Source organism: Harpia harpyja, chromosome W (genome assembly GCF_026419915.1).
Source record: "Harpia harpyja isolate bHarHar1 chromosome W, bHarHar1 primary haplotype, whole genome shotgun sequence".
Classification (NCBI taxonomy): Eukaryota; Metazoa; Chordata; class Aves; order Accipitriformes; family Accipitridae; genus Harpia; species Harpia harpyja.
Genome location: NC_068968.1, coordinates 8,399,018 through 8,543,196, shown reverse-complemented (window position 1 = coordinate 8,543,196; position 144,179 = coordinate 8,399,018). Strand labels below are relative to the sequence as shown.

Sequence of the window (144,179 nt, the reverse complement as noted above, 5' to 3'; positions counted from 1 at the left end):
AGCTGGCATTGGCTCTGTCAGGGAAGCTTCTAGCAGCTTCTCACAGAAGCCACCCCTGTAACCCCCCTGCTACCAAAATCTTGCCACGCAAACCCAATACACTCCCCATTAGGCTTTCACAGTGGCCATTTGGGACTGTTAAAGGGTGAATGCGTCTTGCTGATCACTCCTTGGCTCTCCAGTCGACGAATCAGCTTATGGATGGGATCAGGGAGTCTTGGCTAGTGCGATATTGCTGCCGGTACACCACTGTGGTAGCAATTGGCACTTGTTGTTCTTTGACCCTCAGGAACCCAACGGAAGGGTCCTCTGAGAGACCGGGCAAGGTAGACATCTGTTTCATTTCCTCCATCTCCAAGGCAGCTATACCAAAAGCCCACCAGTACCCTTTTGGGCCCTTGAAATACCCTCTCCTGAGATAGTCTATGCCAAGGATGCATGGAGCCTCTGGACCAGACACAGTGGGGTGCTTTTGCCACTCATTCCCAGTCAGGCTTACTTCAGCCTGCAATACAGTTAACTGTTGGGATCCCCCTGTCACACCAGAAATACAGATGGGTTCTGCCCCTTTATAACTTGATGGCATTAGGGTACATTGTGTACCAGCGTCCACCAAAGCCTTATATTCCTGTGGGTCTAACGTGCCAGGCCATCGAATCCACACAGTCCAATAGACCCGGTTATCCCTTTCCTCCACCTGGCTGGAGGCAGGGCCCCTCTAGTCCCGGTCATAGTATTTGCTACTCACTTCTTGTAAATACAAATCAGAAGTCCCTTCATCAAAATCAGGAGTACGATCTGCCCTTCTACTCTGTCTGGGGAACTGCCCACTGGAGACTGGAGTGTTGCGTTAAAGGGTAAAGAAGTTTGGCAGAAAATAAACCCCCTTGCATTCCAGCTTGTCCTCAGATATCAGAGGAGCTGGGGGCGGCTAGGCTTAGATTCTGACTGATGCCCAATTCAACACTATGAGTCCAGTCACGTTCAATATATATTGAACTACCACGATTACGGATGCACAAATATCGCAATGTACTTTCAATTTAGTCGCATTCAATGAACTATCACGGCCAGAGTTAAGGAGTTTGGTCACGTTCAATGAACTGTCATGGCTAGATTAATGAACAATACAGTTTATTAAAGCAATAGGAGTACAGGTTCTTTTGGATTGCCGGTGATAAATACACTGTCTGCAAAGCACGTGCAAGTACCAAGAATATGAATAATAGAGTCAACTACAAACGCGTTAAATTATGGAAAAACTCTAGAGATTTCTAAGTTTCCCAGGGAAGCACTCGGTATAACCGAGGGTTTGAATCTTACCCAATAGGCATCCCTATGGGGGGGGAAGAGAGGTTCAGCCCGTTGACTAATCCCAGAAGTCAGTGAGGTCCTCCCGACTTGTCTATGATGGTCTCTTCCCTAGCATTCCTCCTCTCTTAAGCCCTTTTATACTAGTTTCTTATTTTTAGGCGGAGCTTGAGTGACTCTAGTCATACATACCTTTATTATGATTGGTGTAAAATCTCCTCGCTTTACTTTTAAAGGTATATGCTAGAGAAAATTCAGAGCGCATGCTCAGTGAGGGGTGGTCACACCTTGAAGGCGGATAGCTTTTGGTATGGAGGTGTGTTTTGGTATTATAATGAGATTATAATGAGCAAAGTTCACCCAGAGAACATGATTTTGCGTGTCACTACTCCAGAACTGGGCACTTATGATATAAATCAGAAGTAAGACAATAGCATTGACAGAACCCCATTGTTTCACCTCCTTGCTTCAGTGGATTCAATGCAGGGACCTTCCATTCTTGTTCCTATGGTTCCAGTTCCCTGTCCCTGCGGTGATATCACAGAGCCTGCCTGCGGTGTCTCCACTCCACTCCACCCTCCATGTTGTTTCTCTTAGCCTCAGCATACCAAGCTGCCCTGGTGTTGCTAACCTCTAAGGTTGCAGGTTATGTTGCTTATGGAACAGACTTCTGGCATATCCACCGCATTCCACCCTGGAGATTTACCTTCCCTTAAGAGGGGGACATATCAATAAGTCACCTTCAGCAATTATTCCACATGGAGCAGCAATTTTCCTGGATGAACTCCCATTTGTGATTGTTTTTCCTTGCAACTCACGTACCTGTGCATCTAGGACCAAGGTAGGTTTTCCATCCCACTTCCTCATGTCCTCTCTGTGGTCACACAGGTAAAACCACAGGTTAGCCCATCGTGTGTACCTTCTACCTCCTCTCTCTTGAGCAGAGGAACACTTAATCCTAATAGATGAGACATTGGTCCGTACAGGTGGGGAGTAGGATCTATCCTCTTTGAATTGCTGGACCAGTTTCTCCACAGCCAAGACAAGGGAGGAAGAGACATTTTCTTCATATTGCTGGAGTTGGCCAGCCAATTCATCCACAGTTTGTCCCTCTCCATCTTTCCAGGTCATTACTGCCAATGACTTGGCATACGACGATGGTACACTCTATACAAACTTCCGCCACATGGGTCACGTGCACCTGACTTCATGTGGATCTTTGGATAACTGCTTGTTGTCCAGGTCATCATAAATCACCTCCAGCACGGCTAATGCCCTCAGGACTGGATACCTCTCTCCATGGTGGTCCACTTGCCTGGGTGACATATAACATCATCCTTGAAGGGGTACCTTTCCTTCACACCTGACAGGAGTCGCCTCCAGAGGCTGAGGACTTGTGCCCCTTTTCAAATCGCTTTGTCAATGCCCCCTTACCTAGACAGGGATCCCAGCTGTTTGGCTTCCTTACCCTCTAATTCCAGGCTACTGTCCCCATTACCCCAGCATCGGAGCAGCTAGGTGATAATGTGCTTGCCTGGACGATGGCTGAAATCTTTTTGCATATCCCGCAGCTCACTTGGGGATAGGGATCAAGTGGTTACTGCCTCGTTTATGAGTTCTTCCTCTTCCTCCTCTCTGATCAGCAGCCGCCTCTCTTCCTCCTCCTGTACTAGTGATGGCCCTGCTTCAGAGTAGTCTGCCTTGTCCACTTCCTCCTGCTCCCTCTTAGAAGAAGCTTCTTCATCCCTTACTAAACGAGCTGACATCCACTTCAAATATTTCTTCTTGTGTATGGGGGCAACTGATACCACCACGGGCTGGTTCTCTGGTACAGCCGCAGTGCCTGTCGCCGGGGCTGGAGTGGCCGCAGTGCCTGCCATTTTGTTGTCAGATCCAGAGACCTTCTCTTCCCCTTGAGGGTACTGAATAGTGTTAAACAGGGCTCAGTAGGCATGGGCCAGGCCCCAGCACATTGCAGTGATTTTTCTTGCTGGAATTGCCAGGGTGACAGCATCCTTTTTCCAAATATTTTACTAGTTCTTCAGGATTCTGCACTTGTTCGGGGTGAAATTCCAAAACACTGGAGGTGACCACTGTCCTATGCACTTGTCCATACTATCCCACACACCCTGCCACTCATAACTATCCAGCCTCGGGGCAGATCTCTTGGCGGTATTCTTAAATATTTGTTTAACCCTAAACAAGACCTGAAACACATTCAGGAGACATAGCAATAAGAACATGCAGGTTTGAACATCCCAAGGATATTCAAAATTCTCAAGAGCTATTATAATTTGCCTGGAGGAGAAGAGGAAGGTGAAGAAATGTGTCTCCCCCATGGATTGGCTCTCCAATGAGAAAAGGTAAAAGGTGTAATTATTAATAGTTTCCGATAGATGGTTCCCGAAGTACGGAGATGACGGCAATGCTGAGTACAAATACCAAATTAGTCTCATGACTAGTAATTTTATCATACCATAAGCCAGTGTTACACAGTACAGCAAAATGATAACCTTAATCTAGCTCCCAGAGATGATAAACAGCACAACAGGGAACATATATAGCAAGTAAGGTGTTACATAATGCAACTGTGAGAACAAGTACAACAACTCTGAAAGCCAGTAAATCAACATTGTGACCAGCAACTATTAAACCAATATAATGAATGCTTATAACAAATTTGTTTTAACATGCTCTGGTCAGATCTGTCATTATCACAATCCTTTGTGCCCCATGTTGGGTGCCAAAAAGGACTGTTGTGGTTTAACCCCAGCCAGCAACTAAGCACCACGCAGCCACTTGCTCACTTCCCCCCCACCCAGTGGGATGGGGGACAGAATTAGGAAAAAAAAAGTAAAGTTCATGGGTTGAGATAGACAGTTCAATAGGACAGAAAATGAAGGGAAAATAATAATAATAATGATAAAAGAATTAGAATATACAAAACAAGTGATGCACAATGCAATTGCTCACCACTTGCCAACCAATGCCCAGTTAGTCCCCGAGCAGTGATCCGCCCCCTCCGGCCAACTCCCCCCAGTTTATATACTAAGCATGCTGTCATATGTTATGGAATATCCCTTTGGCCAGTTGGGGGTCAGCTGTCCTGGCTGTGTCTCCTCCCAGCTTCTTGTACCCCTCAGCCTACTTGCTGGTGGTGTGGTGTGAGAAGCTGAAAATTCCTTGACTTAGTGTAAATGCTGCTTAGTAACAACTAAAACATCAGTGTGTTATCAACATTATTCTCATCCTGAATCCAAAACACAGCACTATACCAGCTACTAGGAAGAAAATTAACTCTATCCCAGCTGAAACCAGGACACCTTGGTGTCTGCATAGTTGTTTCTCTCACATTTTTCTCAGTCCTCCCTCTCACCAGCATTTTTTATCCTTTATTAAATATGTTTTGACAGAGGTGCCACTAGCGTCACTGATTGGCTCAGCTTTGGCCTGTGGTGGGTCCATTTTAGAGCCAGCTGGAACTGGCTCTGTCCTACACGGGGGCAGCTCCTGGTGTCTTCTCACAGAAGCCACTCCTGCACCTCCTCCTGCTACCAAATGCTTGACATGTAAACCCAATACAAGTATCCACATTAACCACCAGAGATCCTGAAGAGCAGAAGTCTTTAATACACACACATATGTACAGAGATAAAAACATTTTAGAAACCATTTGTTTCTAAACACCTTTGAATTACCTGGAGTGAAAGAAAAACTATTTATTTAGTTAATTAGTTTTTCTGTTTCCTTAAGACAGTGAATTTAAGCTGCTCAATTTCACTTTTGTTTCTACTCAGTTTTACTTTTGAAACCTTATACAAAGTTATAGCAAATTGTGTTTGGGTTCACAGAGTTTAACTTTTAAACATATTTCAATTTGGAACACCATTATAAAAATATGTATTGGTCTGATTTTTCACAAATGCTTAGTGCTGACTGCTCCAACTAGCATCACTGGGAGATGCTTTGGTTTATCAGCATTTGTGAAAAATGTAGTTACTTCAGGACACATCTAAATATCAGTGTAAGTACCAAATGTATACTTTGGAAAAACTGTAATGTCAATTTATTTTTAACCTAAAATGCTTACATGTAATCTAAAAGTTTACAACTAAAATTACAATTTAATCTGAAATGTTTCTATATTTGCAACGTAACTTTTGCTTTTGAAGCTTTTGGACATTTTCATTCAAATCTGGCAGAAGTATAGAGGTTTCTCACAAAAATAAATTTCTACAAGTTTTGTGAAAGCAAAAGGGGAAAAGAGAAAATTGATGTAAAAAATGCTATAATGTGATCCCACCTATTATTGGACACCAGAGAATCTATATGAGAAAGGCTGGAAGAGAAAGCAGAGAACAAACGGGAAGACAAATGCCTTATAAACATCCTAGCTACATGAAATGTTTCAGTTAGATTTGAGAGAGATATGTCCATAGGTCTTTATTAGATCTGATGTGTTGTCCTGGGTTCAGCTGGGATACAGTTAATTTTCACAGGAAGCTGGGAGGGGGCACAGCCGGGGCAGCTGACCTGAACTAGCCAAGGAGCTATTCCAACCATGTGACATCATGCTCAGTATATAAATGGAGAGCAGGCTAGGGGGCGGGCTTGGCTTTCGGTGGGGGAAGTGGCGGAGCGTCGGGTTCCGGGTGGTGAGCAGTTGCACTGTGCATCACTCGTTTTGTATATTCTTTTATCAGTACCGTTGTTGTTGTTGTAACTTCTGTTTTTGTGTTGTCCCAGTAAACTGTCCTTATCTCAGCCCATGAGATTCCGTTTTTTTTTCTTTTCTCCTTTCTGATTCTCCTCCCCATGCCACCGGAGGGGGGCGGCGGGGAGTGAGCGAGCAGCTGCGTGGTCCTTTGTTACCGGCTGGGCTGAAACCTCGACAGTCCTTTTTGGCGCCCAACGTGGGGCAGGAAGGGTTGAGATAACGACAGATCTGGCCAGAGCGTGTTAAAAAAAAATATTTGTTATATGCATTTCTTATATTAGTTAAATAGTCGCTAGTCACAGTGTTGGTTCATTTGTTCACATGGTGGCGCTGTGTAAGTTCTTATATGCTCTATGTATTCCCTGCGGTTACGTTTATCAACTCTGGGAGAGTGATCGGGATTATCACTTTGCTATACTGGGCAATGTCGACTTGTGAAATGATTACATCACTGGTCATGAGGTTAAGCTGGTATCTGTATGCGGTAGTGATATCATTTCCATGCTTTGGGTGCCTTCTATCGGAATTTATTGGTAATCGCACCTAATCCATGGGGAAGTCAGGGGGGATACTTTCCCCCATTCGTTCACCTCCCTTCTCTCCTTCTGACTAACTACAACAGCTTTTGAGAATTTTGAATATCCTTGGGATGCGCAAGCCAGTGTGCTGTTAGTGCTATGCCTCCTGAATATGTTTCAGGTCTTGTTTAGGGCTACAAAAAGGTTCTTTAAGAGTACCACCCAGAGATCTGCCCCAAGGCTGGATATTCATGGGTGGCACGGCATGTGGGAGGATATGGGCAGGTATCTAGAGAACTTCTCACCTCCAGTGGCTTGGAAGTTCACTCCCGAACAACTACAGAACCCTTGTGAAGTGGTAGAATATTTGAAAGGAAAATGCAGTGGCTATTCCAAAGATGCACAACTTACTGCACTGTGCTGGGCCCTGGCCAGTATCTACCAAACACTGCTTGATATTAGGCAGCACCCTCAGGGGGAAGAGAGGGAAAACAGAGCAACAGGCACCGTGGCTACCCCAATCCCAGCAACAGGCAGTGTGGCTACCCCAACCCCGGTGACAGATACTGCAGCTAAACCAGAGAACCAACCTGTGCCAGTATCAGTCGCCCCTATACAGAAGAAGAAACACACAAAGAAATCAGTTTGCTTAGTGAGGGATGAAAGTGAACCAGGGTCATCGCGAGAACAGGAGGAAGAGGCAGAACCTGAAATAATCACCCGATCTCTATCCCTGAGTTGCGTGACATGTGAAAAGATTTTAGCCGCCACCCAGGTGAGCACATTGTTACCTGGCTGCTCCGATGCTGGGATAATGGGGCCAGTAGTTTGGAGTTAGAGGGTAGGGAAGCCAAGCAGCTGGGATCCCTGTCTAGGGAAGGGGGCATCAACAAGGCGATTGGGAGAAAAACACAAGTCCTCAGCCTCTGGAGGCAACTTCTGTTAGGTGTAAAGGAAAGATACCCCTTCAAGGATGAAGTTACATGTCACCAAGGCAAGTGGACCACCATGGAGAGAGGTATCCAGTACCTGAGGGAATTAGCCGTGCTGGAGGTGATTTATAATGATCCAGAAAATGTGCAGTCACCCACAGATCCAGATGAAGTCCAATGCACACAACCCATGTGGCAGAAGTTTCTACGAAGCGCACCACCAACCTATGCCAACTCATTGGCAGTAATGTCCTGGAAAGAAGGCGAGGGGCAAACGGTGGACGAACTGGCTGTCCAGCTCCGGCAATACGAAGGAAGTCTCTCTTCCTCCCTACGGGCCTGTGTCTCGGCTGTAGAGGAATTGTCCTGGGAATTCCAGCAATTCAAAGTGGATATGTCTGCCTCCCCACCTGTACAGGCCCGCATCGCAGCTTTTAGGAGTAAGCATTCCTCTGCCCAAGAGAGAGGAGAGAGAAAGTACACACGACGGGCTAACCTGTGGTTTTACCTGCGTGACCATGGAGAGGACATGAGGAAGTGGGATGGAGAACCTACCTCAGTCCTAAATGCACGGGTATGTGAGTTGCAAGAAAAAGCAACCAGAAAAGAGGATTCTTCTTGGAAAACTGCTGCTCCAGTTTCCCGCAAGCAGTGCCCCAGACAGAGTAGAAGTGCTGATCTCATTTCTGATCCTCTTGAAGGGACTTCTGATTCATGTTCGCGAAAAGTGAGTAACGGATATTCTAACCAGGATTAGAGGGGCCCTGTCTCCACCCAGGTGGAGGGAAGGGACAACCGCGTCTACTGGACAGTGTGGATTCGATGGCCTGGCACATTAGACCCACAGGAATATAAGGCTCTAGTAGACACTGGTGCACAATGCACCCTAATGCCATCAAGTTATAAAGGGGCAGAACCCATTTGTATTTCTGGTGTGACAGGGGGATCCCAAGAGCTAACTGTATTGGAAGCTGAAGTGAGTCTAACTGGGAATGAGGGGCATAAACACCCCATTGTGACTGGCCCAGAGGCCCCGTGCATCCTTGGCATAGACTATCTCAGGAGGGGGTATTTCAAAGACACAAAGGGGTACCGTTGGGCCTTTGGTATAGCTGCATTGGAGATGGAGGAAATTGAACAGCTGTCCACCTTGCCCGGCCTCTCTGAAGACCCTTCAGTTGTGGGGTTGCTGAGGGTTGAAGAACAACAAGTGCCAATTGCTACCACGACGGTGCACCGGCGCCAATATCGCACCAACTGAGACTCCCTGATTCCCATCCACAAGTTGTTTTGCCAACTGGAGATCCAAGGAGTGATCAGCAAGACTCACTCACCCTTTAATAGTCCCATATGGCCTGTGGAGAAATCCAATGGGGAGTGGAGACTAACAGTAGATTATCGTAGGCAGAATGAAGTCACGCCACCACTGAGTGCTGCTGTGCCAGATATGTTAGAACTTCAATACGAACTGGAATCAAAGGCAGCCAAGTGGTATGCCACAATTGACATTGCTAATGCGTTTTTCTCAATCCCTCTGGCAGCGGAGTGCAGGCTACAGTTTGCTTTAACTTAGAGGGGCGTCCAGTACACTTGGAATCAATTGCCCCAGGGGTGGAAACACAGCCCCACCATTTGCCATGGACTGATCCAGGCTGCACTGGAACAGGGTGAAGCTCCAGAACACCTGCAATACGTTGATGACATCATTGTATGGGGCAACACAGCAGCAGAAGTTTTTGAGAAGGGGAAGAAAATAATCCAAATCCTTCTGAAAGCCGGTTTTGCCATAAAAGAAAGTAAGGTCAAGGGACCTGCACAGGAGATCCAGTTTTTAGGAGTAAAATGGCAAGACGGGCGTCGTCAGATCCCAATGGATGTGATCAACAAAATAGCAGCTATGTCCCCACTGAGTAATAAAAAGGAAACACAGGGTTTCTTCGGTGTTCTGGGCTTTTGGAGAATGCATATTCCAAATTACAGTCTGATTGTAAGCCCTCTCTATCAAGTGACCCGGAAGAAGAATGATTTTAAATGGGGCCCTGAGCAACAACAAGCCTTTGAACAAATTAAGCGGGAGATTGTTCATGCAGTAGCCCTTGGACCAGTCCGGGCAGGACAAGATGTTAAAAATGTGCTTTCTACCACAGCCGGAGAGAATGGCCCTACCTGGAACCTCTGGCAGAAAGCACCTGGGGAGACCCGAGGCCGACCCCTGGGGTTTTGGAGTTGGGGATACAGAGGATCCGAGGCTCGCTATACTCCAACTGAAAAAGAGATATTGGCAGCATATGAAGGAGTTCGAGCTGCCTCAGAAGTGGTTGGTACTGAAACACAGCTCCTCTTGGCACCCTGACTGCCAGTGCTGGGCTGGATGTTCAAAGGGAGGGTCTCCTCTACACATCATGCAACTGATGCCATGTGGAGTAAGTGGGTTGCACTGATCACACAATGGGCTAGCATAGGAAACCCTGATCGCCCAGGAATTTTGAAAGTGATCAAGGACTGGCCAGAAGGCAAAGATTTTGGAATGTCGCCAGAGGAGCAGGTGACACGTGCTGAAGAGGCCCCACTGTATAATAAACTGCCAGAAAATGAGAGGCAGTATGCCCTGTTCACTGATGGGTCCTGTCGCATTGTGGGAAAACATCAGAGGTGGAAGGCTGCTGTATGGAGTCCTATACGACAAGACGCAGAAACTGCTGAAGGAGAAGGTGAATCGAGTCAATTTGCAGAGGTGAAAGCCATCCAGCTAGCATTAGACATTGCTGAAAGAGAGAAGTGGCCAGTGCTCTATCTCTATACTGACTCATGGATGGTGGCAAATGCCCTGTGGGGGTGATTACAGCAATGGAAGCAGAGCAACTGGCGGCGCAGAGTAAACCCATCTGGGCTGCTGCACTGTGGCAAGATATTGCTGTTCGGCTAGAGAAGCTAGTGGTAAAAGTACGTCACGTAGATGCTGACATACCCAAGACTCAGGCCACTGAAGAACATCAAAACAACCAGCAGGTGGATCAGGCTGCCAAGACTGAAGTGTCTCAGGTGGACCTGGACTGGCAACATAAGGGTGAGCTATTTATGGCTCAGTGGGCCCATGATGCTTCAGGCCATCAGGGAAGAGATGCAACATATAGATGGGCTCGCGATCGAGGGGTGGACTTGACCATGGACACTATTGCACAGGTTATCCATGAATGTGAAACATGTGCTGCAATTAAGCAAGCCAAGCGGCTAAAACCCCTGTGGTATGGAGGGCGATGGATGAAATATAAATATGGGGACACCTGGCAGATTGACTATATCACAATCCCACAAACCCGCCAAGGCAAGTGCCATGTGCTTACAATGGTGGAAACTACCACTGGATGGCTGGAAACATATCCTGTGCCCCATGCCACTGCCCAGAACACTATCCTGGGCCTTGAAGAGCAAGTTTTATGGCGACATGGCACCCCAGAAAGAATCGAGTCGGACAACGGGACTCACTTCCTAAACAACCTCATAGACACCTGGGCCAAAGAGCATGGCATTGAGTGGGTATATCACATCCACTATCACACACCAGCCTCCGGAAAAATCGAACGATACAATGGACTGCTGAAAACTACATTGAGAGCAATGGGGGGGTGGGACTTTCAAACATTGGGATACACATTTAGCAAAAGCCACCTGGTTAGTCAACACCAGAGGATCTGCCAGTCGGGGTGGCCCTGCCCAGTCAGAACTTTTACATACTGTAGAAGGGGATAAAGTCCCTGTAGTGCACATAAAAAATATGTTAGGGAAGACAGTCTGGGTTACTCCTGCCTCAGGCAAAGGTAAACCCATTCGTGGGATTGCTTTTGCTCAAGGACGTGGGTGCACTTGGTGGGTGATGCAGAAGAATGGGGAAGTTCGAGGTGTACCTCAAGGAGATTTGATTTTGGGAGAGAATAGCCAGTGAATTGGGCTGTATGATGTTAACTGCTAAATAACCTGCCCATGTATGTCATTGTATCTATAGTGGCTATATGCCATATCAAGGGTATTACGGTAAGAATTACCCAAATGACTGAAGGATGGACTTTGAAACCGAGCCAAGAGCAACAGTGATGGAACTTGAACTGGTGCCCAGCAATTTCCTCAAGATCAACATCTTTGACCTGCAGACCAAGGGCGTGGGTTGCACCAAATGTACCAGCCGCAAGCTCCAGAGGCAACATGCAACAATCCAACACCTCACACCATCTCTCCTATCCTGAAGGACTGTTACAACAGATGGAGCCCCATAGTCATGGACTAAATAAAATTGATGGACACATTAAAGGGATGGCCCATAGACTAAGGGAATGCTCTTTGTGTCGGGGGGTGTCCATATACATATATATATATATATAAAAAAAACCAACCAAACAAGGAAAGTGGTGGTGATTAATTGGAAAATGTAGGATCTGGGCATGATGTAGATGGTATAGAATAAGGGGTGGATAATGTCCTGGGTTCAGCTGGGATAGAATTAATTTTCACAGGAACCTGGGAGGGGGCACAGCCGGGGCAGCTGACCTGAACTAGCCAAGGAGCTATTCCATACCATGTGACATCATGCTCAGTATATAAATGGGGAGCGGGCTGGGGAGGTCTCTCGGCTTTCGGTGGGGGAAGTGGCGGAGCGTCGGGTTCCGGGTGGTGAGCAGTTGCACTGTGCATCACTCGTTTTGTATATTCTTTTATCAGTACCGTTGTTGTTGCTGTAACTTCTGTTTTTGTGTTGTCCCAGTAAATTGTCCTTATCTCAGTCCTCGAGGTTCCGTTTTTTTTTTCTTTTCTCCTTTCTGATTCTCCTCCCCATGCCACCGGAGGGGGGCGCGGGGAGGAGTGAGCGAGCGGCTGCGTGGTCCTTTGTTACCGGCTGGGCTGAAACCACGACAGGGTGTTACGTGCCCATGGTGCAATTTGGAAAGAACGAGGACTGCTTACAGCACAAGGAAGCCGTAAAATTTCCAGAAAAAGTGGCTGTAATGCATTGCAGAGGACAGCAAAAAGGTAACACTGAACTGGAAATTGGAAATAAATTGGCAGACTGTGAAGCCAAACAGGCTGCAGAACGAGCTGAAGCTAGGACACTGACTTTGATTCCAGACGGTGAACTCCAAACTCTAAATTTAGAATCAGAATCTGTGAACTATTCTAAAGAAGATAGGGATTTGATTAACAGTTTAGGAGGAAAAGAACAGACAGATGGGTGGGTATATACGCCTGATGGACGTATTGTAATACCCTTTAGTATTTTATGGAAACTAATTATGGAGGAACGTAATAAAACTCATTGGGGAGCTGATGCTCTATATAAATATTTGAATGAAAGGTTGATAGGTCGTAACCTATACACGACAGTTAAACAAGTCACCCAGCAATGTGAAATTTGCTTAAGGAATAATCCTAACACAACAAATAGAACAAGAATTGGGACAATTGGAAAAGGTAGCATCCCAGGACAACAATGGCAAGTGGATTTTTCTGAACTCCCAAGAAAAGGGGGGTATCGGTATTTGTTGGTACTAACAGATACTTTTTCAGGTTGGCCAGAAGCTTTCCCCTGCAGAACAAACAAAGCAAGAGAAGTCACACGAGTGTTGTTAAACGACATAATACCTCGATTTGGAATACCGGCGGTAATATCGTCGGATAGAGGTACTCATTTTTGTGCACAAGTAGTGCAACAGGTCAGTAAAATACTAAAAATTAATTGGCAATTACACACTCCTCATCGACCACAGGCAAGTGGACAAGTTGAAAAGATGAATCACCTGATAAAACAACAATTGGCTAAAATTTGTCAGGAGGTCAACATATATTGGTACCAAGCACTTCCTCATGCTTTGCTTAGAATAAGAGTTAAACCCAGATCTAAGGAAAATTTAAGTCCGTTTGAGATTTTGTATGGTAGACCTTATCAGTCCCAATACCAAGGGGAAGATTTGAACCAATTGGGCGAAGGATATTTACAGAAATACATGATAGCATTAGGAAATCAATTAAGTGAAATTAACAAAATAGTTTTGGGAACTAGGGTTAAGGGCTTAGATCAGCCAATTCACCCTTTTAAACCAGGAGATTGGGTATATATTAAAGCTTTTTCAGGTCAACCGCTGGAGGAGAAGTGGCATGGACCATACCAGGTGTTACTGACGACCTTCACTGCAATCAAAATCGGAGAACAACCTGCCTGGATCCATTACTCCCGAGTGAAGAAGTCGCCAGAAAAGCAATGGATGTCGGAACCCATGGGACCGACAAAGCTAAAACTTCTTCGACGTTAATCGTTGTGACCTTGATAAGTATAATAATGCTTGTAAATGCTTTCACTCCTAGTTGACCAATCAAAAACCAAGGGCAGAGATCTGCTAATATTTGGGGGTGGAAAAATGACACTCGTCCTCGACAGCAAGATAATTTCAGCTGTCCACCTAACCAACCTTGTAAAATTGTAAGATTGAAATTTGGGATTAACTGTACTATGTATTCTCCCATCGGAACTAATAATCAAACGGGATTTCAAGGTCGGGTTATGGTACTATGTGCACAATGGACTAATTTGACGATTGAAACTAATGTTAGTGTAAAATGTTGCTTAAATTTGGGAATAGGAACCTTACAACAAATATGGAATTGCCCTAAGGGAAATGATTCCTTCCAAATTAAGGGAAACAGTACTCTTCAACTAAGCTATAATGCTACCTGGGATTCGATAGTGTGTGGAAATGCATCGGAAATTAAAAATTCCAGTGCCTGGGGAGACATGGTGACTATGTTAAATCCCAAACCTATTGGCAGGACAGAACAAATTCAAAGATTGCCTTCAACTTGTATCAATGTGGCACAACAATGACAGAAACATATTTTACAATTTAATATCACATTCCCTAAAACACCATCCTGTAGAGTTAAAAGGGCATAGTATGATACTCTTCTGGGAGGTGTTGGAACGGGTGTTGGATTGTTGAATTCGGTAGATTCAGAGACGATTAGAAATAAAATTAGTCGAACTGGACGTGATGTAGGACAATCCATCCGAATACAGGCCAATTGGATGCCTACAACTTTAATCCCACAATTCTTGACCCTAAATTATGATGACAGGTTTTTGCAATTGTTTAACCGGACTGTAATTACCTCTACGCAAATTGACAAAAATATTTCTAGTCTGTTTAATTGGACAGTCTGTACTATGCAGACCATATACCAAATTCAACAGAAAGATAGGGTACAATCGTATCTGATGAGCAACAATGAGTGGATGTGGAGGCAATTATTTGGAAAATGGATTAATCAGGACCATTGGCTCAAACCCTACCCACAATATGTAAAATGCGTAGATGATTGGTGCATAGGAAAAGTCATTTATTACAATGATGTGACCAAACCTGAAATAATGTGTAGATTTATAAACCTGCCCTCACTGTTCTTGCATGAATATTGGATTCCCCAATTTCAAGGAAATTTTATAGACACGCAAAATAAGACACACGACTTAACTCTGTGTGAGTCTACCATAGATGGAATGGTTTGTAGTCAACAGTCTACACAACGGGAACCTTGCTTTTTGGAACAAACAATTAATGCATGCAAATGGACAATCTTGCCAATCACGGAATTGGAAATGTTTATTGAGGTTAATGCCAGGCATGTGTGCCTTGTAACAAATGATAAAAGAAGTGTAAAGGAATTTGGACTGCAAACACTGTTTGTAGGATGTCTAAGAAAACTGACCCATCTGTTTTGGAAAAACGCTACTTATACTTTCTTTGCTACGACAGAAGAACAACTAGCTTTATTTTGGCATTATGAATCCCTGAATGTAAGTACAGTCGGGATCTCATTCGAAAAGCTAAACCAAATTTTGAATCAAACAAACCAGTTTAAAGATTATGTACAAAAACAAAATAAGACTTTACATGAATCCTTAGTGAAAACTATCATAACGCAAAATGAATTAAAAGAAATTTCTGGGCAAATTGAATCAGAAACAGCTCATCATTGGTGGGATATTTTTGTAGGTTACTCACTCTCCATCAGCCACAAAGGTACTAGATGTATTGATCCATCCTTTACTTGTGTTATTAATAATTATTATAGTCCTGACAATAGTGAATTTTATCTTCTGGTACAAATTAAGAACCTTGACTAAAAGGATTTGGGCATTACCCGCAATAGTCAAACATGAACAATATGAACTTTTGCGAAAGAATTCGCAAGCATATTGAAAAGGGGGGGAAATTGAAAGCAAGCTGCTGAATCTTGTATAATGTAATTAAGTTTCTCTTGAAGTTTACTTTGAAAAATCACTCCCAAGACCCTTTGACCTATGTACTAATACTAATCAATAATCTATTGTTTAAAAGTAGAATGTTTAGATTATACTATAACGAAAAACTAATTAGGTTTTGTAATTGATCAAACTGTGTAGAAGGTATACAATGAGTAATTACAAACAGGATGTTCTCATGATATGGGGAACCAAAACCCACAGATGTGCAAACAGATAAGTCAACCATAAAAAGAACAAAGAGAAGTAAAACCTTGATGTAAGCAGTAATGAACAACGCATGCGTCAAGAGCTGCCAACAAGAAAAGTTCAACTAAAGGACAAGCGCTGAAGATGATACGACCACCAGATGAAGTAAACGACCACCGGAGAGGCTGTGATTTTTCGAAGAGGACACTAGATGGCAGCAAAGACCATGAAATAAAAGACTGTGACATGACATCATTTCTTGGAATAGGCGGGTTTATGTAAAATATTTCCAGGAAAATAACATGAATATGTAACAACTTTGTAAATATAACTTGTTTGAAATCATCGTTTCGTTGGAGCACTTGTGGTGGACCAATCCCCAGTGCTGCCCAGCGCTGCTAATAAAGAATACCTGCTTAACAGTATCATCAAAGTGCTGTTGAGTCACGTTTCTTCGTCTCAGGGACATAGCCAGGACAGCTGACCCCAACTGACCGAAGAGATATTCCATACCATATGACGTCATGCTCAGCAATAAAAGCTAAGAGAAAGGAGGAGGGGAGGGGACATTCGTTATTTAAGGCGTTTGTCTTCCAGAGCAACCACTACGTGTACTGAGGCCCTACTTCCCAGGAAGTGGCTGGACATCGCCTGCTGATGGGAAGCTGAGAATAAATCTTTTTGTTTTCATTTGCTTCCACATGCGGCCTTTGCTTTTTCTTCATTAAACTGCCTTTATCTCGATCCACGAGTTTTTTTCATCTTATTTTCTCCCCCTCTGTCCTGATGAGGAGGGGGAGAGACAGAGTAACTTGGTGGGCACCTGGCAGCCAGCCAAGGTCAACCCACCACACTACCTGTGGGAAAATAACGGAAGATTGGCGAGGAGGATTGTAAACACGCTCAAGTGACTTGCAGCTGGGGTGTAGAGAAACACATATATCATACTAATCGTTGTTTAGTCTCGTGTGCTTGACAAGTAGAACATCTGTGTTTAGATAACACAGGCCTGTCATAGACTCAGAGGCACCCTGTCAAACATGCTTGAGATTCCTGCCCTGCTGTGGGAAAGATCAAAGCGCTGTGGGAAAGATCAAAGCACAGTGGTAAAATACACCTGCACAAATCCTTGAAAAGCAGGTGAAAACAGCAGGTTCGGAGATCCTCAAGCAAGGACCAAGCTCTGTGGTGGCTGTGTTCGCGCTCGTGTGCCTCCGCCCAGGTGCTGCTTTGGGGATCCCCTGGTTGGTGAGGTAACGAAAATAAATTTACTCTTTGCATTTCATCTGTGGTCTTGTGGTTGTTCCTGCGTCCTGCCTGTGTCGGCTCACACACTACCATTGTGAAATTGTTCTTTAAACACACGATGCTTAAATTTCTGGGTACCCTAAAGAAACATATGAGTGAGAAGGATGTATTTATACACTCACTGACTTTTCAGAACAGAAAGGCACAGGCTCTCTCTTGATTGAATGGCTTTATTGCCATTTCCCAATATGCTTATTAGATTATGACTATTTTCCCTATGGCACAGAGCAGAACAGATGAAGTATGAAAAAGTGATGTAACTTCATACTAAGAAAGGGATTCATCCACCCTGCCCTTAAAGTAACAGAACTATGTCTATTCACTTGAATGGACTTTGGATGAGGACCTTTTAAAAAAAGAATTCTTGACTGAAATAATAAGTAATTTTAAAACCAAAAAGACATTTGTCTGTGAAGAACAAAGCAAGCAAGAAACCCTTTTCTTCAAAGGAGTATTCTACTCAAGGGAGTAAATCACTCACTGTTAATTCTACATATGTGATCATGTACTGGCTCCCTTTTCCAGACACTGCCACTTCTTCATTCTGAATAGTGCTTTCTTGTGTGAACAGTCCTTCTGTATTGGAAATAGCAGTATCTGACACATATTTTGTAAGAAGATTTCTTTGAGATAAATGGTGATATCAGTTGTGGTATTAGCACCATTCTATTACTAGTAAATTATAAGTATCTTGTTTCACATGAAATTTAAGAGAATATCTTGCTGATCTCACATTTTTCTTCATGTTTGTGGTAGGTTGATCATGGCTGGCTGCCAGACCCCCACCCAGCCGCTCTTTCATGCCCCCTCCTCAGCAGGACAGGGGGAGAAAATAAAATGGAAAAGCTCATGGGTTGAGATAAAGACAGGGAGATCACTCACAATTTACTGTCATGGGCAAAAACAGACTTGACTTGGGGAAGATTAATTTAATTTATTGCCAATTAAAATAGGGATGGATGGGGAGAAAGACAAAAACTAAATACACCTTCCCCCCCCCACCTGAACCCCTTCTTCCCAGGCTCAACTTCAACTCCTTCATTCCTGACTCCTCTACCTCCTCCTCCCCCACCCACCCCAAGCAGTGCAAGGGGGATTAGGGAGTGGAGGGTTGCGGTTAGTTCGTAACAGTTCGTCTCTGCTGCTCCTTCCTCCTCACGCTTTTCCCCTGGGTCCTGTGCCCAGGGTTCAGTCCTTCAGAATAAACCTGCTCCAGCGTGGGTCCTCCACTGGCCGCAGTTCCTGTCAGGAAATATCCACATACTCTGGCATGGGGTTCTCCACTGGCTGCAGTGTGGATATCTGCTCCAGTGTGGTCCGCTCCACAGGCTGCAGGGGCAATACCTGTTCCACTGTGGTCTCTTCCACAGGCTGCAGGAGAATCTCTTGGCAAGGGCAATGTGCTCATGAAGCTCAGGGAAGAATGTAGGGAGTGACTGACCACAGTTGTTGCAAAGGAAGCTGAACTTATCTCAACACAAAGTGGCCTTTGTTCTAGATGAACAACTACATCAGCTGAGTGAATCAACTGGCTGTGTAACTGTCCCCAAGTTAATCAGAAGAATGGAAATATATGTCTTCCCTGAGTTAGCAAGACCAGCGGGGGGGGGGGGGGGGGGGGAGATATACATGGTTCAACCCAACATAGAGTATAAAAAATGAACAACAAACAAAAATAACTTTGAAGGAAACAGGCTTGAGCTGGTTTCAACCCACATATATCTTCCCAGCAATTGGGGATGCCCGGCATTGTGACGGTGAGCATATTATAGAGACAAGTCCCAAACTAGAATCGATGGGGGAAAGGGACACCAACAGGATTGCAGTAGGTAAGCCAAGGGTTGGCATGGCATCAGCCTGAAGAAGAGAAGGCTTTGGGGGGGACCTAACAGTAGTCTTCCAGTACCTACAAGGAGGCTATCAAGAAGGCGGAGCCAGGCTCTTCACAGTGATGCATGGTGGGAGGACAGGAGACAAAGCGCATAAGTGGAAACAAGAGAGGCTCTGACTGGATAGAAGGAGAAACTTTTTCACTATGAGGATGGGCAAGCATGGGATCAAGGTGCCCAGAGAGGTTGTACAGTCCCCATCCTTGGAGGTTTTCAAGAACGGACTGGATAAAGTCCTGAGCAACCTGGTCTAACCTCATAGCTGACCCTGCTTTGAGCAGGAGATTGGACTAGAGACCTCCTGAGGTTTCTTCCAACTGCAATTTTTACTATGATCCTACATTAAGGAAAATTAAGTTCTGTTGTGTTCTCTTCCTCTCCAGAATGCCTGTGAAATACTTAACTAGGTTCAGTAGTAGAGAAATATATTTTGTTATCTGCAGTTTGCAGCTGACACAGCTGCTGCCTTTGCAGATGTAGGGAAAACACGTAAGATCTTTGTTATCACAAGGAGCTAGTGGCCTTGGACAAAGGTCCGGCAACATGTTTAGTGCTAGTTTGCTCTAAGGAAGGGACATAAAAACAGCACATGATGGAATAAAAGTGGGGAAGCCCCTGTCAGCTTGAGCCTCGATACAGACAGGACTATGCAGCACACTGTACACCAGAAGAGAGATCCATCTGATGCCATCACCTTGGGGCTCCTGGTATCAGAAGGGATGTTAAGACACCATCTAATTCAATTACTATCATCAGTTCCATATAGCTTCTGGTTCTGTGTCAATAAACAACCTCTTTTGCTCACATCCTGAATGTGGTGTGTAGTTTCCTTGAATCCTCCCTGTCTGCCCAATAGCTAGACAAAACAGTAGATAACCTGAGGATAAAACACAAGTGTTCCAGACAGTAGTACTAGGGCCAAGAAAGGAGCTTCCATGAGCTGATCTATTGCTCATTTTTTTACTAATAATACTTATCCCACTGTATACTACAACAGACTTAGACTTCACTATTTCATAATTAGAGCCTACAAGAAAAAATAGCTAGTGTTGCATAACAGCTAGTTTGCCTGTGTCAGCAACTGCAGGTAGGCTCTATGAGAACTAGTTATACCAACTCATTTACTTGGGTTAGTCAAACTATTATTCTAAAATGCATTCCAAACTCTGTGTGCAATCAGCATAATGCAGCAGAGGACCAAGCAAACAATAGAAGATTGGGCTCAAGGAGCATACAAATAATAGACCCCTGTAAAAACATGTGAAACAAATATTTATACTGATATTTGAGGTACAGGCTCTCCCTTGAAATGGCTCAGCTGCAGAGTACATGTTTATGGACAGAGCTGCTATAGAAGCAGCAAGTTTGAAAAGTTTGGTAGAAATTTTGGATTGCAGAGGCTCTGACACCAGGCTTGTTCTGGGAATAGCATTTGGACCTAAGATTCTAAAACAGAAGGCTTTTAAAAATCTTCCTATTTCTCAGTACTTAAGTTGATAATTTCAGAAATCATTCACTTCATAAAAAGAGTTTTAGTTTAGCAGTGTATGAAATACCGGCCAAAACATGACTGACTTACAAGTGCTTGGCTCTTGACTGTGATCAAGCTTTTTGTTGAAAGCAGAGTCTCATCCCACCCACTATACCTGAAGGTCCCCTTTTGTTCTCTTCATCTAATACTTTTCACTCCATTACAGAGCTAGCTTTAAAAAAAGTAGTTTTAAAAAATTAGCTAATTTAAACTAAAGAAGTCTTTAAAATGAAAAAAGTTTCTCAGTGACCATAAAACCCAAAGATCATATGTAAGCAATTGTTAGTTATATGGGGTGAGGTGGGTTAACCCTGGCTGGATGCCAGGTGCCCACCAAAGCCACTCTATCACTCCCCCCTCCTCAGCTGGACAGGGGAGAGAAAATATAACAAAGGGCTCGTGGGTCGAGATAAGGACAGGGAGAGATCACTCAACCAATTACCGTCACGGGCAAAACAGACTCAACTTGGGGAAAATTAACTTAATTTATTGCCAATCAACCAGAGTAGGGTAATGAGAAATAAAACCAAATCTCAGAACACCTTCCCTCCACCCCTCCCTTCTTCCCAGGCACAGCTTCACTCCCGGATTCTCTACCTACCCCACCCCAGCGGCGCAGGGGGACGGGGAATGGGGGTTACGGTCAGATCATCACACGTTGTCTCTGCCGCTTCGTCCTCTTCAGGGGCAGGACTCATCACACTCTTCCCCTGCTCCAGCGTGGGATCCCTCCCACAGGAGACAGTCCTCCACGAACTTCTCCAACGTGGGTCTTTCCCACAGGCTGCAGTTCTTCACGAACTGCTCCAGCGTGGGTTCCTTCCATGGCGTGCAGTCCTTCAGGAGCACACCGCTCCAGCGTGGGTCCCCCACGGGGTCACAAGTCCTGCCAGAAAACCTGCTCCATGGGCTCCTCTCTCCACAGATCCGCAGGTCCTGCCAGGAGCCTGCTCCAGCGTGGGCTTCCCACGGGGTCACAGCCTCCTTCGGGCACCCACCTGCTCCGGCGTGGGGTCCTCCACGGGCTGCAGGTGGATATCTGCTCCACCGTGGACCTCCATGGGCTGCAGGGGGACAGCCTGCCTCACCATGGTCTTCACCACGGGCTGCAGGGGAATCTCTGCTCCGGCGCCTGGAGCACCTCCTCCCCCTCCTTCTTCACTGACCTTGGTGTCTGCAGGGTTGTTTCTCTTACATGTTCTCACTCCTCTCTCCGGCTGCCGTTTCTGTGCCCGTCGCAACTTTTTTCTCTTCTTAAATATGTTATCACAGAGGCGCTACCACTATCACTGATTGGCTCGGCCTTGGCCGACGGCGGGTCCGTCTTAGAGCCGGCTGGTATTGGCTCTGTCAGACATAGGGGAAGCTTCTAGCAGCTTCTCACAGAAGCCACCCCTGTAACCCCCCTGCTACCAAAACCTTGCCACAAAAACCCAATACAGGGGAGGAGGGGAACAACACACAAGATTTTTTTTATGAAAGCAAAATGTGACATTTAAATCCTCTTAGAAGAGGTAGAGAGCCAGTGTTTTAATTGACGCCATCCAGATCTGCAGTACTGATGTCATACCAATTTATTGCTATTAATGATAAAACCAGATTTAAGAGCATAAGAGATTCCACCAGAAATCTAGCACTTATTGTAAACATTGTATTTATGTAATTTCTTTTTCATACTTTAATTCCCAAATTCATGAAAGGCAAATTTAGTAGCATAAAACACATCCAGTTTCACATTTGGCAATGAGAACCCCATTCTTCATAGACAACCAAAAACCTAGCAGCACATTTTCAAACATTATTACAAGTATTTCCGGATTACCCTCCCTCCAAATCCCCCCTCACTCAAAGCACCAAAAATAAAGTGCAATACCCATAAAAATGTGTCAAGAAAATAGCCACATTCTTTTCTTTGTAATAAAAAAAGAGTACTTTGCCTCAGTCTTAACAGTGCTATACTGTGTCCATCATTTTGGGTTCTTCATCTTTTTGTAGCATTGAGTTTAAGTCGCAGACACTTCTGTTTATGCAACCTTGTAGATCATTTGCATCCTGCAACAAATGAAGAATTGAAAGCTTAATCTCAATACATACATACACTTACAGAGAACTAAGTCAAGCTCTTTATTTTGTCTGTCTTGAGATAAGTTTGTAATAAAATATAGTTTCTTAAAAAAAAAACAACCCAGACAGTATTGTCATAATGTGAATGTCAAGAAGCTTCTTTAAATTTAGCTAGTGTACTATCACCTTATCGTGCATTTACTTAGGGTTCAGTTACCAGATCTTACCAAACAGGTACCTTGACCAAATTTATTTCCAAGTACATTAAATTGTGTCTCTTTCCCCAACATCCAGCTTTTAAAAGCCTTTAAAATTTTCTCTTCAGCCCAAGATGTGATCATCACTAACACTGAAACCAAAGACCCCAGTGTTCCAAGATAAAGATAAAAACAAGGGCAGACTATCATAACACAGTGTAAATTTTCCTTAGACTTGACTACCTGTAGGTTTCCATTAATGGGATCAGTAATTTTCAGTTGAAAGCTCATTTCACCTCCTGTGATACAAAATATATTTAATTCTAGTACCTGAACAGGTTAATGATGCAGTTTTCCATTTAGCACAATTATTCAAGGGCACTGAACTAACATATGCCTTTTGATACTATAAATTGTGAGAGCTTTGAGAAACAATCTTGCGTATTGATAATAGTACACGTTAGAACTGACAGTGCTCTAAGTATAGAGAGGCCTATTCCTAGATCTCAAAAAGTACATCTTCTCAAGAGTGTAGCAAAAATCTATTCCTAATAGAGTTGTTATATGCATTTCTGGAAATAAAAAGCCTACCTGTGACAAAGACTCCAGTCCTTCTACAATACCAGTATAGACACTAGGATTCTGTACTGACATAGCTTGAAACCCTTGAGACTGTGAACAGATTCTCACTCTTGATTTGAATGCTTCAAGCTCAGTTTTAAAAGCTTCCAAATAGCCTTCTTCTCCTGCCTGTAAAAAGAAGAGTGAAATATTTTTCATCTCAGCCAGATTTACTTCTAGTTGTAAGCATACATACTGCTGAGGGAAAATAACGGAAGATTGGCGAGGAGGATTGTAAACACGCTCAAGTGACTTGCAGCTGGGGTGTAGAGAAACACATATATCATACTAATCGTTGTTTAGTCTCGTGTGCTTGACAAGTAGAACATCTGTGTTTAGATAACACAGGCCTGTCATAGACTCAGAGGCACCCTGTCAAACATGCTTGAGATTCCTGCCCTGCTGTGGGAAAGATCAAAGCGCTGTGGGAAAGATCAAAGCACAGTGGTAAAATACACCTGCACAAATCCTTGAAAAGCAGGTGAAAACAGCAGGTTCGGAGATCCTCAAGCAAGGACCAAGCTCTGTGGTGGCTGTGTTCGCGCTCGTGTGCCTCCGCCCAGGTGCTGCTTTGGGGATCCCCTGGTTGGTGAGGTAACGAAAATAAATTTACTCTTTGCATTTCATCTGTGGTCTTGTGGTTGTTCCTGTGCCCTGTCTGTGCTGACTCACACAACTGCTAAAAAGAAATTCTGCAGTAATGCATATTATACTCATTGAAGGATAATGGTTTGGACAAGTCAATAACAATATTAGCACCAGTCAGCTTAAAAAGAAGATTCAGGTATGCTGTTTTTTGTTGGTTTGTTTTGTTTTAAAGAGAGACTTTAACATTTGATGAGTATAGGAACTGAGTTATTCATTCATCTGAGAACATGTAAGAACAAAACAAATATAATTTTAACCCTTCCTTTATTCCATCTCAGAAGCCAATACCCTTAAGAGAAAAGGTACTCATGGCAGCACTCAATTCAAAAGCAAAGCATGAATCAAAGTGGGTGTCAACTTAAGTCCTTATGGCAGCATTAAGATCAGCATGACTTGATTCTTCAGTGTTGTATAACTTAATATAGATCCTGCATCAAACCGCAGCTTCAGTCTTCTCACATCTCTCTCTCCCTCTCCCTCTCAGCGTTCCAGAGCTAACTATGACTGACTAAAGAGAAACAGACTCCAAATTGGGCCCTGCCATGAACTGCATAGAGAGGCATTATGATAAGTGAAACAGGACACTCAGTCCTTAGACACATTCATGTTTGCTGCTGTAATTTAGGTGGCACTTCACTATTCCACACTCCTGTAGTTCCCATGCTATGTTCTGCTTTCCCTCTGGCCTAACAAGAATCCATGGAACTTCCATTCTCAAGATCAGAATTACACAAAACATTCATCCTAGAATGAACTGCCAACAAAACAACACTTCCCCATAAGCTTGATTCAGTCAGTAACATTTTTAACCTCCAACTGTCAGGAAGAAAGCTCCTTCAGAACACTGCTCCCTTGCAAGGGTATCAAGAGTTTCTCTCAGTGTTATACAAGTTCTGACTTACTTTGGCTTTTTGGAAAAATAGACGAAAACAGCCTCTTGGATCCACATTACAACTTCTGGCTATTTCTATAATAAACTGCATCACAACTGCTTGGTGTGCTATTTGTTCCATCAGAGCTCTTTTCTGAAAAGAGAAATTATATAATTACAGAAAATATCTTTAAAAGTATAACTCCATCTAAAATTCAGCAACATCTTTGCATTTGATTCCTAAAGAGAAAAGAACTGATGCTGACAGAAGCAAAGGGACTGTTAATTAGCTGAGACTAGATCTAATGTAGTAATGTGTTTTGGAGGCTTCCTTCAATAAGATAACATGGACATGCGAAGACGGGGAGAAGAGTAATTAAATGGCTCATCAATTTGGACAGCTTTTCTGTAGTGTAACTGGGAAACTGCATACTTTTAAGCAGTTTAAAGGTCTTGCTAGTACCTGTTCAGCTTCTAGATGAAAACACCATAAGATGAGATATTTAGCTGTTTCTTCACATACAAGATACGGGTGGTCAGACAAAAATCTTTGACTGTCATCCCATCTGCCCAGCATACCTGATTAAAAAAAACCCAACAGCATGAATTAACACATTCAATATGGAGAAGTGATTTAATGCAGTGAAGACGTTATTCAAATTTACATACTACTACAATCACCTTCACACTTCATTGTTACCTCAGAAGAACAGCATGCAAATAAAACTGAACTCAATTTTTTTGTTGTTTTTAAAACACCTCCCAATGCTGAAAGAGCATTACCAATAAGGTATGCTCAGACTGTAAAGATACTGAAATATAGTTAGCTGCTACTGTTAAGATCTTATTTTTATTGTATCTCTGGCAGTGTTAAAAACAGATTAACTGTAAATGGTTTTCACATACTGTAACAAAGTAGTATCTATACCTATTTGTTAAGAATTTGATAGTATAACTGAGTTGATGGATGGAGATTTACAATCAGTGATTTTTGACAGAAAAGTTCTTTAAGTGCTTGCAAGTAAGACAAATAGAAATGAAAGCATAATCATATTCTAAAATGAATATGCTTCTGACATGGTTTGCTAGGTTTTAGGAAATACAAAGCTATTTTTATAATCAAGTTCAAGCATTAAGGTCAAAACAGGAGAGCCAACTCAGTGGTTGAAAGTTAACTAGAAGACTGAATTGTAGTAAGTAGCATGAAACTACCTTCATGGAAAAAGCTGGAAGTTGAAAGTTAGAACTCAAAATTCAAGAAGTGAAATCACCCCCCCCCCATTGTCCTTCATATGAGTTAATTGCCCTAATATACATATTAGTGATATTTTACTGCTTGCCAGTACTAGATACAAAGTTTTACCCTTCTATCACTCATATAAATATATCTTTAAAAATAAAAGATTGGTTCCATCTCTACATAGTCTTAACAGCTGTTTTGCAGATATTTACCTTTTATCATTCATCCCCCTCATGGATTAACAGACAGCAAAACCCCAGCTATTTATAGGAGGCAGGTACAGACAGTCCCAGGCACTTTTACATGCAGGAATTGCATCTCCATTAATGCTCCTATCATTTCCCATGGAACAGCAGAAAAAGTTGCTAGAATTTTAATTTTCATGACTTGAAAAACTTTTTCAGTTCTGTGTTGACTCAAGTTCTCACTGATCATAGGAACCAACAGGCTTCTGCGATTTACAGTTTCCTTTACTTTGAAATGGTTATTTGTTACAATGTGTCCTGGTTTCAGCTGGGATAGAGTTAACTGTCTTCCTAGTAGCTGGTACAGTGCTATGTTTTGAGTTCAGAGCGAAGAATGTTGATAACACTGATGTTTTCAGTTGTTGCTCAGTAGTGTTTAGACTAATGTCAAGGATTTTTCAGCTTCTCATGCCCAGCCAGTGAGAAAGCTGGAGGGGCACAAGAAGTTGGCACAGGACACAGCCAGGGCACCTGACCCAAACTGGCCAACGGTGTATTCCATACCATGTGACGTCCCATCCAGTACAGAAACGGGGAAGTGGGGGGCAGGGATTCGCCGCTCGGGGGACTGGCTGGGTGTCGGTCGGCGGGTGGTGAGCAATTGCACTGCGTATCATTTGTACATTCCAATCCTTTCATTATTGCTGTTGTCATTTTATTAGTGTTATCATTATCATTATTAGTTTCTTCTTTTCTGTTCTATTAAACCGTTCTTATCTCAACCCACGGGTTTTGCTTCTTTTCCCGATTTTCTCCCCCATCCCACTGGGTGGGGGGGAGTGAGTGAGCGGCTGCGTGGTGTTTAGTTGCTGGCTGGGGTTAAACCACGACAAATGCCACATCTCCTGTCCTGAGAAACAAGAATCTAGATGCTCTCCTTGCCAGCTGTTTCATTTGTTAGCATCCACTTTGCATAATAATAATAATAATAATAATGAAAAAAATAAATAGACCTACACAAATTCTACAGGAGGTTAAACTGCAAAATGTTGGAAGCAACATACTTACCAAAGTATCTAATCTTTTGTTCATGCTTCTGTATAAGTGATTTGGATATATCTTCATCATCTACTTCTTTTCTTTTATATTGACTAATAAAACTCTAAAGATGAGAAAAAACTATCATAGAATCTCCACATATACCTTTTTTGAACTATAGGATTATTTTAATTTATTACTATTTAAAGGGCAATGTTCTAGTTTTAAGCATAGCCCAGCAAACACATATGTACCCAACACTTAATGTACCCAAGAAGGTTATTTACCAAAACACAGCTCGTCTAATTAATAATAGGGTGAAAAATGCCTTAGCATATTCTTCTTCTGAGCAATAATCTACCTCAAAGTTCTACACACTAGTAGGAACTTACTGATCTATAAACAATGAGAAACATCTACACCATCTAGCCCTAATGAAGCTAACTCAGCGGAATTATGAAAAACGATGCATTAACAGTTCATATTCAAGTTAAGTGCTGAAAACAAAACTGGCATTTACTATGAAGACAGTCTGTGCTAAAATAATCTGTATTAAGAAATTCACATTAGAGGCAAATTGCGCATGTTCAAATGTGAGAATTTGGCATAACAAAGAAGCAAACTTCATGTGAAGAACTATTGCTCATCCTTGTTTTTGGCAACAGTTGCTATAAGGGACAAATATAAGTTCTGATTCCCAATTAAAGGAGAAGTGTCATACACATTTGTGATATCAATGCAACATGTCCCCTTTAATAGGGCAAAATAAGAAAGAAAAACATTCAACACATTAAAATAAGCACTATACTAGATATAGAAAACACTCAATATGAGAAATAAATTGAATAAAAAAAGGCTTATAATTGTTTTCATATGCATTTATACATGTCATACCTTATTAAATACCTCCTTACTAAAAGAATCTGTATTCCATAGATTCTGTCTTTCCCTCTGTATTAGCACTTCTTCTTTTCTTCTCCACTCTTCCTCTCTATGTCTCAGTTCTGAAGCTTCAGTCTGTGCTTTAGCATATTCCTGATCCATGGATTCTGAATTATGCAGTGCTAAACTACCAAGTTTCTGCTGGGCTTCTGCTAGATTCCATTTGGATTCTACAGAGCTCTTCACAAACTCTTTTTGGTTTTGACAGATTAATTCAATCCCTTGACCATAGGTCTGTGTGGAAAACAAAACATGCTGTTTATGGAAGGAAAACTGATAGAATTTATGAAGCATATAGAAACAGAACGCTTTGACTCCCAAATAGAACAATGAGATGGAAGGCATCTTAAAAGCAATATTATTCACAACAGTGACTAAACATGATACTGTGCAGCTAGATGACTTTTAAAGGAAACTTCTACTTCAAGCTTTCTAAACTTAATTGAAAGATATTTACAGAATCACGGATCAAGTATTGTCACCAGTAATACAATCTCCAGACTGCATATCATAAAATTCTTTCGTAGATGAAAGGATTTTCCTCATTCCCCTCTGGCTATCTTTATTCTGCAAAATTAACAATAGCCAAAATAGCAGAATACTTGTAAGACATACTTCTGAGAAGAAAGCATCTGCTTTATGATGTCAAATCATAACAATAGAGTAACTATTACTACCTACCGTCCAGCATGGATTAATATTACTGTGGTGGATTGACCTTGGCTGGCTGCCAGGTGCCCACCAAGCCACTCACTCATTCCCCCTCCTCAGCAGGACAAGGGAAGAAAATAAGATGAAAAAAAGCTTGTGGGTCGAGATAAAGACAGGAAGATTGCTCACCAATTACCATCATGGGCAAAACAGACTCAACTTGGAGGAGATTAATTTAATTTATTGCCAATTAAAAATAGAGTAAGATGGTGAGAAACAAAGACAAAACTGAAGACACATTCCCCTCCCCCTTCCCAAGCTCAACTTCACTCTATTGTTCCTGACTCTTCTGTCTCCTCCTCCCTGTCCTGAGTGGCGATGGGGCAATGGGGAATGGGGGTTGCAGTCAGTTTGTAACAGTTCCTCTCTGGCGCTCCTTCCTCCTCATGCTTTTCCCCTGCTCCAGCGTGGGGTCCTTCCCACGGGCTGCATTTCTTCAAGAACTGCTCCAGTATGGTTCTGTTCCATGGGGTACAGTCCTTCAGGAAAAGACTGCTCAAACATGGGTCCCCCATGAGCTGCAGCTCCTGCCAGGACCCTGCTCCAACATGGGCTCTCCACCGGCTGCAACTTCCTTCAGAGCACATCCACCTGCTCCAGTACGGTGTCCTCCATGTGCTGCATCCAGCATGGTCCTCTCCATGAGCTGCAGGGAATACCTGCTCTGGCATGTGGTCCTCTCCATGGGTTGCTGGGGGACAACCTGCATCATGGTCTTCTCCACGGGCTGCAGGGGAATCTCTGCTCTGGTGCCTGGAGCACCTCCTCCTCCTCTTTCTTCTCTGACCTTGATGTCTTCAAGGTTGTTTCTCTCACATTTTTTCCTCGCTCCTCTCTCTCACAACTGCTACACAGTAATTTTTTGCCCTTTCTTAAATATGTTATCACAGAGGTGCCACCAGCTTCGCTGATTGGCTCAGCTTTGGCCTGCAGTGGGTCCATTTTGGAGCTGGCTGGAACTGGCTCTGTCTGACATGAGGGCAGCCCCTGGTTTCTTCTCACAGAGGCCACTCCTGCAGCCCCCCTGCTACCAAAATCTTGCCACATTCACGTGCGGAAAACAGACTCCACAATCAGTGAGACTGTAAAGTAGGTATGTTCATTCAGCGCTGGGCCGCACGGGGGGTAGTCCCACCAAAGTCGTGCACACCCGACTCGGCAGTTTGTCTCAAGTTTATACAGTCAAGTGTTACATATTCACAATACGCCTATACATATGCATGACCTATCCCCGCTTCATATTAAAATTAGCTCCGAGAGGTCATTTCCATAGTCTCCTCTCAACTGCGCTTGCGCAGTGCCTCTTTATGGTGGTCGTCTGGTGGTCGCAGAGATGAAGATAGATGACTCCTCTTCGTCACCGCTAGTAACCTTTTTTCTTGCGCAGGCTCAGTGATTTCTTGGTATTCACCCAAGCCGCAAGACCAGTCTTAGCTGGCTCTTGGGGCCTGCTCCTGCTTCTTATCAGGAGCTGTCTTTACCTCATTGGCTGGCCCTTGGGACTAGCTCTTCTTATCAAAGACTGTCTTTGCCTCAGCTAATTATTTCAACAATGTAAGCGCTAAACATCATCCTTCATCCCCCCTTATGTCTACTGAGATTCTTTTGACTCCCCTTGTCTCAGTCCCCCCTTTTCTAGAAAATAGTAAATTCTTTTACTATATCTAATCCTAGTACTTCTAATACATTGTTTCCCTATCTAGCATCCTCTCAAAGTATTTGTTGGTCTCGAGTTTTCGTCGTAACTGATTCTTTTTCCATTCACTGTAAGAGTCTCCTGTACTCTTACAGCACAAGAAGCCACACCGAACCATTATGCAAAGGACCACAGACAAGAGAATAATGATTATTATAGTGACAAACAATTGCTTCAACCATGCCAAATTTGGCAACCAGGAGGTTAATTTTTCCCATATCTCAGTGAATTCCCATGAAGTGTCATCTTGTGACATTAAATGTAAAAGCTGGGTTTGTTTCCAAATTTGAGAGAGATCTGTTTCTATTCGTCTTTTTTGGTTAACGTAGGTGCAGCAGCGTTCATTAATTACAGTACACAGGCCCCCTTGTTGAGCGAAGAGCATATCTAGACCTAGTCGATTCTGGAGCACCATTTTTCCTAGGGAAGTGGTTTCTTCCTGGAGGGTCTTTATAGCATCGATTGTGGCATTATTAATAATTTCCATAGTGGCAGAAAGATTTAGCAGAGCTTTCTCTAACTCACTAACTCCCAATGATGGAATGAGCCATCGTACAAAACTATGAAATCTAGTTGGTCTTTCCACTAGGGGATTGCTGGTGCGTTTTTGCCTTATTACTGGTTTCATATAAGTCCGTAAAAATTTTTTTGAATCATTGTCAGTCAAATTTTTAACCACAATGGTATTAGGGACTATGGTTCCTACGGCACATTGGCCAGTCCAGCCTAGAGGCAGCACTTTATATCCTGTCTGTCCACAAATCCAATACCATCCTAGTCCTACTGGAGTGGGCCATCCCCTGGGTCTAGTAGAATTATGCCCCCGGGTTCTTGCAATCCGGGTTTGATTGAAGTTCCACATGTTTGCGCTACCATATTTAATATATTCAGTACAATTGGGGTAACTCCCAACAAACACCTTGACTGATCCACATCTAGGGTCCATGCTATTACCTCCAGAATTCTTAGTTGTATTTTTCAGATGGCATCTTTGAACACACGGAACCCTTTGGGTTTCATTCCACAGTTCGCTCAGATCTGTTTGCCATTGAAGGTTCTCAGAGGGTATTTCAGTGTACATTGTGAGGGACATGTTACTAAAAGCTGCTGCTATCACCGAGGTGTTAGAAAAAACTGTAGCAATTACGGGGTAGCCCTGTCCGAGACCCTTAGGAAAACGTGAACATATCCAGCAATCAGTTTGATTCACTATTTTTGCGATACTCTCGTGGAGTTGAACAAACACGTTCCCATCCCATGCTACACTCCTTGTCCCCATAGTTGCCCATATTTGCTGTTTGATTAAGTGGTTCATTTTTTCTACTTGACCACTCGACTGGGGGTGATATGGAGTATGAAGCTGCCAATCTATACCCAAATGGCGGCTAATTTGTTGTACTATTTTTGAGACAAAATGTGGTCCTCTGTCAGAGGATATGGTTGCTGGAACCCCAAACCGTGGTATTATCTCTTGCACCAATATTTTAGTTACCTCCCGAGCTTTAGCCGTTCTTGTTGGGAATGCTTCTGGCCAACCTGAAAAGGTATCAGTTAATACCAATAAATATCGATACCCCCCTTTTCTTGGAAGTTCTGTAAAATCAATTTGCCATTGTTGTCCAGGCCCGTTCCCTTTTCCAATCTGGCCCATTTCCGGCTTGGGGGTATTCTTAGGATTAGTCTGGAGGCAAAGATCACACTGTTGAGTCACCTGTCTCACCGTGGTGTATAAATTTCTAGCCACAATTTCTCTTATCAAATGATTATACAGAGCTTCTGTTCCCCAATGTCTTTTCCTATGTTCCTCCCGTATCAAATGCCATAATAAGCAAGAGGGAACGATTAGCTTTCCTTGTGGGGTATGAGCCCACCCCTCTTCATTATATGACCCTTCTAAATCTGTAATGAGCTTCTGATCTTCCTTGGTGTATTCTGGCTTACCTTCTAGGGAAATCTGCCTATCAGGTATTAAGGCCCCTTCTGTTTTTACCTTTGTTTTGGCCACTTGTTTTGCCTCTCTGTCCGCCAGCTCATTCCCTCTTTCCAAATCTGAGCTCACTTTCTGGTGTGCCTTAATATGCATAATTGCTACTTTCTTAGGGAGCTGGACAGCTTCCAGTAACTTCAGAATTTCTTCTGCGTGTTTGATATTTTTCCCTTGAGAACTCAATAGTCCTCTCTCCTTCCAAATTGCTCCATGTGCGTGTACAACTCCAAAGGCATATTTTGAGTCTGTATAAATGTTCACAACTTTGCCCTGGGCCAATTCCAGGGCGCGGGTTAGAGCAATTATTTCTGCCTTCTGTGCGGAGGTGTTCATGGGCAAAGCCCCTGATTCTATTACCTCTTGGCTGGTGGTGACGGCGTATCCCACATGTCGATTACCATTTAGGACATAACTGCTTCCGTCTGTGAACCAAGTTTCCCCGTTTTCCATGGGGCTGTCTTTCAGGTCTGGGCGACTGGCGTATGTTGCTTCGATGGTTTCCAAACAGTCATGATGTACCGGTTCTCCTGTGTTCCCGCTGAGAAAAGAAGCTGGGTTGACAATGTTAGTGACTACAATCTCCACATCATCCTGCTCTACCAATATAGCTTGATATCTCAGGAATCTTTGCGGAGAGAGCCAATGTCCACCTTTCGCTTCCAGTACTGCTGATACTGTGTGAGACACCAAAACAGCCATTTTCTGGCCCAGAGTAAACTTTCGGGCTTCCTGTATGTTCAATATCACAGCCGCAACCGCCCGCAGGCATCCAGGCCAACCTTTTGCAGTTGTGTCTAACTGCTTAGAAAGGTAGGCAACTACCCGTCGATATGGACCCAGGTTTTGTGCTAATATTCCCAGGGCAATGCCCTGCTTCTCGTGGGAGTAAAGAAGAAACGGCTTACTCACATCTGGGAGTCCTAAGGCCGGGGCCAACATCAAAGCCTTTTTCAGTAGCTCAAAGGCTCGTTCGGTCTCCTTGTCCCACTCAAGGTGTTTCTGCTCAGTGGCTGTCAACGCATACAGTGGTTTAACAAGCAATCCATAATTATAGATCCACAATCGGCACCACCCCGTCATTCCAAGAAAAGTCCGTAACTCTTTTACTGTCTGAGGTCTCCGAGTTTGGCATATTGCCTCTTTACGGGCCTGTCCCAAAGTTCTTTGTCCCGCACTAATTTCATAGCCCAAATAATTCACTTTGCGTTGCATTACCTGTGCCTTCTTCTTGGATACCCGGTACCCCTGGAGTCCCAGGAAATTCAACAGGCTCACTGTCCACGTCATACAATCTTTCTCTGTTTTGGTGGCGATCAGGATATCATCCACATACTGCAACAGCTTCCCCTCCTCAGACGGGGCTTCCCAGGATTCTAAGTCTTTCACAAGCTGATTGCCAAAAATGGTAGGACTATTCTTAAATCCTTGTGGCAACACCGTCCAAGTGAGCTGGGTCTTTCGACCACTCTTGGGGTTTTCCCATTCAAATGCAAATAATTTTTGGCTGGCTTCACGGAGAGGGAGGCAAAAGAAAGCATCCTTCAAATCTAAAACAGTAAACCAAGTCAATTCAGGTGTTAATACGGTCAACAGGGTATATGGGCTCGCCACTACCGGGTAAAGATCTTCAGTTATCTTATTCACCGCCCGTAAGTCTTGGACCACCCGATATGACCCATCGGGCTTCTGAACCGGTAGTATAGGGGTATTGAATTCAGACTCACACTCTTTTAATAATCCCAACTGCAAAAATTTTTCTATCACCGGCCGGATTCCTTCTCTATCTTCCTTCTTTAGGGGATATTGTTTAATTCTTACCGGCTTTTGGCCTTCCTTGATCCTAACTTCAACAGGTGGAGCACTTTTCGCTCTTCCAGGTGCATCGGTAGCCCATACCCCTGGGTACACTTGGTTTAAGATGTCCTCGTTAATGCTTCCTTCTAGGGGGAGACTGGTTAAGGTTAGGCTCAATATTTGAATATATTGCTGATCTTTTACCTCCAGAGTAATTTCTCCCTTTTCGAATACAATTTTTGCTCCCAATTGTTCCAACAAGTCCTTTCCCAAAAGTGCCTTTGGGGAGTTGGGCATATATAAAAATTTATGAATGCCCCACTGTTTTCCTAATTTATATTCTAAAGGTTTACAAAAATATGCCTTTTCACTTTGGCCAGTCGCTCCTTTCACCATGACATAATCATCTCCCAGGGGCATCAAAGCTTGGTTCAGAACCGAGTATGTTGCTCCTGTATCTACCAAAAATTCTACCTCTTGTTGTGTTTTCCCTAGCTTAATTATAACCAGTGGATCCGCTAGGGTAGATTCCCCAGGTTCCCGTCAATCTCCCTTCACATGGGCTACCGTTCCTCCTGTTTGAGCCCTCTGATCCTCCTTGTTCCTTGGGCATTCCTTTTTCCAATGACCGAATTTCTTACACAAAGCGCATTGATCCTTGCCCAGTCGGGGCAAGTCTCGTCTAGGCCCTCTTCCTCTTTCTTCCTGGATAACAGCCATTAATTTCCTTTGCCCCTGCCTATATCCTTCCTCTCTGTTACTAAATACTCTCCATGCTTCATCCAACAATATTTCTAAATTCCTACTCTCTGTAGGCCGTAATTTCTGAAGTTTGCGCCTTATATCCCCTGTAGATTGACCCAAAAACAGGGTTGTTGTATTCCTACCTCTGACCCAGGATCCAGCGGTGTGCTGCGGCGCATTACATCCCTCAATCGATCCAGGAATTCAGATGGAGACTCGGAAGGACTCTGTTTAACTGCATATAAAGCTGACCAATTTATAGTTTTGGGGATTGCCCTCTCCATTCCTTTTGTAATCCACTCCTGATACCCCTGCAATCTTTCCATATGTGCAGATATATTAACATCCCACTTTGGGTCTTGGAGAGGGAAATATTCCTTAATGTCCCCTCCTGTAATCTTATAATGATCTTCAGCAAGGTTCCCTGCTGTTTTTAAAATCAGCTGTTTCTCTGTCTCAGTCATATATTCCAATAATAGCTGTATATCCTTCCAATCAGGGTTATGCTGTTTTACAATAAATTGGAAATGCTTAGTTACACCTATCGGATCTCTCCTATAATCTTTGGCAACCTTTTTCCATTCCCCTAGGTCAGCAGTAGAAAAGGGTACTTTGATTAACATCGTCCCACCATCCGGCCCCACCGCCTCTCGGAGAGGTGCTTGTAAAGCTGTTGAGGTAGTTTTCTTCCTAGTACGGGAAGATACAGGGCTGTCCGGGGGGGTCGGAGTTCTATCCAAGTCTGCATCCTGTTCCTGTGGTCGAGGGGGAGGCTTAAACAAGTCAGTCAGATCTTGTTCTGGTACCTGATGGATTTTATTTGTCTTTGTACATCTTTGTCCAATACTACATGCCGAACAACACCGCCTCAGTTTACCTCTAAGCTCCTTGTTGTTCTCTCGCTCAAGTGCAAGCACCATAGGGTCCTGTGGGGGTACCATTCCACAGTCCCTTTGCCACTCCGGATGATTTCGGAGGGTGAAAAACATGTCTGCATATGAAACCTCATCCCATTTTCCTTCTCTCCTTAAAAACAGCATTAGTTGTAATAAAGTATTATAATCTATTGACCCATTAAGTGGCCACTTAGCATCACCTTCTAACTTATACAACGGCCACCACTGATTGCAATATTTAATAAGGTTCTTTTTACTTTCCGTACCTCCGGTCCCAACAATATCTTTCCAGTGGGCAATTACACAACCCAGAGGACTCTTCCTCAATATTCCTCCTTGATTGTTTCCCATTTTAATACTCTTCCTAATAATTCTTAAGTTTGATTTTGGCTTCTCCTTTTAATAAGCTTCCATGCAAATCGTTCCTTACACTTCTCTATAGTCTTCCCCCAGCAACCAAGCGCAATTGCGAGGGGGTCCTCTTACCCCATAAACCAAGCGCAACTGCGAGGGGGTGCGCCTACCCTTCTCCTGCCTCTTATATACCAGTCATCGACAGGTCCGTCCTGGCTCCCGATACCGGGATACAGCAGTCACCCCGGATTTGCTCGATCTACCCCCAAGATCGCTAGCGGCCGCTCTATCGGTCAGCAAATCCCCCCTTGTTACCATACAGGGTACCCTCCTCCCATACGGGGACTACGCTGCACGCCAGACGTCTCTGCGCGATTTACCAGCTGCCCCGGCCTGTACTTTTACAGGCTACCTTTGTAAACATACCGTTTGGTCCGCGGCTTCAGGAGGTTGTTGTCTGCTCCCGCGGTGAGCGGCTGGCAGCGGAGGCTCCTCCGAGGAAAGTGCTCGGGGCGCGCCGAGGGGCGTCCGCTCCGCAGTCAGTCCCGCAGCCGAGCAGAGAGCCTCCTGGCTGGCTCGCCAAACTGATGTGCAGAAAACAGACTCCACAATCAGTGAGACTGTAAAGTAGGTATGTTCATTCAGCGCTGGGCCGCACGGGGGGTAGTCCCACCAAAGTCGTGCGCACCCGACTCGGCAGTTTGTCTCAAGTTTATACAGTCAAGTGTTACATATTCACAATACGCCTATACATATGCATGACCTATCCCTGCTTCATATTAAAATTAGCTCCGAGAGGTCATTTCCATAGTCTCCTCTCAACTGCGCTTGCGCAGTGCCTCTTTATGGTGGTCGTCTGGTGGTCGCAGAGATGAAGATAGATGACTCCTCTTCGTCACCGCTAGTAACCTTTTTTCTTGCGCAGGCTCAGTGATTTCTTGGTATTCACCCAAGCCGCAAGACCAGTCTTAGCTGGCTCTTGGGGCCTGCTCCTGCTTCTTATCAGGAGCTGTCTTTACCTCATTGGCTGGCCCTTGGGACTAGCTCTTCTTATCAAAGACTGTCTTTGCCTCAGCTAATTTCAACAATGTAAGCGCTAAACATCATCCTTCATCCCCCCTTATGTCTACTGAGATTCTTTTGACTCCCCTTGTCTCAACATAAACCCAATACAATTACTCAATGCATGCCCTAGCATCTTAGCCTGGACTATCAGTGAAAGTGGAATTTACGCTATGAATTAGTTGAGGCACAACATAAGCATCTCTTTCCTTCTACCAAATATATTGAGAGGGTCACTAACAGCTAGGAGATAGAAGTGATTTCTTAAACCACAGAATTTATATTGCTTACAGATGTAGACTATAAAATCAGCAATTTAAGAATTTTTTCTCTCTCTAAACCATCTACAAGCTACAAAGGGGATGCAGGCTCTCTCTTCACAAAGAGCCACATGGACAAGACAAGGGGCAATGGGTACAAGTTACACTGGGAGAGATTTCATCTCGATACAAGAAAGAAATTTTTTACAGTGAGAAAAATCAACCACTGGTACAACCTCCCCAGGGATGCGTTAGAGTCCCCATCACTGGAAGTTTTCAAGATGCGATGGACAGGGTGCTAGATAATCTCATCTAGGCTCCCTTTCCCATGATAGGTTGGACCACATGATCTTTTGAGGTTCCTTCCAACCCGGGCTGTTCTATAATTCTACGATCTGTTCTGCCCTCCCACCAGAAGTGAGAAATAAAATGTGTGTATTAGCTTCTCAGCCTTCCAGTGCAATATTCTGAAGTTAGTGATGGTGACCATCTTCAGCAGAGGGATAGGAAGGACACTAAGTTGTGAGAGCTTATCTGGAGGAAACTTAGAATCATAGAATCGTTTAGGTTGGAAAAGACCTTTAAGATCATCGAGTCCAACCGTCAGCCTAACACCACCATGCCCACTAAACCATGTCCTGAAGTGCCACATCTATGCGTTTTTTGAACACCTCCAGGGATGGTGACTCAACCACTTCCCTAGGCAGCCTGTTCCAATGCCTGACAACCCTTTCGGTGAAGAAATTTTTCCTAATATCCAATCTAAACCTCCCCTGCCGCAACTTGAGGCCATTTCCTCTCGTCCTATCTCCAGCCACCTGACAGAAGAGACCAGCACCCACCTCACTACAACCTCCTTTCAGGTAGTTGTAGACAGCGATAAGGTCTCCCCTCAGCCTCCTTTTCGCCAGACTAAACAACCCCAGTTCCCTCAGCCGCTCCTCATAAGACTTGTGCTCCAGGCCCCTCACCAGCTTCGTTGCCCTTCTCTGGACACGCTCCAGCACCTCAATGTCTTTCCTGTAGTGAGGGGCCCAAAACTGAACACAGTACTCGAGGTGCGGCCTCACCAGTGCCGAATACAGGGGAACAATCACTTCCCTGCTCCTGCTGGCCACACTATTTCTGATACAGGCCAGGATGCCGTTGGCCGCCTTGGCCACCTGGGCACACTGCCGGCTCATATTCAGCCGGCTGTCAACCAGCACCCCCAGGTCTTTCTCTGCCGGGCAGCTTTCCAGCCACTCTTCCCCAAGCCTGTAGCGTTGCATGGGGTTGTTGTGACCCAAGTGCGGGACCCAGCACTTGGCCTTGTTGAACCTCATACAATTGGCCTCGGCCCATCGATGCAGCCTGTCCAGATCCCTCTATAGAGCCTTCCTACCCTCGAGCAGATCAACCCTCCCTCCCAACTTGGTGTCATCTGCAAACTGACTGAGGGTGCACTCAATCCCCTCGTCCAGATCATTGATAAAGATATTAAAGAGAACTTGCCCCAAAACTGAGCCCTGGGGAACACCACTCGTGACCCGCCGCCAACTGGATTTGACTCCATTCACCACAACCCTCTGGGCTCGTCCATCCAGCCAGTTTTTTTACCCAGTGAAGAGTACACTTGTCTAAGCCATGGGCCGCCAGCTTCTCAAGGAGTATGCCATGAGAGACAGTGTCAAAGGCCTTACTGAAGTCCAGGTAAACAACATCCACAGCCTTTCCCTCATCCACTAGGCGGGTCACCTGGTCATAGAAGGAGATCAGGTTGGTCAAGCAGGGCCTGCCTTTCACGAACCCATGCTGGCTGGGCCTGATCCCCTGGTTGTCCTGCACATGCCGTGTGAGCGCACTCAAGATGAACCGCTCCATAATCTTCCCCAGTACCGAGGTCAGGCTGACAGGCCTGTAGTTCCCCGGGTCCTCCCTCCGACCCTTCTTGTAAATGGGAGTCACATCGGCAAGCCTCCAGTCTTCTGGGACCTCCCCTGTTGACCAGGACTGCTGATAAATGATGGAGAGTGGCTTGGCAAGCTCCTCCGCCAGCTCCCTCAGTACTCTCAGATGGATCCCATCTGGTCCCATAGATATGTGAGTGTCCAGGCGGCGTAGTAGGTCACTAACTATTTCCTCCTGGATTATGGGGGGGTATATTCTGCTCTCCGTCCTTGCCTTCCAGCTCAGGGGGCAGAGTACCCTGAGGATAACTGGTCTCGCTATTAAAGACTGAGGCAAAGAAGGCATTAAGTATCTCAGCCTTTTCCTCATCTCTGGTGGCAATGTTCCCCTCTGTATCCAATAAAGGATAGATATTCTCTCCTTGGCTCTCTTTTTATTGTTAACATATTTGTAAAAACATTTTTTGTTGTCTCTTACGACAGTGGCCAGATTGAGTTCTAGCTGAGCTTTTGCCTTTCTAATTTCCTCTCTGCGTGGCCTAACAAGATCCCTGTACTCCTCCCGGGTTGCCTGCCCTTTCTTCCAGAGATGATAATCTCTCCTTTTTTTCTTGAGCCCTAGCAAAAGATCCCTGTTCAGCCAGGCCGGTCATCTTCCCCGACAGTTCGTCTTGCGGCGCATGGGAATAGCCTGGTCCTGAGCCATTAAGATTTCCTTCTTGAAGAATGTCCAGCCTTCCTGGACCCCTTTGCCCTTCAGGACTGTCTCCCAAGGGACTCTCTCAACCAATGTCCTGAAAAGGCCAAAGTTTGCCCTCCGGAAGTCCATAGTGGTGGTTTTACTGGCCACCTTCCTTGCCTCAACAAAAATTGAGAATTCTATCATTTCATGGTCGCTAAGCCCGAGACGGCCTCTGACCATCACACCTCCCACCAGTCCTTCCCTGTTTGTAAACAGTAGGTCTAGCGAGGCTCCTCCCCTGGTAGGCTCACCTACCAGCTGTGTCAGGAAGTTATCTTCCACACACCCCAGGAACCTCCTAGACTGCTTACTCTCTGCCGTGTTGTATTTCCAGCAGATGTCAGGAAAGTTGAAGTCCCCCATGAGAACAAGGGCACACAATTCTGAGACTACTGCCAGCCGCTTGTAGAATGATTCATCTGTCTCCTCAACCTGATTGGGTGGTCTATAACAGACTCCCAGCACAATATCTGCCTTGTTGGCCTTCCCTCTCATCCTTACCCACAAGCACTCAACCTTGTCATCACAATCGTGTAGCTCTGTACAATCAAAACACTCCCTAACATAGAGAGCCACCCCACCACCTCTCCTTCCTTGCCTATCCCTTCGGAAGAGCTTATAGCCATCCATTGCAGCACTCCAGTCATGGGAGTCATCCCACCATGTTTCTGTGGTGGCGACTAAGTCATAGCTATCCTGCTGCACAATGGCTTCCAGCTCCTCCTGTTTATTGCCCATGCTGTGTGCATTGGCATAGATGCACTTGAGCTGGGCTATCGATTCCACCCCCAGCATTGGCATGCTGCCCCCAGGCTCATCTCTGGTGAGCCTAGGTTTATCCCTTACCCCCTTCAAACCTAGTTTAAAGCCCTCTCTATGAGCCCTGCCATCTCATGAGTGAGAATCCTTTTCCCCCTTTGAGATAGCTGGACTCCATCTGTCGCCAGCAGGCCTGGTGCCGTGTAAACCTCCCCATGATCAAAAAACCCCAAATTCCACCGATGGCACCAGCCTCTGAGCCATGTATTAATCAGGTGTGTTTTCCTGTTCCTTTCAGTATATTTCCCTGCCACTGAAGGGACTGAGGAAAACACTACCTGTGCTCCCGATCCTTCCACTAATCGCCCCAGTGCCCTGAAGTCCCTTTTGATTGCCTTTGGATTTCTCCCTGCAATCTCATCACTGCCAACCTGCACAACTAATAGCGGGTAATAATCAGAGGGCCAAACCAGACCAGGGAGTTTCCTAGTAATGTCTTTTACCCAGGCCCCAGGGAGGCAGCAGACTTCCCTGTGGGATGGGTCAGGTCTGCATATTGGGCCCTCCGTCCCTCTCAGAAGGGAATCGCCTACGACAATTACCCTCCTTTTTCTTTTTTCAGAGGCTGTCAGAATGCATGGGACTGACTGACTCAGCCTAGGCACCCCCCTGGATAGGCCTTCATCTACACCCTGATTTTCATTGGCCTGGTCCTCAAGTTCCAGAGCCCCATACCTGTTGTGTAGGGGCAACTGGGAAGGTGAGGGAGACCGGGAGGGGATTCGCCTGCCTCCCTGAGCAGGGACCTGTATCCATTCCCCTCCATCTCTTAGGTCCCCTCCTGCCAGGTAAACATAGGTACCAGCTGGAGATGCACTCTTGAAAGGAATTACTCCACACCAGAGCAGCTACACCCCCATACCGAAGCAGGCATGCTCTCAAATGGCCTGCAACCCATGGAGGAACCCATGCTAGAACAGAGGAAAATGAGTAAGTAGCAAGGAGCTGCAGAAAGAAACCATTATGCAGATGACCCCAACCTCCCTTGTGCCACCTGTCACCAGGTCATAACCCAGCAAAAACAAGGCAAGTTGAGACTAGGAAGCAGGGAGGTGTTTGATTGAAGTTGAACCTGGGGAAGGTGGAAGAAAAGGTGTTTCCCTGTTTGTTTAATTGTGGGATTTTTTTTTTTTTCCCCTCAATACCTGAATCAGTAATTGAGTTTGTATCAGTTGGCAATAAATTAAATGAAATAAAATTCCCTGAGTCGAGACTGTTTTGCCTGTGACAGTGGGCTGGTGACAAATTCCAATAATACCTATAGCATTACTACACAAGTCCTTTCTGACACATCCAAGGACAGCTAAACAGATCCAGGATAAGCATGCACTTATGCATGCCTGTTTACACCCCCACCCCAATGCACCAGACTCAGTGATTATTTAAGAGAAAAAAAAAAGTTTAATCATTTTTTCAGACTCACATCTTTGCACCTCTTCAGTGGTTTTGATGTCAGATACAGAAAACCCTGTGGTAGATTAGAAAGTCCTGTTTTAAATTAAGTTAGTTAGCCAAGCTCATTCTGAGCTTTTCTATTCTTCCCATTTAATGGTGCCTCACCTGGAGCACCAGTTCTGATCCTTTCTATTCTTCCTGATTGATGGTGCAACCCTCTTGGCAGGAAAATGAACCACTGACCCAATACAGAGCGACTTAGCGGTCAAAGCGAGGAGGGGATACCTCCTCAAACGACCACCGAAGACCACCCGACACACCCGCGCATGCGGAGAAGGCATCTGATGTGTCATGGTTATGTAATCCTATGCATATGCATTAGATAGTTTGAATACGTATTAGGTAGGAGTAGTTTAATAAATTAGATGCAATTGTTACTGTATAAAAGGGACACACCTGATGAATCTGGTGTGCTTGATTTGGGGAAAGTCCACCAAGCACCCTGCGCAGAATAAAGCAATATCTCTCCTGAGTGTGTGAGATTGGTCTATTGCACACCAGGTAACGAATCCGCTTTTAGGACAACACTCTGATTAATGTAATAAAGTGTATGTGAACTAGGTCTTGATAGCAAAAGTGAACAGCAGAAAAGGTTTTTCATTAGAATTACCCCCATATTCCTGAAACACATTGAAAAAAATTGAGCTTAAATTTCAGTGATGTAGCAGGTTATACCCAAACTGGTTCTGATTTCTCTTATTGGAGAGATTTTCTTTGTGAGATAGTTTTAAAACAGGAAGTTTTATTTCTAAGTGTGCAGAGAAAAATAACAGGTTTCTTCTACCTTGGTTTCATTAATCCTAGTAAAGCATCAGTCATGAAGATGAAAAAATGATTTTACAGCTTAGAAAACTTTAAGCTTGCTTTATAGTAGTAGGATAAACTATTAAGAAATGCCCGTTTGAGTTAGGACCCAATTTTCAGGGGTGTCGTGGTTTCAGCCCAGCCGGTAACAAAGGACCACGCAGCCGCTCGCTCACTCCTCCCGCCCCCCTCCGGTGGGATAGGGAGGAGACGGAGAGAAAAGAAAAAAAAACCTGGAACCTCGAGGGTTGAGACAAGGGCAGTTTACTGGGACAACACAAAAAAAAGGTTACAACAACAACAACGGTACTAATGAAAGAATATACAAAAAGAGTGATGCACAGTGCAACTGCTCACCACCCGGAACCCGACGCTCCGCCACCGAAAGTCGAGAGACCTTCCCCCCGGCCTGCTCCCCATTTACATACTGAGCATGATGTCACATGGTATGGAATAGCTCCTTGGCTAGTTCAGGTCGGCTGCCGCGGCTATGCCCCCCCCACCTCCCAGGTTCCTGTAAAAATTAACTCTATCCCAGCTGAACCCAGGACATTATCCACCCCTTATTCTATACCATCTACATCATGCCCAGATCTTACATTTTCCAGTCAACCACTACCACTTTCCTTGTCTTCTATATATATATGTATATGGACACCCCCCCCCAAATAGTATTCCCTTAGTCGATGGGCTATCCCTCCAATGTGTCCATCAATTTTATTTAGTCCATGATTTTGGGGCTCTATCTGTTGTAACAGTTCTTCAGGATAAGAGAGATGGTGTGAGGTGTTAGGTTGTTGTATGCTGCCTCTGGAACTTGTGGCTGGTACATTTCGTGCAACCCACACCCTTGGCCTGCAGGTCGAAGAGGTTGATCTTGAGGAAATTGCTGGGCACCAGTTCAAGTTCTATCACTGTTGTACTTGGCTCGGTTTCAAAGTCCATCCTTCAGTCATTTGGGTAATTCTTACAGTAATACCCTTGATATGGCATATAGATACAATGACATACATGGGCAGGTTATTTAGCAGTTAAATATCATACAGCCTAATTCACTGGCTATTCTCTCCCAAAATCAAATCTCCTTGAGGTACACATCGAACTTCCCCATTCTTCTGCATCACCCACCAGGTGTACCCAGGTCCCTGAGCAAAAACAACCCCTTGGATGGGTTTGTGTCTGCTTGAGGGGGGACTAACCCAGACTGTCTTTCCTAACATACTCCTCATGCGCACTACAGGGACTTTATCCCTTTCTACAGTATGAGGAAGTCTTGGTTGGGCAGGGCCAGCCCGATTGGCGGATCCTCTAGTATTAACTAACCAGGTAGCTTTTGTTAAATGTGTATCCCAATGTTTGAAAGTCCCACCCCCCATTGCTCTCAATGTATTTTTCAGCAGTCCATTGTATCATTCGATTTTTCCGGAGGCTGGTGCGTGATAAGGGATGTGATATACCCACTCAATGCCATGTTATTTGGCCCAGGTGTCTATGAGGTTGTTTAGGAAGTGAGTCCCGTTGTCCGACTCGATTCTTTCTGGGGTGCCATGTCGCCATAAAACTTTCTCTTCAAGGCCCAGGATAGTGTTCTGGGCAGTGGCGTGGGGCACAGGATATGTTTCCAGCCATCCAGTGGTTGCTTCCACCATTGTAAGCACATGGCACTTGCCTTGGCGGGTTTGTGGGATTGTGATATAGTCAATCTGCCAGGCTTCTCCATATTTATATTTCATCCATCGCCCTCCATACCACAGGGGTTTTAGCCGCTTGGCTTGCTTAATTGCAGCACGTTTCACATTCATGGATAACCTGTGCGATAGTATCCATGGTCAAGTCCACCCCTCGATCGCGAGCCCATCTATATGTTGCATCTCTTCCCTGATGGCCTGAGGTATCATGGGCCCACTGAGCCATAAATAGCTCACCCCTATGTTGCCAGTCCAGGTCCACCTGAGACACTTCAATCTTGGTGGCCTGATCCACCTGTTGGTTGTTTTGATGTTCTTCAGTGGCCTGACTCTTGGGTACATGAGCATCTACGTGACGTACTTTTACCACTAGCTTCTCTATCCGAACAGCGATATCTTGCCACAGTGCGGCCACCCAGATGGGTTTACCTCTGCGCTGCCAGTTGCTCTGCTTCCATTGCTGTAGCCACCCCCACAGGGCATTTGCCACCATCCATGAGTCAGTATAGAGATAGAGCACTGGCCACTTCTCTCTTTCAGCAATGTCTAACGCTAGCTGGATGGCTTTCACCTCTGCAAACTGACTCGATTCACCTTCTCCTTCAGCAGTTTCTGCAACTTGTCGTGTAGGACTCCATACAGCAGCCTTCCACCTCCGATGTTTTCCCACAATGCGACAGGACCCATCAGTGAACAGGGCATATTGCCTCTCATTTTCTGGCAGTTTATTATACAGTGGGGCCTCTTCAGCCCGTGTCACCTCCTCCTCTGGCGACATTCCAAAATCTTTGCCTTCTGGCCAGTCCGTGATCACTTCTAAAAATCCTGGGTGACTGGGGTTTCCTATGCGAGCTCGTTGTGTGATCAGTGCGGCCCACTTACTCCATGTGGCATCAGTTGCATGATGTGTAGAGGAGACTTTCCCTTTGAACATCCAGCCCAGCACTGGCAGTCGGGGTGCTAAGAGGAGCTGTGCTTCAGTACCAACCACTTCTGAGGCAGCTCAAACTCCTTCATATGCTGCCAATATCTCTTTTTCATTTGGAGCATAGCGAGCCTTGGATCCTCTGTATCCCCAACTCCAAAACCCCAGGGGTCGGCCTCGGGTCTCCCCTGGTGCTTTCTGCCAGAGGTTCCAGGTAGGGCCATTCTCCCCAGCTGCAGTATAGAGCACGTTTTTAACATCTTGTCCTGCCCGGACTGGTCCAAGGGCTACTGTGTGAACAATCTCCCACTTAATTTGTTCAAAGGCTTGTTGTTGCTCAGGGCCCCATTTAAAATCATTCCTCTTCCGGGTAACTTGGTAGAGAGGACTTACAATTTGACTGTAATTTGGAATATGCATTCTCCAAAAGCCCACAACACCTAAGAAAGCCTGTGTTTCCTTTTTATTAGTCGGTGGGGACATAGCTGCTATTTTGTTGATCACATCCATAGGGATCTGACGATGCCCGTCTTGCCATTTTATTCCTAAGAACTGGATCTCCTGTGCAGGTCCCTTGACCTTACTTTCTTTTATGGTAAACCCAGCCTTCAAAAGGATTTGGATTATTTTCTTCCCTTTCTCAAAAACTTCTTCTGCCATGTTGCCCCATACAATGATGTCATCAATGTATTGCAGGTGTTCTGGAGCTTCACCTTTTTCCAGTGCAGCCTGGATCAGTCCATGGCAAATAGTGGGGCTGTGTTTCCACCCCTGGGGCAGTCGATTCCAAGTGTACTGGACGCCTCTCCAAGTGAAAGCAAACTGTGGCCTGCACTCCGCTGCCAAAGGAATGGAGAAAAATGCATTAGCAATGATGTCAATTGTGGCATACCACTTGGCTGCCTTTGATTCCAGTTCATATTGAAGCTCTAACATATCTGGCACAGCAGCGCTCAGCGGTGGCGTGACTTCATTCAGCCCACGATAATCTACTGTTAGTCTCCATTCCCCATTAGATTTCCGCACGGGCCATATGGGACTATTAAAGGGTGAGTGAGTCTTGCTGATCACTCCTTGGCTCTCCAATTGGCAAATCAGCTTATGGATGGGGATCAGGGAGTCTCGGTTGGTGCGATATTGCCGCCGGTGCACCGTCGTGGTAGCAATTGGCACCTGTCGTTCTTCAACCTTCAGCAACCCCACAACCGAAGGGTCTTGAGAGAGACCAGGCAGGGTAGGCAGCTGTTCAATCTCCTCCGTCTCCAATGCAGCTATACCAAAGGCCCAACGGTACCCTTTTGGGTCCTTGAAATACCCCCTCCTGAGATAATCCATACCAAGGATGCACGGGGCCTCTGGGCCAGTTGCAATGGGGTGTTTATGCCACTCATTCCCGGTTAGACTCATTTCAGCTTCCAATACGGTTAGCTCTTGGGATCCCCCTGTCACACCAGAGATAGAGATGGGTTCTGCCCCTTTATAACTTGATGGCATTAGGGTGCATTGTGCACCAGTGTCTACTAGAGCCTTATATTCCTGTGGGTCTCATGTGCCAGGCCATCGAATCCACACTGTCCAGTAGACTCGGTTGTCCCTCTCCTCCACCTGGCTGGAGGCAGGGCCCCTCTAATCCTGGTTAGAATATCCGTTACTCACTTTTCGCACACGTGAATCAGAAGTCCCTTCAAGAGGATCAGAAACAGGATCAGCCCATCTACTGCATCTGGGGGACTGCTCACGGGAAACTGGAGCAGCAGTTTTCCAAGAAGAATCCTCTTTTCTGGTTGCTTTTTGTCACAACTCCTGTACCCGTGCATCCAGGACTGAGGTAGGTTTTCCATCCCACTTCCTCATGTCCTCTCCATGGTCACGCAGGTAAAACCACAGGTTAGCCCGTCGTGTGTACTTTTTATCTCTTCTCTCTTGGGCAGAGGAGTGCTTACTCCCAATAGCTGCCATGCGGGCCTGTACAGGTGGGGAGAAGGACATATCCACTTTGAATTGCTGGAACTCCCGGGACAATTCCTCTACAGCTGAGACACAGGCCTGTAGGGAGGAAGAGAGACTTCCTTCGTATTGCCGGAGTTGGACAGCCAATTCAATCACCGTTTGTCCATAGCCTTCTTTCCAGGACATTACTGCCAATGAGTTGGCATAGGTTGGTGGTGCACTTCGTAGAAACTTCCGCCACATTGGTTGTGTGCATTGGACTTCATCTGGATCTGTGGGTGACTGCGCATTTTCTGGATCATTATAAATCACCTCCAGCACGGCTAATTCCCTCAGGTACTGGATACCTCTCTCCATGGTGGTCCACTTGCCTTGGTGACATGTAACTTCATCCTTGAAGGGGTATCTTTCCTTCACACCTAACAGAAGTCGCCTCCAGAGGCTGAGGACTTGTGTTTTTCTCTCAATCGCCTTGTCAATGCCCCCTTCCCTAGACAGAGATCCCAACTGCTTGGCTTCCTTACCCTCTAATTCCACACTACTAGCCCCATTATCCCAGCATCGGAGCAGCCAGGTAACAATGTGCTCACCTGGGTGGCGGCTAAATTCTTTTCACGCAACTCACTCAGGGATAGAGATCGGGTAATTATTTCAGGTTCTGCCTCTTCCTCCTGTTCTCGCGATGACCCTGGTTCATCTTCATCTCTCACTAAGCGAACTGATTTCTTTGTGTGTTTCTTTTTCTGTACAGGGGTGACTGATACTGGCACAGGTTGGTTCTCTGGTTTAGCTGCAGTATCTGTCACCGGGGTTGGGGTAGCCACACTGCCTGTTGCCGGGGTTGGGGTAGTCACGGTGCCTGTTGTCGGGGTTGGGGTAGCCACGGTGCCTGTTGTCCTGTTTTCCCTCTTTTCCCCCTTTTCCCCCTGAGGGTGCTGCCTAATATCAAGCAGTGTTTGGTAGATACTGGCCAGGGCCCAGCACAGTGCAGTGAGTTGTACGTCTCTGGAATAGCCACTGCATTTTTCTTTCAAATATTCTACCACTTCATGAGGGTTCTGTAGTTGTTCGGGAGTGAACTTCCAAGCCACTGGAGGTGAGAAGTTCTCTAGATACCTGCCCATATCCTCCCACATGCCGTGCCACCCATGAATATCCAGCTTTGGGGCAGACCTCTGGGTGGTACTCTTAAAGAGCCTTTTTGTAGCCCTAAACAAGACCTGAAACATATTCAGGAGGCATAGCACTAACAGCACACTGGCTTGCCCATCCCAAGGATATTCAAAATTCTCAAAAGCTGTTGTAATTAGTCGGAAGGAGAGAAGGGAGGCAAACGGACGGGGGGAAGTATCCCCCCCTGACTTCCCCATGGATTGGGTGTTATTACCAATAAAATCCGATAGAAGGTGCCCAAAGTATGGAAATGATATCACTGCCTCATACAGATACCAGCTTAACCTCATGACCAGTGATGCAATCATTTCACAAGTCGACATTGCCCAGTACAGCAAAATGATAATCCCAATCACTCTCCCAGAGGTGAGAAACGTAACTACAGGCAATACATAGAGCATATAAGAACTTACAAAATGCCACCATGTAAACAAATGAATCAACATTGTGACTAACATCTATTTATCTAATATAAGAAATGCGTATGACAAATTTGTTTCAACACGCTCTGGCCAGATCTGTCGTTATCTCAACCCTTCGTGCCCCACGTTGGGCACCAAAAAAGGACTGTCGTGTTTTCAGCCCGGCCGGTAACAAAGGACCACGCAGCCGCTCGCTCACTCCTCCCGCCCCCCTCCGGTGGGATAGGGAGGAGACGGAGGAGAGAAAAGAAAAAAAACCCTGGAACCTCGAGGGTTGAGATAAGGGCAGTTTACTGGGACAACACAAAAAAAGGTTACAACAACAACAACGGTACTAATGAAAGAATATACAAAAAGAGTGATGCACAGTGCAACTGCTCACCACCCGGAACCCGACGCTCCACCATTTCCCCCACCGAAAGTCGAGAGCCCTCCCCCCAGCCCGCTCCCCATTTATATACTGAGCATGATGTCACATGGTATGGAATAGCTCCTTGGCTAGTTCAGGTCAGCTGTCCCGGCTATGCCCCCCCACCTCCCAGGTTCCTGTAAAAATTAACTCTATCTCAGCTGAACCCAGGACAAGGGGTCACAGGAATGCAGAGGTTTAGTACACAGATTAGAAAAATAATTTAGGGCATTACAAGCATTGCAGGAGTAGTTTAAGACTACCATAATTGGTAGTACCTAAGGGGGTACTGATATAGTTGTGGCCTTATTTGTCCAATGCAATATTATACCACTTTTACTTGCTATAAGGTCCATATCCCCAGTTCTCCATCACCTTCACGATACAGGCATAAGCATTGACCTTGAGCTCCTACCAGCCATTGGGCACTGCTCACTGTTCCATGTGTGCTTAAAGATTGGCCTTTCAGTTCCCACCTGAGAGTCTGTTGTATGCCAAGCAGGTGGGGCTTCCAACTTTGAACTTTGGTGTAATTTACGGGCTGTTGACAGATGTTGCTTCAGGCTAGTGTAGTGATGAGTGTTGGAGGAATTGTATAGCTGCCACCTAGACCATGGTAGGAATTATGCGGATGCCACCTCAACAGGCCTTGTCCCTAGGTTCTGCTTTAATAAAAGAATCAGAATTAAAATAGAACAGACTATTTCAGTTGGAAGGAATCTACTATGATCATCTAGTCCAACTGCCTGAATAATTCAGGGCTGACCAAAAGTTAAAGCACATTAAGGGCATTGTCCAAATGCCTCTCAAACACTGACAGGCATGGGGCATCGACCACTGTGGGATACTTGGAAAGTAATGGGCACATAGTGAACAATCCAGACTCGATAGAATTGATCAATTTGTGAGCCAAGGATGTTTTGTAGGCAGCAGGCTTCAAGGACGCTTTGCTTGTGGACACATATTTAGCTAACGATTGCAAGAGCATTCCAGACGCCTTTAGAAGGCCTTGAACAGAATAAACAAGAAGACAAAAAAAGAAAGATACCAATTAGAAGAACACAGGTGCGCATTCCACGATAAAGGGAACTTGGCACAAAGAACCTCAATTCCACAGCTTATCTTGACCAATTCGACTGAGACAAGTTTCGCATGTTTTAGTTAATACAACCAATTATGCCTTATGTTTATGCGCGTGTGCAGTGTTGATATAACCAATCATTAGGTGTAACTAGGCGCGTGGACAGCTCATGCTAACCAATCTCTAATTTGCTTATGTGTGAACAGTAACTAGAATGAACATATAAACCGAGCTATCTTGGCAATAAAGTGGCATCTGCTTGATCATATTGATTGTGTGCAGTGTCCGTGACTTCCGCGTCAACAAGTGGCGCCCGAACAGGGACCCTCGGATCGGTGTTGAATTCTACAACAGGAACCGAGGGAGAGAGGGTGCAGAAGCCGGCCGGAGGTGAGTGCTGCCCCGGCAGTCGGGAAAAAAAAAAAACGGTACCGGTACCGTGGTGGGAATCTCGTCCTGATCAGGAGAGCGGCCGGGGAGGAGATGGGGTCCACTATGTCCAAGGAAGAGGCAGCAGTGGTTAAGCTCCTCCAACATATGCTCTCTACGAGAGGATTAAGTTATGACTCGTCTACCCTGAAAGCCCTGCTACTATGGGCGAGAGAAAAAAGCTTACTCCCTACTTTTGGAGATGCTTTTGCCATTCCTACTTGGGAAAAGATAGGGCAAGAATTATGGCATAACATAAGTTCGGGTTCAAAAGAGGCGAGCAGATATTCCACCATGTGGAAGTTAATTATAGAAACTTTAAAAGATATGAAAGCTGAACGTTCGGCAGTAGCTTCTGCTTTTGCCGCACTGCAGCCCGAAGGGCCACAAGGGATGCCATCCCCGGTGAGCTTCACCTTTGCGCCACCACAAATTCCAGACGTTGTTCCAACTTGTGTATCTGGCGCAGGGACTAGTGCAGTCAGGAAATCTGCGGTAGCAGATCCAGAGCCCAGAGATCAGCCTTGGGAAAAAGCCGACAGCCTGGCAGAATTTCCACTACTACCAGCAGAAGAGATGGAAAACAACTTAGTCTCTAATTCTCGTCCTTCATCACCTAAACCAGTTGCCTCATCCCTGTATCCACCACTGCCACCATCCACTCCCCCATCCCCGCTCGAGGGAAAGGAGGAACGGGCAATAGGTTCGGGGGATCCGCAACTAAAGGAACTGTTACAAAGGCTGGAGGCTCTCGAAGCCCGCCTGGAGCCGTCGGTGAAGTCCGAGCCGGCGTCTTCAACTTTTCCTGCACCTCCACCACCCTTCAACGCAGGATTTTCGTCGTTCCCCGCGACCACCTACAATGAATCCTTGTGTTTCCCAGGACGTATCGGGTGAGATCGGTGCCGTGGTTCCTTTGCCACAGCCACCTCCGGTGACCTTATTAACAGGGAGTGGGGTGGGAGATCCGGCAAAAAGATGGAAGGGGGTAATCAGAGATGCTTTAATTGAAGGTGAAATTATTCCATCTGCGTTTCCAGTTGTGGCAGGGGCGCTTGGGGGTCCTGTTTGGGAAGCGTTAGACTGGAAAGTTTTAAAAGAAGCTAAGGCAGCAGTCACTCAATATGGGTTAAAATCACCATACAGTCAATCTGTTATTCAACATGTATTTTCTGCACATTTATTGACACCATACGATGTTAAAATGATTGTGCAAATGTTACTGCTTCCATCCCAGCAGATTCAATTTTATCAAAACTGGCAAGCGACCTGTGAAAATGCAGCCACTATCCCACGACAGAACGGGGATCCTTTGTTTGGAGTGCAAGCTCAAATGTTATTGGGGGCAGGTCCTTATGCCAGATCAGGATGGCAGGCACAATTTGCCATAGAAGTTTTGCAACTCAGTCAAGATTTAGCTTTTAAAGCATTGAACAGAAACCTTTTAATTAGTGTGGGTACAGCTTTTGAGCTTAGTACCTGGGAAGCTATCGGAACCTCCCTATGGGATGAAATTAGTGACGGGTCTAAAGAAGTTAAAGGTCTTGCAACTTTATGGAAATTAATGAAAGCAGATCATAAAGCGTCTGCTTTTGCTGCTCTCTCTCCCACTGCAAGCGAAGGGGAAACGCAGAGAGAAAAACATAATGCAGCGAGAGAGACTTTTAGCTTCCCTGGAGCTTGTCTGCCTGCTCCTGTGCCCTTGACTTCTGCTCCACTCCCTGGGACTGCCGATATTAATCAGCCATCTGACGGTTCCCAAGCCTCCCTAACCGTACGCTTAAAGGAAACCCTACAGAATCAGGAAGCGAGTAAAAATCCACCTATGAGAAAACAGCCCCCAGATATTGCCGTTCAACATGAACAAATTATACCTAACATATACCCTCCGTTGCCTCCGTCTACGCCTGGGTCGCCTCAAGAGCATGAAGAGGGGCCGGAGCTCACTTTGCAGCAGTTGCAGCCAGTAATAGAAAAGCTGGCACAGCTGGAGGCTGCTGTGAAGCAAGAAAAAACGCCAACCGTATCCTTTGATGCACCCCCCTTCCCCCCCCCCCCCCCCGCTTTCCTCCTCCTTGCTACATTTGGCCTGTTATGGGTGACACACATAAGTGAAGAATGGATGATCAAACAACCAAAACAGAATGTATGGGTAATCTTGGCGAACATAACACATCAAGAAGCTATATGTCTTTCTGTCGCTACCCCTGAAAACCCTTTTTCTACCTCTTTGGTGGGGTTACCTCTAGACACCTGGCCAGATCCAATGCCTGAATTTTCCCTTTGTACTAACCCACAATCCTGTGTCGATAATTGGGACCGTGTGTATGCACACCTGCCTCAAGTAATGCAAGAACCTCAAGAGTTAGAGTTGTTAGGATCAGTCATCATGAATGCCTGTGTGATGTTTAATTACACCTATAACACCACTCGAAAGGGTCAGAATGTAAATGCTATTTTGCCTGTATATAGAAATGCTACAGCTTGGTATAACTATATCTATTCCAGAATATCACGCTTTTTTTTTCTATTCCAGCTGCTTTACCTGCAGGGATGTTTTTAATTTGTGAGGATAGAGCGTGAGAGAATTCCATCGAAACTTAACGGGAGGCCATGTAGCCTCGGACGACTTACGTTACTAACACCCGATATCAATATGATTCCCAGTAAAAGGCTCACGATAACTGACACAGGGTTAAGTGGATGGCTAGCAAGTTTAAGAATTACGGGATGGTTGAAAGATTTGCTTATGCATGGCTTAGTTATTTTAATTGTAATATTAGCAGTTGTAATGATTGTACCATATATTATAAAAATAGTTGAACGTATGATTGCAAAAGCATTTCATGTAACTTGGCTTGCACAAAAACAAAAAGGGGGAATTGTGGGAGATTTCATGGAAAATGGGGGACATTTCTTTGAGCCTGATTATTTAGAGTTAGCATAAGTAGGCCGCAGTTAGCATGAGTGGGCCAGAGTACGTGACAGCTGCAGTATGAAAGGACTTTGAACCACCAGAAAAACAACGGACATGAGGAACTTGGACAGTGGAGCAATTAATAAACAAGATAACAGAACTGCAGAGGCAAGAAGGAGCTGCAAGAGCTTTAACGCAATTAAGAAAGCTGTCATTTCGGCTTAGAGCATTTAACTGCGGGATGGGGACTTAGGAGTTGGTTTGTATCTTTTTTAAAAATCGGGGTTTCTTTTATTCTTGTGTATTTTATTAGGTATAATGTTGCTTTTACTGTGTTTAATTAATTGTGTTCATAGATCTTGTAGGTCACCTTGGCCAACATAACAGGTCAAGATTCTCGGTGCATTGCAACCGCATCACAAAACCCATGAACCAGTAGACAGGATGGCTATGACTTGTGCAGCGCGCCTGGCCAGCGAGCGCATGCGTCATAGGCTCCCCATGTTGCAACCGAGGCAGATTTTGGCACCCGCTGGCCACGTGTGCTGAAATCCGATCCTCTGCAAATGTATAAATACCAGGATTTTCCGAAGAGCATCGGGCTGGTGTACGGCAAGGCCATCGTTGCCTCCATGGGGACGCCCATGTAAAGCTGGCACCTATCGATTGCTGGGCTGAGTTTGCGGTGCAAGACGGCATGCAATGTTGCAGAATAGAGCTGCTATTGATTTTCTATTGCTAGCACATGGTCATGGTTGTGAAGATTTAGATGGAATGTGTTGTATGAATTTATCTGATCACTCTGAATCGATCCATAAAGCTATACAAATGATGAAGGACCAAGTTCAAAAACTGCAGGTTAGTGGTGGTTTGGGATGGTTAGACAGGCTGTTTACCCATTGGGGAATTATGGGATGGATAAGAGATCTGTTAAAAATGTTGGGAATTGCTTTGTTAGTATTGGTAGTCTTGTTATTAATTATCCCTTGTATACTCAGTTGTTTAGGAAGGATGGTACAGAATGCAATGGCTAAAGTCTGGATTGTTCAAAAACAAAAAGAGGGATTTGTGGGATACTTGGAAAGTAATGGGCACATAGTGAACAATCCAGACTCGATAGAATTGATCAATTTGTGAGCCAAGGATGTTTTGTAGGCAGCAGGCTTCAAGGATGCTTTGCTTGTGGACACATATTTAGCTAACGATCGCAAGAGCATTCCAGACGCCTTTAGAAGGCCTTGAACAGAATAAACAAGAAGACAAAAAAAGAAAGATACCAATTAGAAGAACACAGGTGCGCATTCCACGATAAAGGGAACTTGGCAAAGAACCTCAATTCCACAGCTTATCTTGACCAATTAGACTGAGACAAGTTTCACATGTTTTAGTTAATACAACCAATTATGCCTTATGTTTATGCGCGTGTACAGCGTTGATATAACCAATCATTAGGTGTAACTAGGCGCGTGGACAGCTCATGCTAACCAATCTCTAATTTGCTTATGTGTGAACAGTAACTAGAATGAACATATAAACCGAGCTATCTTGGCAATAAAGTGGCATCTGCTTGATCATATTGATTGTGTGCAGTGTCCATGACTTCCGCATCAACAGACCACCTCTTTAGGAAGCGTGTTCCAGTGTTTGACCATTCTCTTGGTAAAGAAATGCTTCCTAATGTCCAGTCTAAACCTCCCCTGATGCAGCTTTGAACCATTCCTACAAGTCCTGTCACTGGATACCAGGGAGAAGAGATCAGCACCTCCCTCTCCACTTCCCCTCCTCAGGAAGCTGTAGAGAGCAATGAGGTCACCCCTCAGCCTCCTTTTCTCCAAACTAGACAAACTCGGAGTCTTTAGCCGCTCCTCATAGGACATGCCTTCCAGCCCCTTCACCAGCTTTGTTGCCCTCCTCTGGACGCATTCAAGGACCTTCACATCCTTCTTAAATTGTGGGGCCCAGAACTGAACACAATACCCAAGGTGAGGCCACACCAAGGCTAAATACAGCAGGATAATCACCTCTTTTGACCAGCTGGTTAGGCTGTGCTTAATGCACCCCAGGATGCAGTTTGCCCTCTTGGCTGCCAGGGCACACTGCTGACTCATATTGAGCCTACTGTCACCCAGCACCCCCAGATCCCTTTCTGCAGGGCTGCTCTCCAGCCACTCGTCTCCCAGTCTATACTTGTGCCTGGCATTACTCCATCCTAGGTGCAGAATCCGGCATTTGTTCTTGTTAAATTTCATCCCATTAATCATTGCCCAATGCTCCAAACTATCTAGATCCCTCTGGAAGGCCTCTTGTCCCTCAAGAGAGTCAACAGCACTTCTCAGTTTGGTATCATCAGCAAATTTGCTAATGGTGCATTTAACACCATTCAACCATGAGTTCCTTCTTCTACTATGTTTAATATGCAATAGTAGTTACAACTCGAGCTGGGTGCCTATCAAGAGGGACCCTGCCTATCGATTTTTACCGGATTTTATAGTCTCTATAAGTCGCTTGTTTTCCTGATGGCACTTCTGCTCATCCAATCATGTTTGTGGAGTGTGAGGTCTTCCGATTTGCTCCTGCAGCCTCCAGGCACCCTTTTTGTCTGTGTCTTGAGACATTTCCTTATCTTTTGTTACAGAATATCCTGTAGTTAAACTTTTACTTATACTTCCTTATCTACTGGTTATATTTCCATAGATTAAAAGCAAGGTTAATGTACAATTCATGTGGCCTAAGTCATCATTTACTTTAGTCACTAGTGCTAAGCTCTGGCACAAATTAGTCTCTCACTACGTGAGGCTTATCAGGTAGGGTACCAGTATCTACATTCTGCAAAACAAATTGAATTCACTGTTTTCTGTACATTAAACGTTGTGGAACATATTTAAGAATATCAGCAGAATGTTCCAAAATTAAGAATATAGCCCCTGCCCTGGGACCAAGATCTCAGCAGGGTCCAGTGATCATAATATCAACCACACAGGAGAACAATTTGCAATGCAGAGAAATATTGCAATCTTCCAAATCATGGGCTGCCAGCCCATGTGTATACGGATAGGTTAAAAGATGGGATTTTGGTCCATGGATGAACACTGGGGGAGAGGTAGATAGCTGAGGAAAACGCAGTCAGCACAGAAAATGGATGGTTTGTTGCCTGTTGCTTGGAATGCTGACCACAGAGATAAGAGAGCTGAGCAATACTGGGGGAGGACGGGCAGCAGGCTGTTGCACACCACAGCTGTGTGCATGATTGGTGCGTGACTGCTGGATGATGACAATATGCCGCATGTACAAAGCCCATGAACCAATAGACAGGGTGGCTATGGCTCGTGCAGCGTGCCTGGCCAGCGAGCGCATGTGTCATAGGCTCCCTATGTTACAATCGAGGCGTGTTTTGGCACCCGCTGGCCACGTGTGCCGAAACCCGTTCCTCTGCAAATGTATAAATACCGGGATTTTTCCGAAGAGCATCGGGCTGGTGTACGGCAAGGCCACCGTTGCCTCCGTGGGGATGCCCACGTAAAGCTGGCACCTACCGATTGCTGGGCTGAGCTCGTGGCGCAAGACGGCACAAGAATGTACGGATGGTCCATCTTCCTTACAGTCCTCGGGTCGGTATGTTAACTTGCTTTACAAGATACCCTTAGCATAACGCACATCTGTAGTTAATAAATGCTTGCTTTTTCCCCTTATAGTCAGTGTGTGTGTGTTCACCTTCTCGGGAATCCTCAAAACCACCCTAAAACATAATTGGCGACGAGGATGGGATTCCTGTAAAGAAGGAGGCACACAGACACAAGTGGGTGGGACGCAGAGGGTGGAGCCGGTAGCTATCTGTCGGTGCGCCACTCGGTTGCAGAGGGAGTGAATGGGAGACTCTCTGCATGAAGGATTAGAGAGAAATCCGATAACAAGGTCTACCGCGGGACGGAGTCCTTGTTGCTTGAAACTGGAAGCAAAAGTTGAGCAGCTGGAGAATCAGTTGTGGGAGATTAAAGCGACTACAGTCGTACAACAACAAACCAACCGTAAACCCCATTCCCCATCCCCCTGCGCCGCTGGGGGGAGGGTAGGTAGAGGATCCGGGAGTGAAGTTGTGCCCGGGAAGAGGAGAGGGTTGGAGGAAAGGTGTTCTGAGATTTGGTTTTATTTCTCATTACCCTACTCTGGTTGATTGGTAATAAATTGAGTTAATTCTCCCCAAGTTGAGTCTGTTTTGCCTGTGACAGTAATTGGTGAGTGACCTCTCCTGTCCTTATCTTGACCCACAAACCATTTGTTGTATTTTCTCTCCCCTGTCCAGCTGAGGAGGGGGGAGTGAGAGAACGGGTTTGATGGACACCTGGCGTTCAGCCACAGTCAACCCTCCACAGTCTTTTTTAGTGCTGAAGCCCGGGAATGTGAGGAATTTGAGATAAGGATAGTAACTGAGAGAGGTAACTGGCAAAACATGGACTGAACGCAGCTAGAGAGTGAAGACCTGCATGACAAGTAGGGAATTTTTGTTGTTGTAATTGTGGTGAAGGGATGAGGGGTGGATTGTGTGTAAATTGTCCACTTTTTGTTGGTGTGGTGATGATATTATTTTGATTATGATGTGGAGAATTCTTTTTTGTTGATGTGAGTGAAGTTTGTGAAAACTGATGATTTTGTGTGATGAATGTAGATTTTAATGATAATTCTTAAATATGTGATGCACAGAGGCGAGGGGTGGAATGTATTGGCTGTGTGTGACAAGGTTTTGGTAGTGGGGGGGTTACAGAAAGACTTCTGTGAGAAGCTGCTGGAAGCTTCCCCTGTGTCCGACAGAGCCAATATCAGCCAGCTCTAAGACAGACCCGCCGCTGGCCAAGGCCAAGCCAATCAGCAATAGTGGTAGCGCCTCTGTGATAACACATTTAAGAAGGAAAAGAAAAAAAAAAAAAGTTGCTGGGAGCATATTTGGGCTCTCCTCCAGGCAGGGATGTCCGTGTATTTCATGTGGACGCACACACGAAAGAACAATCTGAAACACATTTGGGGAAATGCACAAGCCAATGCCCTCGCAAAGATTCAATCAGTAAAGCTAGAGGAACAGAGTAACGCCGCATTAGCACGGTGGGCCCATGAGAAGGCCGGTCATGGAGGAAGGGACGCCACCATAGCATGGGCCAAGGCCCAGGCTGTACAACTTTCAGTAAAAGATGTTCAAACATGTATTGCTCAATGTGAAACTTGCCAACTGCTAAAAAGACATCCTTATTTAGATCAACCAGTAGGGCGCATACGGCGGGGCACAACTGGGGGTGAAGTATGGCAGATTGACTATATTGGACCTTTGCGGGAACATAGGCGCCAGCGCTATATCTGCGTAGCTGTGGACACATATTCCGGACTAGTAGTAGCAGTTCCCAGCCGCTATAGTAATGCACATACCACAATTAAATGCTTAGAAATGATAGAGCTCTATTATGGTACCCCTGTAGAGATCCAATCTGACAATGGGATGCATTTCAAAAACACCAGAGTAGCACAGTGGGCCAGTGACCGAGGAGTTACGTGGACATGGCATCTTCCTTACCACCCCCAGGGGGCGGGATTAGTAGAGCGCACTAATGGATTATTGAAAGAGCAGCTGAAGCACTTGGGGGGTGGTACATTCACTGGGTGGGTAGACCATCTAACTGAAGCAGTATGCATCTTGAATAACCGTATCATTGGCCAGAGCTCGACCCCCATCCTACGCATGAAGCAAGGGCAGATCAGAACCACAAAGGTTGCAAATCCAGGAATATCTGTCACACAAGGGACGGCCTTCACGGCTACACCCCAAAGTGGCGGATATGCTGTGCAAAGCACTACAGATATAACCATGGCTAGCCAAGAGACGCAGTGGTTCCGCACCGATGTCACGCTGTATCCAGCCTCCCGCAGCTGTCTACGTTTATTGTGTTTGACTCCAGGGCTCTTGGCCCAGGGCCTAGTGTTACTGAATCCAACTCAGGAATCTGGAAAAAGACCACTCATATTTGGAATCAAAAACACCTCCTCGCGGGTGGTGATCCTACCTACCGCCCCATGGGTTTTGGTATATCATGTCCTGAATGCACCACCAACTACAGAGACCACGCAGTGGTTCGCTGGGGCGCGGGTATGGTATCGGCCCCCGTTAGGACAACTGGTTGCGGCTGAAGTTATAGCCGCTGATGACTCACAAGCTGTAACTATTGTGGTGCAGGGAGAATCTGCATGGTGGCGCGTGCCAGCACAACACCTAACGCGATGGGAGTAGGGTATGGGCTATGTTTCCCCTCCCCTCTTGTGTTCACAGATGGACATAGTCATGGATACCGCCGCAACCCAAAGAAAACATCTGGATGACCCTGGCTAACATGACTGGACGAGATTCCTTATGCCTCAATACAGCAACACCGAAGAATTCCTTTTCCACATGTTTAATAGGGGTTCCGCCGGCATCAACGAAGTTTAAGAACCTATTGACGGAGACCCCCATGCAGCAGGCCATAGACTCGATGGATTGGAATGCCTGGTTTCCACGGATCGGGCATTCATCCTCATTGCCACCCCAGGAATCACAAATTCAGGGGTCCCTGAATGCAGATTGGTGTGGAATTATCTTATTTACTATTAAATGTCGATAGTATTAGACATGCAACCTTACAAAATAGAGCTGCAATTGACTTTCCATTACTTGCCCATGGACATGGCTGCCAAGACTTTGATGGACTCTGTTGCATGAACTTGAGCGAGCACTCCACATCTGTTCATGCACAAATACAGGAGCTACAAAGGCTAAGTCACCAACTTGTCGTACAGTCAGGTTGGAACCCCCTTTGCAGGGTGGACATGGGGGTGGCCATGGCTACGACAACTCATCTTAGGTTTTGCTCTTGTATGTCTTGTATTTTTATGTATCATGTGTTTTGTCCCCTGTATTATTCAACTAATACGACAAATGATGGATACTCTGCTACAACAATATGTCATACAAATGGTAGAATATTGTCGTGTTCCATCCATGGACCACGTGGTGGCATGTATACGGATGGGTTAAAAGATGGGATTTTGGTCCATGGATGAACACTGGGGGAGAGGTAGATAGCCGAGGAAAACGCAGTTAGCACAGAAAATGGATGGTTTGTTGCCTGTTGCTTGGAATGCTGACCACAGAGATAAGAGAGCTGAGCAATACTGGGGGAGGACGGGGAGTAGGCTGTTGCACACCACAGCTGTGTGCATGATTGGTGCGTGACTGCTGGATGATGACAATATGCCGCATGTACAAAGCCCATGAACCAATAGACAGGGTGGCTATGGCTCGTGCAGTGTGCCTGGCCAGCGAGCGCATGCGTCATAGGCTCCCCATGTTACAACCGAGGCGTGTTTTGGCACCCACTGGCCACGTGTGCCGAAACCCGTTCCTCTGCAAATGTATAAATACCGGGATTTTTCCGAAGAGCATCGGGCTGGTGTACGGCAAGGCCACCGTTGCCTCCGTGGGGATGCCCACGTAAAGCTGGCACCTACCGATTGCTGGGCTGAGCTCGTGGCGCAAGACGGCACAAGAATGTACGGATGGTCCATCTTCCTTACAGTCCTCGGGTCGGTATGTTAACTTGCTTTACAAGATACCCTTAGCATAACGCACATCTGTAGTTAATAAATGCTTGCTTTTTCCCCTTATAGTCAGTGTGTGTGTGTTCACCTTCTCGGGAATCCTCAAAACCACCCTAAAACACCATGTCAAATGGTACCCCTGGGGCAGAACTGTGAAGCTATGCTGCTGACCCTCCCATGGGAATGCAAATTGCTTCTGTGATTCCTTAGCAATTGGAATGCTGAAGAAAGCATTAGCTAGATCTAACACAGCATGCCAGCCTCAGATTCGATTTGCTCAAGGAAAGTTACAATGTCAGGCACTACAGCTGTGAGTGGGGGACAGCCTTATTTATCAATTGATAATCAAATATCATTCTCCAGGAGTCTTCAGTTGGTTTGGCTTTTTTTTTTTGGGGGGGGGGAATGGGGCTACTGAAGGTGAAATGAGCTCCCAGAATAATTCCAGCCTCCAAAAGCTGTTTAACTGTCTGTGATAGCATATTTCCATACATTCTGTATGGTATCTCTAAATATTTTGATGGTTTTAATACTTTGTACCAGCCGTGGAAACTGGTTTGCTGCTAGGTGACTGTAAAAGTGAGATTTAGTAAATAATTATTAGAAATCTTATACTAACACTATGATTGAAACAATAGACAAAAGTATAGCCAAGCAATTAACTACTAGAGGTAGTTACTCCTAAGTTTTGCAGTTCTTTGCTCTTATGACTAGATGTTCCTGTATGCTAGATGAGAACAATGTTGAAACTGACCACATGTGATTGAAGCTGCGCTAAGCTTCAAGATCAAAGAACAAGGACAAGAATAAAGACTTCAAGGACAGCCAGCAAGAACTTCAAATGGGTCGGTGGTCGTAAAAGCAGCCCTTCGACTCAAATGGATCCTTCATTGCGCATGATCGGATGTAGGCAGTACTAAGATAATCAGTTGCAATCATTTTTATGTATATGTATACTAATCTGATTAATATGCAATTAGTTATTCTATATAACCTGTTAGTGCTAAAGCTGTGGCATGCACGCTAGGTGGAACTATCCCCCGTGCATCCAGTGCTGCAATAAAGAATGCCTGCTTTCTAAAACTCCAAAATGAGTCTTAGAGAGTTTCTTCGACCAGCTTTTCGGTATCATCTGGGTGATATCTGCATAGCCTCCAGGCAGCCTGTACTGCTTGGATGCAACTGGTTTACGGGGAGGATCCAAAACAACAGGATCCATAACTTTTCCCAGAATGCTAGTACGAAGCTCAAAAGAGTATTTGCCCTCCATCATCATGAAAGTTTTACCTGCCGACATATTACACCCTATAATGTTTGGATACTTTAGTTGCCCATACCTTTGCCATGAAGGGCAGGTAGGAATTCAATTACAGTATCAAAGAGATTTCCCAAGCAGGTTCTTCTTCTCCCCCAAAGGCATTAATTTTCATCAATCTATTTTTCAGATGTCAGGATGGGTCCCTGTGAATTAAAGTTACCTCAGCCCCTGTGTCCATTAGAGCCATCACCCACTGCTGGTTATGATACTCCAATGTATTGTCAGAGGAATTTAAGGTCTGTTATTTCCTCATGGGGCTCCAACCACCCATCACACCTTGGGGAGGAGATCCAAATCTAGTCAGTATGTATGTGTTTTGTATGTTTTCCAGTGAACCACTGAGGTGAGATCAGGGTAATTACTTGGTCCTGGTGTACTCTCCTGTCCTGGTTTCAGCTGGGATAGAGTTAATTGTCTTCCTAGTAGCTGGTACAGTGTCACGGTCGAGACGGACAAACGACACGTACGCATTCTTATAGTACAAGCAAAGAAGGTTTTTTTATTACTACAAGCCAGCAAATTTATACCCATTATACTTGTTACCTTGTACATATGTCTGTCCCTTATTGGTCAAAAAGTTGTCAGAAGTTGTTTTTCTCACCCCTCATTGGGTGACTTTTTCAGGTTCCTTATCACAACTGCAAACGGTCAACACATTCCTTAAACTTAGTTCCCCAGGCATGCTTCTCGTTCTTTCTTGTTCTCTCACGGGAACACTGTAATCTTGTCAAGGTCAATATCCTCCCCAGGCCCCTCCATCCAGCCGAGGTCCTCCACAGTACAGTGCTATGTTTTGAGTTCAGTATGCGAAGAATGTTGATAACGCTGATGTTTTCAGTTGTTGTAGTGTTTAGTCTGAAGTCAAGGATTTTTCAGCTTCTCAAGCCCAGCCAGCGAGAAAGCTGGAGGGGCACAAGAAGTTGGCACAGGACACAGCCAGGGCAGCTGATCCAAACTGGCCAATGGGGTATTCCATACCATGTGACGCCACATCTAGTATACAAACTGGGGGGAGTGGGGGCAGGGGGATTGCCGCTCGGGGACTAACTGGGTGTCGATCGGCGGGGTGGTGAGCAATTGCACTGCGCATCATTTGTACATTCCAATCCTTTTATTATTGCTGTTGTCATTTTATTAGTGTTATCATTATCATTATTAGTTTCTTCTTTTCTGTTCTATTAAACCGTTCTTATCTCAACCCACGAGTTTTACTTCTTTTCCCAATTTTCTCCCCCATCCCACTGGGTGGGGGAGGAGTGAGTGAGCTGCTGTGTGGTGCTTAGTTGCTGGCTGGGGTTAAACCACGACAATGTCCAGGACAAAAGGTAGAGTTTATAATGTATGTTTATTAAGATTGTGATGATGTTGAAAGTAGAGTTTATAATGGATGTATGTTCAAACAGTTCTTAAATATGTGTTTCACAGAGGCAAAGGGTAGAATGTGTTTGGCAGCAGGGGGCTGCAGTGGTGATTTGTGCAGAAGCAGGCCTGAACTGCCATGTGTCAGTCACAGATGGTTCCAGCCAGCTCTGAAAATGATGTAAACAACCCAATGCGCACCACAACTGCAGCTAGTCAGAGCAGCACATAGCACCTCTGCTCAAACATATTGAAGAAAGAGTGGCAGCCACTGGGGGCAGGAGATGCTCTTGGAGGCATGTGATTGGACATACCCTGCTGAGGAGACTGCTGAGCACACAGCTGGAAGCACACTCTTGGAAGGAGGCACTCTCTTCCAAAGGAGGTGGAAAAGGGGAAAGATCCCTCATTACTTTTCCCCCACTGGTCCCAGTTTTGTTATGTCCATGCCCAAATTTGGTATTTCGGATACTGGTCCCTAGGCACTCTTGGCCTTATATGCTATTACTGATATGGTTACCTGGGCACTGTTGGCTTTGCAAGGTTCTGCTTCCCAAAAGGTCCCCAATGCTCTGCATCCCAAAAGGTCCCCAATGCTCTGCATCAGGTGTCTGTGAAGTCTGGCTGTTTCCTCACATCACACCTCCTTAATCACCTGTGCAATCCAGCCATCCCTCATGGCACTGCCTTAACTTTTGTCAGCTTCTCACACTGTTATCTGTTATGTCCATCAATTGCTCATGTCATGTCCAGTAATTTTCCATGTCCCATCCAGCTAGCCTAGGGCCTATCAGCTTCAGGGCCTAGACAGCGGCCTAGTCATTTGCCTGCAGTTCTAACACCCATACTCCTGCTCTTACCACTTGGTGAATGTAAGATAGACTACTACTCCATAAAAGTGAGTTCAATTATTTCACTTCAACTTCACAGTCAGAATGTGCATAAGGGTATTTATTGTAGAGGAGCTGAAATGCTGTAAGATGACAGCTAATTTCACCCTAACATGCAGTAAAGTCAAAATGAAGATGGCAGTTTGTAGTTTTCACGTGTTAGGAGGTCAAAATGAAAGATAGGTGAATTTACCTTCACTTTAAAAAATATAACCAATTTATCTTCATTAGTATGTACCTTGTATTTGCTGCCTTAGGCTATCTAGCTAAAAAAAAAAAAAAAGTTAGCTTATTAGTAACAAGGTTACTATGTCTACTGATTCATTCTCAACCTTCAGTAGTAACCACAGGCCTCAGGAGGAAAAGGGAAAGTAACCACATTCCCCAGAAAAAGGAATATTGTGAGCAATGGGGAAAGAGTTTTAGAGAAACAGAGCCACTCAGCAAGTGGTTTGCAAAAAGAAGGGATTCTCATATTGGAGCAGAGGAAGAGTCAGTAAGAAATAAATAAGGAGAAAAATACACAGTTCTCCTAAACCATGTCTATTCCTGTTTTGTAATGGTTTCAGCATGGTTCTGCTAACCACTAGAGACAAAACCATATTGTGATAAACCATTTTTTCAAAGCAATTTTCAAATATAAATCACCACTCATCAGAGTCATAACTAATAGGCATACAGTACAGGAATAATCAAGCTGAAGACGTGTCTTCTCACTTGTCATGGTTTAAGCCCAGCCGGCAACAAAGTAGGACAAGACCGCTCGCTCACTCCTCCCCCCCTGCAGTGGGATGGGGAGGAGAAAATATAAAGAAACACTCGTGGGTCAAGAAAAGGACAGGGAGGGATCACTCACCAATTATGGTCACGGGCAAAAGACAGGCTCAACTTGGGGAAAAAACAAAATCAATTTAATTTAATACTAATCGCATCAAAACAAGGGTAACGAGAAATAAAACCAAATATCAAAACACCTTTCCCCCACCCCTCCCTTCTTCCTAGGCACAACTTCACTCCTGATTTCTCTCCCTCCTCCCCCCCAGTGGCACAGGGGGACGGGGAATGGGGGTTGCGGTCAGTTCATCCCATGTTGTCTCTGCCACTCCTTCCTCCTCAGGGGGAGGACTCCTTACACTCTTCACCTGCTACAGTGTGGGGTCCCTCCCATGGGAGACAGTCCTTCATGAACTTCTCTGGCATGGGTCCTTTCCACAGGCCGCAGACCTTCAGGCACAGGCTGCTCCAGGGTGGGCTTTCCCATGGAGTCATGGCCATCTTCGGGGGCATCCACCTGCTCCGGCATGGGGTCCTCCATGGGCCGCAGGTGGGCATCTGCTCCACCATTCACCTCCATGGGCTGCAGGGGGACAGCCTGCCGTCTCACCACGGGCTGCAGGGGCATCACCCCCTCTGGCGCACCTCCTCCCCCTCCTTCTTCACTGACCTTGGTATCTGCATAGGTGTTTCACTCACATTCCAATCTCCTCCCCCACTGCAGGTTTCCCTTCTTAAATATGTTATCCCAGAGGCGCTACCACCGTTGCTGATTGGATCGGCTTTGGCCAGAGGCAGGTCCAACTTGGAGCCGGGGAAGCTTCTAGCAGCTTCTCACAGGAGCCATCCCTGTAGCCCCTCCCCCGCTACCATAACCCCGCCACACAAACCCAAAACATCACTGATTTAATGTAGAGAAATTCCATGCGGGGATGGACGACAGCACACCAATATGATGATCAAAGTCGCCAGTTTACTGAGCATAGCAGACCATTCTTATACAATTCTCTAAGTTCCTTAAAAGCTCTGACTGGTTGCCGCATGCAAGCATATAGTGTCCACGCGCATAAACATAAGACATAATTGGTTATACTAACTCTGTACACGCGCATAAACATAGGACATAATTGGTTGTATTAACTAAAACATGCGAAACTTGTCTCAGTCTAATTGGTCAAGATAAACTGCCGAATTGAGGTTCTTTGTGCCAAGTTCCCTTTATCGTGGAATGTGCACCTGTGTTCTTCTAATTGGTATCTTTCTTTTTTTGTCTTCTTGTTTATTCTGTTCAAGGCCTTCTAAAGGCGTCTGGAATGCTCTTGCGACCGTTAGCTAAATATGTGTCCACAACAATTCCCCCTTTTTTTGTTTTTTGTCAATTAACACAGCCTTACTTGATCTATCAATTAATTTTTAAACACATTGCAACATACAAGGCACACAAATTAAAATACAAAAAACCACTACGAGATAAATCAAAACTATCTTAATTAATGATTTAAGAGCAGCTCTATTTTGTAAGGTTGTGTGTCTAATACTATCTACATCTAACAGTAAATCAGATAATACTACACCAGTCTGTATTCAGGGACCCCAGAATTTGTGATTCCTGGGGTGGCAATGAGGGTGAATGCCCGATCCGTGGAAACCAGGCATTCCCATCCATTGAGTCCATGACCTGCTGCACAGGGGTCTCCATCAATAAGCTCTTAAACTTCGTTGATGCCAGTGGAACCCCCTATTAAACCTGTGAAAAAGGGATTGCTTGGTGTTGCTGTACGGAGGCATAAGCAATCTTGTCCGGTCACGTCAGCCAGGGTCATCCAGATGTTTTCTTTGGCTTGCAGCGGTATCCATGACTACGTCCATCTGAGGACTGTGAGGAAGATGGACCATCCGTACATTCTTGTGCCGTCTTGCGCCACGAGCTCAGCCCAGCAATCGGTAGGTGCCAGCTTTACGTGGGCATCCCCACGGAGGCAACGATGGCCTTACCATACACCAGCCCGATGCTCTTCCGAAAATCCCGGTATTTATACATTTGCAGAGGAACGGATTTCAGCACACGTGGCCAGCGGGTGCCAAAATCTGCCTTGGTTGCAACATGGGGAGCCTATGACGCATGCACTTGCTAGCCAGGCACGCTGCACGAGTCATAGCCACCCTGTCTATTGGTTCATGGGCTTTGTGATGTGGTTGCAATGCACAGAGAATCTTGACCTGTTATGTTGGCCAAGGTGACCTACACGTTAGTTTTTGGCTGAGGTGGTATTCATATTGCCACACCATCTAGGATGTTCCAGATGATGATGGTCGTACAAATCGAGCGGGAGTCCATCGTGGGCCTGTATCCCTAATTTCCGGCCGCTCCTGATATGTGGATAAAAAGTGTCTAAATATCGGTGGACCGCCTGCATCAGACCAATGATTTAGAAAATTTAAAACATAAGTGGCTTTAGCTAACTTTTCTTTTGGAGAGAGATTCCCTACTCCCTTTTTTGTTTTTCGTTAATTAACACCTGCTGTATTGCCCTTTGCAAAGATCTATGGACACAATTAATTAAACACAGTAAAAGCAACATTATACCTAATAAAATACACAAGAATAAAAGAAACCCCGATTTTTAACAAAGATACAAACCAACTCCTAAGTCCCCATCCTGCAGCTAAATGCTCTAAGCCGAAATGACAGCTTTCTTAATTGTGTTAAAGCTCTTGCAGCTCCTTCTTGCCTCTGCAGTTCTGTTATCTTGTTTATTAATTGCTCCACTGTCCAAGTTCCTCATGTCCGTTGTTTTTCTGGTGGTTCAAAGTCCTTTCATACTGCAGCTGTCACGTACTCTGGCCCACTCATGCTAACTGCGGCCTACTTATGCTAACTCTAAATAATCAGGCTCAAAGAAATGTCCCCCATTTTCCATGAAATCTCCCACAATTCCCCCTTTTTGTTTTTGTGCAAGCCAAGTTACATGAAATGCTTTTGCACTCATACGTTCAACTATTTTTATAATATATGGTACAATCATTACAACTGCTAATATTACAATTAAAATAACTAAGCCATGCATAAGCAAATCTTTCAACCATTCCGTAATTCTTAAACTTGCTAGCCATCCACTTAACCCTGTGTCAGTTATCGTGAGCCTTTTTACTGGGAATCATATTGATATCGGGTGTTAGTAACGTAAGTCGTCCGAGGCTACATGGCCTCCCGTTAAGTTTCGATGGAATTCCCCCTCACGCTCTATCCCCACAAATTAAAAACATCCCTGCAGGTAAAGCAGCTGGAATAGAAAAAAGAGCGTGATATTCTGGAATAGATATAGTTACACCAAGCTGTAGCATTTCTATATACAGGCAAAATAGCATTTACATTCTGACCCTTTCGAGTGGTGTTATAGGTGTAATTAAACATCACACAGGCATTCACGATGACTGATCCTAACAACTCTAACTCTTGAGGTTCTTGCATTACTTGAGGCAGGTGTGCATACACACTGTCCCAATTATCGACACAGGATTGTGGGTTAGTACAAAGGGAAAATTCAGGAATTGGATCTGGCCAGGTGTCTAGAGGTAACCCCACCAAAGAGGTAGAAAAAGGGTTTTCAGGGGTAGCAACAGAAAGACATATAGCTTTTTGATGCGTTATGTTTGCCAAGATTACCCATACATTCTGTTTTGGTTGTTTGATCATCCATTCTTCACTTATGTGTGTCACCCATAACAGGCCAAATGCAGCGAGGAGGAGTCCTTTTAGGTTCAGCGTTTTTCCTTTTCTCCTGGTGAAACAAGGGGAGTCAAAAGAATCTCAGTAGACATAATAAGGGGGGATGAAGGATGATGTTTAGTGCTTACATTGTTGAAATTAGCTGAGGCAAAGACAGTCTTTGATAAGAAGAGCTAGTCCCAAGGACCAGCCAATGAGGTAAAGACAGCTCCTGATAAGAAGCAGGAGCAGGCCCCAAGAGCCAGCTAAGACTGGTCCTGCGGCTTGGGTGAATACCAAGAAATCACTGAGCCTGCGCAAGAAAAAAGGTTACTAGCGGTGACGAAGAGGAGTCATCTATCTTCATCTCTGCGACCACCAGACGACCACCATAAAGAGGCACTGCGCAAGCGCAGTTGAGAGGAGACTATGGAAATGACCTCTCGGAGCTAATTTTAATATGGAGCGGGGATAGGTCATGCATATGTATAGGTGTATTGTGAATATGTAACACTTGACTGTATAAACTTGAGACAAACTGCCGAGTGCGGCGCGCACGACTTTGGTGGGACTACCCCCCGTGCGGCCCAGCGCTGAATAAACATACCTACTTTACAATCTCACTGATTGTGGAGTCTGTTTTCCGCACGTCAGTTTGGCGAGCCAGCCAGGAGACTCTCTGCTCGGCTGCGGGACTGACTGCGGAGCGGACGCCCCTCGGCGCGCCCCGAGCACTTTCCTCGGAGGAGCCTCCGCTGCCAGCCGCTCACCGCGGGAGCAGACAACAACCTCCTGAAGCCGCGGACTAAACGGTATGTTTACAAAGGTAGCCTGTAGAAATATGGGCCGGGGCAGCTGGTAAATCGCGCAGAGACGTCTGGCGTGCAGCGTAGTCCCCGTATGGGAGGAGGGTACCCTGTATGGTAACAAGGGGGGATTTGCTGACCGATAGAGCGGCCGCTAGCGATCTTGGGGGTAGATCGAGCAAATCCGGGGTGACTGCTGTATCCCGGTATCGGGAGCCAGGACGGACCTGTCGATGACTGGTATATAAGAGGCAGGAGAAGGGTAGGCGCACCCCCTCGCAATTGCGCTTGGTTTACTTTTGCAGCTGCTGGAAGGTTGTCAACTGGAGCAATGATTGTATGATGTGAATGTTTGGAAATTTATGTTAAAGATTTTGTGGGGGTGTGTGGAAATGATATGTTGAAATCTATAGGTGTATGTATGTTTGTGTGAATGTCTTTACGTATTAATAGCGGTGATCCCCTGCTTTGTATGTGGGCTTGTAACTGGACTATATAGTAATTAGCATCCAGCTTGGCTTTTGTTGAAGTGTAAATCTTGTGGGAGAAGGTGGTACTGTAGCAGTACTGTAGCAGACGGAAACCAGACTGCCTTGAGTGTTTTCCCCAAATTCCACACTTTTATGATTGGGAAAGAGTTCACTAAGCAAAATAGTGAGATTGGTGTGTAAAGGAAAATTTAATTCCAGAAATTTGGGATGTGTGGGAGGGAAACGGAGGGAAGACTATAAAGAAGTGTAAGGAACGATTTGCATGGAAGCTTATTAAAAGGAGAAGCCAAAATCAAACTTAAGAATTATTAGGAAGAGTATTAAAATGGGAAACAATCAAGGAGGAGTATTGAGGAAGAGTCCTCTGGGTTGTGTAATTGCCCACTGGAAAGATATTGTTGGGACCGGAGGTACGGAAAGTAAAAAGAACCTTATTAAATATTGCAATCAGTGGTGGCCGTTGTATAAGTTAGAAGGTGATGCTAAGTGGCCGCTTAATGGGTCAATAGATTATAATACTTTATTACAACTAATGCTGTTTTTAAGGAGAGAAGGAAAATGGGATGAGGTTTCATATGCAGACATGTTTTTCACCCTCCGAAATCATCCGGAGTGGCAAAGGGACTGTGGAATGGTACCCCCACAGGACCCTATGGTGCTTGCACTTGAGCGAGAGAACAACAAGGAGCTTAGAGGTAAACTGAGGCGGTGTTGTTCGGCATGTAGTATTGGACAAAGATGTACAAAGACAAATAAAATCCATCAGGCACCAGAACAAGATCTAACTGATTTGTTTAAGCCTCCCCCTCGACCACAGGAACAGGATGCAGACTCGGATAGAACTCCAACCCCCCCGGACAGCCCTGTATCTTCCCGTACTAGGAAGAAAACTACCTCAACAGCTTTACAAGCACCTCTCCGAGAGGCCGTGGGGCCGGATGGTGGGACGATGTTAATCAAAGTACCCTTTTCTACTGCTGACCTAGGGGAATGGAAAAAGGTTGCCAAAGATTATAGGAGAGATCCGATAGGTGTAACTAAGCATTTCCAATTTATTGTAAAACAACATAACCCCGATTGGAAGGATATACAGCTATTATTGGAATATATGACTGAGACAGAGAAACAGCTGATTTTAAAAACAGCAGGGAACCTTGCTGAAGATCATTATAAGATTACAGGAGGGGACATTAAGGAATATTTCCCTCTCCAAGACCCAAAGTGGGATGTTAATATATCTGCACATATGGAAAGATTGCAGGGGTATCAGGAATGGATTACAAAAGGAATAGAGAGAGCAATCCCCAAAACTATAAATTGGTCAGCTTTATATGCAGTTAAACAGAGTCCTTCCGTGTCTCCATCTGAATTCCTGGATCGATTGAGGGATGTAATGCGCCGCAGCACACCGCTGGATCCTGGGTCAGAGGTAGGAATACAACAATTAGTCTCCCTGTTTTTGGGGCAATCTACAAGGGATATAAGGCGCAAACTTCAGAAATTACGGCCTACAGAGAGTAGGAATTTAGAAATATTGTTGGATGAAGCATGGAGAGTATTTAGTAACAGAGAGGAAGGATATAGGCAGGGGCAAAGGAAATTAATGGCTGTTATCCAGGAAGAAAGAGGAAGAGGGCCTAGACGAGACTTGCCGCGACTGGGCAAGGATCAATGCGCTTTGTGTAAGAAATTCGGTCATTGGAAAAAGGAATGCCCAAGGAACAAGGAGGATCAGAGGGCTCAAACAGGAGGAACGGTAGCCCATGTGAAGGGAGATTGACGGGAACCTGGGGAATCTACCCTAGCGGATCCACTGGTTATAATTAAGCTAGGGAAAACACAACAAGAGATAGAATTTTTGGTAGATACAGGAGCAACATACTCGGTTCTGAATCAAGCTTTGATGCCCCTGGGAGATGATTATGTCATGGTGAAAGGAGCAACTGGCCAAAGTGAAAAGGCATATTTTTGTAAACCTTTAGAATATAAATTAGGAAAACAGTGGGGCATTCATAAATTTTTATATATGCCCAACTCCCCAAAGGCACTTTTGGGAAGGGACTTGTTGGAACAATTGGGAGCAAAAATTGTATTCAAAAAGGGAGAAATTACTCTGGAGGTAAAAGATCAGCAATATATTCAAATATTGAGCCTAACCTTAACCAGTCTCCCCCTAGAAGGAAGCATTAACGAGGACATCTTAAACCAAGTGTACCCAGGGGTATGGGCTACCGATGCACCTGGAAGAGCGAAAAGTGCTCCACCTGTTGAAGTTAGGATCAAGGAAGGCCAAAAGCCGGTAAGAATTAAACAATATCCCCTAAAGAAGGAAGATAGAGAAGGAATCCGGCCGGTGATAGAAAAATTTTTGCAGCTGGGATTATTAAAAGAGTGTGAGTCTGAATTCAATACCCCTATATTACCTGTTCGGAAGCCCGATGGTTCATATCGGGTGGTCCAAGACTTACGGGCGGTGAATAAGATAACTGAAGATCTTTACCCAGTAGTGGCGAACCCATATACCCTGTTGACCGTATTAACACCTGAATTGACTTGGTTTACTGTTTTAGATTTGAAGGATGCCTTCTTTTGCCTCCCTCTCCATGAAGCCAGCCAAAAATTATTTGCATTTGAATGGGAAAACCCCAAGAGTGGTCGAAAGACCCAGCTCACTTGGACGGTGTTGCCACAAGGATTTAAGAATAGTCCTACCATTTTTGGCAATCAGCTTGCGAAAGACTTAGAATCCTGGGAAGCCCCGTCTGAGGAGGGGAAGCTGTTGCAGTATGTGGATGATATCCTGATCGCCACCAAAACAGAGAAAGATTGTATGACATGGACAGTGAGTCTGTTGAATTTCCTGGGACTCCAGGGGTACCGGGTATCCAAGAAAAAGGCACAGGTAATGCAATGCAAAGTGAATTATTTGGGCTATGAAATTAGTGCGGGACAAAGAACTTTGGGACAGGCCCGTAAAGAGGCAATATGCCAAACTCGGAGACCTCAGACAGTAAAAGAGTTACGGACTTTTCTTGGAATGATGGGGTGGTGCCGATTGTGGATCTATAATTATGGATTGCTTGTTAAACCACTGTATGCATTGACAGCCACTGAGCAGAAACACTTTGAGTGGAACAAGGAGACCGAACGAGCCTTTGAGCTACTGAAAGAGGCTTTGATGTCGGCCCCGGCCTTAGGACTCCCAGATGTGAGTAAGCCGTTTCTTCTTTACTCCCACGAGAAGCAGGGCATTGCCCTGGGAATATTAGCACAAAACCTGGGTCCATATCGACGGGCAGTTGCCTACCTTTCTAAGCAGTTAGACACGACTGCAAAAGGTTGGCCTGGATGCCTGCGGGCGGTTGCGGCTGTGATATTGAACATACAGGAAGCCCGAAAGTTTACTCTGGGCCAGAAAATGGCTGTTTTGGTGTCTCACACAGTATCAGCAGTACTGGAAGCGAAAGGTGGACATTGGCTCTCTCCGCAAAGATTCCTGAGATATCAAGCTATATTGGTAGAGCAGGATGATGTGGAGATTGTAGTCACTAACATTGTCAACCCAGCTTCTTTTCTCAGCGGGAACACAGGAGAACCGGTACATCATGACTGTTTGGAAACCATCGAAGCAACATACACCAGTCGCCCAGACCTGAAAGACAGCCCCATGGAAAACGGGGAAACTTGGTTCACAGACGGAAGCAGTTATGTCCTAAATGGTAATCGACATGCGGGATACGCCGTCACCACCAGCCAAGAGGTAATAGAATCAGGGGCTTTGCCTATGAACACCTCCGCACAGAAGGCAGAAATAATTGCTCTAACCCGCGCCCTGGAATTGGCCCAGGGCAAAGTTGTGAACATTTATACAGACTCAAAATATGCCTTTGGAGTTGTACACGCACATGGAGCAATTTGGAAGGAGAGAGGACTATTGAGTTCTCAAGGGAAAAATATCAAACACGCAGAAGAAATTCTGAAGTTACTGGAAGCTGTCCAGCTCCCTAAGAAAGTAGCAATTATGCATATTAAGGCACACCAGAAAGTGAGCTCAGATTTGGAAAGAGGGAATGAGCTGGCGGACAGAGAGGCAAAACAAGTGGCCAAAACAAAGGTAAAAACAGAAGGGGCCTTAATACCTGATAGGCAGATTTCCCTAGAAGGTAAGCCAGAATACACCAAGGAAGATCAGAAGCTCATTACAGATTTAGAAGGGTCATATAATGAAGAGGGGTGGGCTCATACCCCACAAGGAAAGCTAATCGTTCCCTCTTGCTTATTATGGCATTTGATACGGGAGGAACATAGGAAAAGACATTGGGGAACAGAAGCTCTGTATAATCATTTGATAAGAGAAATTGTGGCTAGAAATTTATACACCACGGTGAGACAGGTGACTCAACAGTGTGATCTTTGCCTCCAGACTAATCCTAAGAATACCCCCAAGCCGGAAATGGGCCAGATTGGAAAAGGGAACGGGCCTGGACAACAATGGCAAATTGATTTTACAGAACTTCCAAGAAAAGGGGGGTATCGATATTTATTGGTATTAACTGATACCTTTTCAGGTTGGCCAGAAGCATTCCCAACAAGAACGGCTAAAGCTCGGGAGGTAACTAAAATATTGGTGCAAGAGATAATACCACGGTTTGGGGTTCCAGCAACCATATCCTCTGACAGAGGACCACATTTTGTCTCAAAAATAGTACAACAAATTAGCCACCATTTGGGTATAGATTGGCAGCTTCATACTCCATATCACCCCCAGTCGAGTGGTCAAGTAGAAAAAATGAACCACTTAATCAAACAGCAAATATGGGCAACTATGGGGACAAGGAGTGTAGCATGGGATGGGAACGTGTTTGTTCAACTCCACGAGAGTATCGCAAAAATAGTGAATCAAACTGATTGCTGGATATGTTCACGTTTTCCTAAGGGTCTCGGACAGGGCTACCCCGTAATTGCTACAGTTTTTTCTAACACCTCGGTGATAGCAGCAGCTTTTAGTAACATGTCCCTCACAATGTACACTGAAATACCCTCTGAGAACCTTCAATGGCAAACAGATCTGAGCGAACTGTGGAATGAAACCCAAAGGGTTCCGTGTGTTCAAAGATGCCATCTGAAAAATACAACTAAGAATTCTGGAGGTAATAGCACGGACCCTAGATGTGGATCAGTCAAGGTGTTTGTTGGGAGTTACCCCAATTGTACTGAATATATTAAATATGGTAGCGCAAACATGTGGAACTTCAATCAAACCCGGATTGCAAGAACCCGGGGGCATAATTCTACTAGACCCAGGGGATGGCCCACTCCAGTAGGACTAGGATGGTATTGGATTTGTGGACAGACAGGATATAAAGTGCTGCCTCTAGGCTGGACTGGCCAATGTGCCGTAGGAACCATAGTCCCTAATACCATTGTGGTTAAAAATTTGACTGACAATGATTCAAAAAAATTTTTACGGACTTATATGAAACCAGTAATAAGGCAAAAACGCACCAGCAATCCCCTAGTGGAAAGACCAACTAGATTTCATAGTTTTGTACGATGGCTCATTCCATCATTGGGAGTTAGTGAGTTAGAGAAAGCTCTGCTAAATCTTTCTGCCACTATGGAAATTATTAATAATGCCACAATCGATGCTATAAAGACCCTCCAGGAAGAAACCACTTCCCTAGGAAAAATGGTGCTCCAGAATCGACTAGGTCTAGATATGCTCTTCGCTCAACAAGGGGGCCTGTGTACTGTAATTAATGAACGCTGCTGCACCTACGTTAACCAAAAAAGACGAATAGAAACAGATCTCTCTCAAATTTGGAAACAAACCCAGCTTTTACATTTAATGTCACAAGATGACACTTCATGGGAATTCACTGAGATATGGGAAAAATTAACCTCCTGGTTGCCAAATTTGGCATGGTTGAAGCAATTGTTTGTCACTATAATAATCATTATTCTCTTGTCTGTGGTCCTTTGCATAATGGTTCGGTGTGGCTTCTTGTGCTGTAAGAGTACAGGAGACTCTTACAGTGAATGGAAAAAGAATCAGTTACGACGAAAACTCGAGACCAACAAATACTTTGAGAGGATGCTAGATAGGGAAACAATGTATTAGAAGTACTAGGATTAGATATAGTAAAAGAATTTACTATTTTCTAGAAAAGGGGGGACTGAAACAAGGGGAGTCAAAAGGATCTCAGTAGACATAATAAGGGGGGATGAAGGATGATGTTTAGCGCTTACATTGTTGAAATTAGCTGAGGCAAAGACAGTCTTTGATAAGAAGAGCTAGTCCCAAGGACCAGCCAATGAGGTAAAGACAGCTCCTGATAAGAAGCAGGAGCAGGCCCCAAGAGCCAGCTAAGACTGGTCCTGCGGCTTGGGTGAATACCAAGAAATCACTGAGCCTGCGCAAGAAAAAAGGTTACTAGCGGTGACGAAGAGGAGTCATCTATCTTCATCTCTGCGACCACCAGACGACCACCATAAAGAGGCACTGCGCAAGCGCAGTTGAGAGGAGACTATGGAAATGACCTCTCGGAGCTAATTTTAATATGGAGCGGGGATAGGTCATGCATATGTATAGGTGTATTGTGAATATGTAACACTTGACTGTATAAACTTGAGACAAACTGCTGAGTCGGGCGCGCACGACTTTGGTGGGACTACCCACCGTGCGGCCCAGCGCTGAATAAACATACCTACTTTACAATCTCACTGATTGTGGAGTCTGTTTTCCGCACGTCACTGGCCTTCCCCCGCTTTTTGTTTTTAGCAGAGGTCGCACTGCTGTGGCAAATGCAGAAGTAAAAAGAGCAGCTTTCCCTTGTTCACCCATACGGTCGCAAGCTTCTAACATCTCACTAACAGTAACACCTCGAGGTAACGTGCACAATACTCGCTTTGTTTTCGCATTTGCATTTTCAAACGCCAACTGATCAAGCAACTTAACCTTCATGTTACCATCAAGATCTGCGTGAGATTCCAATGCGGTATGCAGTCTGTCTATAAACTGAGCAAATGGTTCAGATTCTCCCTGCCAAATATTAACATAGGAAGGAGAAACCTTTCCTTGCTCGGGTATGCTTTGGAGAGCTTTAAGTGCCAATTCCTGTGATTGCATTAAAACTTGAGTATCAAATTGAGCTTGCCAAGCGGCATTTGAAAATGGTCCAGAACCCATCAGCATTTGAGCAGCACATTGAAATAAGGGATCATTTTGTTGACGTCCCCTATTTCCTGCCTCTGCATCATCGCAGAGTTCCTGCCACCTATGGAAAAAATATAACTGTTGTGACGGCGACAACAAGGTTTTAGCAAGCATTCGCGAGTCATGTAGAGTTAAGGTTGACCCAGAAAATATATGGGACAAAACTGCCTGCGTAAAAGGAGATTTTAAACCATACTGAGCAATTGCAACCTTTGCTTCTTTTATGATTTTCCAATCAAATGGAACCCATTGATTAGGTCCACCCCCAGCCCCAGCAATAACCGGAAACGCTGTGGGAGCTGCTATGATTTCTCCCTCAATTAAGGCATTGCGAATAATTCCCCGCCATTTATTCCGGGGGTCCGTTGTTTCTGGAAAGGTGGGGATCGGTTCCCTGGGAGGTGGAGAAGGCAGAGGTATAGGTGCAGGACAAGGAGGGGACAGAGGTAAAAAACGGTTTGAAGGAGGAGGAGGAGGAAAGCGAGGGGGGGGGAAAGGGGGTGCATCAAAGGATACGGCTGGCGGTTTTTCTTGCTTCACAGCAGCCTCCAGCTGTGCCAGCTTTTCTATTACTGACTGCAACTGCTGCAAAGTGAGCTCTGGCCCCTCTTCATGCTCTTGAGGCGACCCAGGCGTAGACGGAGGCAACGGAGGGTATATGCTAGGTATAATTTGTTCATGTTGAGTGGCAATATCTGGGGGCTGTTTTCTCGTAGGCGGATTTTTACTCGCTTCCTGATTCTGTAGGGTTTCCTTTAAGCGTACGGTTAGGGAGGCTTGGGAACCGTCAGATGGCTGATTAATATCGGCAGTCCCAGGGAGTGGAGCAGAAGTCAAGGGCACAGGAGCAGGCAGACAAGCTCCAGGGAAGCCAAAAGTCCCTCTCGCTGCATTATGTTTTTCTCCCCGCGTTTTTCCTTCGCTTGCGGTTGGAGAGAGAGCAGCAAAAGCAGATGCAGCCGCTTTACAATCTGCTTTCATTTCTTGCAGAGTTGTCTTAATTACTTTCCATAAAGTTACAAGACCTTTAACTTCTTTAGACCCGTCACTAATTTCATCCCATAGGGAGGTTCCGATAGCTTCCCAGGTACTAAGCTCAAAAGCTGTACCCACACTAATTAAAAGGTTTCTGTCCTTTTTAATATCCGTCTCTGTTTTTTCAACCAGCCTCATAAATGTCTTTACGGCTGCCTTTTCCTTCGCAGATGCTGCGATACCCATGTCGCCTTTTATCACGTAAGCTTACGATTCCTGCCTCTCTCGAGCAGCCCGGCGCTTTCTTATAAGCCCACCGGCATCCGCGACAATCTCCCCCGCCTTTTCAGTTGTTAGCGTTCCCCTCTTGTTCCTTACCGGATCACGTCGGGGTCGCCAGATGTAGAGAAATTCCATGCGGGGACGGACGACAGCACACCAATATGATGATCAAAGTCACCAGTTTATTGAGCATAGCAGATCATTCTTATACAATTCTCTAAGTTCCTTAAAAGCTCTGATTGGTTGCCGCATGCAAGCATATAGTGTCCACACGCATAAACATAAGACATAATTGGTTATACTAACTCTGTACACGCGCATAAACATAGGACATAATTGGTTTTATCAACTAAAACATGCAAAACTTGTCTCAGTCTAATTGGTCAAGATAAACTGCCGAATTGAGGTTCTTTGTGCCAAGTTCCCTTTATCGTGGAATGCGCACCTGTGTTCTTGTAATTGGTATCTTTCTTTTTTTGTCTTCTTGTTTATTCTCTTCAAGGCCTTCTAAAGGCATCTGGAACGCTCTTGCGACTGTTAGCTAAATATGTGTCCACAACAATTTCATATGTTAAGATGGAATGTAAAATGTTAGTAAAAGCATTAGTCATTTATTTGGATCTTTAAGTCATATGCATGCTGATACCATACAAAACTTGAACAGATGATAGCCATATTAGAACACATTTTTCCCCACAAAAATAAATTTGAAACAGAATAAATCCAGAGCAAATATCCTTACATACTATTGTCTGTCCTCCCATAACCACTGCTATCAATAAAAATTCAAGACTGCAAAATCTTAAAGACATGTTAAAATCTGTTCCTTTATAGCAGTGGGTTTAATTCTTCATGAAGTTGCACATAAAACACTGAGATAAATGTCATGATTCTCTGGCAGGAACATACCAGGTCACATGACCTTGAGAAGAAAAAATACATTTACAGTGAAACAAAATTATTTTAATCTCTCCTACACCCATGCCTCAAACTCAGTCTATAAAACTATCCTCTTTCTCAGAAAGGAGTTTAGTAGGTCCTTAGCTTCTTTATTGAAGCTGTCAGCAAGGGTGCCAGATAAGATCTAATTCTGTCTTCAGTTGTGCCAGGGGCAGTTATAGAATTGATCTTCTGAAAAGGGACTTTCAAAAGTGCCTAGGGAACAGAAAAGCATATGCCCCTGTAAAATTTACAGTTGTTATTATTCCCCCAAATGTACTGCCTCACAGTATCCTTTAAACTTTTGTTTTCCCTTAACTTTCATTCCCAAATAGAAACCAAGCTGTTATAAAATGGAGAACTCCACCAGGAACTCTTGGTGACAGAAATTCTTCAATGGTGCATATATTTATGTATGTATGTACATACATACATATATATGTACACACATCTATTTATAAATGCATAGATATGTGTGCATATTCTTGCATTTCACAGGAGTGTCACATTTCAGGGATCTGCAGTATTGAAGGTAGATTTCTACGACCTTATCGTACCTGTATTAGAGGTAGAATTTCCAGGCATTCCCCCAGCTCCTTTCCCCTGTCCCTGAACTTCATCCATGCTCTCCCTGCTCCTTCTCAGATGTGGCTCCCACTTCATGGTGTGGATCTGCAGCTCACTACCTACTTCAAAGGCATCTTGGCCCCGGTGCCAGCCACAGGGGGAGGAAGGTCCTAGCAACTCAAGGGGACCGGGATATAGAAGGAGGGGGCGCAAAAAAGACCCTGGCCGCTCTCAGCCCGGCAGCTCTCCAGCCCCTGCGCACAGCTCACTGAGCTGCCACTACAGCCGCTGCGGCATCTCATGGGGACGCATCGCATTGCTATGGGGACTCAAACATTCCATGCCAGAACGCCATGGCTGCCGGCACGCGGATTTTGCAGCTCGGTGTAACTAGGCGCGTGGTGCAGGGAGCTCTCACTGAGCACTGCTCGAGGTGGCAGAGGGAGAGACGTAAACTCGGACGTCTGCCAGCCCAACGGGATGTGTATAACGTGCTTAGCAGTGCTGTCTGCACAGGCAATCCTTTGGGTACATGCATATACCTTCAAAGAACCTGCACGCATATGTTACAACACTAGAGCAGACCTGTGCATGTATACACATTTGATTAATTCCTGGAGTAGCCTCTAGATGAAGATGAGGAGGGAGCAAAGACTGCTAACTGGCCCTACATCTTTACAGAAAAATTCCATGGAACTCTGAAAAAGAAAACACAGAAACATCTCCTTTTTAGCAAAAGCTAAACATTGACCTGCATATGTTACAAAACCGATTCAGCATAAAGAACCGTTTCCCACACTAATGCAACGATCACCTCTTGCTCTGTAACAACATCCAAACCTGTGACTGTGAAGCAGATCTGAGATACACATACAGCAACCAGCTCAGAAGACAGAGGACTAGGTGGAGCAGACTGAGCTGCTCCTGGGACTTCTGCACTGAAGGCTTTCCCTTGGCCACTTGCAAACAGATCACAACCGATCACGTTCCATCCAGCGACAACTGCAGCAAGGCTATTTCCCTAAAAAACTTTTCAGAGTCACTGATCCAACAAAACAGGCTCAATGATAAAAAGACCACCCACACCCCAACATCCCATGTCACACTGAATTGAGACTCCCCTAGCTCAGAAGAGGCGGAGCCGGTTCTACCCACGTGTCCTGGACCGGTAGCGGGGTAACGTGCAGGGCGAGGGAGGGGAAATAAGCCTTACGTCTGCCGTTGGAGGTAGTGTGTACTGTCATTTCCGGGGAAGCTTGTAACGACCTCAAGCGACAGGAATATCCGGTTCAGGATTGGGGAGGCTCAGTCGGTACTGTGTAGTTTGTGGTGACGATGGCGTTGTGGTCTTCCTCCTTTCAGGGTCTTGGTTCGGTTGAGGAGGATGAGGAACGGGAATTGACTCTCACGTCTATCCAGCGCCTGTCGGAAACGCAGGTACATCTCTCCCCCTACTGCTTGTCATGCCGTTTTCTTGTTCTGCTGAGTTTGCACGGGTCTCCGTATGCTCCTTACTTCTTCCGGTGGGGGGGGGGGTGTCTTCGGCCGCACGTGCCAGTGGCGTGGGTTTCCGTTACTGGACCGAACCTTAGGTGGAAGCACGCGTGACTCCCACTGCTGGGGCATTCTACGTTGCCAGTGCCTGCACCTGTAAGGCTCGTGCCTGGTTTCAACTCTCCGGGTTCTCGGGGAAGGGCTTTTGACTATCAGTTTACAGAATCAATTTACATACAGCAGGATCTGTTTTGGGCTCATACACGTGTACTTTCTTTGCGCTGTGTAGTGTAAAATATAAAATGAAACTGTTGTCCTAAAAGCGGATTCGTTACCCGGTGTGCAATAGACCAATCTCACACACTCAGGAGAGATATTGCTTTATTCTGCGCAGGGTGCTCGGTGGACTTTCCCCAAATCAAGCACACCAGATTCATCAGGTGTGTCCCTTTTATACAGTAACAATTGCATCTAATTTATTAAACTACTCCTACCTAATACGTATTCAAACTATCTAATGCATATGCATAGGATTACATAACCATGACACATCAGATGCCTTCTCCGCATGCGCGGGTGTGTCGGGTGGTCTTCGGTGGTCGTTTGAGGAGGTATCCCCTCCTCGCTTTGACCGCTAAGTCGCTCTGTATTGGGTCAGTGGTTCATTTTCCTGCCAAGAGGGTTGCACCATCAATCAGGAAGAATAGAAAGGATCAGAACTGGTGCTCCAGGTGAGGCACCATTAAATGGGAAGAATAGAAAAGCTCAGAATGAGCTTGGCTAACTAACTTAATTTAAAACAGGACTTTCTAATCTACCACAGGGTTTTCTGTATCTGACATCAAAACCACTGAAGAGGTGCAAAGATGTGAGTCTGAAAAAATGATTAAACTTTTTTTTTTCTCTTAAATAATCACTGAGTCTGGTGCATTGGGGTGGGGGTGTAAACAGGCATGCATAAGTGCATGCTTATCCTGGATCTGTTTAGCTGTCCTTGGATGTGTCAGAAAGGACTTGTGTAGTAATGCTATAGGTATTATTGGAATTTGTCACCAGCCCACTGTCACAGGCAAAACAGTCTCGACTCAGGGAATTTTATTTCATTTAATTTATTGCCAACTGATACAAACTCAATTACTGATTCAGGTATTGAGGGGAAAAAAAAAAAAATCCCACAATTAAACAAACAGGGAAACACCTTTTCTTCCACCTTCCCCAGGTTCAACTTCAATCAAACACCTCCCTGCTTCCTAGTCTCAACTTGCCTTGTTTTTGCTGGGTTATGACCTGGTGACAGGTGGCACAAGGGAGGTTGGGGTCATCTGCATAATGGTTTCTTTCTGCAGCTCCTTGCTACTTACTCATTTTCCTCTGTTCTAGCATGGGTTCCTCCATGGGTTGCAGGCCATTTGAGAGCATGCCTGCTTCGGTATGGGGGTGTAGCTGCTCTGGTGTGGAGTAATTCCTTTCAAGAGTGCATCTCCAGCTGGTACCTATGTTTACCTGGCAGGAGGGGACCTAAGAGATGGAGGGGAATGGATACAGGTCCCTGCTCAGGGAGGCAGGCGAATCCCCTCCCGGTCTCCCTCACCTTCCCAGTTGCCCCTACACAACAGGTATGGGGCTCTAGAACTTGAGGACCAGGCCAATGAAAATCAGGGTGTAGATGAAGGCCTATCCAGGGGGGTGCCTAGGCTGAGTCAGTCAGTCCCATGCATTCTGACAGCCTCTGAAAAAAGAAAAAGGAGGGTAATTGTCGTAGGCGATTCCCTTCTGAGAGGGACGGAGGGCCCAATATGCAGACCTGACCCATCCCACAGGGAAGTCTGCTGCCTCCCTGGGGCCTGGGTAAAAGACATTACTAGGAAACTCCCTGGTCTGGTTTGGCCCTCTGATTATTACCCGCTATTAGTTGTGCAGGTTGGCAGTGATGAGATTGCAGGGAGAAATCCAAAGGCAATCAAAAGGGACTTCAGGGCACTGGGGCGATTAGTGGAAGGATCGGGAGCACAGGTAGTGTTTTCCTCAGTCCCTTCAGTGGCAGGGAAATATACTGAAAGGAACAGGAAAACACACCTGATTAATACGTGGCTCAGAGGCTGGTGCCATCGGTGGAATTTGGGGTTTTTTGATCATGGGGAGGTTTACACGGCACCAGGCCTGCTGGCGACAGATGGAGTCCAGCTATCTCAAAGGGGGAAAAGGATTCTCACTCATGAGATGGCAGGGCTCATAGAGAGGGCTTTAAACTAGGTTTGAAGGGGGTAAGGGATAAACCTAGGCTCACCAGAGATGAGCCTGGGGGCAGCATGCCAATGCTGGGGGTGGAATCGATAGCCCAGCTCAAGTGCATCTATGCCAATGCACACAGCATGGGCAATAAACAGGAGGAGCTGGAAGCCATTGTGCAGCAGGATAGCTATGACTTAGTCGCCACCACAGAAACATGGTGGGATGACTCCCATGACTGGAGTGCTGCAATGGATGGCTATAAGCTCTTCCGAAGGGATAGGCAAGGAAGGAGAGGTGGTGGGGTGGCTCTCTATGTTAGGGAGTGTTTTGATTGTACAGAGCTACACGATTGTGATGACAAGGTTGAGTGCTTGTGGGTAAGGATGAGAGGGAAGGCCAACAAGGCAGATATTGTGCTGGGAGTCTGTTATAGACCACCCAATCAGGTTGAGGAGACAGATGAATCATTCTACAAGCGGCTGGCAGTAGTCTCAGAATTGTGTGCCCTTGTTCTCATGGGGGACTTCAACTTTCCTGACATCTGCTGGAAATACAACACGGCAGAGAGTAAGCAGTCTAGGAGGTTCCTGGGGTGTGTGGAAGATAACTTCCTGACACAGCTGGTAGGTGAGCCTACCAGGGGAGGAGCCTCGCTAGACCTACTGTTTACAAACAGGGAAGGACTGGTGGGAGGTGTGATGGTCAGAGGCCGTCTCGGGCTTAGCGACCATGAAATGATAGAATTCTCAATTTTTGTTGAGGCAAGGAAGGTGGCCAGTAAAACCACCACTATGGACTTCCGGAGGGCAAACTTTGGCCTTTTCAGGACATTGGTTGAGAGAGTCCCTTGGGAGACAGTCCTGAAGGGCAAAGGGGTCCAGGAAGGCTGGACATTCTTCAAGAAGGAAATCTTAATGGCTCAGGACCAGGCTATTCCCATGCGCCGCAAGACGAACTGTCGGGGAAGATGACCGGCCTGGCTGAACAGGGATCTTTTGCTAGGGCTCAAGAAAAAAAGGAGAGATTATCATCTCTGGAAGAAAGGGCAGGCAACCCGGGAGGAGTACAGGGATCTTGTTAGGCCACGCAGAGAGGAAATTAGAAAGGCAAAAGCTCAGCTAGAACTCAATCTGGCCACTGTCGTAAGAGACAACAAAAAATGTTTTTACAAATATGTTAACAATAAAAAGAGAGCCAAGGAGAGAATATCTATCCTTTATTGGATACAGAGGGGAACATTGCCACCAGAGATGAGGAAAAGGCTGAGATACTTAATGCCTTCTTTGCCTCAGTCTTTAATAGCGAGACCAGTTATCCTCAGGGTACTCTGCCCCCTGAGCTGGAAGGCAAGGACGGAGAGCAGAATATACCCCCCCATAATCCAGGAGGAAATAGTTAGTGACCTACTACGCCGCCTGGACACTCACATATCTATGGGACCAGATGGGATCCATCTGAGAGTACTGAGGGAGCTGGCGGAGGAGCTTGCCAAGCCACTCTCCATCATTTATCAGCAGTCCTGGTCAACAGGGGAGGTCCCAGAAGACTGGAGGCTTGCCGATGTGACTCCCATTTACAAGAAGGGTCGGAGGGAGGACCCGGGGAACTACAGGCCTGTCAGCCTGACCTCGGTACTGGGGAAGATTATGGAGCGGTTCATCTTGAGTGCGCTCACACGGCATGTGCAGGACAACCAGGGGATCAGGCCCAGCCAGCATGGGTTCGTGAAAGGCAGGCCCTGCTTGACCAACCTGATCTCCTTCTATGACCAGGTGACCCGCCTAGTGGATGAGGGAAAGGCTGTGGATGTTGTTTACCTGGACTTCAGTAAGGCCTTTGACACTGTCTCTCATGGCATACTCCTTGAGAAGCTGGCGGCCCATGGCTTAGACAAGTGTACTCTTCACTGGGTAAAAAAACTGGCTGGATGGACGAGCCCAGAGGGTTGTGGTGAATGGAGTCAAATCCAGTTGGCGGCGGGTCACGAGTGGTGTTCCCCAGGGCTCAGTTTTGGGGCAAGTTCTCTTTAATATCTTTATCAATGATCTGGACGAGGGGATTGAGTGCACCCTCAGTCAGTTTGCAGATGACACCAAGTTGGGAGGGAGGGTTGATCTGCTCGAGGGTAGGAAGGCTCTATAGAGGGATCTGGACAGGCTGCATCGATGGGCCGAGGCCAATTGTATGAGGTTCAACAAGGCCAAGTGCTGGGTCCCGCACTTGGGTCACAACAACCCCATGCAACGCTACAGGCTTGGGGAAGAGTGGCTGGAAAGCTGCCCGGCAGAGAAAGACCTGGGGGTGCTGGTTGACAGCCGGCTGAATATGAGCCGGCAGTGTGCCCAGGTGGCCAAGGCGGCCAACGGCATCCTGGCCTGTATCAGAAATAGTGTGGCCAGCAGGAGCAGGGAAGTGATTGTTCCCCTGTATTCGGCACTGGTGAGGCCGCACCTCGAGTACTGTGTTCAGTTTTGGGCCCCTCACTACAGGAAAGACATTGAGGTGCTGGAGCGTGTCCAGAGAAGGGCAACGAAGCTGGTGAGGGGCCTGGAGCACAAGTCTTATGAGGAGCGGCTGAGGGAACTGGGGTTGTTTAGTCTGGCGAAAAGGAGGCTGAGGGGAGACCTTATCGCTGTCTACAACTACCTGAAAGGAGGTTGTAGTGAGGTGGGTGCTGGTCTCTTCTGTCAGGTGGCTGGAGATAGGACGAGAGGAAATGGCCTCAAGTTGCGGCAGGGGAGGTTTAGATTGGATATTAGGAAAAATTTCTTCACCGAAAGGGTTGTCAGGCATTGGAACAGGCTGCCTAGGGAAGTGGTTGAGTCACCATCCCTGGAGGTGTTCAAAAAACGCATAGATGTGGCACTTCAGGACATGGTTTAGTGGGCATGGTGGTGTTAGGCTGACGGTTGGACTCGATGATCTTAAAGGTCTTTTCCAACCTAAACGATTCTATGATTCTAAGTTTCCTCCAGATAAGCTCTCACAACTTAGTGTCCTTCCTATCCCTCTGCTGAAGATGGTCACCATCACTAACTTCAGAATATTGCACTGGAAGGCTGAGAAGCTAATACACACATTTTATTTCTCACTTCTGGTGGGAGGGCAGAACAGATCGTAGAATTATAGAACAGCCCGGGTTGGAAGGAACCTCAAAAGATCATGTGGTCCAACCTATCATGGGAAAGGGAGCCTAGATGAGATTATCTAGCACCCTGTCCATCGCATCTTGAAAACTTCCAGTGATGGGGACTCTAACGCATCCCTGGGGAGGTTGTACCAGTGGTTGATTTTTCTCACTGTAAAAAATTTCTTTCTTGTATCGAGATGAAATCTCTCCCAGTGTAACTTGTACCCATTGCCCCTTGTCTTGTCCATGTGGCTCTTTGTGAAGAGAGAGCCTGCATCCCCTTTGTAGCTTGTAGATGGTTTAGAGAGAGAAAAAATTCTTAAATTGCTGATTTTATAGTCTACATCTGTAAGCAATATAAATTCTGTGGTTTAAGAAATCACTTCTATCTCCTAGCTGTTAGTGACCCTCTCAATATATTTGGTAGAAGGAAAGAGATGCTTATGTTGTGCCTCAACTAATTCATAGCGTAAATTCCACTTTCACTGATAGTCCAGGCTAAGATGCTAGGGCATGCATTGAGTAATTGTATTGGGTTTATGTTGAGACAAGGGGAGTCAAAAGAATCTCAGTAGACATAAGGGGGGATGAAGGATGATGTTTAGCGCTTACATTGTTGAAATTAGCTGAGGCAAAGACAGTCTTTGATAAGAAGAGCTAGTCCCAAGGGCCAGCCAATGAGGTAAAGACAGCTCCTGATAAGAAGCAGGAGCAGGCCCCAAGAGCCAGCTAAGACTGGTCTTGCGGCTTGGGTGAATACCAAGAAATCACTGAGCCTGCGCAAGAAAAAAGGTTACTAGCGGTGACGAAGAGGAGTCATCTATCTTCATCTCTGCGACCACCAGACGACCACCATAAAGAGGCACTGCGCAAGCGCAGTTGAGAGGAGACTATGGAAATGACCTCTCGGAGCTAATTTTAATATGAAGCGGGGATAGGTCATGCATATGTATAGGCGTATTGTGAATATGTAACACTTGACTGTATAAACTTGAGACAAACTGCCGAGTCGGGTGCGCACGACTTTGGTGGGACTACCCCCCGTGCGGCCCAGCGCTGAATGAACATACCTACTTTACAGTCTCACTGATTGTGGAGTCTGTTTTCTGCACATCAGTTTGGCGAGCCAGCCAGGAGGCTCTCTGCTCGGCTGCGGGACTGACTGCGGAGCGGACGCCCCTCGGCGCGCCCCGAGCACTTTCCTCGGAGGAGCCTCCGCTGCCAGCCGCTCACCGCGGGAGCAGACAACAACCTCCTGAAGCCGCGGACCAAACGGTATGTTTACAAAGGTAGCCTGTAAAAGTACAGGCCGGGGCAGCTGGTAAATCGCGCAGAGACGTCTGGCGTGCAGCGTAGTCCCCGTATGGGAGGAGGGTACCCTGTATGGTAACAAGGGGGGATTTGCTGACCGATAGAGCGGCCGCTAGCGATCTTGGGGGTAGATCGAGCAAATCCGGGGTGACTGCTGTATCCCGGTATCGGGAGCCAGGACGGACCTGTCGATGACTGGTATATAAGAGGCAGGAGAAGGGTAGGCGCACCCCCTCGCAGTTGCGCTTGGTTTATGGGGTAAGAGGACCCCCTCGCAATTGCGCTTGGTTGCTGGGGGAAGACTATAGAGAAGTGTAAGGAACGATTTGCATGGAAGCTTATTAAAAGGAGAAGCCAAAATCAAACTTAAGAATTATTAGGAAGAGTATTAAAATGGGAAACAATCAAGGAGGAATATTGAGGAAGAGTCCTCTGGGTTGTGTAATTGCCCACTGGAAAGATATTGTTGGGACCGGAGGTACGGAAAGTAAAAAGAACCTTATTAAATATTGCAATCAGTGGTGGCCGTTGTATAAGTTAGAAGGTGATGCTAAGTGGCCACTTAATGGGTCAATAGATTATAATACTTTATTACAACTAATGCTGTTTTTAAGGAGAGAAGGAAAATGGGATGAGGTTTCATATGCAGACATGTTTTTCACCCTCCGAAATCATCCGGAGTGGCAAAGGGACTGTGGAATGGTACCCCCACAGGACCCTATGGTGCTTGCACTTGAGCGAGAGAACAACAAGGAGCTTAGAGGTAAACTGAGGCGGTGTTGTTCGGCATGTAGTATTGGACAAAGATGTACAAAGACAAATAAAATCCATCAGGTACCAGAACAAGATCTGACTGACTTGTTTAAGCCTCCCCCTCGACCACAGGAACAGGATGCAGACTTGGATAGAACTCCGACCCCCCCGGACAGCCCTGTATCTTCCCGTACTAGGAAGAAAACTACCTCAACAGCTTTACAAGCACCTCTCCGAGAGGCGGTGGGGCCGGATGGTGGGACGATGTTAATCAAAGTACCCTTTTCTACTGCTGACCTAGGGGAATGGAAAAAGGTTGCCAAAGATTATAGGAGAGATCCGATAGGTGTAACTAAGCATTTCCAATTTATTGTAAAACAGCATAACCCTGATTGGAAGGATATACAGCTATTATTGGAATATATGACTGAGACAGAGAAACAGCTGATTTTAAAAACAGCAGGGAACCTTGCTGAAGATCATTATAAGATTACAGGAGGGGACATTAAGGAATATTTCCCTCTCCAAGACCCAAAGTGGGATGTTAATATATCTGCACATATGGAAAGATTGCAGGGGTATCAGGAGTGGATTACAAAAGGAATGGAGAGGGCAATCCCCAAAACTATAAATTGGTCAGCTTTATATGCAGTTAAACAGAGTCCTTCCGAGTCTCCATCTGAATTCCTGGATCGATTGAGGGATGTAATGCGCCGCAGCACACCGCTGGATCCTGGGTCAGAGGTAGGAATACAACAACCCTGTTTTTGGGTCAATCTACAGGGGATATAAGGCGCAAACTTCAGAAATTACGGCCTACAGAGAGTAGGAATTTAGAAATATTGTTGGATGAAGCATGGAGAGTATTTAGTAACAGAGAGGAAGGATATAGGCAGGGGCAAAGGAAATTAATGGCTGTTATCCAGGAAGAAAGAGGAAGAGGGCCTAGACGAGACTTGCCGCGACTGGGCAAGGATCAATGCGCTTTGTGTAAGAAATTCGGTCATTGGAAAAAGGAATGCCCAAGGAACAAGGAGGATCAGAGGGCTCAAACAGGAGGAACGGTAGCCCATGTGAAGGGAGATTGACGGGAACCTGGGGAATCTACCCTAGCGGATCCACTGGTTATAATTAAGCTAGGGAAAACACAACAAGAGGTAGAATTTTTGGTAGATACAGGAGCAACATACTCGGTTCTGAACCAAGCTTTGATGCCCCTGGGAGATGATTATGTCATGGTGAAAGGAGCGACTGGCCAAAGTGAAAAGGCATATTTTTGTAAACCTTTAGAATATAAATTAGGAAAACAGTGGGGCATTCATAAATTTTTATATATGCCCAACTCCCCAAAGGCACTTTTGGGAAGGGACTTGTTGGAACAATTGGGAGCAAAAATTGTATTCAAAAAGGGAGAAATTACTCTGGAGGTAAAAGATCAGCAATATATTCAAATATTGAGCCTAACCTTAACCAGTCTCCCCCTAGAAGGAAGCATTAACGAGGACATCTTAAACCAAGTGTACCCAGGGGTATGGGCTACCGATGCACCTGGAAGAGCGAAAAGTGCTCCACCTGTTGAAGTTAGGATCAAGGAAGGCCAAAAGCCGGTAAGAATTAAACAATATCCCCTAAAGAAGGAAGATAGAGAAGGAATCCGGCCGGTGATAGAAAAATTTTTGCAGTTGGGATTATTAAAAGAGTGTGAGTCTGAATTCAATACCCCTATACTACCGGTTCAGAAGCCCGATGGTTCATATCGGGTGGTCCAAGACTTACGGGCGGTGAATAAGATAACTGAAGATCTTTACCCAGTAGTGGCGAGCCCATATACCCTGTTGACCGTATTAACACCTGAATTGACTTGGTTTACTGTTTTAGATTTGAAGGATGCTTTCTTTTGCCTCCCTCTCCGTGAAGCCAGCCAAAAATTATTTGCATTTGAATGGGAAAACCCCAAGAGTGGTCGAAAGACCCAGCTCACTTGGACGGTGTTGCCACAAGGATTTAAGAATAGTCCTACCATTTTTGGCAATCAGCTTGTGAAAGACTTAGAATCCTGGGAAGCCCCGTCTGAGGAGGGGAAGCTGTTGCAGTATGTGGATGATATCCTGATCGCCACCAAAACAGAGAAAGATTGTATGACGTGGACAGTGAGCCTGTTGAATTTCCTGGGACTCCAGGGGTACCGGGTATCCAAGAAGAAGGCACAGGTAATGCAACGCAAAGTGAATTATTTGGGCTATGAAATTAGTGCGGGACAAAGAACTTTGGGACAGGCCCGTAAAGAGGCAATATGCCAAACTCGGAGACCTCAGACAGTAAAAGAGTTACGGACTTTTCTTGGAATGACGGGGTGGTGCCGATTGTGGATCTATAATTATGGATTGCTTGTTAAACCACTGTATGCGTTGACAGCCACTGAGCAGAAACACCTTGAGTGGGACAAGGAGACCGAACGAGCCTTTGAGCTACTGAAAAAGGCTTTGATGTTGGCCCCGGCCTTAGGACTCCCAGATGTGAGTAAGCCGTTTCTTCTTTACTCCCACGAGAAGCAGGGCATTGCCCTGGGAATATTAGCACAAAACCTGGGTCCATATCGACGGGTAGTTGCCTACCTTTCTAAGCAGTTAGACACAACTGCAAAAGGTTGGCCTGGATGCCTGCGGGCGGTTGCGGCTGTGATATTGAACATACAGGAAGCCCGAAAGTTTACTCTGGGCCAGAAAATGGCTGTTTTGGTGTCTCACACAGTATCAGCAGTACTGGAAGCGAAAGGTGGACATTGGCTCTCTCCGCAAAGATTCCTGAGATATCAAGCTATATTGGTAGAGCAGGATGATGTGGAGATTGTAGTCACTAACATTGTCAACCCAGCTTCTTTTCTCAGCGGGAACACAGGAGAACCGGTACATCATGACTGTTTGGAAACCATCGAAGCAACATACGCCAGTCGCCCAGACCTGAAAGACAGCCCCATGGAAAACGGGGAAACTTGGTTCACAGACGGAAGCAGTTATGTCCTAAATGGTAATCGACATGTGGGATACGCCGTCACCACCAGCCAAGAGGTAATAGAATCAGGGGCTTTGCCCATGAACACCTCCGCACAGAAGGCAGAAATAATTGCTCTAACCCGCGCCCTGGAATTGGCCCAGGGCAAAGTTGTGAACATTTATACAGACTCAAAATATGCCTTTGGAGTTGTACACGCACATGGAGCAATTTGGAAGGAGAGAGGACTATTGAGTTCTCAAGGGAAAAATATCAAACACGCAGAAGAAATTCTGAAGTTACTGGAAGCTGTCCAGCTCCCTAAGAAAGTAGCAATTATGCATATTAAGGCACACCAGAAAGTGAGCTCAGATTTGGAAAAAGGGAATGAGCTGGCGGACAGAGAGGCAAAACAAGTGGCCAAAACAAAGGTAAAAACAGAAGGGGCCTTAATACCTGATAGGCAGATTTCCCTAGAAGGTAAGCCAGAATACACCAAGGAAGATCAGAAGCTCATTACAGATTTAGAAGGGTCATATAATGAAGAGGGGTGGGCTCATACCCCACAAGGAAAGCTAATCGTTCCCTCTTGCTTATTATGGCATTTGATACGGGAGGAACATAGGAAAAGACATTGGGGAACAGAAGCTCTGTATAATCATTTGATAAGAGAAATTGTGGCTAGAAATTTATACACCACGGTGAGACAGGTGACTCAACAGTGTGATCTTTGCCTCCAGACTAATCCTAAGAATACCCCCAAGCCGGAAATGGGCCAGATTGGAAAAGGGAACGGGCCTGGACAACAATGGCAAATTGATTTTACAGAACTTCCAAGAAAAGGGGGGTATCGATATTTATTGGTATTAACTGATACCTTTTCAGGTTGGCCAGAAGCATTCCCAACAAGAACGGCTAAAGCTCGGGAGGTAACTAAAATATTGGTGCAAGAGATAATACCACGGTTTGGGGTTCCAGCAACCATATCCTCTGACAGAGGACCACATTTTGTCTCAAAAATAGTACAACAAATTAGCCGCCATTTGGGTATAGATTGGCAGCTTCATACTCCATATCACCCCCAGTCGAGTGGTCAAGTAGAAAAAATGAACCACTTAATCAAACAGCAAATATGGGCAACTATGGGGACAAGGAGTGTAGCATGGGATGGGAACGTGTTTGTTCAACTCCACGAGAGTATCGCAAAAATAGTGAATCAAACTGATTGCTGGATATGTTCACGTTTTCCTAAGGGTCTCAGACAGGGCTACCCCGTAATTGCTACAGTTTTTTCTAACACCTCGGTGATAGCAGCAGCTTTTAGTAACATGTCCCTCACAATGTACACTGAAATACCCTCTGAGAACCTTCAATGGCAAACAGATCTGAGCGAACTGTGGAATGAAACCCAAAGGGTTCCGTGTGTTCAAAGATGCCATCTGAAAAATACAACTAAGAATTCTGGAGGTAATAGCATGGACCCTAGATGTGGATCAGTCAAGGTGTTTGTTGGGAGTTACCCCAATTGTACTGAATATATTAAATATGGTAGCGCAAACATGTGGAACTTCAATCAAACCCGGATTGCAAGAACCCGGGGGCATAATTCTACTAGACCCAGGGGATGGCCCACTCCAGTAGGACTAGGATGGTATTGGATTTGTGGACAGACAGGATATAAAGTGCTGCCTCTAGGCTGGACTGGCCAATGTGCCGTAGGAACCATAGTCCCTAATACCATTGTGGTTAAAAATTTGACTGACAATGATTCAAAAAAATTTTTACGGACTTATATGAAACCAGTAATAAGGCAAAAACGCACCAGCAATCCCCTAGTGGAAAGACCAACTAGATTTCATAGTTTTGTACGATGGCTCATTCCATCATTGGGAGTTAGTGAGTTAGAGAAAGCTCTGCTAAATCTTTCTGCCACTATGGAAATTATTAATAATGCCACAATCGATGCTATAAAGACCCTCCAGGAAGAAACCACTTCCCTAGGAAAAATGGTGCTCCAGAATCGACTAGGTCTAGATATGCTCTTCGCTCAACAAGGGGGCCTGTGTACTGTAATTAATGAACGCTGCTGCACCTACGTTAACCAAAAAAGACGAATAGAAACAGATCTCTCTCAAATTTGGAAACAAACCCAGCTTTTACATTTAATGTCACAAGATGACACTTCATGGGAATTCACTGAGATATGGGAAAAATTAACCTCCTGGTTGCCAAATTTGGCATGGTTGAAGCAATTGTTTGTCACTATAATAATCATTATTCTCTTGTCTGTGGTCCTTTGCATAATGGTTCGGTGTGGCTTCTTGTGCTGTAAGAGTACAGGAGACTCTTACAGTGAATGGAAAAAGAATCAGTTACGACGAAAACTCGAGACCAACAAATACTTTGAGAGGATGCTAGATAGGGAAACAATGTATTAGAAGTACTAGGATTAGATATAGTAAAAGAATTTACTATTTTCTAGAAAAGGGGGGACTGAGACAAGGGGAGTCAAAAGAATCTCAGTAGACATAAGGGGGGATGAAGGATGATGTTTAGCGCTTACATTGTTGAAATAATTAGCTGAGGCAAAGACAGTCTTTGATAAGAAGAGCTAGTCCCAAGGGCCAGCCAATGAGGTAAAGACAGCTCCTGATAAGAAGCAGGAGCAGGCCCCAAGAGCCAGCTAAGACTGGTCTTGCGGCTTGGGTGAATACCAAGAAATCACTGAGCCTGCGCAAGAAAAAAGGTTACTAGCGGTGACGAAGAGGAGTCATCTATCTTCATCTCTGCGACCACCAGACGACCACCATAAAGAGGCACTGCGCAAGCGCAGTTGAGAGGAGACTATGGAAATGACCTCTCGGAGCTAATTTTAATATGAAGCGGGGATAGGTCATGCATATGTATAGGCGTATTGTGAATATGTAACACTTGACTGTATAAACTTGAGACAAACTGCCGAGTCGGGTGTGCACGACTTTGGTGGGACTACCCCCCGTGCGGCCCAGCGCTGAATGAACATACCTACTTTACAGTCTCACTGATTGTGGAGTCTGTTTTCCGCACGTGAATGTGGCAAGATTTTGGTAGCAGGGGGGCTGCAGGAGTGGCCTCTGTGAGAAGAAACCAGGGGCTGCCCTCATGTCAGACAGAGCCAGTTCCAGCCAGCTCCAAAATGGACCCACTGCAGGCCAAAGCTGAGCCAATCAGCGAAGCTGGTGGCACCTCTGTGATAACATATTTAAGAAAGGGCAAAAAATTACTGTGTAGCAGTTGTGAGAGAGAGGAGCGAGGAAAAAATGTGAGAGAAACAACCTTGAAGACATCAAGGTCAGAGAAGAAAGAGGAGGAGGAGGTGCTCCAGGCACCAGAGCAGAGATTCCCCTGCAGCCCGTGGAGAAGACCATGATGCAGGTTGTCCCCCAGCAACCCATGGAGAGGACCACATGCCAGAGCAGGTATTCCCTGCAGCTCATGGAGAGGACCATGCTGGATGCAGCACATGGAGGACACCGTACTGGAGCAGGTGGATGTGCTCTGAAGGAAGTTGCAGCCGGTGGAGAGCCCATGTTGGAGCAGGGTCCTGGCAGGAGCTGCAGCTCATGGGGGACCCATGTTTGAGCAGTCTTTTCCTGAAGGACTGTACCCCATGGAACAGAACCATACTGGAGCAGTTCTTGAAGAAATGCAGCCCGTGGGAAGGACCCCACGCTGGAGCAGGGGAAAAGCATGAGGAGGAAGGAGCGCCAGAGAGGAACTGTTACAAACTGACTGCAACCCCCATTCCCCATTGCCCCATCGCCACTCAGGACAGGGAGGAGGAGACAGAAGAGTCAGGAACAATAGAGTGAAGTTGAGCTTGGGAAGGGGGAGGGGAATGTGTCTTCAGTTTTGTCTTTGTTTCTCACCATCTTACTCTATTTTTAATTGGCAATAAATTAAATTAATCTCCTCCAAGTTGAGTCTGTTTTGCCCATGATGGTAATTGGTGAGCAATCTTCCTGTCTTTATCTCGACCCACAAGCTTTTTTTCATCTTATTTTCTTCCCTTGTCCTGCTGAGGAGGGGGAATGAGTGAGTGGCTTGGTGGGCACCTGGCAGCCAGCCAAGGTCAATCCACCACAGTAATATTAATCCATGCTGGACGGTAGGTAGTAATAGTTACTCTATTGTTATGATTTGACATCATAAAGCAGATGCTTTCTTCTCAGAAGTATGTCTTACAAGTATTCTGCTATTTTGGCTATTGTTAATTTTGCAGAATAAAGATAGCCAGAGGGGAATGAGGAAAATCCTTTCATCTACGAAAGAATTTTATGATATGCAGTCTGGAGATTGTATTACTGGTGACAATACTTGATCCGTGATTCTGTAAATATCTTTCAATTAAGTTTAGAAAGCTTGAAGTAGAAGTTTCCTTTAAAAGTCATCTAGCTGCACAGTATCATGTTTAGTCACTGTTGTGAATAATATTGCTTTTAAGATGCCTTCCATCTCATTGTTCTATTTGGGAGTCAAAGCGTTCTGTTTCTATATGCTTCATAAATTCTATCAGTTTTCCTTCCATAAACAGCATGTTTTGTTTTCCACACAGACCTATGGTCAAGGGATTGAATTAATCTGTCAAAACCAAAAAGAGTTTGTGAAGAGCTCTGTAGAATCCAAATGGAATCTAGCAGAAGCCCAGCAGAAACTTGGTAGTTTAGCACTGCATAATTCAGAATCCATGGATCAGGAATATGCTAAAGCACAGACTGAAGCTTCAGAACTGAGACATAGAGAGGAAGAGTGGAGAAGAAAAGAAGAAGTGCTAATACAGAGGGAAAGACAGAATCTATGGAATACAGATTCTTTTAGTAAGGAGGTATTTAATAAGGTATGACATGTATAAATGCATATGAAAACAATTATAAGCCTTTTTTTATTCAATTTATTTCTCATATTGAGTGTTTTCTATATCTAGTATAGTGCTTATTTTAATGTGTTGAATGTTTTTCTTTCTTATTTTGCCCTATTAAAGGGGACATGTTGCATTGATATCACAAATGTGTATGACACTTCTCCTTTAATTGGGAATCAGAACTTATATTTGTCCCTTATAGCAACTGTTGCCAAAAACAAGGATGAGCAATAGTTCTTCACATGAAGTTTGCTTCTTTGTTATGCCAAATTCTCACATTTGAACATGCGCAATTTGCCTCTAATGTGAATTTCTTAATACAGATTATTTTAGCACAGACTGTCTTCATAGTAAATGCCAGTTTTGTTTTCAGCACTTAACTTGAATATGAACTGTTAATGCATCGTTTTTCATAATTCCGCTGAGTTAGCTTCATTAGGGCTAGATGGTGTAGATGTTTCTCATTGTTTATAGATCAGTAAGTTCCTACTAGTGTGTAGAACTTTGAGGTAGATTATTGCTCAGAAGAAGAATATGCTAAGGCATTTTTCACCCTATTATTAATTAGACGAGCTGTGTTTTGGTAAATAACCTTCTTGGGTACATTAAGTGTTGGGTACATATGTGTTTGCTGGGCTATGCTTAAAACTAGAACATTGCCCTTTAAATAGTAATAAATTAAAATAATCCTATAGTTCAAAAAAGGTATATGTGGAGATTCTATGATAGTTTTTTCTCATCTTTAGAGTTTTATTAGTCAATATAAAAGAAAAGAAGTAGATGATGAAGATATATCCAAATCACTTATACAGAAGCATGAACAAAAGATTAGATACTTTGGTAAGTATGTTGCTTCCAACATTTTGCAGTTTAACCTCCTGTAGAATTTGTGTAGGTCTATTTATTTTTTTCATTATTATTATTATTATTATTATGCAAAGTGGATGCTAACAAATGAAACAGCTGGCAAGGAGAGCATCTAGATTCTTGTTTCTCAGGACAGGAGATGTGGCATTTGTCGTGGTTTAACCCCAGCCAGCAACTAAACACCACGCAGCCGCTCACTCACTCCCCCCCACCCAGTGGGATGGGGGAGAAAATCGGGAAAAGAAGCAAAACCCGTGGGTTGAGATAAGAACGGTTTAATAGAACAGAAAAGAAGAAACTAATAATGATAATGATAACACTAATAAAATGACAACAGCAATAATGAAAGGATTGGAATGTACAAATGATACGCAGTGCAATTGCTCACCACCCGCCGACCGACACCCAGCCAGTCCCCCGAGCGGCGAATCCCTGCCCCCCACTTCCCCGTTTCTGTACTGGATGGGACGTCACATGGTATGGAATACACCGTTGGCCAGTTTGGGTCAGGTGCCCTGGCTGTGTCCTGTGCCAACTTCTTGTGCCCCTCCAGCTTTCTCACTGGCTGGGCATGAGAAGCTGAAAAATCCTTGACATTAGTCTAAACACTACTGAGCAACAACTGAAAACATCAGTGTTATCAACATTCTTCGCTCTGAACTCAAAACATAGCACTGTACCAGCTACTAGGAAGACAGTTAACTCTATCCCAGCTGAAACCAGGACACATTGTAACAAATAACCATTTCAAAGTAAAGGAAACTGTAAATCGCAGAAGCCTGTTGGTTCCTATGATCAGTGAGAACTTGAGTCAACACAGAACTGAAAAAGTTTTTCAAGTCATGAAAATTAAAATTCTAGCAACTTTTTCTGCTGTTCCATGGGAAATGATAGGAGCATTAATGGAGATGCAATTCCTGCATGTAAAAGTGCCTGGGACTGTCTGTACCTGCCTCCTATAAATAGCTGGGGTTTTGCTGTCTGTTAATCCATGAGGGGGATGAATGATAAAAGGTAAATATCTGCAAAACAGCTGTTAAGACTATGTAGAGATGGAACCAATCTTTTATTTTTAAAGATATATTTATATGAGTGATAGAAGGGTAAAACTTTGTATCTAGTACTGGCAAGCAGTAAAATATCACTAATATGTATATTAGGGCAATTAACTCATATGAAGGACAATGGGGGGGGGGTGATTTCACTTCTTGAATTTTGAGTTCTAACTTTCAACTTCCAGCTTTTTCCATGAAGGTAGTTTCATGCTACTTACTACAATTCAGTCTTCTAGTTAACTTTCAACCACTGAGTTGGCTCTCCTGTTTTGACCTTAATGCTTGAACTTGATTATAAAAATAGCTTTGTATTTCCTAAAACCTAGCAAACCATGTCAGAAGCATATTCATTTTAGAATATGATTATGCTTTCATTTCTATTTGTCTTACTTGCAAGCACTTAAAGAACTTTTCTGTCAAAAATCACTGATTGTAAATCTCCATCCATCAACTCAGTTATACTATCAAATTCTTAACAAATAGGTATAGATACTACTTTGTTACAGTATGTGAAAACCATTTACAGTTAATCTGTTTTTAACACTGCCAGAGATACAATAAAAATAAGATCTTAACAGTAGCAGCTAACTATATTTCAGTATCTTTACAGTCTGAGCATACCTTATTGGTAATGCTCTTTCAGCATTGGGAGGTGTTTTAAAAACAACAAAAAAATTGAGTTCAGTTTTATTTGCATGCTGTTCTTCTGAGGTAACAATGAAGTGTGAAGGTGATTGTAGTAGTATGTAAATTTGAATAACGTCTTCACTGCATTAAATCACTTCTCCATATTGAATGTGTTAATTCATGCTGTTGGGTTTTTTTTAATCAGGTATGCTGGGCAGATGGGATGACAGTCAAAGATTTTTGTCTGACCACCCGTATCTTGTATGTGAAGAAACAGCTAAATATCTCATCTTATGGTGTTTTCATCTAGAAGCTGAACAGGTACTAGCAAGACCTTTAAACTGCTTAAAAGTATGCAGTTTCCCAGTTACACTACAGAAAAGCTGTCCAAATTGATGAGCCATTTAATTACTCTTCTCCCCGTCTTCGCATGTCCATGTTATCTTATTGAAGGAAGCCTCCAAAACACATTACTACATTAGATCTAGTCTCAGCTAATTAACAGTCCCTTTGCTTCTGTCAGCATCAGTTCTTTTCTCTTTAGGAATCAAATGCAAAGATGTTGCTGAATTTTAGATGGAGTTATACTTTTAAAGATATTTTCTGTAATTATATAATTTCTCTTTTCAGAAAAGAGCTCTGATGGAACAAATAGCACACCAAGCAGTTGTGATGCAGTTTATTATAGAAATAGCCAGAAGTTGTAATGTGGATCCAAGAGGCTGTTTTCGTCTATTTTTCCAAAAAGCCAAAGTAAGTCAGAACTTGTATAACACTGAGAGAAACTCTTGATACCCTTGCAAGGGAGCAGTGTTCTGAAGGAGCTTTCTTCCTGACAGTTGGAGGTTAAAAATGTTACTGACTGAATCAAGCTTATGGGGAAGTGTTGTTTTGTTGGCAGTTCATTCTAGGATGAATGTTTTGTGTAATTCTGATCTTGAGAATGGAAGTTCCATGGATTCTTGTTAGGCCAGAGGGAAAGCAGAACATAGCATGGGAACTACAGGAGTGTGGAATAGTGAAGTGCCACCTAAATTACAGCAGCAAACATGAATGTGTCTAAGGACTGAGTGTCCTGTTTCACTTATCATAATGCCTCTCTATGCAGTTCATGGCAGGGCCCAATTTGGAGTCTGTTTCTCTTTAGTCAGTCATAGTTAGCTCTGGAACGCTGAGAGGGAGAGGGAGAGAGAGATGTGAGAAGACTGAAGCTGCGGTTTGATGCAGGATCTATATTAAGTTATACAACACTGAAGAATCAAGTCATGCTGATCTTAATGCTGCCATAAGGACTTAAGTTGACACCCACTTTGATTCATGCTTTGCTTTTGAATTGAGTGCTGCCATGAGTACCTTTTCTCTTAAGGGTATTGGCTTCTGAGATGGAATAAAGGAAGGGTTAAAATTATATTTGTTTTGTTCTTACATGTTCTCAGATGAATGAATAACTCAGTTCCTATACTCATCAAATGTTAAAGTCTCTCTTTAAAACAAAACAAACCAACAAAAAACAGCATACCTGAATCTTCTTTTTAAGCTGACTGGTGCTAATATTGTTATTGACTTGTCCAAACCATTATCCTTCAATGAGTATAATATGCATTACTGCAGAATTTCTTTTTAGCAGTTGTGTGAGTCAGCACAGACAGGGCACAGGAACAACCACAAGACCACAGATGAAATGCAAAGAGTAAATTTATTTTCGTTACCTCACCAACCAGGGGATCCCCAAAGCAGCACCTGGGCGGAGGCACACGAGCGCGAACACAGCCACCACAGAGCTTGGTCCTTGCTTGAGGATCTCCGAACCTGCTGTTTTCACCTGCTTTTCAAGGATTTGTGCAGGTGTATTTTACCACTGTGCTTTGATCTTTCCCACAGCGCTTTGATCTTTCCCACAGCAGGGCAGGAATCTCAAGCATGTTTGACAGGGTGCCTCTGAGTCTATGACAGGCCTGTGTTATCTAAACACAGATGTTCTACTTGTCAAGCACACGAGACTAAACAACGATTAGTATGATATATGTGTTTCTCTACACCCCAGCTGCAAGTCACTTGAGCGTGTTTACAATCCTCCTCGCCAATCTTCCGTTATTTTCCCTCAGCAGTATGTATGCTTACAACTAGAAGTAAATCTGGCTGAGATGAAAAATATTTCACTCTTCTTTTTACAGGCAGGAGAAGAAGGCTATTTGGAAGCTTTTAAAACTGAGCTTGAAGCATTCAAATCAAGAGTGAGAATCTGTTCACAGTCTCAAGGGTTTCAAGCTATGTCAGTACAGAATCCTAGTGTCTATACTGGTATTGTAGAAGGACTGGAGTCTTTGTCACAGGTAGGCTTTTTATTTCCAGAAATGCATATAACAACTCTATTAGGAATAGATTTTTGCTACACTCTTGAGAAGATGTACTTTTTGAGATCTAGGAATAGGCCTCTCTATACTTAGAGCACTGTCAGTTCTAACGTGTACTATTATCAATACGCAAGATTGTTTCTCAAAGCTCTCACAATTTATAGTATCAAAAGGCATATGTTAGTTCAGTGCCCTTGAATAATTGTGCTAAATGGAAAACTGCATCATTAACCTGTTCAGGTACTAGAATTAAATATATTTTGTATCACAGGAGGTGAAATGAGCTTTCAACTGAAAATTACTGATCCCATTAATGGAAACCTACAGGTAGTCAAGTCTAAGGAAAATTTACACTGTGTTATGATAGTCTGCCCTTGTTTTTATCTTTATCTTGGAACACTGGGGTCTTTGGTTTCAGTGTTAGTGATGATCACATCTTGGGCTGAAGAGAAAATTTTAAAGGCTTTTAAAAGCTGGATGTTGGGGAAAGAGACACAATTTAATGTACTTGGAAATAAATTTGGTCAAGGTACCTGTTTGGTAAGATCTGGTAACTGAACCCTAAGTAAATGCACGATAAGGTGATAGTACACTAGCTAAATTTAAAGAAGCTTCTTGACATTCACATTATGACAATACTGTCTGGGTTGTTTTTTTTTTAAGAAACTATATTTTATTACAAACTTATCTCAAGACAGACAAAATAAAGAGCTTGACTTAGTTCTCTGTAAGTGTATGTATGTATTGAGATTAAGCTTTCAATTCTTCATTTGTTGCAGGATGCAAATGATCTACAAGGTTGCATAAACAGAAGTGTCTGCGACTTAAACTCAATGCTACAAAAAGATGAAGAACCCAAAATGATGGACACAGTATAGCACTGTTAAGACTGAGGCAAAGTACTCTTTTTTTATTACAAAGAAAAGAATGTGGCTATTTTCTTGACACATTTTTATGGGTATTGCACTTTATTTTTGGTGCTTTGAGTGAGGGGGGATTTGGAGGGAGGGTAATCCGGAAATACTTGTAATAATGTTTGAAAATGTGCTGCTAGGTTTTTGGTTGTCTATGAAGAATGGGGTTCTCATTGCCAAATGTGAAACTGGATGTGTTTTATGCTACTAAATTTGCCTTTCATGAATTTGGGAATTAAAGTATGAAAAAGAAATTACATAAATACAATGTTTACAATAAGTGCTAGATTTCTGGTGGAATCTCTTATGCTCTTAAATCTGGTTTTATCATTAATAGCAATAAATTGGTATGACATCAGTACTGCAGATCTGGATGGCGTCAATTAAAACACTGGCTCTCTACCTCTTCTAAGAGGATTTAAATGTCACATTTTGCTTTCATAAAAAAAATCTTGTGTGTTGTTCCCCTCCTCCCCTGTATTGGGTTTTTGTGGCAAGGTTTTGGTAGCAGGGGGGTTACAGGGGTGGCTTCTGTGAGAAGCTGCTAGAAGCTTCCCCTATGTCTGACAGAGCCAATACCAGCCGGCTCTAAGACGGACCCGCCGTCGGCCAAGGCCGAGCCAATCAGTGATAGTGGTAGCGCCTCTGTGATAACATATTTAAGAAGAGAAAAAAGTTGCGACGGGCACAGAAACGGCAGCCGGAGAGAGGAGTGAGAACATGTAAGAGAAACAACCCTGCAGACACCAAGGTCAGTGAAGAAGGAGGGGGAGGAGGTGCTCCAGGCGCCGGAGCAGAGATTCCCCTGCAGCCCGTGGTGAAGACCATGGTGAGGCAGGCTGTCCCCCTGCAGCCCATGGAGGTCCACGGTGGAGCAGATATCCACCTGCAGCCCGTGGAGGACCCCACGCCGGAGCAGGTGGGTGCCCGAAGGAGGCTGTGACCCCGTGGGAAGCCCACGCTGGAGCAGGCTCCTGGCAGGACCTGCGGATCTGTGGAGAGAGGAGCCCACGGAGCAGGTTTTCTGGCAGGACTTGTGACCCCGTGGGGGACCCACGCTGGAGCGGTGTGCTCCTGAAGGACTGCACGCCATGGAAGGAACCCACGCTGGAGCAGTTCGTGAAGAACTGCAGCCTGTGGGAAAGACCCACGTTGGAGAAGTTCGTGGAGGACTGTCTCCTGTGGGAGGGATCCCACGCTGGAGCAGGGGAAGAGTGTGATGAGTCCTGCCCCTGAAGAGGACGAAGCGGCAGAGACAACGTGTGATGATCTGACCGTAACCCCCATTCCCCGTCCCCCTGCGCCGCTGGGGTGGGGTAGGTAGAGAATCCGGGAGTGAAGCTGTGCCTGGGAAGAAGGGAGGGGTGGAGGGAAGGTGTTCTGAGATTTGGTTTTATTTCTCATTACCCTACTCTGGTTGATTGGCAATAAATTAAGTTAATTTTCCCCAAGTTGAGTCTGTTTTGCCCGTGACGGTAATTGGTTGAGTGATCTCTCCCTGTCCTTATCTCGACCCACGAGCCCTTTGTTATATTTTCTCTCCCCTGTCCAGCTGAGGAGGGGGGAGTGATAGAGTGGCTTTGGTGGGCACCTGGCATCCAGCCAGGGTTAACCCACCTCACCCCATATAACTAACAATTGCTTACATATGATCTTTGGGTTTTATGGTCACTGAGAAACTTTTTTCATTTTAAAGACTTCTTTAGTTTAAATTAGCTAATTTTTTAAAACTACTTTTTTTAAAGCTAGCTCTGTAATGGAGTGAAAAGTATTAGATGAAGAGAACAAAAGGGGACCTTCAGGTATAGTGGGTGGGATGAGACTCTGCTTTCAACAAAAAGCTTGATCACAGTCAAGAGCCAAGCACTTGTAAGTCAGTCATGTTTTGGCCGGTATTTCATACACTGCTAAACTAAAACTCTTTTTATGAAGTGAATGATTTCTGAAATTATCAACTTAAGTACTGAGAAATAGGAAGATTTTTAAAAGCCTTCTGTTTTAGAATCTTAGGTCCAAATGCTATTCCCAGAACAAGCCTGGTGTCAGAGCCTCTGCAATCCAAAATTTCTACCAAACTTTTCAAACTTGCTGCTTCTATAGCAGCTCTGTCCATAAACATGTACTCTGCAGCTGAGCCATTTCAAGGGAGAGCCTGTACCTCAAATATCAGTATAAATATTTGTTTCACATGTTTTTACAGGGGTCTATTATTTGTATGCTCCTTGAGCCCAATCTTCTATTGTTTGCTTGGTCCTCTGCTGCATTATGCTGATTGCACACAGAGTTTGGAATGCATTTTAGAATAATAGTTTGACTAACCCAAGTAAATGAGTTGGTATAACTAGTTCTCATAGAGCCTACCTGCAGTTGCTGACACAGGCAAACTAGCTGTTATGCAACACTAGCTATTTTTTCTTGTAGGCTCTAATTATGAAATAGTGAAGTCTAAGTCTGTTGTAGTATACAGTGGGATAAGTATTATTAGTAAAAAAATGAGCAATAGATCAGCTCATGGAAGCTCCTTTCTTGGCCCTAGTACTACTGTCTGGAACACTTGTGTTTTATCCTCAGGTTATCTACTGTTTTGTCTAGCTATTGGGCAGACAGGGAGGATTCAAGGAAACTACACACCACATTCAGGATGTGAGCAAAAGAGGTTGTTTATTGACACAGAACCAGAAGCTATATGGAACTGATGATAGTAATTGAATTAGATGGTGTCTTAACATCCCTTCTGATACCAGGAGCCCCAAGGTGATGGCATCAGATGGATCTCTCTTCTGGTGTACAGTGTGCTGCATAGTCCTGTCTGTATCGAGGCTCAAGCTGACAGGGGCTTCCCCACTTTTATTCCATCATGTGCTGTTTTTATGTCCCTTCCTTAGAGCAAACTAGCACTAAACATGTTGCCGGACCTTTGTCCAAGGCCACTAGCTCCTTGTGATAACAAAGATCTTACGTGTTTTCCCTACATCTGCAAAGGCAGCAGCTGTGTCAGCTGCAAACTGCAGATAACAAAATATATTTCTCTACTACTGAACCTAGTTAAGTATTTCACAGGCATTCTGGAGAGGAAGAGAACACAACAGAACTTAATTTTCCTTAATGTAGGATCATAGTAAAAATTGCAGTTGGAAGAAACCTCAGGAGGTCTCTAGTCCAATCTCCTGCTCAAAGCAGGGTCAGCTATGAGGTTAGACCAGGTTGCTCAGGACTTTATCCAGTCCGTTCTTGAAAACCTCCAAGGATGGGGACTGTACAACCTCTCTGGGCACCTTGATCCCATGCTTGCCCATCCTCATAGTGAAAAAGTTTCTCCTTCTATCCAGTCAGAGCCTCTCTTGTTTCCACTTATGCGCTTTGTCTCCTGTCCTCCCACCATGCATCACTGTGAAGAGCCTGGCTCCGCCTTCTTGATAGCCTCCTTGTAGGTACTGGAAGACTACTGTTAGGTCCCCCCCAAAGCCTTCTCTTCTTCAGGCTGATGCCATGCCAACCCTTGGCTTACCTACTGCAATCCTGTTGGTGTCCCTTTCCCCCATCGATTCTAGTTTGGGACTTGTCTCTATAATATGCTCACCGTCACAATGCCGGGCATCCCCAATTGCTGGGAAGATATATGTGGGTTGAAACCAGCTCAAGCCTGTTTCCTTCAAAGTTATTTTTGTTTGTTGTTCATTTTTTATACTCTATGTTGGGTTGAACCATGTATATCTCCCCCCCCCCCCCCCCCCCCCGCTGGTCTTGCTAACTCAGGGAAGACATATATTTCCATTCTTCTGATTAACTTGGGGACAGTTACACAGCCAGTTGATTCACTCAGCTGATGTAGTTGTTCATCTAGAACAAAGGCCACTTTGTGTTGAGATAAGTTCAGCTTCCTTTGCAACAACTGTGGTCAGTCACTCCCTACATTCTTCCCTGAGCTTCATGAGCACATTGCCCTTGCCAAGAGATTCTCCTGCAGCCTGTGGAAGAGACCACAGTGGAACAGGTATTGCCCCTGCAGCCTGTGGAGCGGACCACACTGGAGCAGATATCCACACTGCAGCCAGTGGAGAACCCCATGCCAGAGTATGTGGATATTTCCTGACAGGAACTGCGGCCAGTGGAGGACCCACGCTGGAGCAGGTTTATTCTGAAGGACTGAACCCTGGGCACAGGACCCAGGGGAAAAGCGTGAGGAGGAAGGAGCAGCAGAGACGAACTGTTACGAACTAACCGCAACCCTCCACTCCCTAATCCCCCTTGCACTGCTTGGGGTGGGTGGGGGAGGAGGAGGTAGAGGAGTCAGGAATGAAGGAGTTGAAGTTGAGCCTGGGAAGAAGGGGTTCAGGTGGGGGGGGGAAGGTGTATTTAGTTTTTGTCTTTCTCCCCATCCATCCCTATTTTAATTGGCAATAAATTAAATTAATCTTCCCCAAGTCAAGTCTGTTTTTGCCCATGACAGTAAATTGTGAGTGATCTCCCTGTCTTTATCTCAACCCATGAGCTTTTCCATTTTATTTTCTCCCCCTGTCCTGCTGAGGAGGGGGCATGAAAGAGCGGCTGGGTGGGGGTCTGGCAGCCAGCCATGATCAACCTACCACAAACATGAAGAAAAATGTGAGATCAGCAAGATATTCTCTTAAATTTCATGTGAAACAAGATACTTATAATTTACTAGTAATAGAATGGTGCTAATACCACAACTGATATCACCATTTATCTCAAAGAAATCTTCTTACAAAATATGTGTCAGATACTGCTATTTCCAATACAGAAGGACTGTTCACACAAGAAAGCACTATTCAGAATGAAGAAGTGGCAGTGTCTGGAAAAGGGAGCCAGTACATGATCACATATGTAGAATTAACAGTGAGTGATTTACTCCCTTGAGTAGAATACTCCTTTGAAGAAAAGGGTTTCTTGCTTGCTTTGTTCTTCACAGACAAATGTCTTTTTGGTTTTAAAATTACTTATTATTTCAGTCAAGAATTCTTTTTTTAAAAGGTCCTCATCCAAAGTCCATTCAAGTGAATAGACATAGTTCTGTTACTTTAAGGGCAGGGTGGATGAATCCCTTTCTTAGTATGAAGTTACATCACTTTTTCATACTTCATCTGTTCTGCTCTGTGCCATAGGGAAAATAGTCATAATCTAATAAGCATATTGGGAAATGGCAATAAAGCCATTCAATCAAGAGAGAGCCTGTGCCTTTCTGTTCTGAAAAGTCAGTGAGTGTATAAATACATCCTTCTCACTCATATGTTTCTTTAGGGTACCCAGAAATTTAAGCATCGTGTGTTTAAAGAACAATTTCACAATGGTAGTGTGTGAGCCGACACAGGCAGGACGCAGGAACAACCACAAGACCACAGATGAAATGCAAAGAGTAAATTTATTTTCGTTACCTCACCAACCAGGGGATCCCCAAAGCAGCACCTGGGCGGAGGCACACGAGCGCGAACACAGCCACCACAGAGCTTGGTCCTTGCTTGAGGATCTCCGAACCTGCTGTTTTCACCTGCTTTTCAAGGATTTGTGCAGGTGTATTTTACCACTGTGCTTTGATCTTTCCCACAGCGCTTTGATCTTTCCCACAGCAGGGCAGGAATCTCAAGCATGTTTGACAGGGTGCCTCTGAGTCTATGACAGGCCTGTGTTATCTAAACACAGATGTTCTACTTGTCAAGCACACGAGACTAAACAACGATTAGTATGATATATGTGTTTCTCTACACCCCAGCTGCAAGTCACTTGAGCGTGTTTACAATCCTCCTCGCCAATCTTCCGTTATTTTCCCACAGGTAGTGTGGTGGGTTGACCTTGGCTGGCTGCCAGGTGCCCACCAAGTTACTCTGTCTCTCCCCCTCCTCATCAGGACAGAGGGGGAGAAAATAAGATGAAAAAAACTCGTGGATCGAGATAAAGGCAGTTTAATGAAGAAAAAGCAAAGGCCGCATGTGGAAGCAAATGAAAACAAAAAGATTTATTCTCAGCTTCCCATCAGCAGGCGATGTCCAGCCACTTCCTGGGAAGTAGGGCCTCAGTACACGTAGTGGTTGCTCTGGAAGACAAACGCCTTAAATAACGAATGTCCCCTCCCCTCCTCCTTTCTCTTAGCTTTTATTGCTGAGCATGACGTCATATGGTATGGAATATCTCTTCGGTCAGTTGGGGTCAGCTGTCCTGGCTATGTCCCTGAGACGAAGAAACGTGACTCAACAGCACTTTGATGATACTGTTAAGCAGGTATTCTTTATTAGCAGCGCTGGGCAGCACTGGGGATTGGTCCACCACAAGTGCTCCAACGAAACGATGATTTCAAACAAGTTATATTTACAAAGTTGTTACATATTCATGTTATTTTCCTGGAAATATTTTACATAAACCCGCCTATTCCAAGAAATGATGTCATGTCACAGTCTTTTATTTCATGGTCTTTGCTGCCATCTAGTGTCCTCTTCGAAAAATCACAGCCTCTCCGGTGGTCGTTTACTTCATCTGGTGGTCGTATCATCTTCAGCGCTTGTCCTTTAGTTGAACTTTTCTTGTTGGCAGCTCTTGACGCATGCGTTGTTCATTACTGCTTACATCAAGGTTTTACTTCTCTTTGTTCTTTTTATGGTTGACTTATCTGTTTGCACATCTGTGGGTTTTGGTTCCCCATATCATGAGAACATCCTGTTTGTAATTACTCATTGTATACCTTCTACACAGTTTGATCAATTACAAAACCTAATTAGTTTTTCGTTATAGTATAATCTAAACATTCTACTTTTAAACAATAGATTATTGATTAGTATTAGTACATAGGTCAAAGGGTCTTGGGAGTGATTTTTCAAAGTAAACTTCAAGAGAAACTTAATTACATTATACAAGATTCAGCAGCTTGCTTTCAATTTCCCCCCCTTTTCAATATGCTTGCGAATTCTTTCGCAAAAGTTCATATTGTTCATGTTTGACTATTGCGGGTAATGCCCAAATCCTTTTAGTCAAGGTTCTTAATTTGTACCAGAAGATAAAATTCACTATTGTCAGGACTATAATAATTATTAATAACACAAGTAAAGGATGGATCAATACATCTAGTACCTTTGTGGCTGATGGAGAGTGAGTAACCTACAAAAATATCCCACCAATGATGAGCTGTTTCTGATTCAATTTGCCCAGAAATTTCTTTTAATTCATTTTGCGTTATGATAGTTTTCACTAAGGATTCATGTAAAGTCTTATTTTGTTTTTGTACATAATCTTTAAACTGGTTTGTTTGATTCAAAATTTGGTTTAGCTTTTCGAATGAGATCCCGACTGTACTTACATTCAGGGATTCATAATGCCAAAATAAAGCTAGTTGTTCTTCTGTCGTAGCAAAGAAAGTATAAGTAGCGTTTTTCCAAAACAGATGGGTCAGTTTTCTTAGACATCCTACAAACAGTGTTTGCAGTCCAAATTCCTTTACACTTCTTTTATCATTTGTTACAAGGCACACATGCCTGGCATTAACCTCAATAAACATTTCCAATTCCGTGATTGGCAAGATTGTCCATTTGCATGCATTAATTGTTTGTTCCAAAAAGCAAGGTTCCCGTTGTGTAGACTGTTGACTACAAACCATTCCATCTATGGTAGACTCACACAGAGTTAAGTCGTGTGTCTTATTTTGCGTGTCTATAAAATTTCCTTGAAATTGGGGAATCCAATATTCATGCAAGAACAGTGAGGGCAGGTTTATAAATCTACACATTATTTCAGGTTTGGTCACATCATTGTAATAAATGACTTTTCCTATGCACCAATCATCTACGCATTTTACATATTGTGGGTAGGGTTTGAGCCAATGGTCCTGATTAATCCATTTTCCAAATAATTGCCTCCACATCCACTCATTGTTGCTCATCAGATACGATTGTACCCTATCTTTCTGTTGAATTTGGTATATGGTCTGCATAGTACAGACTGTCCAATTAAACAGACTAGAAATATTTTTGTCAATTTGCGTAGAGGTAATTACAGTCCGGTTAAACAATTGCAAAAACCTGTCATCATAATTTAGGGTCAAGAATTGTGGGATTAAAGTTGTAGGCATCCAATTGGCCTGTATTCGGATGGATTGTCCTACATCACGTCCAGTTCGACTAATTTTATTTCTAATCGTCTCTGAATCTACCGAATTCAACAATCCAACACCCGTTCCAACACCTCCCAGAAGAGTATCATACTATGCCCTTTTAACTCTACAGGATGGTGTTTTAGGGAATGTGATATTAAATTGTAAAATATGTTTCTGTCATTGTTGTGCCACATTGATACAAGTTGAAGGCAATCTTTGAATTTGTTCTGTCCTGCCAATAGGTTTGGGATTTAACATAGTCACCATGTCTCCCCAGGCACTGGAATTTTTAATTTCCGATGCATTTCCACACACTATCGAATCCCAGGTAGCATTATAGCTTAGTTGAAGAGTACTGTTTCCCTTAATTTGGAAGGAATCATTTCCCTTAGGGCAATTCCATATTTGTTGTAAGGTTCCTATTCCCAAATTTAAGCAACATTTTACACTAACATTAGTTTCAATCGTCAAATTAGTCCATTGTGCACATAGTACCATAACCCGACCTTGAAATCCCGTTTGATTATTAGTTCCGATGGGAGAATACATAGTACAGTTAATCCCAAATTTCAATCTTACAATTTTACAAGGTTGGTTAGGTGGACAGCTGAAATTATCTTGCTGTCGAGGACGAGTGTCATTTTTCCACCCCCAAATATTAGCAGATCTCTGCCCTTGGTTTTTGATTGGTCAACTAGGAGTGAAAGCATTTACAAGCATTATTATACTTATCAAGGTCACAACGATTAACGTCGAAGAAGTTTTAGCTTTGTCGGTCCCACGGGTTCCGACATCCATTGCTTTTCTGGCGACTTCTTCACTCGGGAGTAATGGATCCAGGCAGGTTGTTCTCCGATTTTGATTGCAGTGAAGGTCGTCAGTAACACCTGGTATGGTCCATGCCACTTCTCCTCCAGCGGTTGACCTGAAAAAGCTTTAATATATACCCAATCTCCTGGTTTAAAAGGGTGAATTGGCTGATCTAAGCCCTTAACCCTAGTTCCCAAAACTATTTTGTTAATTTCACTTAATTGATTTCCTAATGCTATCATGTATTTCTGTAAATATCCTTCGCCCAATTGGTTCAAATCTTCCCCTTGGTATTGGGACTGATAAGGTCTACCATACAAAATCTCAAACGGACTTAAATTTTCCTTAGATCTGGGTTTAACTCTTATTCTAAGCAAAGCATGAGGAAGTGCTTGGTACCAATATATGTTGACCTCCTGACAAATTTTAGCCAATTGTTGTTTTATCAGGTGATTCATCTTTTCAACTTGTCCACTTGCCTGTGGTCGATGAGGAGTGTGTAATTGCCAATTAATTTTTAGTATTTTACTGACCTGTTGCACTACTTGTGCACAAAAATGAGTACCTCTATCCGACGATATTACCGCCGGTATTCCAAATCGAGGTATTATGTCGTTTAACAACACTCGTGTGACTTCTCTTGCTTTGTTTGTTCTGCAGGGGAAAGCTTCTGGCCAACCTGAAAAAGTATCTGTTAGTACCAACAAATACCGATACCCCCCTTTTCTTGGGAGTTCAGAAAAATCCACTTGCCATTGTTGTCCTGGGATGCTACCTTTTCCAATTGTCCCAATTCTTGTTCTATTTGTTGTGTTAGGATTATTCCTTAAGCAAATTTCACATTGCTGGGTGACTTGTTTAACTGTCGTGTATAGGTTACGACCTATCAACCTTTCATTCAAATATTTATATAGAGCATCAGCTCCCCAATGAGTTTTATTACGTTCCTCCATAATTAGTTTCCATAAAATACTAAAGGGTATTACAATACGTCCATCAGGCGTATATACCCACCCATCTGTCTGTTCTTTTCCTCCTAAACTGTTAATCAAATCCCTATCTTCTTTAGAATAGTTCACAGATTCTGATTCTAAATTTAGAGTTTGGAGTTCACCGTCTGGAATCAAAGTCAGTGTCCTAGCTTCAGCTCGTTCTGCAGCCTGTTTGGCTTCACAGTCTGCCAATTTATTTCCAATTTCCAGTTCAGTGTTACCTTTTTGCTGTCCTCTGCAATGCATTACAGCCACTTTTTCTGGAAATTTTACGGCTTCCTTGTGCTGTAAGCAGTCCTCGTTCTTTCCAAATTGCACCATGGGCACGTAACACCCTGTCGTGGTTTCAGCCCAGCCGGTAACAAAGGACCACGCAGCCGCTCGCTCACTCCTCCCCGCGCCCCCCTCCGGTGGCATGGGGAGGAGAATCAGAAAGGAGAAAAGAAAAAAAAAACGGAACCTCGAGGACTGAGATAAGGACAATTTACTGGGACAACACAAAAACAGAAGTTACAGCAACAACAACGGTACTGATAAAAGAATATACAAAACGAGTGATGCACAGTGCAACTGCTCACCACCCGGAACCCGACGCTCCGCCACTTCCCCCACCGAAAGCCGAGAGACCTCCCCAGCCCGCTCCCCATTTATATACTGAGCATGATGTCACATGGTATGGAATAGCTCCTTGGCTAGTTCAGGTCAGCTGCCCCGGCTGTGCCCCCTCCCAGGTTCCTGTGAAAATTAATTCTATCCCAGCTGAACCCAGGACATTATCCACCCCTTATTCTATACCATCTACATCATGCCCAGATCCTACATTTTCCAATTAATCACCACCACTTTCCTTGTTTGGTTGGTTTTTTTTATATATATATATATATGTATATGGACACCCCCCGACACAAAGAGCATTCCCTTAGTCTATGGGCCATCCCTTTAATGTGTCCATCAATTTTATTTAGTCCATGACTATGGGGCTCCATCTGTTGTAACAGTCCTTCAGGATAGGAGAGATGGTGTGAGGTGTTGGATTGTTGCATGTTGCCTCTGGAGCTTGCGGCTGGTACATTTGGTGCAACCCACGCCCTTGGTCTGCAGGTCAAAGATGTTGATCTTGAGGAAATTGCTGGGCACCAGTTCAAGTTCCATCACTGTTGCTCTTGGCTCGGTTTCAAAGTCCATCCTTCAGTCATTTGGGTAATTCTTACCGTAATACCCTTGATATGGCATATAGCCACTATAGATACAATGACATACATGGGCAGGTTATTTAGCAGTTAACATCATACAGCCCAATTCACTGGCTATTCTCTCCCAAAATCAAATCTCCTTGAGGTACACATCGAACTTCCCCATTCTTCTGCATCACCCACCAAGTGCACCCACGTCCTTGAGCAAAAGCAATCCCACGAATGGGTTTACCTTTGCCTGAGGCAGGAGTAACCCAGACTGTCTTCCCTAACATATTTTTTATGTGCACTACAGGGACTTTATCCCCTTCTACAGTATGTAAAAGTTCTGACTGGGCAGGGCCACCCCGACTGGCAGATCCTCTGGTGTTGACTAACCAGGTGGCTTTTGCTAAATGTGTATCCCAATGTTTGAAAGTCCCACCCCCCCATTGCTCTCAATGTAGTTTTCAGCAGTCCATTGTATCGTTCGATTTTTCCGGAGGCTGGTGTGTGATAGTGGATGTGATATACCCACTCAATGCCATGCTCTTTGGCCCAGGTGTCTATGAGGTTGTTTAGGAAGTGAGTCCCGTTGTCCGACTCGATTCTTTCTGGGGTGCCATGTCGCCATAAAACTTGCTCTTCAAGGCCCAGGATAGTGTTCTGGGCAGTGGCATGGGGCACAGGATATGTTTCCAGCCATCCAGTGGTAGTTTCCACCATTGTAAGCACATGGCACTTGCCTTGGCGGGTTTGTGGGATTGTGATATAGTCAATCTGCCAGGTGTCCCCATATTTATATTTCATCCATCGCCCTCCATACCACAGGGGTTTTAGCCGCTTGGCTTGCTTAATTGCAGCACATGTTTCACATTCATGGATAACCTGTGCAATAGTGTCCATGGTCAAGTCCACCCCTCGATCGCGAGCCCATCTATATGTTGCATCTCTTCCCTGATGGCCTGAAGCATCATGGGCCCACTGAGCCATAAATAGCTCACCCCTACATTGCAAGTCCAGGTCCACCTGAGACACTTCAATCTTGGCGGCCTGATCCACCTGCTGGTTGTTTTGATGTTCTTCAGTGGCCTGAGTCTTGGGTATGTCAGCATCTACGTGACGTACTTTTACCACTAGCTTCTCTAGCCGAACAGCAATATCTTGCCACAGTGCAGCAGCCCAGATGGGTTTACTCTGCGCCGCCAGTTGCTCTGCTTCCATTGCTGTAATCACCCCCACAGGGCATTTGCCACCATCCATGAGTCAGTATAGAGATAGAGCACTGGCCACTTCTCTCTTTCAGCAATGTCTAATGCTAGCTGGATGGCTTTCACCTCTGCAAATTGACTCGATTCACCTTCTCCTTCAGCAGTTTCTGCGTCTTGTCGTATAGGACTCCATACAGCAGCCTTCCACCTCTGATGTTTTCCCACAATGCGACAGGACCCATCAGTGAACAGGGCATACTGCCTCTCATTTTCTGGCAGTTTATTATACAGTGGGGCCTCTTCAGCACGTGTCACCTGCTCCTCTGGTGACATTCCAAAATCTTTGCCTTCTGGCAAGTCCATGATTACTTCCAAAATTCCTGGGCGATCAGGGTTTCCTATGCTAGCCCATTGTGTGATCAGTGCAACCCACTTACTCCATGTGGCATCAGTTGCATGATGTGTAGAGGAGACCCTCCCTTTGAACATCCAGCCCAGCACCGGCAGTCGGGGTGCCAAGAGGAGCTGTGTTTCAGTACCAACCACTTCTGAGGCAGCTCGAACTCCTTCATATGCTGCCAATATCTCTTTTTCAGTTGGAGTATAGCAAGCCTCAGATCCTCTGTATCCCCAACTCCAAAACCCCAGGGGTCGGCCTCGGGTCTCCCCTGGTGCTTTCTGCCAGAGGTTCCAGGTAGGGCCATTCTCCCCGGCTGCAGTATAGAGCACATTTTTAACATCTCGTCCTGCCCGGACTGGGCAAGGGCTACTGCATGAACAATCTCCCGCTTAATTTGTTCAAAGGCTTGTTGTTGCTCAGGGCCCCATTTAAAATCATTCTTCTTCCAGGTCACTTGATAGAGAGGGCTTACAATCAGACTGTAATTTGGAATATGCATTCTCCAAAAACCCACAACGCCCAAGAAGGCCTGCGTTTCCTTTTTATTAGTCGGTGGGGACATAGCTGCTATTTTGTTGATCACATCCATAGGGATCTGACGATGCCCGTCTTGCCATTTTATTCCTAAGAACTGGATCTCCTGTGCAGGTCCCTTGACCTTACTTTCTTTTATGGCAAAACCGGCTTTCAGAAGGATTTGGATTATTTTCTTCCCTTTCTTAAAAAATTCTGCTGCTGTGTTGCCCCATACGATGATGTCATCAATGTATTGCAGGTGTTCCGGAGCTTCACCTTTTTCCAGTGCAGTCTGGATTAGTCCATGGCAAATGGTGGGGCTGTGTTTCCACCCCTGGGGCAATCGATTCCAAGTGTACTGGACGCCCCTCCAAATAAAAGCAAATTGTGGATGACACTGCTGCCAGAGGGATTGAGAAAAATGCATTAGCAATGTCAACTGTGGCATACCACTTGGCTGCCTTTGACTCTAGTTTGTATTGAAGTTCTAGCATATCCAAAACGGCCGCACTCAGCAGTGGCGTAACTTCATTCAGGCCACGATAGTCTACTGTTAGTCTCCACTCCCCATTAGACTTTCGCACTGGCCATATGGGACTATTAAAGGGTGAGCGAGTTTTGCTGATCACTCCTTGGCTCTCCAGTTGACGAATCAACTTGTGGATGGGAATCAGGGAGTCTCGGTTGGTGCGATATTCCACCGGTGCACCGTCGTGGTAGCAATTGGCACTTGTTGTTCTTCAACCCTCAGCAACCCCACAACCGAAGGGTCTTGAGAGAGACCAGGCAGGGTAGACAGCTGTTCAGTGCCCTCCGTCTCCAAGGCAGCTATACCAAAAGCCCATCAATACCCCTTTGGGTCCTTAAAATACACTCTCCTGAGATAGTCTATGCCAAGGATGCACGGAGCCTCTGGACTAGTCCCAATGGGGTGTTTCTGCCATTCATTCCCACTTAGGCTTACTTCAGCTTCCAATACAGTTAACTCTTGGGATCCCTCTGTCACACCAGAAATACAAATGGGTTCTGCCCCTTTATAACTTGATGGCATTAGAGTGCACTGTGCGCCGGTGTCTACTAGAGCCTTATACTCCTGTGGGTCTAACGTGCCAGGCCATCGAATCCACACAGTCCAATAGACCCGGTTATCCCTTTCCTCCACCTGGCTGGAGGCAGGGCCCCTCTCATTCTGGTCAGAGTATCCAGTATTCACTTCTCGTAAAATTGGCTCAGAAGTCCCTTCAAGAGGATCAGAAATAAGATCAGCCCTTCTACTCTGTTTGGAAACTGGAGTGGCATTTTCCCTGGTAGAATCCCCTTTTGTGGTGGTTTTTCCTCGCAGTTCACGTACCCGTGCATCTAGGACCGAGGTAGGTTTTCCATCCCATTTCCTCATGTCCTCTCCATGATCACATAGGTAAAACCACAGGGCACCTCGCAGTGTGTACCTTCTATATTCTCTCTCTTGGGCAGAGGAGCGCTCACGCCTAATAGCTGAGACATTGGTGCTTACAGGTGGGCAATAGGACATATCTTCTTTGAATTGCTGGACATCCTGAGACAGCTTCTCCACAGCCGAAATGCAGGCTTGTAGGGAGGAGGAGAGATTTTCTTCGTATTGCTGGAGTTGGCGACCCACTTCATCCACTGTCGGTGCCTCTTCATCTTTCCAGGTCATTATTGCCAGTGAGTTGGCATAGGACGATGGTGCGCTCCGTACAAACTTCCGCCACATGGGTCGTGTGCATTGGACTTCGTCTGGATCTTTGGGTAATTGTGGGTTGTCCGGGTCATGATGAATCGTCTCTAGCACAGCTAATTCCCTCAGATATTGGATACCTCTTTCCATGGTGGTCCACTTGCTTGATTGACATATAACATCTTCCTTAAAGGGGCACCTTTCCTTCACACTTGACAGGAGTCACCTCCAGAGGCTGATGGCTTGTGTCCCTCTTCCAATTGCCTTGTCAATGCCACCTTCCCTGGCAAGCGATCCCAGCTGCTTGGCTTCCCTACCTTCTAATTCCAAGCTATTAGCCCCATTGTCCCAGCATCGGAGGAGCCAGGTGATAATATGCTCACCTATACGGCGGCCAAAATCTTTTCGCATATCCCGCAGCTCACTCAAGGATAGGGACCGGGTTATTACCTCTGGTTCTGCCTCTTCCTCCTGTTCCCGTGATGACCCTGGTTCACCTTCATCCTTCGCTAAGCGAACTGATTTTTTTTGTATATTTCTTCTTGTGTATGGGGGCAACTGATACTGGTGCAGGTTGGTCCACTGGTTCAGTTGCAGTATCGCTCGCCGGGTTTTGGATAACCGCAGTGTCTGTCGCCAAGGTTTGGGTAGCAGCAGTGCACGTTGCCGGGGCTGGAGGGGCTGCAGTGCCTGTTGCTCAGGTTTGGGTAGCCACAGTGCTCATCGCCAGAGCTGGAGGGGTCGTGGTGCCTGTCGCCAAGGTCTGGGTGGCCGCAATGATCGTCGCTGGGGCTGGAGGGGCCGCAGCGCCCGTTGCTGATGTTTGGGTGACCGCAGTGCTCATCGTTTTGTTGTTAGGTCCAGAGACCTTCTCTTCCCCTTGAGGGTACTGAGTGGTGTTGAACAGGGCTCGATAGGCATGGGCCAGGGCCCAGCACATTGCAGTGATTTGTATCTCTCTGGAGCTGCCTGGGTGACAGCATACCTTTTCCAAATATTTTACTAGTTCTTCCGGATTCTGCATTTGTTCAGGGGTGAATTTCCAAAACACTGGAGGTGCCCACTTTTCTAGGTACTTGCCCATACTACCCTGTTGTGGACACATATTTAGCTAACGGTCGCAAGAGCATTCCAGACGCCTTTAGAAGGCCTTGAACAGAATAAACAAGAAGACAAAAAAAGAAAGATGCCAATTAGAAGAACACAGGTGCGCATTCCACGATAAAGGGAACTTGGCACGAAGAACCTCAATTCGGCAGTTTATCTTGACCAATTACACTGAGACAAGTTTCGCATGTTTTAGTTAGTATAACCAATTGTGTCCTATGTTTGTGCGCGTGCACAGAGTTAGTATAACCAATTATATTTTAGCTTATGGCGCGTGGACAGCTGATGTTTAGTTTGACAAGGTATATAAGCACGCTATTTGGGCAATAAGGGGAGAACAACTTTAACCGTATCGGTGTCCTGTTGTTACTCGGCTCACGTCTCCAGATTGGTTCCCTGCAACACTACCCCACACACCCTGCCACTCATAATTATCCAGCCTCGGGGCAGATCTCTGGGTGATCTTTTTAAATAGTTGTTTAACCTTAAACAAGAGCTGAACCACATTCAGGAGCATGCTAATTCCTAGCAGTAGGGCTAGGACCGTGCTGGTCTCAACATCCCAAGGGTATTCAAATTTTTCAAAATTCTCAAACACCATTGTAACTGGACTGAAGGAGAAAGGAGAGGGGAAGAAAGGTATCCCACCCATAGACTGGCTTTCCAAGGAGGAAAGGTAAATGGTGTAATTATTAATAGTTTCCCACAGATGGCTCCCGCAGTATAAAGGTTACAACGCTGAGTGCAAATACCAAATTAATCCCACAACCAATTACTTTATCATACCATAAACCAGTGTTATACAATACATCAAAGCGAAAACCTTAATCCACCTCCCATGGATGATAAGCAGCAGAAGAGGGACTACATACAGCAAGCGAGGTGATACATAACAGAACTTTAAAAACCAGAGCAACAACTCTAAGAACACATAAATCAACATAATGACCAGCGACTATTAGACCAATATAATGAATGCTTGTAACACATTTGTTTATAACAAGCTCTGGTCAGATCTGTCGTTATCTCAGCCCTTCGTGCCCATGTTGGACGCCAAAATGGACTGTTGTGGTTTAACCCCAGCCAGCAACTAAGCACCACGCAGCCGCTCACTCACTCCCCCCCACCCAGTGGGATGGGGGAGAAAATCGGGAAAAGAAGTAAAACCCGTGGGTTGAGATAAGAACAGTTTAATAGAACAGAAAAGAAAATAATAATGATAATGATAACACTAATAAAATGACAACAGCAATAATAAAAGGATTGGAATGTACAAATGATGCGCAGTGCAATTGCTCACCACCCGCCGATCGACGCCCAGTTAGTCCCCGAGCGGCGATCCCCCCAACCCCCACTCCCCCCAGTTTATATACTAGATGTGACGTCACATGGTATGGAATACACCGTTGGCCACTTTGGGTCAGCTGCCCTGGCTCTGTCCCCTCCCAACTTCTTGTGCCCCTCCAGCCTTCTTGCTGGCTGGGCATCAGAAGCTGAAAAATCCTTGACATTAGCCTAAACACTACTGAGCAACAACTGAAAACATCAGTGTTATCAACATTCTTCGCATACTGAACTCAAAAACATAGCACCGTACCAGCTACTAGGAAGACAATTAACTCTATCCCAGCTGAAACCAGGACACATCCCTCACAAGAAAGAATTAAAACAGTGACATTAGATCTCCCAGTAATGAAATAAAACCCACATCTTACAATTTCTGTTCAAAAAGTCCACTTAAGTTTGAAATATTGAAAAAAATTACCAGATATTAATAAGGTTAAATCAACAATACAGCTCATTGTTGAAAGATGTCAAAAGCAGCAAGAGAAGAGCACAGCTTAAAAGCTGTTTATCAGCTGTTTGCCAGCAGGTCGAGGAAGGAGAGCCTTCTCCTATACTCAGCACTAGTGAGGCCACACCTGGAGTCTTGTGTCCAGTTCTGGGCTTGATGTCAGATACAGAAAATCCTGTGGTAGATTAGAAAGTCCTGTTTTAAATTAAATTAGGTTAGTTAGCCAAGCTCATTCTGAGCTTTTCTATTCTTCCCGTTTAATGGTGCCTCACCTGGAGCACCAGTTCTGATCCTTTCTATTCTTCCTGATTGATGGTGCAACCCTCTTGGCAGGAAAATGAACCACTGACCCAATACAGAGCGACTTAGCGGTCAAAGCGAGGAGGGGATACCTCCTCAAACGACCACCGAAGACCACCCGACACACCCACACATGCGGAGAAGGCATCTGATGTGTCATGGTTACGTAATCCTATGCATATGCATTAGATAGTTTGAATATGTATTAGGTAGTAGTTTAATAAATTAGATGCAATTGTTACTGTATAAAAGGGACACACCTGATGAATCTGGTGTGCTTGATTTGTGGAAAGTCCACCGAGCACCCTGCGCAGAATAAAGCAATATCTCTCCCAAGTGTGTGAGATTGGTCTATTGCACACCGGGTAACGAATCCGCTTTTAGGACAACAGGCTCCCCAGTACAAGAGAGACATGGACTTACGGAGCAAGCGCAGCGCAGGGCCACAAAGATGATGATTAAGGCACTGGAGCATCTTTCATATGAAGAGAGGCTGAGAGAGCTGGGCTGCTTTAGCCTGGAGAAGAGAAGGCTCAGAGGGGATCTTATTACTGGGTATAAATACCTGATGGGATGGAATGAAGAACAGGGAGCCAGGCTCATCTCAGTAGTGCCCAGTGACAGGACAAGAGTCAATAGGCACAAATTAAAACACAAGAAATTGCATCTGAACACAAGGAAACACTTTTTTACTGTGAGGGTGGTCAAACACTGGAACAGATTGCCCAGAGAGGTTGTGGAGTCTCCACCCTTGTAGATACTCAAAACCTGACTGGACACGGTCCGGGGCAACCTGCTCTAGTTGACCCTGCCTGAGCAGTGGGGGTTGGACTAGATAATCTCACGAGGTGCCTTCCAACTTAAACAATTCTGTGATTTTGTAAGTTTTAAATGTCAGGAAACTACAACGTATTCCTGTGCTATGAGTACCCATACATTTTAATGTTCTTTAGTAGACTGAAAATACAATGCCCTATATAGAATTGTGGCAGTACACTCCCCCCCCCCCCCCCCCATTCCGCCAGCAGGAAACAAAACTTCTCCAGGCAGGGAGAAGGGGAAGGAAACCCTGGAGGCCGCAGGTTGAAATTTGAACTGGCCAATCGAGACACGCTAGGTACACTGAGGTGACCCTCCTGGCTAATAGGGATTAAATGACCACAGGTCAGATTCGACAGGGGTATAAACAGGGTCCCGCCAGAGGACATGTTGGCAGTCCTCCTCGGAGCAGCAGGGTCTGCAGTCGGGGACTCCCCCTTGGGTCGGGGCACCGCCCGAGGTAACCCCTCGAGGGATAGAGCCCTCAGCTTTTAGGTGAGTGATACGCACGTTTTGAGCCATCACTTTAAATCTTGGGGATTCTTAAGTCAGCTGTGTAGTATTAATTCTCTTTACATTATTGAGCCTGTGGTTTTATAAAATGTTACCGGACTTCTAACTAACTTTTGCTGAAGAATAAATCTGAGTTTTAACACCTGTTGGATTTGGTTAGTCGTGCATCTGTAACATTTTAAATTGGCGTAGTCGGCAGGATGGCGTTAATAGAGGAATTATTATGGAGGCACGGCTGCAGCCCTTCTCCCCCAGGTCTGGAATGGGTGAAGGAGAAGTGGTCCGACCCAGCAGTGGTAGTGAAGAGAGTAGAACTATGCCGCGGAAGTAGTCGAGACGGCAAAGGCAGTGTGTGTGCCCTCCTGGGCACCTGCTTGATTCAAGCACAGAACCGAAAGAGTGATTCTGCTAAAAGGCAAGGGGAAATAGATTATCTGAAGGTGGAATTGGAGGAAAGGGATGTGCGACCCCTTATTAAAACAGAAAGGCACACAGGTCCGCACGGTGGGAGCCCCCGAAACACTATTTGCACAACCCCTTGGTCAGGACCCGAACTCAGCGAGTTACAAGCTAAGTTTTCGCACAAGCAGGGTGAAACCGAAACTGAGTATTTGTGGAGAGTTTCTCTAATGGGGGAGGATCGGATACTGTTGAGTGATGATGAAGCAAGAAATTACTGGGGACCGGGAATGTTTCTGAGTGCTGGACCGGCGGGTGATCAGTCGATAACGTCCCGAGTAGCCTACTGGGCTGGGGGTGCGGACCCCAAGGAGAGAGGAGAACCTGTTACTATCCAGGTAAAGGGACTGTCAGAGTTAACGGACGGAGTGCAAAAAACCGCCTGCGTTCAGGCCGTGTATGATAGAGGGCAGCAAGGGATACCGATGACTGACCTGGTGGATCCCCGCCACCTTAGACCCTTTATTAGAGACCTGCTGGATGTTTTAAAGATACACGTCCAGTCCCTCACCCTCAGAGAAAGAATCCTGGGGGTCATCGAGTGCAACCAGCAGAACCCCCAGAAACTGCCTGCGCATGTGACGATTTGGGCGGAAGTACACCACAGCATAGTAGTTCACGGGCGCGAGATGGGATGGGCAGAGCCGAGCGGTGGCACGGAGGGCAGCAGGAAGGTCTGGCCAGCCGGTTGTAAACCCTGCCCCGAGCGCTCTCGATCTCACGGGCAATCAGGTCGGAACTACGATCCCGAAAGGAACGATCTCTGGCGGAAGGCACTGGCACTGGAGGCACCCCCGAGCTGTGTTGCACGGGCAGTCCACTGAAGACATCCAGGAGTCGAATTGCTGGAGGGGAAAGCTAGAGACCAAAGGGAAGCACCAGCAACCCCGCCCCCTCGGGAAGAGAAACAGAACCCTTTCGCGGCACTGCGAGAAGAACTGGAAGGGCTAAAAACTAGGAGCTGCGGTTTGGGGTTCAGGCCGCCCAATCCACATGGTGAATACCTGCCAATGGTCTGCTGATAAAGAGCCTTATATACACATTCCCCCACTATTGCCCACAATGCTTTAGCCAAGCTCCTTGATGCTGTGGAAGTACCATCAGGTGTCCACATATATCAATATATAGATGATATCCTAGTTGGTGGGGATAACAAGGAACAGGTAGGGCAAGCTGCCCTCCATTGGTATTGTTCCTATGACCTTATCAAAACCCAGAGGCTTGTATGCCTGGGAAGCCTTAGATGGGAGCATCAGTGCCCGGTGGATAATACCGGACTTCTAACCCTGTGACCCAGTTTAAGACCGAGGCCTAGTTTGTGCTTTCTTACAGGACCATGAAGGAACGAGTCATTCCGGTCCTTTTGCTGACAGTGATGATGGTGGGAGGCGTGGATGGTGAAGATCTGGATGATAATGTTGTGGCAAAAATGATGGACATCAATATATCGCAAGTCCTTGAGCTCGCAGGAGAGCAATTTAACAATTATAGTTGGAGGTTCAGATTGGATGGGGGAGGAGGTTATACTCATGTTGTTTATAGTTGGTCACCTGGTGCAACTATACCCTCCAACTAACCCATAGGATCACGGGGTGGAGTTGGAATGCTACTACACTATGCCCTGAAATTCCATGGGGGCAACTGTGTATGGTACTCAAGGAACATCGATAGAGCATTCTAGAACTGAGTTTACAGCTATCAACCTTAGCCAATGCTACATCTAACAATTTGGGGACTCTCAAACAATTGGTTATAATGTATTGGTAAAATGACTATCAAAAGTGGGCTGTATTGGATTAGATGCCAAAGAAAGAGAAGGGTATATGTAAAGTTTTGAACATGTCGATGGACAACTGCTGTGTTCACTCCAAATGTGTCAACGTGGCTTCAAGACTAAATCAATGAGAGAATAGGGCAAGAGACTCGGAGGCGATTGCTTCTGCACCAGGGACCAACTGGTTGGGAAAAGTTTTGATATGTTTGGATTTTCTTTCATGGGGTGGGCGACCAGCCTTCTCTAAACTTTAATAATGCTTATAGTTATGATTACTGTAATCTATATTGCAATAAGTTCTATCAAATGCTTGGTAGTGAAGCCTGTACTAACGATTAAGTATACTCCCTTAAAACTGTCCATACACTGGATATTCCTGTGTTCGATATTCCACTTTAATTCTAGACCAGAAGGGAATGATGGCCCACAATGAGTGTCAAATTCACCAAATTGCACCCCCTTTCAACTTTGGAGGCAAGAGGTGACTGTACCACCACTTCAAGGAAACCAGTTGAATCATGACTGTGGTCACGGGGTGGATTGTGGCAGTACACACACCCCCCCCCCCCCCCATCCCGCCAGCAGGAAACGAAACTTCTCCAGGCAGGGAGAAGGGGAAGGAAACCCTGGAGGCCGCAGGTTGAAATTTGAACTGGCCAATCGAGACACGCTAGGTACACTGAGGTGACCCTCCTGGCCAATAGGATTAAATGACCACAGGTCAGATTCGACAGGGGTATAAACGGGGTCCCGCCGGAGGACATGTTGGCAGTCCTCCTCGGAGCAGCGGGGTCTGCAGTCGGGGACTCCCCCTTGGGTCGGGGCACCGCCCGAGGTAACTCCTCGAGGGAGAGAGCCCTCAGCTTTTAGGTGAGTGATATGCACGTTTTGGAGCCATCACTTTAAATCTTGGGGATTCTTAAGTCAGCCGTGTAGTATTAATTCTCTTTACATCATTGAGCCTGTGGTTTTATAAAATGTTACTGGACTTCTAACTAACTTTTGCTGAAGAATAAATCTGAATTTTAACACCTGTTGGATTTGGTTATGCATGCATCTGTAACAAGAATAGAGCACAGTTTTGTTCATCAAATTTTGCTTACCTACTGCCTTCTAAAAGCAGTTGCATGAAGGACCATTACAAATGGTGCGACATACTGCAGTGCAATTACAGAAAGATAATAGAATATCCGAGACACCTGGGAAAATGGAAAAGAGTAATTCATGAGTTCTGTGTGATCAAAGCAAACCTTTATTGCTTTTTACGTTTATGGCAAAAAAAAAGCAATTTATTAAAAAAACAAACCCAATTCTATTGCAAAAAGATCTATTTTTAAAGTTTTATAGCATGTTTTTGTATGTGAAATATTGTCTTCAAAAGACCTAATGAGGTGATCCCTATAATGAATTCTAGTTTCAGGACACTGTGGTGGGTTGACCCTGGCTGGATGCCAGCTGCCCACCAAAGCTGCTCTATCACTCCCCTCCTCAGCTGGACAGGGGAGAGAAAATATAACAAAAGGCTCGTGGATCGAGATAAGGACAGGGAGAGATCACTCGCCAATTACCATCATGGGCAAAACAGACTCAACTTGGGGAAAATTAACTTAATTTATTGCCAATCAACCAGAGTAGGGTAATGAGAAATAAAACCAAATCTCAAAACACCTTCCTCCCACCCCTCCCTTCTTCCCGGGCACGACTTCACTCCCAAGTTCTCTACCTCGTCCCCCTGAGCGCCACAGGGGGAGGGGGAATGGGGCTTGCGGTCAGTTCATCACATGTTGTCTCTGCCGCTTCGTCCTCCTCAGGGGGAGGACTCCTCACACTCTTCCCCTGCTCCAGCGTGGGGTCCCTCCCATGGGAGACAGTCCTCCACGAACTTCTCCAACGTGAGTTCTTCCCATGGGCTATAGTTCTTCACGAACTGCTCCAGCGTGGGTCCCCTGCAGGGTCACAAGTCCCGCCAGAAAACCTGCTCCAGCGTGGGCTCCTCTGTCTCCATGGGTCCACAGGTCCTGCCAGGAGCCTGCTCCAGTGTGGGCTTCCCACGGGGTCACAGCCTCCTTTGGGCATCCACCTGCTCCAGCGTGGGGTCCTCTACAGGCTGCAGGTGGATATCTGCTCCACCGTGGACTTCCATGGGCTGCAGGGGACAGCCTGCCTCACCATGGTCTTCGCCATGGGCTGCAGGGGAATCTCTGCTCCAGCGCCTGGAGCACCTCCTCCCCCTCCTTCTTCACTGACCTTGGTGTCTGCAGGGTTGTTTCTCTCACATATTCTCACTCCTCTCTCTGGCTGCAGTTTCTGTTGCACAGCAACTTTTTTTCCCTCCTTAAATATGTTATCACAGAGGCACTACCACTGTCGCTGATTGGCTCGGCCTTGGCCAGTGGCAGGTCCATCTTGGAGCCGGCTGGCATTGGCTCTATCGGACATAGGGGAAGCTTCCAGCAGCTTCTCACAGAAGCCACCCCTTTAGCCCCCCAGCTAACAAAACCTTGCCATGCAAACCCAATAGAGACACTTACAGTCCTGAGAGGAATCACTGAAAAATAATTAAAAGTAGCAGTTGTGTTAACACAAACAAAATTAGTTTTGCTTATGCAAACTGAATGCTATCATTCAAATATTTGTATTTGAACACACTAGAATTTTGTAAGCTACCTCAAAGCTAAATATATGGATATCCCAAGTGATTTACAAAATAAATCCCTTTTCAAAAATGAAGTACTGTGACTGTAGAAACAGTCCAAAGCCTGATAAAAAGTAAATAAAACTTTGGTTAATAGTGCAGTCCCTTTTCAAAGTGAGTTATTTGTAAGATATCCAAATGGTAAACACCAGTACTTTAAAAACAATGACAAGAGGAATTTTCATTAGCAGTTCATCAATTAGAAAGCATTTAAATGATCTTTATTTCAGGTACACATTATGGTTTATTGAAATCCACTCAGATTTATCCCTCCCCCTGCTCCCATTCTGTTCCAGCTTTCTCAACATTGTTATGTTACATATTTTACATAAACTGTTGACCTTAAAGACTAGATCAAATGAAGAAGGAAAACAAGTCATAAAATCAATAGCAAGCAAGCAGTAAAATAAAGTTAACTGGATTTTAGAAAAGAACAGAATACAGGGTGGCAAAAAGATCAAGGCAGCCCTGACATTTTTGGAAATAGCTTTAAAACCTCAAAGGGCTTTGAGATGATAAAGCATCAAAAAATTAACATGAGAAAAAAAAGCAGTAAAACATTGACAGAAGAAAAAGCATGAGACAAATTATTTTAAGATAATTGATAGAATATGATAAAAAGATCAAATAAAAAAAGTAATGATCAGCGTAGTAAGACAGATAGGAAAGATTTTACTGGTAAAAGCACCAGAAGAAGAGAAAGCAGGCATGGCTAGTAAAACCTGGTAGGACTATATTTAGTGGCCCTAGGCTTCTTAAAGAGAAGATATTTGAGGTACTGGATAAATGGATTAGGAAACATTACAGAAGGCATTATTATTTTATCAATAAGATACAAGCTCCCAATACTAAAATTATGCATTCACAACTAGAACAGTTCTGTTGTAAACAATTGTTGCTAGTTACATTTACTAACCCTTTTTCTGAAGTCCAAAGCAAGTCACTTGTTTTGTAACTAAATATTTGAAATAACTACTGCACAGTCCGTTCACAACCTTAAGATGTTTGTGAGACAAAGACAAGATTATAGTAATGACAATTTAAAAATGAAGAGGAAGCTTTGTTTTATGGCATATTTCAATATTCCTTCTGGAATACACTCTGACTCAGCAAGATTATCAGGCAGCTCTATCATGTAACACTAGAAATAAGTTCATTTTGTAGGAAACATGCAACATCACTCTATACCAAGCTCACAAATTTCTATCATCTCCTCTGCTTGTTGATGATTTTTTAATTACTTTTCTATAAAAAAAGCCCTCAAGGAAATCTTTCTCTTTTATCACTTGCCACAGTAACAAGATGGGCAGACAGTTTTATAACTAGGCTACTGCATTTGAGAGTGGTCTTACGGAACTAAACATGTCTTATTTTATCCCAAAATATAGCCATCCTATCTTAAATTTTGCCCCAATTTAAAAATCACAGTTGGGATTAGGCAACAATATTTTGCCCTTCTATCTAAATCTGACTTTTCTTTGTTGCTGTAACTAACAAATCACCACTTATCCTATACACTCCCCAGGTTCTATTCATGCTGAACAGAAACACTCATCAAGATAAACATAAGGCTTGCCAAGATATTTGTAAAGAACACTTCATGATGGGATCTCTTAGAACAATGGAGGAACAACTTAAGACAAACCATCTGAATAATATGGATGATCCATCTTTGCATATTTTGGTTTGCAGAATTTTGCTGTAATGGTGCTATTTTTATAAGGGATATAGTTTAGGAAGCTTCATTCAAATTTCAGTTCTGGTGCCACGGAAGACAACAAACCAGATGTTTATGTTTTTCTATGAAAAAAATTTGCACAGACAGAACACTCCAAATATATGCAACCTTAGTGCCATTATACTTACCATTTTTTGTAAATCAGTTGTACTTATTCTGCTGGCTTCCTTTTTTATCTGATCCACGCATTTCTGGGCTAAATTCAGATAGGCCTGTAAGTGACTGCGCATCATAGCCAACCGTAAAGCACACAACAGGATTATAATCCACAACCGCTTAGTGTCAAATGTATCTTCTGACATTCTGTGGATAAAAAGGGTAACGTTGTTTTCCAAAGGTCACCTACCACTACAGAGTTATTTGTTTGTAAAGAAATCTTTAAGCATATTGTTAAAAATACTTACACACAATCCACAGTTATGGAGTTCACATGCAAGTAATATTCACTTTTCCCCCCTGTTCTCTTTACTGCTACTTCTTGGTAGCCCTATTACAGCGTTAGAACCAAATTAGTACCCATTTGTCTACAAACAAGAACAACTCTTAAATGCTTGAATTCCAAGTAATGAAGACAGTAAAAAGCAAGCTCTTTCAGATAATTCCAAGTTTTGAGATATATAGTTCTAGATACCAAATGTGTACTTCAGCTGCCTTAGATACATTGCTATAGCACAACTCTCATTAAGATTAACTGAAGAGTAAAATGGAAACACAAAAATTATATATTTGCAATGTTTTATGTAATAGCTCAGTGATCACAGTTATCTTGGAAGCATCATTTAGACCTAGAAAGCAATAGTGACAGCTAATCATATCAGTTTCAACTCTATTTGAATACTACTATTTTGAATTACCTAGGTAAATAAAGTGACAATGACAGTCACCTATGCTACTTATACAATATTGATTTCAGATACAATTCTTCCTGAAAATTCTTTCCCTTTTTATGCTTTTAAAAATTTTATCTATCAAATTTCATATGTACTTCATCTACACATACATTTTAAGACAAGTTTCATACTACTAAGAACCTTAGGTCAGTTCTCATACCAGTGTATCTCAATTGTCTTCAGTGAAATCACTTCTCCCTTTACAACAATAAGTAAGATGTAAGGTATTAGAAGCTGGCAATGAAGTGGTATTCTGTCCCTAGGAAGAACACCACTGAACTCTGACACAGAGATGCCAGAAGATAGCAGCTATTTGGGAACCACTGCCTTACCATTCTTAATCGGATTCAACACTCTGCGACTAATTCTCATTCTTCTTCATCTGTCCATTTTCAGGACATGGTTTAGTGGGCATGGTGGTGTTGGGTTGACGGTTGGACTTGATCTTAAAGGTCTTTTCCAACCTAAACAATTCTATGATTCCTAAATAACAGAAGCCCTTTACAGCTCAGTTGGAACTTCTAAGATACCTTCCATGACAGATGCTATTCACAGCCACAATTTTAAGTTTTCCATGTTGCTATGACTTTTACAGGGCACTACTTAGACTTAAGGTTTTATCCTCAGTATTCCAGAAAGAATTTTTAAAGGGGATCTTACAAAGGCACACTCTCTTTGCCCAAACGTGGGTTCATAATGTAGTCCTTAGTGATTGGTTTTACCCACAGTAGAACCATAGGTAAAGGAGCAAAGATTTTTATATGTAGCAATGTTCTGAAAGAGGAAAAATAAAGGGAGGTGTGTTACTAAATACAGTTACCATACTGTTGAAACTGGTGGTACAGATTCAAAGAGTAATACAAATTTTAAAATAGTGGGGGAAAGGTAAATGAGAGAATTACTTCCCTTTTTTTATAAGTATGACTCAAGTCTCAACAAAACAGTAATATTACATATTGTGAAATCACACTGGTTGTAGTTAAAGAAAGTGCTCTTTGGAATAAATCAAGTTTTTGGATATTCAAACAAACTAACCAAAGGAACTACATGCACACTATAGTAAAAGATAGTTGTTGAAAATTTCCATACAATGGCACAATACCAAACTGCAGTAGCCACTGCTATTTTTATCTAGAGGGTCAGTATCTTAGACAGATAATTATGGAAAATATGCTGCTATTATTAGTGATTTTTTTTCTTTATTAAAAATATACTCAGATTAATTTCTATTATCTATACAGACCAGAGGAAACACTTTTCACAGGTCAGATTACCTAGTTTAATGAAGATTTTTACTTAGGAACCTTGAGGAGCAGTCCAAAGCATTTCAGTAACTTGTGAAATGAGCTTCTACTTATTTGAGACATCCCATTAGATTAGTGGACTGGAACATGCCAGAGTGGCAAGAAACACTTTGTGTTTGTTTGAGTAGAGGTAGAAAGGCTGAAAGAATCTTGAAGCAGACTCTGAAAATGGGGTGAATGTGTAGGAAAATGGTACGAATTGATTAAGAGAGCTCCAAAATATATACAGGGAAGGATGCTGCTAAAGGAAAACTAAACAGGCTTTCGAAATTAAAAGTGACACCAGATTATTTTAATTCTATTTTATCCAAAAATTTATTCCCTATTTATGTATGCAAGATTCACGTTAATCATTTTGTCCACATTAGTAATGTGGCAATTCATCACTTACCTAATCTCCAATTATTTTTTTAAGTCACTGCTCCCAATAAGTCTCCCATTCTGTAATTATGGCTTGTGCCTTTTTTCTTTTACAAATGTATGACCTTATATTTGCCTTATATGGAAAGTCATTATTTTCTCTGCACCCAAATTAGACAGCTTTGTATCAATGACATGTCATCCTGTCCTGGTTTCAGCTGGGATAGAGTTAATTGTCTTCCTAGTAGCTGGTATGGTGCTATGTTTTGAGTTCAGTATGTGAAGAATGTTGATAACACTGATGTTTTCAGTTGTTGCTAAGTAGTGTTTAGTCTAAAGCCAAGGATTTTTCAGCTTCTCATGCCCAGCCAGCGAGAAAGCTGGAGGGGCACAAGAAGTTGGCACAGGACACAGCCAGGGCACCTGACCCAAACTGGCCAACGGGGTATTCCATACCATGTGACGACACATCTAGTGTATAAGCTGGGGGGGAGTGGGGGCGGGGATTGCCACTCGGGGACTAACTGGGTGTCGATCGGCAGGTGGTGGGCAATTGCACTACACATCATTTGTACATTCCAATCCTTTTATTATTGCTGTTGTCATTTTATTAGTGTTATCATTATCATTATTAGTTTCTTCTTTTCTGTTCTATTAAACTGTTCTTATCTCAACCCACGGGTTTTGCTTCTTTTCCCGATTTTCTCCCCCATCCCACTGGGTGGGGGGGGAAGTGAGCGAGCAGCTGCATGGTGCTTAGTTGCTGGCTGGGGTGAAACCACGACACATCCTCATTTACTACTCTCCTTTAGTCACTGTCAAACAATTGCAAACGGTCAATAATGATCTACTCATTGACAAAAACAGACCACTAAGGGCAAATACTGATCTCTTCAGGGCCCATTAGAAACAATCACTCAGCAATGATTCTTTGTTTATAATTGCATTACATAACTACATTGATATCTGACCAAGTTTAAATCCATGTAATGCAATTTTTATATTGTTCCAGTTGAATACTCAAAGTATTGGTAGACCTTTAAAAATAATTTGCTTGGTGCTGCACAAAGTTATCTTTAACAATCAGTTCTAATATCCCCTAAACATCAAGTTAGACAAGATTTATTTTTTTCATAACCCCATACTAGTGGATATTAATTACGCTCTTAGTTCTTGATTAATGAAGTCCTGTTTCAGAGATTTTATATTTCTGCCTAAGATCTCACGTCCACAGATCAAGAAAGATGTTGGAAAATTAGAGGATGGTTACAGAAAAGGCACAAGAAATTTTGAAATATTTAAAACCATAAAAATTAAAAACTCAGGAGTTTAAGAGATGACTTGATCACAGTCTACACATAGACTGAAACTTAATAGCAGATACAACAAAAGTCAAAAGCTTGCAGCTGTAATTGAATGCATTTAAAAATTGTGAAGCTTGAGTGACTATAGTCACAGAGTGGATTATGTGGAATGATTGCTGGAAGTGACTTATCGATATGTTCCCCCCACACTCTTAAGGGAAGGTGAACCTCCAGGGTGGAACGCAGTGGATATGCCAGGAATCTGTTCCGTAATAATTCCCTAAGCAACATAACCTGCAACCTTAGCAATGTTAGCAACACCAAGGGAGCTTGGTATGCTGACCCAAAGAGAAGCAACACGGAGGGTGGAGCGGAGTGGGGACGCCACGGCCAGGCTCTGTGATATCATCGCAGGGATAGGGAACAAGAACAGTAGGCCCCTGCATTGAATCCGCTGAAGCAAGGAGGTGAAATAATGGGGGTTCTGTCGACCTACTGCCCTACTTCTGATTTATATCATAAGTGCCCCGTTCTGGGGTACTGACATGCAAAATCATGTCCTCTGGGTGAACTTTGTTCATTATAATACCAAAACACACCTCCATCCCAAAAGTTACCCGCCTCCAAGGTCTGACCACCCCTCACTGAGCATGCGCTCTGAATTTTCTCTAGCATGTACCTTTAAAAGTAAAGCGAGGAGATTTTATACCAATCATAGTAAAGGTACGTATGACTAGAGTCACTCAAGCTCCACCTAAATAGGAAAATAGTATAAAAGGCCTTAAGAGAGGGGGACTGTTAGGGAAGATACCATCGTGGACAAGTCGGGAGGACATCGCTGACTTCTGGGACCAGTCGACGGGCTGAACCTCTCTTCCCCCCCCATAGGGACGCCTATGGGGTGAGATTCAAACACTCGGCTGTACCGAGTGCTTTCCCGGGAAACTTAGAAATCGTTAGAGCTCTTTTCTTCCATAATTTAATGTGCTTGTAGTCGACCGTATTATTATTTGCACGTGCTTTGCAGACAGTGTATTTATCACCGGCAATCCAAAAGAATCTGTACTCCCGTTGCTTTAATAAACTGTACTGTTCATTAATCTAGCCGTGATAGTTTGTTGAACACGACCAAACTCCCCATGTCTGGCCGTTTTAGCTCGTTGAACGCGGCTAAATTGAAAGTACAGTGCGCTATTAGTGCATCCGTAATCGTGGTAGTTCAATATATTGAATGCGACCGGACTTATAGCGTTGAATTGGACAACGCTCAGAATCTAAGCCTAGCCGCCCCCAGCCCCTCTGATATCTGAGGATAAGCTGGAATGCAAGGGGGTTTATTTTCTGCCAAACTTCTTTACCCTTTAACGCAACAGGAGAAGAGTCACGAGAGATTTCTGTTTCTTACAGTTGAAAGATTTATGGAAGGACCAGTCTCGACTGGTTATGATGGCCGCCTTGTTAGGCTTGGAGAGCCCATCTCCCTCCCCCCCCCTCCTTTCTCAAACATTGAAGGATTCAGCAGCAGTGCAGGTCAAAAAGAATCAGGGTTAAGTAATAATTCCAATTTGGAAGTCCAGGGAAATCTTAAAATCTGGTTGTGGGCTAATATCTTAAGTATACGTGCTTATTTTAGTCATAAGGAACAATTCCACGAAGCAAGAAAAAGTTCAGTAGAAAGACAGATTAAGCTAATTTGTAGGTTAAAAAAATAATAAATCAGCCTCAACTTTTAAAAATATATTTTTTACAAATTGTGTTCATAACAGATCTTATTAAAAGTAGAGGAATAAAATACTTAAAGCACAACACTTGAATGACTGAACATTGCTCCAACTTACCCAAGCGCAAACCAGTTGAAATCAGCAGTGTAGAATTTTTTTCACTGACGGTTAAGTACTTTAGTCAGTTTTCCTTTCTGTTCTTAACCAGGATTATAGAAAATAAATATTCATTATCAATTTTTCCTTTTAGATAAACGAATTGGTGGATGCCCGTGATGTCAGCATTGGAGCCTGGTTTGAAGCTCATATAGAAAATGTTACTCGAGCAACAAAAGGACACAAGAATGGTAAAGCTCAAGTAAAGAGTGGCGATTCTTACCAAAGAACTAATGGAAACTTAAGTCAAGATCATTCTAGAGAGAATGCAAATTATTTGGACAGTACACCATCCACATCTTACTCAGACTGCATGGACACTGATGAAGCAGCTATTTATCATATCAAGTATGACGAGTAAGTGCTTCTGATATTATTTTGAGGACATCATATGTTATGATTTGGCGTGTATAAACAAAGAATTTTGTTGAAGAAACTTGGAATCAGAGAGAGCACGTTCAATATTGCAACCAAGGAAAGACGTATTAAAAAGCCATAATGTCTTTCAGTCAGATATAATGAATATCCTGAGAGTAACGAGGTTTTTTTTTCTTTTATTCACAAATTCCTGTGAAGTATTAACTTTATCTTGACTTTATGAAACTCAGAACGCCTATCTCTAAGGAAAGAAAACTATGCATTGGATTTTTCTGTACTTGTTTTTCTACATAAAATATAAGTTAATATTTTCTTTAAAAACTACTCTGCTCATATTCAGTTCCTTCCATTGAAGTCTAAACAAGTGCTTCATGGGAGCAAGTTCTGGTGCTTGAATTGTTTAAATTTTGTTTTAAAAGTAGTATTTATGCATGAGATGACAGGTCTGCATTTCATGTAGAGGTTTCTTGTAGAGAATCTGGTGACTGGGAACATAAAAATCAGTTCTGAGCTGGAGTGAGGGTACAAAGGTATTTTTTTATTTTTATTTTTTTAAATCTGTGGTACAAGCAAATTTCAGAACCTACGACAGATGTGCTAGAGTAGAGGCTTTGTGCCATAAACTCAGTGGGACTTGCAGGGATTTCTCATCACCAGCTTTTGCACCGGTGCATTCACGTAAATTGGATCCTAGTTTTTTAATGATGCCTTAATTTGCTGAAGCAGCTAACTAAGCTTCTAAACCAACGGCATCAATGAGAATTTTTTATTACAGAGAACAGCAAAAATATCGCACTTTGGCACGTGAGATCAAAGGTAAAGGAACATACGTTTACTTTACACAGAAGCATATTTGGTATTAGTCTTGTTGAGGATAAATTCAATTCAAGTTTTCAAAATATTTTTTTAAGTATCGATTTCAAGTTTTGTTGTTTTTAAATAATTACAATTTAAACTGGTTTTGCTAGGGAAAAACCAAGAATGTTGAAGACTTAAGCTGAACATCTTTTAGCTGCTCTTGGCAACACTAGATACAACTTTTCTTTATATACTTACCTTGGAGGATAATATAGCTTTTGTCTGAACATGGAGTTCGAATGCAGTTTTATATCTGCAACCATCAATTTTTTATCTGCAGATGTGCGTGCCCCCCCCTCCCAAAATAGATAGCTACAGTGTTGAAAGCAAAAATTTACTTTAAAAGTTATTGAAATACTTAAATTCAGAACTCTCTCACAACTTCAGTCGCCCAGTATCGTTACAGTTGGACTAGATGATAGTTGCAGGTCCCTTTCAACTGAACTATCCTTAAAAAATAAAAAAAAAAAAAAAATTGTCTCTAAAATGACAGATATGCATCATGGTATGCTTTCAAAGACCTGGTTCTAAGATTGGTTAATTGTGTAACATCACAGAAGTATTTAATTGAGCAAAGGGCAAAAATTTGAGAGTGTGCTTGTAATTATTGGAGTTAAATTATGTTCTTCTTTTGTAGATAGTGTCATTTTACGTGAGTTAGAGATTCGAGGGAGAAGCCACCTGTGAAGCAGAAAGTATAGTCAAGCTGATCTGACTTGCATAGGTGTACCTATGCTTACAAAATGTCAATTTTACTTCATGCATACCTCAAGATCTAGCATTTCCAGTATAGGAAGACTAAGATGACTGTCTGCATCTAACACGATCTGTCACAGGTTTGTGTTCCCAGCCAGTGACCATCTTAAAACATTATGTCTTATCTAATTTTGCTTACGTCATGGTCATTTACTTGATTGGCCTGAAATGTTAAAAGTTTGAGCTTACAGGGAGAAAAGTTATTTCAAAACTTTCTAGCGAGCAAGATCTATGCATTTATCAGCTAATAGAGACTTCGGTAAAAGTTAACGGCCTACATATGACAAAACACAAGGCATCATTTGCGACACTTCATATTTACCTTTCAACATCCCACTTCTTTGTTCTTTGAGTGGTAGTTAACATGCACATTGAAGAAGGCTACAGCTGAAGGACAAGTCTGTTGTAATGTTTTGAGATGGGGTTGGGAATGTGGAGCAGACCTACACTGTGTTTCTGAGACTTCGTGTTATGGCAAAGCTCGTTTGATACCCAGCTGTTGTGTCAGGTCCAGTCTGGCAATGCATGCACACAAAAAGGGGGGGTGGTGGGAATCAAACATTCATTTTCTTTCTGTTTACGTCTGGAACTGACTACTCAGTGATGTTTATTCATGATATACTGGAAAGCTATTCACCCTTGATCTCAATGTGAAGCCCTCCACTGTCATAGATCTAGTTCTTTGGACCAAGCTTCCTAGTACAGGTCTATTTCTCCTAGCTGTCTTCAAACCCCAAAGATCCCACAGGTCTCCACTTCAATGGAGATCTAGAGCTGTTTCTTTCTTCCCCCCCCCAGTTGTCCCATTAGTATTGACACTGGTCAGTTCAAGAGCAAGTTGAATGTTGTCCGACATAATATATCTCGCACCTCCGTAGTCGAGAGCCTTAATCAGCTTTATTTATACTGGAACACAATTGTGTTTTTCTTGGGGGTGGGGGAGAAGATCATGCTAAGAGGTCCTACCAACCTCCTTGTAGGCACTGAAAGGCTGCTATTAGCTGCCACCGCCGCCACCACCACCCCCCCCCCCGCCAAGCTTTTCCTTCACCTGACTGAACAAGCCCAGTCCCCCAGCCCCTCCTCACAGAGCACATCTTGACGGCCATCTTGCCAGCCCTCCACTGGGCTAACACCAGCTTGTCAGCATCTTCCTTGCATTGAGGGACCTAAACCAAACATAATATTCCAGATATGATCTAACAAGCGCTGAGTAAAGGGAAATAGTCACTTCCCTCAATCTATTGCCTATGCTCCTGTTGACACAGCCCAGGATGCTGTTGGCCACCTTTGCTGCCAGGGCACACTGCTGGCTCGTGTTCAGCTTGCTGTCTACCAGGACCCCCAGGTCCTTTTCTGCAGAGCTGCTACCCAGCCAGTCACTCCGCAGCCTATATTGTCACAGGGGGTATAGTGGGTTGACCCTGGCAGCAGCCAAGTACCCACGCAGCCGCTCGCTCACTCCCCTCTCCCGCAGGACAGGGAGAAAGTAGGAGGACGGCAAGAAAACTTGTGCATCGAGATACAGTTTAAAAGGCAAAGCAAAAGCTGCGTGCGCAAGCCAAGCAAAAAGAGGAATTCATTCACTCATTCCCATCAGCAGGCAGATATCCAGCCACTTCTTGGAAAGCAGGGCCTCGGCACACATAATGGTTGCTTGGGAAGACAAATGTCATAACCACAAACGTTCCCCCCCTTCCTCCTCTTTCCCTGAGCTTTTATTGCCGAGCACGATGTCACATGGCATGGAACATCCCTTTGGTCAGTTTGGGTCAGCTGTCCCAGCAGTGTCTCCTCCCAACTGCTTGTACACACCCAGCCTACTTGCTGCAGGGGCAGAGTGAGAAACAGGCGGCCTTGATGCTGCACAATTACTGCTCAGCAGTAGCCAAAACGCTAGTGTGTTATCAACACTGTTTTGGTCACAAATCCAAAGCACAGTACCATACGGGCCCGCTATGAAGAAAGTTAACTCCATCCCAGCCAGACCACGTACAGGGGCATTAAGTCCATCTCAGGACTAACCCCTCACAGTTTATTCCTTTAGCACAATACATTGCTTTCTGATCTCCTCCCATTTAATTACAACACCTGTGCATCTCTATCACATCCCTGAGTGGTTTACATATTGCTCTGCTAATATTTCTTCTACATCCAATTTTAATTGTATGGGAGCAATCCTTCTCGGTTTCCCCCCCTCTTGTTACTAGTACCATGAGATCAGTTGCTGGATCAACCAAACCCAATCATCAAGGAAGCACTGGAACTCATTATGAAGATTACAAAAAAAAAAATATATATATATATATATATATATTTAAGTAGTTACATAATGAGCAAAACTTAATGAACATGAAGACTCTACAACTCTAGCTTCACTGACGATCCCAACTGTGCCCTAAACTATCACCCATCCATGTGGACAAGTTCAGCTATAAGATCTTGTTATTCCACTTTTTAAATTAAGACACACCGTACTAATATAATGGCTGAAATACAGATATTCTAATTAGTTTGACCTCTGACAGACTACTTCGAGAATCACAACTCACTACAGGCTCATTTTCTCTGCTTCTCAGGTCAACTGTTTTCCACAAATAGCCAGAGCAGAGTCCTGGTGCACTCACAGACGTAGAAGCACACTAAGCAGGATTTAATTAGCATCAGTTTGTTTTAAACTCAAACATAAGCACAATGATATAGCATAATTGGTAAACATATAAGCATTATTGTGCCCAGGAAGAACAGTATTGCATTGATAATAACAGACCACATGCCTTACGTTAACTGTGCAAGATCACACAGTTAGGCTTGTTATCAACTTGGTATGAGAACTAGCTGTGTGAACCAGAGTTTGGCATTAGGTGTCTATGACTGGGAAAGTAGTCCCTGCCCCTGCTGCCCCCCCCCCAGCACCGTGCAGTATGTAGTCCAGGGACAGAGGCCAAAGGCTAAGAACTGTTTGTCTAGACACACAAACATCCCACAGAAGTACAAGATCTGAAATGGGGGGGGGGGGGGGGGGGAGGAGAAAGACAGACAAGTCACTGGCTTCTGTTCCAGCTTCCCTTGTCAGAGCTCTGGAGCCTGATCACCTCATGACTAAGACTACTGAGGATTAACTACACGCTATCAACTTCATGGTACTGCATACTCACAACTGACTTGTATGTACGATATGATTGTTAAGAACTGCCTGCTTTGAATATGCAGTAATAAGTAAAAAGTTAGACATTACCACAAAAGTGTGTTGTTAATGTACATCAACCTAGTCAAATTTTGTTTTAAACTGACTTATCAGTCTTCTAAACACTCCCATTAGTGATCTGTGACGAGATCCTTAACAGTACACATTAACACCTACATATGCTGACTCAAATGTAACACAAAAGTAAACAAGCTCTTCAACTTCAAGACCAATGCTGCTTGCATCCGGCTTCGTCAGAGCAGCATGGGTTTGTCTGCAGCCATCTGCTTCGACATGCCCTCACAAAACCTGGCTCCCATCTGTCTTGTGGAGTGGTAACAAGATTGCTCAAAGCACAGCCAGCATGACACAAAACCTATTTGTTTCCTTTTGGTTTTAAGTACATTTCAGATTGCAAGTTCACACTCTAGTCATGAATGACCACCTCTTGGGGACAGTAAACTGTTATTTCTCATGGTGGTTCCTGTTCATACAGGTATATGCTTCATCTGTTATAGGACAGAAATCTTGCCCCATCTTACATTGCTCAGCTTAAGCTAGCATTGCCATGCTCATTTGTAGTAACAAGTCCCACCTTAGCAGTCAAGCTCCCTAAAAATACAACACATCTGATACTCCTTTTTCCCCCCCCTCATGTAACATTTGTGCCTCACTCTAATACTCAAGCACTGTACATACCTCATTTGTGTAAAGCAGCTTAAAAGAAGTTACACCTTTCATCAAAAATACAGCCCAAGACAATCTCTTTGGATAAAGACGTGCCCCACACTGATGAGGGGAGAAAGCATCAACTCACAGAAAAACTTTTAACCAGTGGTCCCCAATACCACTGGAACCAGGTGTAGATTAAGCACTCCTTGAGATATCAGCTACAACTGACATCCTTCTCTGTAAAAAGCTCTTTGCAGCACCTAAGAGGACTAGGACGCTAAACTCATGAGCAGCTTTAATACAAGGGAGCCAGGGAGTGCGAGGAGATGCAGGCTGCCGATGCGCCCCCCCCCCCCCCCCCCCCAACCCGCACAGTCGCATACCCGCCTCCAGGAAGGATTCTAACGAGTCCTCTGTCTCTCCTCTTCTGGTGGACGGAAGGAGTTCAGAGTCCACAGTCCCCGAAAACCCTTAGTCTGTGATGTGGCACCTAGGCCTTGGAAACTACTTGCAGCGCACACACAGAAAGTGTTTTCCTTATACCCAGATGGGGCACCGAGAGGGGGCAGGAACCCAGGGAAAACACCTGCGTTCTCTTGCCTGGTCGGAAAAGTAAAGCAGGGGATTTCCTCCCCCTCACACCCCACTGTCTGCTCTGTCACTTAGGTGTGATAAGCTGAAGGAGCCTCCCTCGGTTTGGGTGGAAAAGAAAAACACAAAGGGACCTCATTAGTACCTGCTCACTACTGCGGGGGGTGGGGAGGAAAAGTATAGAAAGAAACCAGAGTTGGGCCCAGAGCCTTTTGTCATGCCGGGCAGCTTGTCTTCCTTCCTTGCCCCTCACCACCTCCTAGGCTCAGTGAGAGGAGAAGAGAGAAAACAAAAGCCAGAGATCCCAGTATGGGAGGAGACGAGGAGCTTTACATCCAGTCACAGAGAGCAGAACATAAGAAGGGGAAGATCACATAGAAGAGAAGCTCCCCTCCACCCCTACCCACCAGGTCTCCACCTCACCTGCTTGCCCCGGTAGAAGAGGCGCTGGCGGTCAGGGCTCACACAGAAGGTCTTCTGGATCTTCTCCCGCAAACACTCAATCTTGGTGAGACGGCTCAGATCATCAATGGTATGGGTCTCAGTGCCGTCTATGGTACGAACTTGGATCCACATGGTGTGCGCCTTCCACTAGTTCAGCCACCCGTGGTGAAGGGGAGGTTTTGTTCTCCGAGTGCGTGATAACGGAAGACAGAACAGGCGTTTCCCTCACTTCTTTGTTCAGCTCAATGGAAGCAGGTTTTTAAAATCCCACCGAACAGGCACGAGCCTCCCCGCCCGCAGGCCTCGCTCAGAAGGGCGCGGAGAGGTAAAGGAGACCTAACCCAATCCTCGTCTACTCCCCAAGCGTACCCCGTAATCACACAAACAGAACCGTAAGCTCTCCAAGCCAGCACAACACGAGGCAAAGTCTGGCGGGAATTGCCACAGGCAGGTCTAACTAACACCACCAGGAGCCATCACCAACCCTCAGCGTTTACTAGCCGCTACCGCTCTCGTACAGAGGTCACGGCGCCAATAGCGATCTCGCGAGAGCCCTCGGCCGTAAAGAGACAACGTTGAGAAGTGGGGGGAGGATAGATAGCATCATCACCTCTCCTTCCGCATTCGGCTTTATACAAAGTCACGCCCCACCCCGCCCTTTGAGCATTCTCTGGCCAGCATCTTTTTTCCTCCTGCTTGGTAGTTGTATCGAGGACTTGGGGGGGGGGGGGGGGGATAGTTTAGTGCGCGCGTAGAGAAGCGGCCATTATCGTTCTTATGGGAGCCAAGCGGGAGCGTCTTCTCATTCCCTCACAGGGCAAAGCATCTCTAGTCTCAGGCCTGCAAATTATACCAATGACATAGGAAGTGGCTCCGTGCTTCCACCTTTCCCTTTCAGACACGCACAGAGTCAGGACCCAGCATGTCACAGTGACACAAAAGCATGGACCTGACATGGCATAAATAAAAAGCAAGCAAAACTGCTTTGCATCCACTGATGAAATCTAGGCCCCAATGTTTCCCAGTACAACAGTGCCATCAAAACCTCAATTCAGCCAGATTTAGCTCTGCCTAATAAATCCAGAATAGATCTGTCTGCTCTTATCATATTAGAAAAGTGCAGATGTGGGCCAGGACAAAAATATCAAGCCTCCTTTTTTAACACAGATCAGATGTGTGGGT

General features: G+C 44.6%; 4 protein-coding genes and 1 long non-coding RNA gene across 6 annotated transcripts; 2 read left to right on the top strand and 3 right to left on the bottom strand.

Moving 5' to 3' along the window:
• Positions 1–21,206: 21,206 nt before the first annotated feature.
• Positions 21,207–30,258, bottom strand: LOC128136083 (hsp90 co-chaperone Cdc37-like 1). Its single transcript, XM_052775188.1, has 6 exons — positions 28,459–30,258; positions 27,595–27,688; positions 25,565–25,680; positions 25,133–25,255; positions 23,553–23,711; positions 21,207–22,752 (listed from the first exon to the last, which is right to left on the bottom strand). The coding sequence occupies exons 1-6, from the start codon at positions 28,849–28,851 to the stop codon at positions 22,654–22,656; spliced, it is 984 nt and encodes a 327-aa protein (XP_052631148.1). The 5' UTR covers positions 28,852–30,258; the 3' UTR covers positions 21,207–22,653.
• Positions 29,069–33,548, bottom strand: LOC128136042 (ribonuclease H-like). The gene is made up of 2 exons (XM_052775133.1): positions 32,963–33,548; positions 29,069–29,073 (listed from the first exon to the last, which is right to left on the bottom strand). Exons 1-2 carry the CDS (start codon positions 33,348–33,350, stop codon positions 29,069–29,071), a joined length of 393 nt encoding a protein of 130 aa, XP_052631093.1. The 5' UTR covers positions 33,351–33,548.
• Positions 33,549–75,136: 41,588 nt separating this feature from the next.
• LOC128136041 (uncharacterized) lies at positions 75,137–81,068 on the top strand. Its single transcript, XM_052775132.1, has 2 exons — positions 75,137–76,449; positions 81,049–81,068. Exons 1-2 carry the CDS (start codon positions 75,342–75,344, stop codon positions 81,066–81,068), a joined length of 1,128 nt encoding a protein of 375 aa, XP_052631092.1. The 5' UTR covers positions 75,137–75,341.
• A 1,800-nt stretch (positions 81,069–82,868) lies between these two features.
• On the top strand, positions 82,869–105,892 carry LOC128136082 (hsp90 co-chaperone Cdc37-like 1). Of its 2 annotated transcripts, XM_052775186.1 has the most exons (8): positions 82,883–83,090; positions 83,971–84,015; positions 98,159–98,440; positions 99,211–99,304; positions 101,219–101,334; positions 101,644–101,766; positions 103,188–103,346; positions 104,147–105,892. In XM_052775186.1, the coding sequence occupies exons 1-8, from the start codon at positions 82,989–82,991 to the stop codon at positions 104,243–104,245; spliced, it is 1,020 nt and encodes a 339-aa protein (XP_052631146.1). In that variant the 5' UTR covers positions 82,883–82,988; the 3' UTR covers positions 104,246–105,892. The 2 variants fall into 2 exon arrangements, with proteins under 2 accessions (XP_052631147.1, XP_052631146.1); XM_052775187.1 differs by lacking the exon at positions 83,971–84,015 and having other exon boundaries at positions 82,869–83,090.
• A 21,172-nt stretch (positions 105,893–127,064) lies between these two features.
• On the bottom strand, positions 127,065–143,543 carry LOC128136086 (uncharacterized). Its single transcript, XR_008233250.1, has 3 exons — positions 142,977–143,543; positions 130,505–130,679; positions 127,065–127,142 (listed from the first exon to the last, which is right to left on the bottom strand). It is a non-coding gene; the product is annotated as an uncharacterized LOC128136086 (long non-coding RNA).
• Between the last annotated feature and the right edge of the window lie 636 nt (positions 143,544–144,179).

Bases quoted from the DNA above. Each gene is read 5' to 3' on its own strand.
- LOC128136083 (XM_052775188.1), bottom strand. From the start codon at position 28,851: ATGCCTTCCATCTCATTGTTCTATTTGGGAGTCAAAGCGTTCTGTTTC. The intron at 25,681-27,594 runs GTAAGTATGTTG...TTTTTTAATCAG, and splicing joins ACAAAAGATTAGATACTTTG to GTATGCTGGGCAGATGGGAT. The intron at 22,753-23,552 runs GTAGGCTTTTTA...CATTTGTTGCAG, and splicing joins GACTGGAGTCTTTGTCACAG to GATGCAAATGATCTACAAGG.
- LOC128136042 (XM_052775133.1), bottom strand. From the start codon at position 33,350: ATGGAAAACGGGGAAACTTGGTTCACAGACGGAAGCAGTTATGTCCTA.
- LOC128136041 (XM_052775132.1), top strand. From the start codon at position 75,342: ATGGAAAACGGGGAAACTTGGTTCACAGACGGAAGCAGTTATGTCCTA. The intron at 76,450-81,048 runs GTCAAGTAGAAA...ATTCTCTGGCAG, and splicing joins ATATCACCCCCAGTCGAGTG to GAACATACCAGGTCACATGA.
- LOC128136082 (XM_052775186.1), top strand. From the start codon at position 82,989: ATGGCGTTGTGGTCTTCCTCCTTTCAGGGTCTTGGTTCGGTTGAGGAG. The intron at 98,441-99,210 runs GTATGACATGTA...TCTCATCTTTAG, and splicing joins GTAAGGAGGTATTTAATAAG to AGTTTTATTAGTCAATATAA. The intron at 99,305-101,218 runs GTAAGTATGTTG...TTTTTTAATCAG, and splicing joins ACAAAAGATTAGATACTTTG to GTATGCTGGGCAGATGGGAT.